General features: G+C 36.4%; 1 protein-coding gene across 4 annotated transcripts; it reads right to left on the reverse strand.

The window, feature by feature from the left end:
* Positions 1-9,563: 9,563 nt before the first annotated feature.
* On the reverse strand, positions 9,564-119,897 carry VCAN (versican). 4 transcript variants are annotated; one of them, XM_079145538.1, is made up of 15 exons: positions 119,399-119,894; positions 107,453-107,528; positions 100,632-101,006; positions 97,462-97,636; positions 97,251-97,378; positions 76,916-77,209; positions 67,768-70,758; positions 44,301-49,520; positions 40,899-41,012; positions 39,273-39,386; positions 33,990-34,148; positions 32,650-32,732; positions 16,991-17,135; positions 11,847-12,029; positions 9,564-11,703 (listed from the first exon to the last, which is right to left on the reverse strand). In XM_079145538.1, exons 2-15 carry the CDS (start codon positions 107,520-107,522, stop codon positions 11,576-11,578), a joined length of 10,179 nt encoding a protein of 3,392 aa, XP_079001664.1. In that variant the 5' UTR covers positions 107,523-107,528; positions 119,399-119,894; the 3' UTR covers positions 9,564-11,575. The 4 variants fall into 4 exon arrangements, with proteins under 4 accessions (XP_079001664.1, XP_079001666.1, XP_079001665.1 ...); XM_079145540.1 differs by lacking the exon at positions 44,301-49,520 and having other exon boundaries at positions 119,399-119,897; XM_079145539.1 differs by lacking the exon at positions 67,768-70,758 and having other exon boundaries at positions 119,399-119,886.
* Positions 119,898-144,179: the final 24,282 nt, after the last annotated feature.

The raw sequence follows: 144,179 nt of genomic DNA on the forward strand, positions 1-144,179 counted from the left end.
CACTTTACTTTGAAATATCTTTAATCCTGAGACAGATAATATATGCGTTCAGTGGCTCAGAAGAGATGTTGGATGTTTTCAGGCCATTTCTGGACAGCTGAAACTTTCACATTTCTGGAGGAATTGCTAACAACCAGAAGCATCTTGTCCAACTGTAGTAATGATATAATGAATTCTGAAATGAATCTAAGAAATAAAATAGAGTAATTCCTGAAGTACATATAACACTTGCTCAAAAGATGTTTGTTGAATCAATGAAACACTGAATGTATGAAGAAGTGAATTTGTGCTCTTACATTTATAGCATAAATCTAATAGATTTATTTTTCTGCTACATTTCCTTTAAAAGCAAAAATTGGACTGTTTCATGTAATCTCTATCCACTTCAAAAACAAAACATATTCACAAACTATTGTGAATATTCTTAGAACACATGTATAAGCATCCAGAGACTACTGTTAATGCTGTAAAGTGGACTGCATTTGCAAATTTCATGCAATCATTTCTTGAATCTGGGATTAAGTTAAATGGCTACATGGAGATTTGTCCACATCTTGTTGGAAAACAAATTTCAGTTCTGTTCTACTGTCAAATATTCACTTTGGTAAAATAGGTAACTGTGAAAGTCACAATGTACTGACATCCAATAAGGAAGTTACTGACATTCACGATAACCCTGGAGGCTTAGATACAAACGATCATACGCATATTTTTCTAAACATTTATCTTTATGGTAGTCTTGAAATCTCAGTATCCTCTGTAATTCTTATTTACTAAACCATTGTGCCACTAATTTAGTGGCAGACAACAATATTTCTGGATTAGAGTTTATGAGACAAATGGCTTAACATTTTTCTTTGTTGTCCTTAGCTTCAGATGCTGATTAATAGAACTGATTAATAATTAATGCACTATTTTTAATTTTTATTTTATTGGTTCACAATAGTTATAACATTAGTATTCATTTTGACATAAATATAAATGCATGGAATATAATTTGCTTCATTGAAGTCCCTAGTACTTACCCTTACTCTTCTCTTCTTCCCTTCCCCTAATCCCTGTCCTCTACTTTACTGATCTTTCTATTTATTTACACTTTTTTTTGAAAAATTAATATCCTGTGGATATACATAATGCTAAGATTGGATAGTATCTGTTTTAAGGAGGTAAGGGATCTCTGTCCTAGTTTCAATATGTCACTGACATCATCCCATTGACCTCTATTTCTACAGGATTCCCCTCTACGTAAGAAATAATAACAAAATGTGTTATTGAGCTCAGAGTCAGCCTTTCTGTGAGCACATTCTAGCTCTATTTCTTAGGTGCTAAGCAACTTTGGGCATTTGACACAATCTCCCTATGTCTCTGTTTCCTCATCAGTAAATAGGAATGACAAGAAATTGATGTGAATATTAATAGAGGTTATTTAGCCATTCATTTGAGAAATATTTATTGAGTGCCTGCTACAGGCTGGGCACTATTGCAGGTGTTAGGGACATGGTGATGTGCAAGACAGAGGAGGCCCTGTGCTCATGGAGCTTACGTTCTTGTGAAAAGAAACAGATGGCAATGCAGTTAGGAGAGTGACTGGCACCCAATAAATAGTTCCTTCTACACATACTTATTGGCCACACTTTAGAGCCATGTGGGTTAAAAATAATGATCTGATGCAAATCTTCTCTTGAACACTTACTCTCCTATCAGTGCTTTTCTGTATTTTTCAACAAGTTTACAATGAACAGATGTTACTTAGGTAATAAATTAACAACAACAAGGAAAGAGCAATGACATAATTTAATGCATATCTGAAAGTGTTTTCATGGTGTCTGGAGGCAGAGTTATGATTTAGGTAATGATTCCATAAACATTAATTGCTCATGGTGTTTTCAACCTCGATGCATATTTTCCGACCTCAGCACAGTGGCCAATTCATTCCCAGATATTTCAGCATCTCTTATCCTTTGGTATGATCTCTATCCTGAACCTCCTCCTTTGTGGATGGACAGGACTGTTTTTTATGTTTTAATCCCTCATTTAATTACAAATAATTCTACATCTGTTTCATCCTTCTATAATCAGACATTTCCAAACCCCTTGCTTATGTTTGATCTGTTAGTGAGCTTCCAATTTTTCTTGATTCTCCATATAAACTATTTTTTTTTATTTTTGGCATGATTATTTTCAAGTATTTATATTTTCCTCAACCCTAAATGCAAATGTTATGCTTAATATTTTTTCTTTCCTCCTTTTGTAATCAGAGCATCAGTAAATCCCAGTACCTACCTTTTAATAGCATGTTTTGGCTTATCCTAGATTAACGTCCAGAATCCCAGCAAGTTTTTCTTCCTTCCCCCACATCTTTCTCCAAAACCATAATATCGCTGTATTAATCTCATTCTTCTGGAATTACTTTGCTAATTTTTTTTCTATTTATTTTGCTGGATTATTTTTTTTGTTTTATATGTTTATTTCAAAATTCCTAAATTACTCTTTTTGAACTACATACCATTATACAAAAGAAAAGTAAATTCAATTTACCTCACACTTTAGAAGCAGAATCTCAAAATTAAAAGTCAAAGGATTATCACTAGTAAACAACAAAGGTTCTACTTATTAGGAAGCCTGAGTAACACTGATGTGCCCACATTTAGTTTTAAGAAGTGGCACTTCCCTTTAGTGCTAAAACAGTATTCCCAAGACCACTTGTTACTCCATCAAAAATGTAAATTAGCAGACCCTTTTCCTCAATCATTTTTTTATATATTCCATTATGGAATGCTGCCCTATTCCAGAAATCCATCTTGTACCTCATTCTGACCCCAGCCTGCCTTCGGTACTGGGATTGTTACTCCAGACCAACTTTATGGCTTCCTAACACTCTTACTAATCTTTCTCCCTCTTCACTGCACCCAGATGTAGCCATGGTCCATTTTAATTTTTTTTCAATTTTGAAAAACAGTTATGAAAGAACAAAAATATCTTGAGCACCTGAGGAAACAAAGAATTCTAACACAGCTAAGCAAATATTTAAAACTTTGCACTTTATCAGATTACTCACAAAGTTCCTAGGCCGCTGCCACAGATCTCTACTAGAAGTTTCTCTTCATTTTAGCACCTCTGCCACCATGTTGCTGAAACCATCTCCCCTCTTCAACACTGAGAAGTCCTTCTGTCAAGAATTTCCCACTCCCTGGAATCAAGACCCCCAGAGAAAATAAACAGAATATGTATTAAAGTAAAAATTTAATCTAAAAGATACAATATTGTGTATGAGAAGAGAACAACATATGTGTTTTAAGGTAGGACAGCTCAGCTTCTCCATTTGGCAATTCATTGCAAAGGATGAACTTGGTCTTAAGTTTGTGCAACCTAAGACTGCCAGATTCTAGATGGTTTCTCCAAAAATACAGGAAGAAAATTTTTCTCTGAAAGATAAAGGAATTCCTCTATCTAGAGAAACAAAATTCGCTGGTGGATTTAAAATGGCAATCCCCTTTCCCTTCTCACCCTACTTTGTTCATGGATAACCTTACGGTTTAAAACACATTGAGGTTTAGTCTCAGAGAAACCTGTATGCACATACATAACTTTCCTACTCTTTTCTTGGCTCCTAATTATAAAAGAACTGAAAACAGAACTTGATTGTGACCTGAAGTATCATGTTTTGAAATTAAAATAGGACCAACCAACCAGCAGTGTGTCCAAGTTTATGCAGAGCAGAGGCAGAAAAACAACTAGTAGTTGCAACAATCACATGGTTAATGTTTAGTGATTGAAAGAACAGAACTAAAGACAAAACCTCATAAAAGGACATGATGAGATGCTATGGAAGAAACCCAAGGGAACCAGTGTAGAGACTTCCAGAATGTCATGTAGCATACTGATTGATGTGAAGGGGATCACCTCCATAATTTCCCTGAAGAAATACATCAAAACTTCCTTAGTCAGGAATCCAACAGGAAATAGATGAGTGATCAGATTGGATAAATAAAAGAGAGTTTAATAAAGGGGCTATTTACAAAGGTGAGCAGCTTAAGAAAATTCCAGTTTACAGAACAGTGTCCCTAGGCCAGTGACAACAGAGAGCTCTTAGTACTCCAGTCTTAAAAAATCAAGGAGAGAACAGAAGTAGCACCAAGCAGCACTAAGGGTTATATGGGAAATGCGTCCTGGGTGTGATCAATGGTTTTGCTGTAGGGATACCTCCAGTCTCTGACAATCCACACGATTTGGAAGGGACCAAGTCACCAAAATGATGTCACAGTCCTATCTTGCTCTGGTTTCCCATGGCGTTTCCCATGACTAAATCCAATAGGAGAAGTCTATAAACTCAGTTTCTTTGGACACAGGGGAGGAGAAGGATGAATAGTGTATCTTGAAGGGTAAACCTATATTCCACTGGGTCGAGTAGCATTTCTGGTCTTCCATGTCTGCCTCCCACACAATATGACCCAGAGAGTCTGACTCTCGATCAGAAACTGAACAGGAAACCAAACTGATCTAATCAAAAGGAAAAAAAATTGATAGTTGATCTCCTTAAGATCTCTAAATCAATTCCTTCTATTCTTCTTAAGCACATAACACGTGGAATAGAAACATTTTTTCCATATCATTTTAAAATATCAGATTGGACAGATAAGTAAGGTCTATAAATATGAAATTAGATTTTATTTTGTAGGTAGTATGTTCTAAAGAATTCAGTGCTGGGAATACCATGATCCATTTGCCCACTTTACTCTTCAGTAGATCGAAAGTCAAAATGGAAAGCGGTGCATCTAGAGACAGTAAGGTTATATGAGACATTGATGACAGTTGGAATAGAAAGAAGAGAATGTGTGTGAGAAACTTTTGAAAGAAAAATAAATAGAATTTGGTGATTGATTGAATATAGGCATTAACTTGGAAGGTAGAGCAACTTTTAGGCTCCTAGTTTTTTAAAAAATGTATGACTTGTGCTAGTTCAAGTGTACTCATGTTGAGATTTAATTTCCATTTTGGTGGGATCTTGGGAGGTAAATAGGATTAGATGCGGCCATGAAGGGTGGGGTCCCCATGTTGGGGTTAGTGACTTTTTAAGAGGAAGAGATTCAGGTAAGCAAGCTTGCTCTGTCTTGTCATGTAATGCCCTGTGCCATGACATGACCCAGCAGAATAGCCCTCACAAGATGCTGAGCAGATGCCAGTGCCATGGTCTTGGACATCTCAGCCTCCACAGTCATAAGCTGACAAACTGTCATTCTTCATATATCACCTAGTCATTGTTATTCAGTTATAGCAAGAGAAAATGATAAGACAGTTGATTAGGAGGTGGGTGGACAGTAGTTCAATTTGAAACATATCAGTCTTATTCAACCAACTAGATGCAGAAGTAATCATAATGTATGTAGTAAAACCATGGTTATGAATGGAATCAGGCATATGAAGAATAGAATTAAGATATGCCAAGAATGGAGGTTTTAACTACAACATTTGAAGCCATGACATCTCTTCCCACTTCGGTGCTATTACTAATACTTCCCATCAGATGGTAAGCTCCATAAAGACAAGGACTCTGCCAGTTCCTGCTTATATCTATATTTCCATGTGTAGCATAGTGCTTGTACCATAGTAAGCGCTCAGTATCTTTATTGGGTGTAACATGAGTTCAGTCTGACTAATGAACATAAAAGAGGGTGTTCTGACCTAGTAATTAGAATAATGCAAAATCAATTCATGCCAAAGGATTATCCCACCTAGACCTTTTTTAGAGTTTATCACTACATTTAAAGTTCCTTTCCTGACTGGTTCTTGCTGGGAAGTTACAATATCCTTTCTTTGCTTCTATTTCTCAGTTTTCGAATTCATTGTAAGTCCTGCATTTAAAGCAATTTCACAGGTCTTTAGGAAATGGATATTTTAATCACAATATTTTATTCAGGTTTTCCTGTAGCAAAAGCCTTTCTCACTGCTTTCTTGAAAAAAACCGGAGGCCCATTCAAAGGTTGGAAAGTAATAACCACCTGACAGATAAAACACATGTCCCCAGGTGCAGACCCACAGTGTACTAAAAGCCAGAGAAGAATGTGCAGTGCAGAGGTCTCCAAACCAGGACCGCCTACCTTGGAAGTATGTCAACATATTCCAAGGAATTCCTAGGCATATCAAGGAAAGCAATTTCCATAGCTTTATCATCCATATGGCATCTTTCCTAACACTCATTTGCCAAAGAAGATGTTCATGGTGGAGGCTGTGGCTCCATTTTTGTATCTCCCTTAAATCACTTCTAACAAACTCTAGAATGCATCAGAATCATCTGGAATGCTTTGCAAAAAGCCCAGATTGCTGTCCCCCTTCCCCAAATCTCTAATTCAGGGGGGTAGGGTCTGAGGATTTGCTCTTCTTACAAATTCCTAGATGCTATATTGTTGTTTGAGGGAACAACCTTTGAAAACTAGAGAGTAGATAACTGTCCTCTTCCTATTTCATTAAATAAATAAATACATAAATTAATATATAAATACATAAACACATTTAAACCACCGACCTTATGAAACGCAACTCTCATTAATTCTAAGTCTTACTCTGTGTTATCATGGAATGTAAACATTCTGAATAAACCCAATAAAATTAAAAATGAATGATTTTTGATGACTGGGAGAAATCTTGATCAAGTCAAACATTTCTGAAAAAAATTCAGAACTTCATTATGACATAGCTGAAAGGCAATGGAAAATAATTTTTGCTAGATAACTATACAACTTTTGCCAATAAGTCAAAAAGAGCTTAAAAGTTGGGTAGCACTGCATAACAAAACTATCATTTCCACCTAGTTAAGCATGTAAAAAAAATTCCAGTATTTAAGTGTATAAAAATAGAGTAGGAATAGAAAAGCCATGCCATCATCAAATTCTAAGTTATATTTATCCATGGAAAAGCAAATTGGGAAAAACATCTCTAGGTATCTCATTGAGATATGTTCTCAATAGAACTTTATAATTTATATAATTATCTTTTAAATTATTTTAATGCTTTATATGATTTTGATCAATTTTACATCAGTAAATTATAATGATAGCTCAATCCAGGAAATTGTTAATTTTTATAGTTTTATATTCATAAGAAAAATTTAACTTTCAAGTTTTAAGTGCAAATTTCAATGTATATATATTTGACAGCTTACTCACTTCAAATATATAAATTTTTAATATTTGGAAAAATTCCATGAGGGGGATGCTAATGAAAAAACTGAGTCCTGAAATGATAGAAAAATATACGTAAAAATTTCTGACTACTAAAAGACTTCAAGTTTTTCTTAAAAGAATAATGGTATGTATACATTAAATTACCATAATATCTAGATTCCATTGAATACCTTTAAAAGAATGATGTATGTGTGTATTTTAGAATGGTAATATTTGAAACATGCCAAAAATAACATTTTTTACAATTGTTTAACTTTTTGATGAAAAAAATTGTTAATAACTTAAAATCTGAGGGGTACCTGGTTTTAAAATTTTATTTTGAAGTAAACACTATCAAAAATCATTTAAGAGTAACTGCCTAAGGACGTGAACTTTTATAATGTTTGGCAGGGATCATTTGTTGGACTCAGACAAAATACTGAATTAAATTCTAATTAAAACTCAGACTTTGCTTATTCTGTAAACACCTCAACAAAAACCATTTTTGTTCTATTTTGGCATTTGCTCTTTCTTGTCCAGCTGGGATCCAAACACACAGAAATGAGTAATAATAGGAAAAGATTATACAGTCTTGAATGACTCATTCAAAGACCTTTATAAACTTTCTCTTTAGACTTGTTTTAGAAAGAATAATTTGGATGAATTATTCTGATTTGTTTAGAAAATGTGAGTTGCAGCACAGAAAACAACAACAACAAAAATGCATAAATATCCAAGCTAACACATCACTGTGGGCCTCCCTCTTCACAATCTTTCTCTCCACTACTAGTATTAGGAAGAATAAAGAGAAGCACATAAAAATGGATCCTTGAAATCTTCAATTACTTGATAACTTTGTTACCTTTGCCTAGGACATATTTTCTCTCATAGATTCTTGTCTTGGTGAATCGTCCTGCATAGGTCATGCCCAAAATCAACTCTGAACCATTTTGCCACCTATTTTCATTTTTTCTATCCATTTCCAAACTTGACAACTTTGTTGTAGATGATAGATGATTTCTGGGCAATTGGCTCATAGCTAATCTAATTGCTACTCCCTACAATATACTGAAAATTCACTTTTAATTAGCAATGATCTCCTTACTAACACACTAAATAACATATCTCTTCCTATAAAATCTCTCTTAACTCTTTTCCATTTCATCTCTGCTGGAAGCCCAACTTCTCTTAATAGCCCCCCATGGCAGGAGCACATATTTCTCCCTGATGTGACACTTAGTCTTTAAAAATATAGAGGGCCACCTCTTGCCGATTTTGAGTAGTGCAAGTCTCCTTAAATTTCTCACTCTGTCTCAGTGTCCTGAATATCCCACAGAGTCCACTATTAGTACCTAGATTCGTCAAAAAATAGGACGATTCCAAATCTAATAAAGGCATATTTGCATGTATGATGCAAATGCTTATATACTACCATGGGTCATTTCTATTTCAAGTTCTGTGTAAAAGAAATGATAGGCTATGCACAGAAAGGACAAGCTATAAAATGAAACAAATCTATGTCTTTTCATGTTTAGTTCCCTGTGTAGTTTTGATCTTCTAAAAAAGGAACCTCAAAATAATTTTCAACCCACATTTATGCTTTCTGTTATCTCCTATACAACTTTTGGGTATATAATGAATTATTTCAGATTGTCAGTATTATTTCAGATTGTCAGTGCTGAATCAAAATGAACTGTCAGATACTCCCATGGTATGTAACCAGTATAAAAACCTTATGTGTCTAGTTTATTCACTGATGAATTCTCAGGGCATAATACCTGGCACACAGTGAAGACTTAAGAAATAGTGAATAAATAAAAAAATGAAGGACTAAATGGATAGCCAAATAAATTAGAACTTGATGTCGAAGACATCAGAGAATGATTTAGACATGATAATCTAGCCAGTAAATTGAGCTCCTAAATATAGCAATAAGGAACATACCGTTTTACATTGTTCTCGGGAATAGCACTCAGGCTCCAGAGATTATCTGCTTCCATTACACATTAACTATGTACCTTTGGACACATAATTTTATATCACTTTGCCTGATCCCTCACCAAACAGTAACAGCACACCTTTCATCTACTCATTGTGAGATAACGTATGCAAAACACTCAGCGAAGTTGTTAAGAAGCAGTCTCCAAGGTGAGCTTCATTTTTCCTATTGCATATTTCTTTCATGTTTGAGATGAAACATGTTTCATGTTTGCATAGTATGTAGATAAAAACACTACCAGAATTACTGAGTTTGTGCAAGTACACATATAGTTGTCTCCTTACTAGACATAAATCATTTCATCCAAGTCAGAAGCTTCTTCTCTTATGATGGAACCAGAATAGAAAAATGTTGGTGCATGTTGGGATTTAAAGTTATAAATAACCAGACAAGTCACAGTGTAGTAAAAGAAGGATTTTAGGTTTCTTTGGTGAAACAAAAGCAGATATAAAAAGTTACAAAGATTTTAGATTTTCATTCACAAAAAAGTCATTCACATTTTACACTATACACGTTATAATATAAATACAAGAAAGTATTATGTGCATTGTAATGAAAAAAGAAAAATAAAAACCTAATAGATCAACACCATGTTTTTCTGTGCTCTAGAACACCTAAGGGCGGGTTACATTTAATGCAGGAACCAAGGGAACTTGCTTAAAGACACTGTGTATGATTATGAGCTACAGTCATTCTTTCTAAGCCAAAGAGGTTTGAGGAAACAATCAATGTTGGATTAACTCCTGTCTGCTGTTTTTCTAATTTTTCTTTCCCTTCTTAAAAAATTAAATTAATTTTTTATACTGATACATAAAAACATTACAGGGTTACATATTTATGGGGTACCACGTGATATTTCAATACTTGGGTACATTGTGTAATACTTAAATCAGGTTAAACATCTCTATCTCCTCAAACATTTATCATTCCTATTTGCATTTTATTTGTTGTCCACCCTTCTTAATATTGCTGTAACTGAAATTAGGGAAAGAGTTTTGAATGCTTTATTTCCATTACGGTCTTTCTTCACACACTAAATTAAGTGGATAATGATTCAAAGTCATCTTCAGCAGTCACTTTATTCAAATAGGAGGGAGAAAATGGAGTGGGAAGAGATAGGAGAAATTTCAACATATACACTCCACCTGATGGGAAGAAATGCCCACACTATCTCTACAAATACACTTAGGATGGGCAAACACCACTTGCTGAAAGCTATACACTTTTCCACTTTTTTCATAGTAAACACTTGATGCATTCTATCCATCACATTATTTAATCAGGGACAAAGTACCTATATTATATGTTCCAAACTGTGTGAGCAAAGTATAAAGGCTAACACTGAAAGGTAACTAGCATACTACACCAATTTTCAGGTCTTGGGGAAAATAACATCCAATAAATTAAATCAGTATGGCTTACTTCATTTATTTATGTATGCTTCACAGCTGCAGCATTCATACATGAACATTCAAAACTTTATAAAAGATTAAAATGGTTATATATACAAAATTTCTTTTTTGCATGTGTGTGGTTTTAACAATCCCCCACCCTCCAGAGCCCTCGGTCTAGATCCACATGAAATGCCTTGATCTGTAACCTTACCGGAGTTAGTGTTATGAAAGCCATTAAAAAGTAGACCTGGTTGAGTTAATAATTAGCACTTTGACCCCTAAAAAAAAATGCTCCTGGTCATAGAAAAGTCCTCTGTTCAGGCCTTTCTTGTGAGTGAAGAAAAAGGAATGCAGCAAAGAAGAGGTCCACAGTGGAGTCCTTAGTCCCATCAGGATCCCGTTGGCCAGGCTTCAGCCTCACTTAGAAGCAAACCGCACCTCTGGCTGAGACGGGTGCCGTGCAGTACAAGGTTTTGTTTGCTAGTTGTCCAGGAAAAGCCATCCTCAGTCTTGCCGTCAATCAAAGAGCAAGTGAAACCATTTCCAGCCTAAGCAAACTACATAAAAGCAGCCAAACCAATGATTAAAGACCTATACGGCCCCATAATCATCATTAAATATGCCAGAACTCAGTGTGAATTTTAATTTTATATACAGGATTAAAACCAACATTAAATCATCTTATTTACATGGCCACTGGTGCTAAAATTGAGCGTTTTAAATAGTACAGTAGGCTGGTGGACATTATGAAATGGTCTGCACGGAGGCAAATAGAAGACTAAAGAAATCGGATAGGCTGGAAATGCTCACTTTCTGCCCTCATTTACTTTCACTTTGTTTGCTTTCTTTGTAAATGCCAACACTTTCACTTAAACTGTTTTGGGAACACAGCAACCCAAAATGACTGAAAGGTGGTCCAAAAATCCAAACCAACTGATAATACTTCTCGAGGTGATAGGAAAGGCACAGAAAGTTAGGACTTTGGCTGAAATGATGAAAACACATATTCGCCATTTTAGGGATCAGCGCCTGGACTCCTGCCACCTCCGGCTCCAACGATGATCATGTTTTGATGTATTTACTGAATTGTCCTTTGCTGATGAGGAATTTTTAAAATATTTCTTAGAATAAGTCCTTTGGTATGCAGATGCTACATGGAAGAAAAGAAAGAAAGAAAGAAAACACAACAACATTACTTGCTCCATACCCTAAACTATCAATACCACAGCGGTAAAATGAGGGTCTAGTAGTTGTTATAGCACGGTTGTCCATTCTTTCTAAAGGACCACTTACGGTTCATGCAGGTAATTTTAGGCATAGCCCATCTTCCATTTCCTAGGCATCGGATGGTTGGAAGGTGGCGTTGAATGAAACCATCTTTGCAGTGATATCTAATCAAGGAGTTGATTTCATAACGAGGTTTCATCTTTCCAAAGGTCTTGGCATTTTCTACAACAGGGGGCTGGCCGCAAGCAACTAAGGAAAAGTAAATTTGGTTATTTCCAAATAATCTAAGTATTTCAATTGGTGTGCATCTCTCTCACACTCACTCTCTCTTTCTTCTTTCTCTATAGTACCAAGCCAGGCTCATTCATAAAAGATAATGATCTAGAATCAAAATTAAAAATTGTTCAAGATAAAAATTAATTTGAGTCTCTTGGCCTAGTTGGAATCTCAGATTAAGTTATCTTGAATCATATTTTATTAAAGAGCTGCAGAACTAAGTAATCATATATTCATCTGGCATGGCCACTTTTCTGAAATATCCCAAATTGCAAAGAACCTATCTCATGCCACTAAGTGACTTATTGGTATTGTCCTCATCACTATCCTTCAATTTTTATTTATTACCCACCTTTGCTTGGGACAATAACACCTTTGTAACAATTAGCTATTTATCATCGCTTCCTGAATGTACAATCTATAATAACATCATAGTTTTTGAATATGGAATACACTTCTAAGCACAAACAAAATATTATCTGGTCCACTTATGTGTGTTTGCTTTTTTCTATCTTCTGTATTGAGACAGGTGGAAATTATGAATAGTAATCATGCCTCAATTTCACAATTACAAATATAATTTTAAACTCTGGAGAAGAGTAAATAAGGGCAAAGCTAGAAATACTTAGTTATCATTTTGAATTTATAATGAAAAATTCTAGCCATCAAAAAACTTAACCCTAAATAGAAATAATTTTAAAAGTAGCAACAAAAATTCTCTATTTCAAATTTCAGAAACTGGGAAAAATGATCCAATCAAATTTGAAGTGATCCATGTATCTATTCAACATTAGCATGTTTATTTAAATGGTATTTTAAAAACTGCTACAAGTTTATTGTGTTTTGCTGTATGATTTCTCTAACAATAGTGTAACAATCTAAATACAATTCTCCCTAACTGCATTTCCTATTCATAGTTGAGGAATTCTGACACCACAGGCCCATAAGAATATGTCACTTTGTCTCAGGAATAATGCAAATTTTCAGTGAGAGAATGATTACCAGGAAGCTTATCATCAAGATGTTTAGATGTCAGCATCCTTATATTAAAAGTTTATAATTATTAAACTTATTCACATATTTAAAAGGCTGTCTACAGTCATATTCTTTTTGCAATGACAAATTTGGGTATGAAGTAAATGTTTCGTTTCTGTAATTTAGTCCTGCTGGATTCCAATTTGGATCCCTGCTTACTGCTTTTGTGGTAATGTGAAAAAGTCTCTATTAGGGTCCAGATACTAGCAAGCATCAGAGAGAATGAGTCAATTAGAGGATTTGTTATATGTAATTCTGTGCTTTGCTGGTGAATTAGAAGTGGTCTTTAATATTGGGAGAAAATAATTGCATGATTTCTTCTAAAACTATTTCTATGTGAAGACTATTATAAAAGCTAAAATAATTCAGCAAGTGTGATATTGGCAAGGGCAAGAATACAGACCAGAAATGGATCCATACATAGATGCTAGATATTTTACAGAAAAAAATATTGCAGAACACAGGAAAGGGTAGTTTTAAAACTTGGACAATTGGGCTGGGGTTGTGGCTCAGTGGTAGAGCACTTGCCTGGCACATGTGAGGCAATGGGTTCAATCCTCACCACCACATATAAATAAATAAATAAAATAAAGGTATTTTCTCCATCTACAACAAAAATAATATTTAATAAATAACTTGGACAATTGGTATTCATATAGAAAAATATATTTAGCTCCCTACCTCAGAAAATACGTGAAAAATCAATTCCAGATGGTTTAAGGACATAAATATAAAAGACAAACTATAAAATATTTCAAAAATAATATTAGAATATTTTTATAACTTCAGGTTAGGTAATAGATTTCTTAAGACACAGAAAGCTTTAAACCGTAAATGAACATTTGACAAAATGAATAATTTTGCCCATCAAAAAATGCCCTAAGGACCAGATACAATGGCCCCATATCCCAGCAATTCTGGAGGCTGAGGCAGGAGGATCACAAGTTCAAGGCCAACCTCAGCAATTTAGAAAGTCCCTAAGCAACTTGGAGACACCCTGCCTCAAAATAAAAAATAACAAGTCTGGGGATGTAGTTCAGTGGTAGACCATCCTGGGTGCAGTCCCCATACCAAAAAAAAAAAAAATAAAAAATAAAAAGAAGCCACAAGATAAGGTCAAAGACAAATTACAAACTGGGAGAAATGTGTATCATATGTAATTGTCAAGGTTTTAGTAATAAGACTATGAAAAGAACTATGAATCAACATGTAAATGATAGCAAAAAAAAATTCAAAAATAAGCAAAAGACACAAACAGAAACTTTACCAAATAAGAAGCATAAATAACCTATAAGTATCTGAAAAAATCTCAGGTTGAAGTATTCAAGAAATTTCAAATTAAATCACAGAGGTATTAATATACCCACCACGGTGGCAAAAATTTCAAAGTCCGATAATACCAAATGTTGACGAACATATGGAATAACAGGAGCTCTCACACATAGCTGCTGGAAGTGTGAATTGGTACAACCTCTTTGGAAAATAGTTTGGCATGTTTTAGTAAATCTGATGACACATATATCCTATGAATCAGCAACTTCACTCCTGGAAATATGCCCTACAGAGACTTACAAAAGTCTACCAAGAACAAGTTTACAGATCTTCATAGAAATGTTGTTATGATGTTAACATAAACTCTGACTACAACCCAAATGTCCACTGACAGGAGACCGATGAATAAAATACATGAACATAATGAAATAGTCCACAGAAGCAAAAACACGGGACATGTCGGTACATGTATTAACATAGATAAACTTCACGAACATGATGCTGAGCAGTAAGAAAGGAAAGGTTCAGAAAACATACAGTCTGATTCTGCTTATATAAAGTTCAAACACTGACAAAAGTAAACGGTTTGTTGTTTAGGGATACATGTATGTGCCAGGGATTGCTTCACTATCTCTGGAGCCAGGATTGGGGAATAAATGAATGGAATTAGAAGGACCCCACAAGGTACTCCAAAGATGTCTGCATGGTGTGCATGAAGCATTCTTCTGTTAAAAAAAATGTCGTTCCTGTGTATTATGATCCTTCTTTACAAGTATTTAAGAGTTAATTAAAAATATAATTACGTAGGCTTAAAGGCATTTAAAGTACCTGAAAAGAGAAAAGACAGTTTTACAAAACTCCTCTGAGCATTGATTAGAAAAAAACACAATTGTACATAAATAAAAATCTGACAGTGGAGAGATAAAATAATCAGTCTCCTCCTTCAATAAAGTAGAGCCATCATTTTATAAAACTCATTACCCAATGGGAAATGTAAAGAGTACAAACATCATTTTTGTGTGCCTTTTTTGGCTATGGGGCAGGAATTCTCCACCTAGAGCAATTTGCCTTCTCCCCCAACATTTTCCTCCTCCCCAGAAGCATGTGGCAATATCTAGAGACATGTTTGGTTGCCACAATACAAAAGGGATGTGAAGCGTGGAGGGTGCCTCTGGCATTCAGAATATGGAAGGTAGGAATGATGTTAAACATTCTCCAACACACCACACAGCCTCCCACCATTAAGAACCATCTGGCTCAAATTCAGTAGTACTACTGTTGAGAAACCCTGCTACAGGAAATATAAGAATGTTTAAGACCATGAATAGAAAGCATGACTCCACGGACTATTGGGAGACCTAACAAGGCAAACGTGACCTATGAATAGAGACAATTGTTTAGTAAAAACTTCTTACACAGGAAAAAGTAAAACAGCAAATACTTGATTTGCTGTTTGTACAAGTTTCACCAAAGAAGTGCTGGAGTAAGATACAAGTCAGCAAAGCTTCTTGTGCAGAGAGGGTATTAAGACTAAGTAGCAGAGTGGTCACTGAAAAAGCCAAGTTTCTTGATACAGTGACTTTGTGAATCTTAGTGTCCTTCTCTTCTAAAAGAGTCCAATATTGGTGTTTAAGTCTCTCCTAAAGTATTTATAGTGTGTATTTTTAGTTCTATTATTTTTACTTTTGAAGATGAATCAAAGGGTTTTACATTTTGCATTTAAACCTTGGACTCTTACCAGAGGTAGGTAAAAATCTTGGCCTGGGAACCAGCTAGTCATATTTAATACTATTACAAAAATGGTGTTTAAAATTTTTATGAAATTTCAATTTATTTAGGGAAGAAGTCTACATAGCATGTCTTAGGAATTCAAACATATTAGTCAAAAACACATTTACAAATCAGTTTTCTTGATTTTTTTCCATTTAATATTAACCAAGCAATTTTCAATATGGATCTATCATTATAAATATCTTTATTTTATATCCTCTTCAAAATATTTAATTAAAGAGGTAAGGATGGCATTTTTATTCCATGGTTTATAAGCCGAAAATAAATATTCTAAGGGAATGATTTTAAAACTCTAATACTTACAGAGACCAAGCAATTAGAAAAACAAGGGAAAGAATGAATGAGGACCACCATGAGCTGGAGCCAAACTGTCACCAAGGGAAGGCAGTGGCTCTCAGGTTCAGTATCTCCCTCTGCTGACAAACTTGAACATGGGATAATGGCACCATGTCTTCTTGTTTTTTAAGAGTCAGAAATCCAGATTATTTTATAATATTTTCCAATTTTTAACTTGACCACTTTTAAAAAATATATCCTCTTCATCAAAATAAAGAGATCTAGAATCCTTGGACTAGCAGGTGCTCTTCTTAAAGGTCCTACCTGGAAGTTTTTCTACATAAATGCCATACTGGTATTTTAAGCAAGTGAAATCCGAGGTGAGAACAGTTCTGAAAACAAACTTTTCAGCTTTATTGAAAGAGTGAACTAACTATTCTAGAGCAACAAGAAGTGACATCAGATATCTAGTTTGTATCTCAAAGAATGAAATTTATTCTTCATGAATTCTGTTGATAATTGAAATGCAGATTATAGAGTATGAACACAGTAAGTGTTACCTGTTCCTTTCTTGCAGGTATAGGTGAGATGGTAATTGCAGGGGACATCATTCCATTGACCGTTCTCATGCCAAATGATCACAACACAGTCTTCTCCAGCAGAAAAGAAGCTATCTGGCTGGTTGGGTCTCCAGTTCTCATATTGCTGTAAAATTTGAAAAAAGAAGATAACTACTTGATTGTCAAAGTGGCAATCAGCCTAATAGGGATGGACTCAACCATTTTTGTGGAACCACATAGCAGAAATAATTTCCATGATGAAGACTTTCAAACTCTGAGTGGAAAATATATGTCTCAGGGTCTTTGTTTAAAAAGTATTTATTTTTTGGCAGTGAGATATCTTTGAGGAATTTTGGCCAAGATATCCTAGATTTCTAAATACATAGTCCACTCTCAATTTAAGAAATTTCATTGTATTATTACTATTAAGCATACTAACATTGAATTCCTACTGGTACCTAACAGTATCATGGTTATTTTTATGTCCTCTAAAATGCATAATATATAAGACCCATTTTACTTTTAATTTACCAAAATACTTTATTTGACTATTTGCTGTGTTTTCCCTACCAAATGTTTCTTTTTGTTTTTAATCTTCAATACTTGGGGCAGTAGATCTTTAAAAAGGTATCCATTTATTTACCAACAAACTCACTAAAAATGTAACTAATATACTAGGAAAATATGTAACTAATATACTAGGAAATGACTATAATTTTTCTTCTCAGAAAAAAAGTGGTTTTAAAACTTTTACATATGATAAACATCTAGATTTTCCACAAAATTATTCATGAAAAGACAAAAATTTGAAAACCTCTACTTCTCTTTCCATCACTTCGCTTAGCTTTAAAGACCTCCTCAATCATGCTAAAATTAAGATAGGAGACTAGAGATTCCAGCCATGAAAAAAAAAAAAAAAAAAAAAGTCTTTGAAGAGTAATAAAATTGCAGAGAATGAAGGGAAGCTTAATGAAGTTGCCTTTTTGCCAAAACATAGAATGGAGAGCGTTTTTTATTTCTCTGGGGAAAACGTAATCCGGAAAGAGATGAACTTAAATCCTAGTCTAGTAACATGAATGGTACCACAGACTTCTCCCCCAGATGGTCCTGGGAAGGTTGCTCAGAGAATCATGCTCATCAAAGCACTCTGACTGGCAGGTTTCCCCACAACCAGGAACTGACATTGGCTCTGAACTGGGTTTCTAATTATTCTCTATTTTTCTTTGCTTACTTCCTTTCCTTTGTCATCCCTCACACTCTGCATACTGAGCCTCCTTTTTAATTTGAAACTTCACTTTCATGATTATCAACAAAACAGAAGTATAAATGTCATGTTCTGTTTGTTGCTGATGAGTGACTAAATTGTTTTTAACACGTGAATTAATGCAGGATAAAAATAAAAAACCCAAAGAATAAAAATTTATTGAAAGACTTAAAATATATATTTCAAGTTTTCTGTGGCCAAAGATTCCAGAGTTTTCCAAATATTTAATTTGGATTTCACAACTCAATAGTTTCTAACTTACTTTCTAATTTAACCTCTTACATGAAATCAGTTAAGTGTCTTCAAAGGTGGAAAATTTCCAACCTCCCAATAGTACTATTGTGTACTATTCCCTCATTCTTTGAACCCACCACCCACATTGCCCATCTCTCTTTTCTTCTTACCTAAATTTACTATTTATTGTATTTTCTCTTCCTAGTAAACGTATGATCACTAGGGACAGGATTTGGTTTATTTTGTTTATTATTGTATCCTCAGCTCCAGGAACTGTATCAAGCACATACTGATGTTTAAAAAGTAATCTAATATTTAGAAATAATGAACCATAGAAAATATTACTCACACCTATCCTAATCAAAGGATGTTGCTTGCTACTAGCAAATTATAGGTGAGAAAAGCAGTCATAGGTTAAACCTTTCTGCAAAATAGTTGGTGATGTATATCAACAGACTTAAGATGTTTCTGCCCTTGGACCTTATAATTCTACTTCTTAGATTTTATTCTAAAAAATAATCAGAGGCATGAAAAAAAACAAAGTATACAATAGCCAGACAAATGGAATATTATATAGCCATTAAATATTTTGTATGTGAAGAATTAAGGAAATAAGAAAGAGTAAAAATAGTATTAAATTAAGATATTTAATGATACACATTTTACACATACTCTCAGATGTCACTGTGTGTGTGTGTGTGTGTGTGTGTGTGTGTGTGTTCGTAAGACCAAAGGGAAATGCATTAAAATCTTACAAAGTTTTATCCGAGTGAGACTGCAAGGAAAATATTTTATTCAATGTACTTTTGCAAATTTTCTAAGTTCTTTCAGAGTACGCATAAATTATTTTATATCAGTAAAAAAATGGACATTATAAAATGTTCTATGCATTTAACAGAAAAAAATCAGATTTCCTAGCTAAACTTTTTACATACCAACTTAACAAATAACATTTTAAGTTCACAAAATCACTTGACTGTCACATATTTTCAACAGAAATTTCCTCCTGATCTGAAAAATATTGGTCTGATTTTTACACTTAAGTGATTCTTGGGGCTTAAGTTGTCCAGACCTCTGGTAAAAGATTTAATTGTCTTTGGTGAGAATTATATTTGGCTTGTAGTAATGATTTAAAACGTGTGTTCCTGTTGTTGCTTGACAGAGCTGTGGCTTAATGGTGCAGGACCAAATTTTGGCTCTATGGTTTTTATAAGAATGTCTGACACCCACAGGCATGTCACAGTATTACCTCATATCTGAGAGCTCCATTGTGCACATTTATTTTGGCTAGGATGCTTTGATTTTGCTCCATATTATTGCCAAACTGACTTAGCAAAAGAAACACTGTTTTCTGAACAACTTTCTTTGTTTCCACCTTAATTCTTTTGCAGTCTTATTTAATATTACATGGAGAAAGATTATAAAAAATAAATATGACTTTAGGTTCCATAATATATCTTCTTTCTTTTCAGTTCAATATTAGGAAGAACTCCCTCCTCAGGAAACCTATTCTGAGTTATAAGAACATAACAGATCCTCTTCTCATATACAGTGTCTCTTACATATGGATACAGATTTGGGGCATGAGCAGAGAGAAACTTACCACCTCCCACCTGGACTTTTTTTCTCCTCATTTAGAATTATAGGTAAACATCTTGGGTGATCTGTTCTGAACTGACCCACTTCTGGCCTGACTGAGCACACTAGGAATTATTCTAAAAAGTCAGCATGAGTTGGGGAAATTCATTTTAACACCTTTGATAAAAATAAATGCCAGTCATGCCTCAGCATGTCTGTGCCTCAGGTATTCATATTTCCCACTCCAAACCTGAACTCTTGTTACTCCCCAGGGATAAGAATTAGACTACAAGAATTAGATTGCCTGGAAAGGAACCTGAAAATCACACTGTACTTTCATTCTCTTCTGCTAGCAGAGAAAATCATGACATGAAATTCAAATGGTCAACACAGAGGAAAGCCAACTCACATGTAAACTTTTCTTGCATTTTATTAGAAGATAATTATTTTATATCTACTAAGAAACTGCTTAATGCTGTTTATTATGATTAAATTGCTTTAATTTTCAAGTTCTAATTGGATAACTAGTTTTCCATGTCTGAAAAAAAAAAAAAATGCCAAAAAAAGAAAACCATTTCAATTAAATTGAATTCAGTCACTTTTCAGTTATTGTTTTCTCTTTCTCCTCCAAGTTGGATTCAAGTAAATCAGCTGCCAAAATAATAAAATGATTCAAAAAACCCTGGACACAATCCAATAGTTAGTAAGTATGGTTCTTGGTTCTTTCACAAGAAAACCGTCTCCACAAACCAGAGAGTGCATTAAACACCAATTCTAACATTGAAAGGAAAAATCTCAGAGCAAGACTGAAATTATTCATCAATCTACCAAAATATAAATGCTGATTATTTCATTTCAAATAATCTTTGTTGTCAAAAATCTACTTTTTTCTCACAACAACATAAAGAAAAGATCTGTCCTGAAGATCTTCCACAGCACACGCAGCTTCCCAGCCAACATCCCTCACCCTGAGAGTGACCTCACACCTTTGTGACCAGACTAGTTTTTTTTACAGTGCGTGGAGAGCTATTCTTCTCCTTTCCAGTCTTTGCAATTCTCCCATTTGATTCAGTCAACATACTGGGGAGCGGGAGAGGTGGGGTAGTGTTGCCTGGGGAGAAATCTCTGCTTTTGTAAGCTATCAATCATCTACTAAATTTAGACAGGTTCACAGTAGTTCAAGGTGTGTCTCTGGTTGATATATATAGTGTGGAGGAGGTCCTAAAAGTCATTCAGAGATACCAGGTGATCTTCTCTCTCTTAAAAGACACACCACATGGACATGAACAATGGTCCTAAAATTTCAGCAAATAACTAGCATTACAAGAATAAGCAAAACGACTCCTGTAATTTCAGCAGCTGAGGCAGGACAATTGAGAGTTCAAAGCCAGCCTCAGCAAACGCAAGGCGCTAAGCAACTCAGTGAGACCCTGTTGCTAAATTAAAAAAAAAAAAAAAAAAAAAAAAAAATAGGGCTGAGGATGTAGCTCAGTGGTTGAGTGCCCCTGAGTTCAATTTCCAGAACCCACCCTCTCCCCTCAAAAAGAATGAGCAAAACAAACAAACCAGTAAGATATGAGATACCTAATTCTCCTTTTCCTTATGTAGTGGTGGGCAACTGACTTTCTGCTAAAATTAGTTAAACATGTTTTCAGATTTTATATGAGAGTTAGAATTAAACCAGGAGCTTTTCCCCCACTTTCCTTTAAAAGAGGAGTTTACTCAGGTTTAGTTTTGAGCATTGCTTGAAAAAAAAAAGGCCATTCCGTGTTAATTACTGTCATAACAAAAAGCACACCTCAGTTAGTCTTTAGGTGATAGATAAAGAAGAAAATCTTACTGAAGAAATCCGTGAATTGCTGGGTAGAGAAGACAATGGCTGCTGCAAGAAGGGTTCTTGCAGCATAGAATGACTCACTCTTGCAACACTCCAATATTTGCTCTTTTACACACCAAGAGTTTTAAAGAATATCTTTTTTAAAAAAAGAAAAAAAAAAAAAAAAAAAGCAAACACTTGCAGGCACAAGGTCCAAGAATTTCTAGAACATTAGACAACCTGGCTTTTAAATCCCTTTTTATCACCATCTTAAGACTAACAAGTTTTAAAAGCAACTATTTTTATCAAGAGTTAAGTGATAATGAATGCTTCTTCAGAATCCTCAACCCATATCATATTCTTTTCGTTGAATTAATTTAACTTAGTCAAATAACTAGAAAGAAAATCAATAATCATTGGTTTTCCTAAAGAGTCAGATACTCTGTGTAGAATCTCTTGTGTCTTTTGTTAGTTCCTAAATGGTATGATATAAATAAAAAGAAAACAGAATTGTAGAAGTCTAAAGTTAAATTTCATCTCTTTGTGAGTCATAAGTTTGTGAGTCACCTCTCCCTCTCAGGAACACACATGAGGGTGAACACACATGCACACATACTGTGTACCAGTATTCTTGGTATTAGGGAAAGACATATCTAAGACATTTAGGGATGTTCCTGTTTACACAGACTTGTGCAGCAGATAAGTTCCTGGCAAAAATATAGTAGAGAAAAACCAAAATGGTCAGCAGAGTAAATGGCAATCTACCCCAAAACTGAGCTGTTCATTATAAAAATTCGAGAGTTAATCCAACAATCTTAAATATTAACCAGTCACTAATTACAGCTCAAATTTGTGCTTTCTCATGTATAAACGGAACTGCAAGTCTTGAATTTGTAACTATCAAGGACCTACCATATCTATACTTTTTCAACTTAGATGCAGTCATTTTTTATTCTTTAAAATTTGTGATAATTTAGATTATCTTGAATGGACAATTAAAGACCACGTTTTAGAACAATTATGACTTTGCTAAACACAAACGATCACAGATATCCTGTGGATAAAAATTGTTATTGACACTTATCCCCGGAGTTCATTGTATGACACAATACATTATTATAATTGCTGGCAGAATTTACTAAACTTCAAACTACAATTTGGATTTTTTTCCCCCCGGGAACAATCCACTTACTGCCCTTCACCTACTCTCTAAGCACAGTTAATTCAATTTATAGTAATAATTTCATGCAAAACCACAAATGTCCTCTAGGTTTACCTACCAAGGAAAATAGCTAAGGAAAACCTTCTTCAGGGTTCTATTACGTGTATAAGGTAAAGGTTCAGGAAACCCAAGTCCTGCTATTTGCCTTATTTGCTGGAATTGTACTGAACACGTGACTACACTTATTAACTTCACACTGTATTTGAAAAAATTCATCTTGTGCCATATTTAATTTTTATGTTTACTATATCATGTACTCAATACTAGAAATTTCAAATTATCTAAAGCGGCAGGGATTTAGTCTGCAGAAAACATTATTCCTTCACAGATCTGGGTGGAGCTCCAGGAATGTCATTTTGCAACACAAAATGTAGTACAACCACTAGAGGGTGATATATCTCCACCTTTACAAAAGTATGACACCAAATCGCTTAACAAAGTAGAACTTAGAAATCCCCAAACAACCATCATTATTAAATCCATGGCAAAAAAAAAAAAAGGATTAAAGGATTATCTGTGATGTGTCCTCCCATTCTTGTGAGTGAAAGCATTTGCTGGAAGATAAACTTCAGCTGAACAGGGTTTTCCAATCTGACTACATTCTATTCCGTTACTGGCCACTATAGTTATAATCTGAATTTCTAACTGAAACACTTATCTATGATAGTTTATTCTTTCCCTTTTCTGTTTAATATAATCTGATGGTTTACATCAATGGTGAAATTTCATTAGAAACCAAGTCAAGTCTAGAACATCCATCTAAAATCCTTAGAACCAACAGATCATGAACACCTATATCCACAGTCAAAAGATCTCCAGTGTGAAATGGTTTTGGTTTTGGGGGGAAACTTATCTAGATTAGCTCTGAAACCATGATACCTATACTAAAAGCTGACTTCTATGTGTGCAACTCTTTTTTTCACCTGGGACCTATAATGACATTCCTATACTCCCAAAACTACAGATTAAATCCAAATATAGCCAATGCCATGGACAAGCAGATAACCACCACAGAATAAAAGTTAACTCCAAATAGAAAACATTTTCCCAAGAGAGAGAGTCCTCATTTGAAACACATTAAGAAATCAGCTTTTCACTAAATAACAAACTTGGAATAATCATAGTTAGCCCCAGTCTTTCAGATCACAGGTCAGATGGTTATCTTAAAAAAAAAAAAGGAAAGAAAGAAAAGAAAGATAGAAAGAAAGAAAAGAAAAGAAAAGAAAAGGTGATGAGGACCACTTATTACAGACATTAAAACATTTGGTAACTTTAAAATAACTTTTTTTTCTTGATGACTCTGACACACAATGGGCATTTGTTTGCAGTCTGTGTTGTCCATTTAACTTTGCTTTATTTAACTTGTTCAGGGCAAATGACTTCCCTGCAAGGTAGATGCCTTCCTCTGATCCCCGTGCTCTGGTCTGGGTCCTTATTTATTTATGTTTTAAGTGAGATTATGGTTTTGCTGTTGTCTTTTAGTTGAACAGGGTAATTCTTTGACCCACAACTGAAAATAAAAGAGCAGCTTTGTTTTAAAGTAGAAAGGGACATTTGTTTTGGTATCACCACCCTATGCTTGCAGCCTGGAGTTGGATCCTACCAACATGAATATGCTGAAAGGAAGAAAAACTAACTCAGGGTCTCCTGATAGTTGTTAAAGTGGCAATATGCCCATTATTTTCCTAGCTGGCAAAACCTCTGTGCAGGAGAGACAAACTGGCTGCTTCTGAGTACAACGCTAATCTTGTGTAATAGTGTGAGCTCACTGCCCTACAAAGCAGTAATTATCAACAGCATTTTCAGAGGGATGTGAGTTACTCCCACTGTGAGACCACTGTGAAACAGGGGGCCTCAGGCAGAGCCCCACAGAGCAACTTGCATTTAATCCATGCAATGAATGGTGCCAGTAGACTCCTTCACCCCAGCTTGTTTGCACAGGTCTTCAGTCATGAAATGCTAGGGATCCAAATGTGAGGAGAGACAAGAAAGTGCCAAAAAAGATTCAATTTTTTTTTTTTTTTTGGGGGGGGGGTGGTTTCCCATGGTTATGCATTTCCTTAAACTAATTAGCAATTAAATTTAAACATCTGCATGTGATTCTAAAGTTTCATAAAGCCCTGTTGGTAAAACATCCCTGAGAGGGCATTGATAAGTTTTCTTTTTTTCTGTTTTCAGGATAATCTTGTCAAGTATGAAATGATTTTCCAGTGGTGGGTAATTATTTTTCCAGCTGTTCAACCTATCACTAGCTACCTGAACTTGATAGAGAGGGGTTTTGTGTTCTAGAACTACCCTATGACCCAATAATTCACATGCAGATTCAGAAGAACCAGTTCTTGATTTCAAATCAAATTAAATTGCAACACAAGTAACATTTTTCATTATGAACTCAGTGGTCTTGGGTTGGAAGGAATCTGGGAAATCTTCCACTCATGAGAAATACGTTAAAGAATGAGGAAACAGCATATGTTTTTCTTGGCTGTTAGGTTAATATAATGAAGCCTGTGAAGTTTAACATAATTAAATTAACATTGATAATGCAGTGTGACTTGTTCACAGAGAAGTGGCATTTGGCTTGGAGCTAATACCACACCACAGCTGACACATGTGCAAAAATTTTATGGGAAGTCTCCTGAGATTTTCAGGTAGAAAATGTAAAACTTAAGGATTTGGGGGTGGGGTGGAATTTTAAAATATATATTTTTATTTTTTAAATTATACACAATAATTACACATGTTCATAGGGTAGGGTGTGACATTTCAATACATGTATGCAGTGTGTGATGGTCACATCAGAGTAATTAGTGTATCCATCATTTCCAACATTTATCTATTTTTTGTGTTGGAAATATTTACTCTCAAAGAGTCATTTTGAGGATTTTTTAAAAAGACAAAAAACCTTAGGTTTTATTGAGAGTCTTTTGTTTTACATTATTTTCTGCCAAACTATGTGCAGTCCTTTCAAACAAGCAGAAACCTGCAAGCAAGCTTAGAAAGCACCGGAATGAGTTAATACTCCTGATTCTCTTTTCAGTGTCCAAGACATCTGGGAGAGGAAGGAGGATAGGAACTTTTGTGTTTATAAAAGGGTAATAATGATACATTCCTGCAGAAAAGGAATAATGGTTTATGGCCTATGACTTGTTACTCCTTTGCTCTGCCCCTTTTAAGAGTCTCTTCCTGGTTTATGGGCTATTTCTTTATTGTTTCTATTTTTTTCAAAGCTGTGATGTCTCACAATAGTTTGCTTAATAGACTGATGTGTTTTCTCATGAAAGAGGAAAAGAGGTCTCTGGATTTAAAGTCAGATCCAGGCCAATCTGGCAATTCCTGTGCCTCAGCTCTAATCAACTGGGGGAGGAGGGCAAGTGATGTCGACTCCAGTGATGCCAACTTGCCAGGGATGCACTATGCTTGCCAAAACTTAAAAAAAAAAAAAATCAGTTGTCTTCCAGAAATATTTTCAAGTAGAATTTTTAACGACAAAAAAAAAGTGTACGATTAATTGTTCTATCCATTAGCCTTTTGTAATCTTCCACCATAACTATCAAGGTGCAAGTTGAGTTAGCTAGAGCTAGAAAATAAGACATTTATGGATCTGGGAGGCAGTGAATTATTCTAGAACTTCCTGACTAGATTCCAACAAATTCAGAAGGGAGGAAGTCTCTGTTCTCTCCCAAGAGGAGGGCAGGACACTCCTCCCAGGAAGTGAAGCCTCCCAGGAAGGTCAGGACACCCCTCCCAGGGGCTGACATTGCGCACTGACAAAATAGAAATGACTAAGTAAAAAAAGTGAAGATGCTGAAAATGTGTGTGTGTGTGTGTGTGTGTATTTAATATTTAAGAAGAAAATTAGGGACTTTTTATAGAAAAAAAAATCAAACCTTCCCAAAGTCCCTCAATATTATAAAAAGGGAACCGGATTTTATTCACTCCTTAATCTCTTAACATTAACCATCAAAGGGATCAGTTTTCTTGAAGTAACCATGTCTGATTCACTGAAAAGGCCAATCCTCAGGACCAAGTGAGCTTTGATGGCTCTAGCGCGGATCACTGAAGGAGGAGACAAAGGAGCACAGATGATTCTCCAAGGGTGTGTTCTCACATCTGGAGGTCCCTCCCCACATACTCACGCATGGAAAAGAAGGGTGACCGACCACCTGGTCCAGGGCAGGCAGGAGACAAGGCCCTCAGTGAACGCTATGATAACTTTATTCTTGGGCATCAAAGAGAGGAGGGGTAAGAGATCACTGTGTGAACTGTCACACACTTGTAAACCCAGAGACCTGGGAGGCTGAGGCAAGAGGATCACGAGTTTAAGGCCAGCCTCAGCAACTTAATGAGGCCCTAAGCAACTTAATGAGACCCTGTGTCAAAATAAAAAATAAAAAGAGCCAGGGGTGTAGCTCAGTGGCACAGCATCCCTGGATTCAATCACTGGTACCAAAAAAAAAAAAAATAATCTGCTGAGAGTCACCATATGATTTTAACCCTAACCCACTAGTTGAGGAGGGGCATTACACAAAGTTGTGTGATTAAGATTTCTGCTACCTCCTTAATTGTGCTTTCCCATTGAGACAATATGGTCATTAGTTGAAAAAAATTCTGCTGATTATTTTGCCAGGAAGTATGTAGATAGGGAACTGTAAATGATTCCAAAATGTTTCTTGATGTCTGGCTTCCTCTGTACTAGCATGATTAGCTTCAGATAGTGAATCAATAAATGAAGCTCTAGCTAACATATGGCAACCAAATCATCATTGGTCAAGCAATTTATGAAAATCAAATGAGCGGATAATATTTAGGAGTGTTATTTCCTTTTGCTTATTTTGCTACATTTGGATATAAATAATGAAGTTTTTAAAGACATGTTTTTCTTCAGAAAATACATGAAATACTTCTCATTTTTGGGGGGAAACAATCTTCCTTAAGTAATTGTTGTTTTCCTACAGTTTCATGGAAAAATCTACCCTGTTATCACTCAAACATGCAGGGGTGGCAGAGGCCAAAGTGTACTTTCCATCTTTAACTTGTGAAGTTTATTACAAAGGTGTTCCTAGGGGACAGCTATGGACACAACTGTCATCATTTCCAATAGAAACATTTGTTTCCTTTGCTTCCTTTGGGGTTAATACCTGTTGCAAGATATATTATGTTCAGCTATATACTTTCAATGTTCAGGAACATATCTTTTTTTCTTTTTGTCATTTTTACCAGTGCACTACAAGTGGAGTTCTTTATTTAGATAAACAAGAAATGTCACAAAGAGATTCATCTGCAAGACTTAATGTGGTTATTTCAGGATTCAGAAGACAGAGTGAGCATTGAATGTATATTGATTATCATGTGTTCATTCATATTTATTAAGTATCTAATATATGGCAACTACTCTACTAGAGTCTGGAAAAAACAAAGATGGAAGTTAACTCCTGTATCAGAATGGTCAGTGTCAGGGAGTTAATCCCACAAGGCTCTAGAATGAAAGGGCCATGGAGTACAGAGGAGCCGGGGTCATGCCCAGGTAGGAGGCCTCTGGGAGGAAGGAGACCCTGTATTGTGCAGGACATCTGAATGTTCTGAAATGAATCAGGGCAAGAGATAAGAACAGGCTTAGCACCAGGGCAGTATGTGTAAAGCCCCCCGAGAGGTCATGACTTACTCCAGAAACTCATTATTTTGAGATACTATCGCTTAGAAACTGACAAACAGAGTTGCTGGGCTTTGTCTCTTATGCCAATAATTTTGTACCAAAAGCAAAGGGAAGACATGGAAGAATTGTAAGGAGGGAGGAGAAAGAGTTCACAGGCAGGGGAGGGGAAATTCACTGGCACCTGAAGGCAGAGCTGAGGGAAACACTTCAGATCAGTCATTCAGTTAAGAACTGGTCAAAGAAACAATTTTAAAGTCAGTCAATAGTGCAGATGCTAAATAAGAACCATTTGAGTTCTCCATCTTTAATGTGTGTTTAACTAGGACAGTTCAACTTAGCATATTTGAAGACAGCATGGGTGCCAAGGAAAGAGATTCATAATGTGAGTGTTTTGAAAGGATTTCTAATAAAGCAGTGGGAGTGTTTCACTGTTGGGGATAAATAGTCAAGTTAAAGAATAACTGCTTAGGGGAAAGCCAAGTGACAAAGTGAAAACTGAAACGTGTTAAGAGAAAGTAACTTAAACAAAAATCACAAGGGTCAGGCCATCTAATTTGTGAGTGTACTTTTGTGAAATTTACTGGGCAAATACCCCAAATGAAGGTGATTTCTAAAATATAACAAAAACAAGAATTTGGTATTTTATCAATCATATCAACATCCTATTACAGAAGTCAATAATGTGGAATGAATCAATCAGTATCTGAAGAAAATTTAGAAGACTTGGCCAATCGACATCACTAATTTAATATAAACATATGAATTGAATTAGTCTAGCTATAAAGCATAATCATGTTAAGTGATATAATTATACTACAAGCTTATTGGAAGCAAAATATAATTATTTCAATAAAATCATTGAAATTGAGATTTAATATAAACTTGTTTGTTTTCCCTGAATCATACGATTGCATATCAAAAGATAGTATAAGGTAAATATCAAAGGTTCTTTTTGTCTTAACACTGTTTTACCTCCCAAGGTGAATAAGGTCTAATAAATCTTTCAAACAAAAAATGAAGAGAGAGAGAGAGGGTGCAGAAGAGGAGAAGAATCTTTCTAAAACATAAACGAAGTCCATAGAAATTGCACCTAGTCAAGTTAACACCATTTCCAAGTGTAAGCAGATACTGCTCACCCCAGTGAAGACCTGACCAGCTATTAGGAATATTTTCAAAAGTAAGAAAATTGGAGTAAACAGTGAAACAAAGGAGAGCTATTTTATTCAAAGGCCAACACACATATGGAACCTGTTAAGGGGATGGTGACTGTAGAAAGAAATACAAACGGCTTTAAGAGACACCTAGGCTATCTCAGAAAGGAAGGGGACAGAGGAAAGGGTGGATTCAAAAGCAGGAAAGTGGGCCCAAGATCAGTCAAATGGGAGGGAGAGAGGCTGCTAGGCAGATGGTCTTCTCTGTTCCCAAATGTTCAAAGCTAAGGGACACTCCTTAGCACACTTTTATTTTACACAAAGAGTGAATTAAGAAGAAACCAAAGGTTTGTCTGAGTTTTTTTCGAGAAGTACTTGTGTCATTTCTTGAATAAACTTTGCTTGTTTATGTTATTTGCTGCCTTCTTCAAATGAAGGCTCTCTCGCTTAACATGCACTTACTCCTTGGTTCTCAAAGGTGGGAATTAATTGAGTAAGGTTCTACATTATGCTGTATGGTTATCTATGATAGCATCATCTATGCTATCTTCCTCTGAAAATTTCCAAGGAAGGTCAATATTTCTCTTTCTACAAGGTGGGATGCTCACTAATTTACCAAATTCAGGGCCAATCTAGACCATGGAAATGGTAATTTATTTTTTCACAGTACTTGTGTGCATTAAAAACTAATGCACAGAAGTGAAAAAAATAGTTAAGTAACCTTGCAGTGGTAAAATGGAATAATGACATTTCATGAGTTGAACTCACTAGTATGGACCTGGCAGGAAAGATAAAGTCCCTAAATTATTTTACAGACCCACATAGCTATAGATAGTAGCCAATATTCCATCTCATTAACTAAGATCACAGTGGTATGGGATGAGGCCTTGTCCTAGACACAATCTGAAATAAAAAGTGGGGCAAAGAATACTTCTTTGAAGAGATAAACTGCTAATGGAAAGACCAGGGTAAACATCTAGGAACACAATCTATGCTAAGAATGAAAGCATACAATCATTCTAAATAACTAATGACAGATTTTAAATAACCAGGACTTGGCTCAGTTAGGTCAGGGTCTAGTATCCTTCCAATTGTATGTTCACTTGTAAAATTAAATTATAAAAATGAAATGATCTGTCTTTAATAAAAAATTAATATATCAGGACTCATGTCATATCAACCATTATTAATCTAAGTGACCATTATCATCTCCCTTAGGTACAGAAAATGAAAACATACAGATGCAGCAAATACAGGTACACCATCTAGCTAAGACAATTAGAGGGAACTGGGGCCATTGATCCTGTGATCATGGTTCCTATATCTTCCTGGTACTTATTTTAGACAAGCTACTTTCTTTATTCTCTCTCTCTCTCTCTCTCTCTCTCTCTCTCTCTCTCTCTCTCTCTCTCTCTCTCTCTCTCTCTCTCTCTCAACCAAAGGACCTACTTATAAACTTGAGGTAGAAGTAGTGTTGATTTAACATTCAGAGTGATAACAGACAACAGAGAGCAAGCCAGGCTTTATGTTAGGTTGCTCAAACCAAAACTACCAGCTAGAGGAAACTGTGGCTTTAGAGACAGGCCTAAGTGCACACACTAGTATCACCACTTAATAGCCATGTGACTCAACCTGACTGACCTTCCCATCCTTTACCTTTAAAACAGGTGATATAAATGAGCTCAATGCACATCTGGACATAGACAAACGAATGCTGTTTCCATAAAAGCCCAGAGAAGCTCCCTGAACACTTCCAAACACGGAGGTTACTTTGACATTTGTTATAGAATTGCCAAATTCATGAAATCCAGATGAGTGAAAGGTAAAGAATAAATTTAAGTACCTAAGCAATTTACACACAAAGACAACTTAGTTATTTTTTATTTTTACTCTTTTATCAAATAACGAATTTGATTTACACTTATGTCTAGCCTGGTGGATCCCATTATCTGCATTTCAAGTCACCTTGGAACATGTAAGAAAATACAGCTGCTGGAGGTTTTGCTAGACTAAATCTTGTCTGGAGCCTAGACACCACTTTAATTATTCTCCCCTGGTGACTCTAGTGAACAGTCAGCACTGAGTACCACCAGATACCAATCACACCCAAACTGTTTCTAAAGAATTAGGCCCAATTGACCAGGAGTTACTCAAAACAGTTTCATGTGCTCTGATTTAAGAACCTACTACAGTTTACTCTAAGTTGTGACCAGTATTACCAAATCACTTTTTTCTTTAAGAAGTAGAAAAAAAATTGATATAAAATTTATTAGCAGTGTTTAAATGGAAGGGAATTCACAACTTCATAAATCAATAATTTTCTTTACATTAGAAGAATCTGTTTACTTAAATATAAATAAGCCATGCTTTAAAGCAGATTTCCATTGCAATTATGTAAGAGGAAAAGGTATTTTAATAGATCTTTATTCTTTTCCTTTTGGCTCTGTAGCTTAAAAAGATAACCATCTGAAACACAGACTCAAGATGATTCTTCTGATTATATAGTTTTCCCTTCAATGGAAATTTGTTACAATCCTCTTTGAAAGAAAGCCCTATAGCCACCAAATTCAAGGGTAATGGATGTTGGATCAGTCTGAAACATTTTTGTTAACTCTGCCCTGTCTCTAAGTGACCCTGAGCCAGTCACTGAACCTGTCTCCAGTCTAATGCACCCTCCGTCACATGCAAACAGCACACAGCCCCAAGCTCCTAGAATTGTGTCCCTCTCATCAGCATCTTACCAGTGCGCTGCCATCAGTCCAACGGAAATCATGCTCAAACATCTTGTCATTGAGGCCTATCCACTGATAATCATGGCCCACACCTAAGGCATGGGAAACAACACAGATATTTTTACTACCTTTCCCATATATGGATAGAAATACAGCAAAGAAAATTATTTTCAAAATGAAACATGCATCTTCTTTTCTTGCTGGAATTTTATTCAGTTGTTCATAGACAAAAATCTCTCCTAGACTATCATTTGTTCTTCTGCTCAATGTGCTTCAAACCGAAAAGCTAATGTGCAAACACTGTGAGACATTAAAATATCAGACACAGACAATAACTTCCCTAGCCATTTACTATAATTAAATACTTTTTCCATTCTTACTCATGATTGAAATTTTCCACTTACTTTTTGTTAATTTAGGTCATTGGCAAAAATTCAGTGACCCAATAAAATATACCAGATCTTACTCATTCTACCCTCACTTTGGAAGCCACATGTTTTTTCTCAAAGCATTTTTAACAGCACCTAAGTTAGATATTTCTCAAAAATTACCCTCAAAATATTTTCTTTTACCATGAGATGATTCACTAACAAAAATATCATTCAATGGAGTTAAGTGGACCTCTGTCCAGACTGCAAATTAATAATTAAACTTCAAAAAGATTGCAGACATCATGGGAACATGTTCAATAGGGCACTGAACAGTGTTTCATGAGAAAAATATTTCTACATATTTGCTACATGAAATCTAGTTGCCCTCCTCTGTTACAGTTTAAGAAGTTATTAAACAGCTCTGGTATTAGGTTTCATGAGTTTTCAATCTCCACCTATTCATATTTTTAATATGTAGCTCACTTTCTATGGTCTAAAATAATTAGAAACTTGGATGAGAACCATCGGGCACAGAGGGAAGATTAGGCTGCTATTCGTAATTCAGTCTTAACTAGCAGGACAAAAACAACTGTTAAAACAAATTTAACTTTAGATGATACATACAAATATTCAAAACAGAGACCATGAAAATAACCAAGGTGAGAATTATATTGAACTGCAAGAAACAGCCATTTTTGTAAGTCAAAAAAGTATCAAATAATAATTTATGACTCCACCTATAGCCTACTGTTTCACCTATTAACTGCTGACTGCTCGAGTAATGGCTTCCTCGTCGGATAGCCAAATATTTCCCAAACTGGAAGAGGTGAGATGATTTTTAGGTAGCTCACAGAGGAGGGATTTAATAAACTGAATTAAGACTGAGGAAGGTACATCTTTTCAGTTGGATACAGAGAAAACTAAGAAAATGGTAAGAAGAGTGAAATTTCAGAAAACTCATGTTTATCTGGTACATACGATTCACAAACATTTGTTCCTCATGAGACAGGATGCTTGTGAGATGGGCGCCCTGCAGGCGGCACTCCCTTTCAGCTGCATCCCACGTGCGTCGGTGGGCGAAGTACTTGTAGCATTGCCCTTGGAATTTGTGCCAGCCGTAGTCACATGTCTCAGTGTCTGAGAAGAAACAAGGCAAGGGCTTATTAAAGTCACCTACGTCATGCATGTAAACTTGGCTGCTCAGTAGAGTGCTGATAGAATACCCAAGCCAATATCTATGCAATGTCCCTGAAGTAACTGATTCATAAAAGTTGGTCACCATGACAAAGAAATCATTATAAATTAAGCCCAACTAACCCCAGCAAAGTGGGTGGTTATACGTCTTTGGACTGAAAGGCAGTGTCTAACTGCTACTTCCTTGATTAGATCCAGTTTCCACAGAAAAGCAAACGGGAAGAGCAGCCAGCCCAAACCTTGTGGGCTGCAGTGTCTGCTGACTTACTCGGGAAGCAGTGGAGATGAATTCCTTACCGACAGGACTTTCTTAGAGAATCATTCCAATGATAAGATAAGCATTTGGGTTAACAAAATTATGAATGCTCTATTTGCAAGACTTCCAAGGCTCTGGGAGTAGTCCTTCCCCACTACCCAGAGAGGTATCTTGGGAGCCAACAGGATCTTGTCACATGGGATTTACAAAGAGAAAAATCAATCATGATGAGGCAGTTTTCAATGTGTGCACTCTTCTGCCAAAGAGAGAAAAACCAGGGAACTCCCAGAGCAAATGCATCAGACGTTTATTTTTTAAGCATATTATAAATAAAACAGCTACATTCTTTAACTGAGCACTCCCTTCCCACCATGTCATATGTGTGTGCACACGTGTGTATGTCTTCTCTTTTGTTAGCCTGCCATAACTGATGATCCCATGTGATGAAAACATTTTTCAAATATATATGAAGTTTACACCAGCAGGAAGCTTCAGTTTTAATTTTTTATTTTACCAAATTTGATGTATATTTTCAAAAACGTAGGTTTGCTAAAAGCACTGTGCTCACATTTTAAATTTTCCCTCAAACTCACCCAGCCACTGGTGGGTCACATTCTATATGTTAAATAAAAATCAATGGAAAAAATTTTGACTTTTACAACATACATCTCACAAATAAGCTGAAGCAGTTATATGTAAAAGCTAACAGAATCTCCCAGATTATCTTGTAAGCATACCTTCTCCCCTAATTTTAATAATCCATGAAGAAAACAAAAGCCTACTAGATTAAATGAATGCAGTTTCATGTGGTGGACTCAGTGGCAAAATGAAAACTCAAACTGTCTTTCGATTCTCACTCAGTTTACTCCTCTTCCCCTGGTTATGGAGAAGTATCTTTTCCCAGAGTTCTAACTTTTTCCTGGTTTCATTGACTTAGACCAAGTTCATGTAACAGATGTGGCTTATCTCGGAGAGCAGTCTTCATCTCAGTTTAGTCTATCAGGCCTGTTGTTTGGTTACAACTTGCTGACTAATTGTTTGGAATAATGTTCACTGGAAGTTTTGAGTTTATTAAAGTGTTGTTTGGAGATCACCAAATCTCACAGGAAAGGACTAAGGACACAGTCAGATGGTTTCGTATAAAAGCAGCACTCAGCATCACAAAATGAAGCAAATTTTGGTCACTTGGATTGTTGTTTTCTTTTTGGGAAATTTGGAAGAATGCAGAGGTGAGGGGGGGGCAGGGAGGGGAGGAAGCAGAACTTCACATGGGGGTGTTCTTTTATATGGGAGGAGTAAACTGGAAAAATTTTAGAATATTCTCACTACCAAAGTGATTACTGTGATATTGTAATAGCATAGCTTTCTCCAACCTTGGACATTATCACTTATTTTAAGACACACAGTTTAAAATTCCAGAGGATCATCACATCTTGAACAATACATGAGAAAAAGAAATCTCTGTACTTTCTTTTCTACTGTTAACCTGAGTGATTTCAGTTTGATTTTCTTTGTCTTTTGCTACTAAAATAGATTATCACTAAACATTTTTTCTCTTTCACAAAAAAAAATGATAAATTTTAGATGCATAACTATGTCATTGTTACACAATGCTGCTATGGTTTGTTTCCCTAAGGTTCATGTGCTGGGAGTTTGGTCTCCAGAGGCAGTATTAAGAGGTGGTAGAACATTTAAGAGATGGGGCTTGAGGAAGGTAATTAGGTCATGGAGGCCGCACCCTCCTGGTCTATGAGACCCAGCTCTCATAGAATGAGCTGGGTCCAATAAGAGCGGATTAGTTTCCACTAGAGTGTGTTGTTATGAAAGGAACAAGTCTGGCCCCTCAACATCTCTTTCTTTCTGTCACACCATGTGATCTCTTCTTTCTACAAGAGGCCAGCTACCTTTCTGCTTCTCTACCATGTTGTGATGTAGCAAGAAGGCCCTCAGCAGAGATGAAACAGATGGGGTAACCCTATCTTGGACATTCAGTCTCCCAAATTGGGAGCTAAACAAACATCTTTTCTTTTTTTTTTTTCCCCACATATTTATTGGTGCATTATAGTTTTTCATAATGACAGAATTTGTTGTAACATCTTTTCTTTATAAAGTACCCAGTATCATCTGTTGTAACACCACAAAACTAAGACAAATGCCCTTCTAAGTTAATAAGCAAATACAGTCTTATCAGAGCACAGGTCTAAAAAACAAGGAGATGAGTTTCTGTCAAAATCAAGGTGAAAGAATTTATCTCTACAGTCTAAACCATAACTTTCTAATGAATATAAATATATATGCAAATATAACTTAACAGAATGACTTTTTATATTTTTAAAAAGTCTATTACCCATACGGATCAACTTAATTTTTATCATTCATAAATTCAACAAATATGTAAGGAAGGACTGTATATCAAAAAACATCTTCCAGGATTCTGTTCTGAAAGGAAATCTCAGGATTAGTCTACTTGTTTTTCCAACTTTACCTGAGTAATGTGAATTGCATTTCGTTTATTAGAAGTCAAACTTTCGGAATAATATATTCTTAAAAAAAAAAAAACTCATTCAACTTGAGGGAATGACATCTTATGCTTTAAAACCACGCTCATGTACAGATTACAATACAAAGTCCCAGATTTGCAGTTGTGAAACTCATGTTCCTGACCACAGAAGCTGAAACAATTACTTTTAATCATCTCCCCTAAAAATCTTTTTTATGCTGTTCAGGTAATGTTTTCAACACTTCTGATATCTATGGCTGTTAAGAAGTTATGAGCACTCTGACCCTCCATCCTGGCAAACTGCATCATTGCTGGACTGGAGCAATCTGTGTCTACAGAGCAGTTTCGCTAACGGTCCCAGAGCCCTTTCAGATTTTCTGTCTGTTATTATTCCACCAAAATGTGTCCCCTATTTCAGAGTTACTGAGACAAGTTACGAACACAGAGAAAAGGTCAGCTGAAGAAACAATGACACAGTCATCGCGGAACTTTGGATGGAAAACTGTTTAGACAACAATGCTGCTGTTAATGAAGAAAACATTTGTTCTTAGGCAACCTGGAAAGAGGAGCAAAAAGTCCTTCAGTGTCCTGGCAATAAATCACAGGAGCACAGCTGCATTGGGTAAGCAGACAGGGGTAGATGTTTCTCAGCAAGTAGAGTTAATAAAAGTTAAACTTGAGAGTTAGGTGGTCCCAGAAGTGGAGAAACAACTTATACCTTTTTTTTTTTTTTTTCCAATTTCTTTAAAAAAGAGGGGGAAGAGGTAACTGGCCCCCAAATCCCTTCTAAGAATCTGTTGCCACTCAGTCCATCAGCTACACATAAATAAGGTATTTATCTCTTAGAACTACTTTAGAAGTATTGAGAAAAACTCAGGCTTTAGAGTTAACTTGGGCTTGCTTTGCCCATTCTTTAATTTAGCTGTACAATCTTGGATACATTCCTTTTTCTCTCTGAGCTTCAGTTTCTAACACCTTTAATGCATAGGAATGTTGTGTCAGTCAAATGAAATAATGTACCTAGAAGCAATTGGTAAACTACAAAAGTATAAACAAGCAGTATCTTTTTCTGATGAAAATTAGTCACCAAAGTCAGGAATTTTTTTTTTAAATCTGCTATCGTTGTTTAGGGCTCAATCTCCAGTGTCCAGGACTATGTGTAGAAAAGAGTAGGTGCTCAAAAACACTTGTTGAACAAATAAATTTTGTATATTTCTCCTATACTTGAAACTAAGGAAAACCAGGATCATTTTAACACATTTGACTGTTTCAAGTGTCTCACCCTTTTGTGCTCTTCAAGAAATATCTTTCTTACTTTTTTATTTTAAAGAGAATCTTGCTTAGTCTAATTTCATGTTCAAAATTCTGAAACAAACAGACTCACCCTATGCAATAAAAAAGAAAAACCCCAAAACTCAGCCATTGCCCATCCCCTTGTAATAGTAATTCAATACATGCTGCTTTTAGCTTTGTTTTAATTGTAGTGACGTCTGGATTAACGCTGCAAAGCAGAATGTGTGGCCAGACCAATGTGTCTGAGTGTCTAATACTTTTTCATTTTGTCTGTTGGAATGGAAGTTTGGCACTGAGCACTTTTATCAAAGCCAAACCACTGTATGACTTTAAGTAGAGGAAATCAACATTCCAAAGCTGAGTGTGCTGAGCATGCAATCTGTTTCTGATTGATGGGCTAAGAAATGTTACCATTAGCCACCTAAAATACACTCTTAGGTTGGCCATAAAATGGAAATTACAGGAATCATGAGATTTTAGGCCTTTCTTTCATTCAGAAAAAAAAAAAAAAAGTAGGTGCTTCTTTAGTAGGAAAATTTCCTGGTGAGCAGACTCGCATCTTTTACATAGTAAGTGCCAAGCCAAGGCTAATGTATTCTAACAACTTCATCAACTCATTCTCCAGATATGATTGACTATGAAAAATCAGCCCATGAGTCTCAAGTGCTTAGGAGAAAAATAAAAGCAACACTGAATCCAACATTCCTTGATACACAAGCCACATTAAAGTCAATGCCTAGTTTATCCCTAGGAAGAATACATATAACGATACTCCCTTTGTGAATTGATGTCCTTGAATTCAGCTTGGTGAGCCTATCTGCAATTCCAGTCTATCAACAAATCAATTATAATCAAGTCAGCACTATAGCTGAGATGTTTCAAGCTATTCATACATAAGGAAACCTAACACACTTGGATAACCTGTGAATTTCCTCCATGGGAGAAAACATGCAGTCAGGCCAAAATTTTTAAAAATATCAATTAATATTCATCGTGCAAATACTGCAATAGCTCTTACCTTGTTCACAAAGTGCACCAATGTAGCTTGGAAGACAGAGGCACCTAAATGTATTGAAACCATCAACACATGTGGCTCCATTCCGACAGGGATTAGAGTGACATTCATCAAAATCTGAAATAAAATTTGAAAGCCCACAAAAATGCATTCAAAAAGGTTGAAAGGGTGAAAGAATTCTGTTTAGTGTGAGATTGCCAAATAGATAAAGGATAACCAATTACAGTTTAATTTCGAGTTACATAAAAATGTAATATTTTAGCAAAAGTATATACCAAGCTGTATTTAGGGTAAAGTTGACTAAAAACAAAACAAAGCAAAAGAAGCTACCTTTTAAGTCTGAAATTCAAATGCAGCTGAACAACTTTATATTTATTTGCTGAATTGGTAACCCTAAGAAAATTTAAAAGATATTCAAAGTAGGATCATTGTCTTCATTGCTATTAGATGAAACCCATAAACCCTAAAACTGATTTAAAAAGCACCCCTAACCTTTCCATCTCCAATCCCAGAACATGTTCTAATTACTCCACACGTGTAATATGCAAAATACCGAGCTACCTCATTGCCTCTGCACCCTTTCCTCTTCAATAGATCCTTCATTCTACAGACTCTCATCCTTTTTGTACATTGTCATGATAATTTTATTCTCTTGTTTTCACACTTTCCATGGATGTGACTCATGATTGCTGTCACTCAGGGAGGCAATCCTCAAACTGTGGTCCCTGAATCAGCAGCATCAGCATTGCCTGAGAATGTTAGAAATGTATGTTCCAGGTCCTACTGCAGGCCCACTGAATCAGGGACAGCAATTTGTGCTTTACCAAGCCCTCTGGGTGATTTTAATGCCTGACAGTGTTTTAAAGCCACTGGAACAGAATATGAAGCAAAACTATTCAGTATTTGAATTCAGGACATTCTCAGAAGTCAGGATCTTCTAGACCTGCTTATTAGTGTTCTCTCACAAAATACCTCTCTCACCTAAAATCCTTATGTCGGCATACCTGAATAATTGCAGCCACTCAAATGGCTCTGTACTTTGTGGTCTGTATGCTCTATCTCTTCCTGCAACACCTATCAAATCCTTCCCACCTTCAGGATCGCTGGCAAATGCAACTTTTCTACATAGACCTCTGTGATTATCCCAATGAAATTGATGACTATATTCCCATAGCATTTTGCAATTGCACTAAAAAATTAAGAATTAAAAAAGCTATCATAAAACTTAATATAAATTCCTATTTTTATTATCTCAACTATTTTAAATAGTTTTCTAAAAACTTTTATATTAAGTTGATTATGTGCTAATATGCAAAAATAAGGGTTAGATTGAAGTGTCAATATATATGCATCTTTATATTTGTACAGTCTATTTTTAAAAATCACAAAAAAAAAATAACTGACCTCAGTAAGAGTTACTGAATCTTGGTTGTATCAACAGAATTCAGTAAACGCCTGTCCCCATTTCCCATACCCAAATTAACTACTCTGAGATTTTAATTTCATTTCATACAGAGTTCGTCTACATGTGGGTTTCCCTTAAATCTCTGATTGATTCAACAATACAAATTCTCCCACAAAATAGTTTCGGAAAAAATCTGCCGTGCCCTGGCAAAGAAAAGATCTTACCAAGTTCACACTGGTCTCCACTGTATCCTGGCACACAGGTGCATACATAGGAGGTTTCAGTTGGATAGCAGGTGCCTCCATTAAGGCATGGGTTTGTTTTGCAACGATCAGTTCCTACCATGTTCAGAAAAATAAGAAAAAAAGAAAACAATTAGGCTCACATCTAAGGTTTCAACATATTATAGCATAAAATACCACTTATTGCTACCATAATATAAGCTTTACCATAGCAGTTTAGAAATACTACATAGAAAAATTAACATTAACTTTACTCTGGAGTGTTTCTTGGCATTATAACTAAATGTGGCAAATTGCATTTATTCATTTCTAGGATTCAATTATTATTTTTCAACAAAATTTTTATACTTTATCTGGCAACTAATATAGTCTACTGCAGATTTAGTTGGCATGATAATGGTAATTGATTTTAGTCAAAAATGATTACACATGTGCACAGTGAATGGAACATGTATTCTTTTGAACGGGGTTAGTTCATGTGAAATGACTGGATACACGGAACATGCATTCTTTTTAGCAGACTGGCTTGTTACCATCATTTGAATTATTATTGCCTTTTACCACTTAATGCTCAGAAACTGTTTTTCTTCGAAAGTGTGCACTGAAGTCTCTTCTGCTACATTAATATGCTTTTTCCAAAAACACGTTCCAACTGTACTCCTTTAAACTATACTTGAAGAAAAGCAACACATGGATTAAACTCTACTGTATAAAAACAAACCCAAATACAAAACCTCACCTAAAATTTTTATTACAATTTTCTTATTAAAACATTTTTAAAACCAACCCTCCTAGGACAACAATGGAAAGGCCAGAGATATAAATTTATGAGAACAAATAACTTAAAGTGTACTTTCTACATGCAAAACTTTTACACCATTTGAATCTTACATTTTTTGTTGTAATATTGCTTGGATAAGTGTTTGTTTTTTTTTTTCATTAAGAGTTTACACTGATTTTCTAAATATTTTTTTTCAGAACTGCTTAATTCTCTAAATGTTCAAAAATCCAAATGAGACTTAAAAGTTTCACAAATCAATTGAAATAAAATAGATTGTATATGGAATATTACTATATTTTGATGAATCATAAGTCCTGAAACCCTAAAATAATCACACATGAAAAGATGTCCGACTTCTGATGAACCATTGGCAGTAGAAGAAAACTGAGCTATTCCCATACAAGAAAGTCAAACTTTCTGAGTGTTAAGTAGACTCTAGAAAACCAGAAGACTTGATGGATACACATTCCTATTTGGCATTCACATTAAAATTAGGTAAATTCAGATGCGCACATGAACTTCTTCAAAAACTACCCCATATTTTCTAAGACACTTTTTCCTATAGTTCCAAAAACAAGCCTTCCTAGCAATTTGGTTTTTTCTGCATTTAAAAGCTTGCCTCAGTGACAAGGTTTCATTCAGCCAGTGACATATCTGTATCTGTGCAGGATGGAGTAAAACCTAGGTGGTAGACTGAGTAGTGTCTCACAAACACAGAGGCCTACTGTTCCCACCATAAACAGGAGACACCGTGGTGAGACCATGAAACAGGAAGTTGGTGAGAAAGTAGGTCTTTCTGTGAATTTAAAGAAGTTCTGATTGGGAGAAAAATCTGACTTTCAGGAATTTTATTTTTTCCTAAATGGTTGATATTAGCCACTGAAAAGTGAATCTGCAATGGACAAACCAAGCAATTCCATGAGAGCTGCTGTTTACTGAATTCAACTGAAGTGACTAATTTGTTTTGCAAGGAAGACGCAAACTTCAATTCTCAGTAAGTTTTGTGGACTGGATAACTGGTACATATTTCTCACTTATTTATCAAATTTAACTCTCCATATATTATATGTATACAGTTATTATCAATTATTTCTATATCATATTTTCAACAACCAGACATATATCAACTAAATTGCAAAAAACATATGTTGGCCAGATTACTAGGTTATCAGTTACAGATTAAATACACAAGGATAGCAAAAAATTCAGTGTCAACCATCTTTGATCAATTTTATTCACAAAAGACTCCATTTATAAAAAAAAAAAAATTGCACTTTCTGACTGTTTTACTCTTTCTAAAGCACAAGATAGGAGGCTGGGGAGATAGCTCAGTTGGTAGAGTGCTTGCCTTGTAAGCACAGGGCCCTGGGTTTGATCCCCAGCACCCCAAAAAAAAAAAAAAAAAAAAAAAAAAAAAAACAGCACAAGATAAACCATTAGTGGCACAAAAATAATACTGATAAGATCAGAAGACTAATTCTTGCAATAGCCATGACATATACCATATTCATTAAAATAAAACATATTTTCAACCAACACAGACTGTAAAGTACAGACTTTTGTCTTTGTCTAGGTATCGGTTAAAAGGTGCTGGCTACTTATGCAGTCCATGGACATTGTTATTTAAATAATAACATTCCAGGAAAGAGCTGACTACTCAATCTTCTCAGCCTAGATTAAGAAGAAAATAAATAAATTCTACTAAGTAAATATTCAAAGATTCCTAGTTTACATGTTGTTAAATATCAATTCTTCATTTTTTGTACTATATTGGAAATAAGCAAAGGACAATGAAAATAACATGAATTTTAGAATGGGACTGATGAATTCAAATTCCACTTTGCCATTCTATGGTTGTGCAACTTTGGGCAAGCTGCCGAACTTCTCTGAATCTCCATATCATACCCTTTTAATGGAGATAATAACTGTGCCTTAAAACATTTTTGTTAACATCAAATAAAACCGTCTATTGGAAGCAGTATAAAATTCATGTTTTTGGTATATTCAGTTAATACACAGAAATCTCTTAACAGGCAGAACATGAATACACACTAAATACATACCCACTATGGCTCAGCACTAGTAGAAGCATTATGTAGACTACATCAATCAGGGACATTACATTGAAGTATGAACTTATAATTGACATTGAGCAAACAGCAAAATATTTATTAGAGCTAGTTACTACTCTCAACTGTTAAAGGCCTGAATGATTTTGATAATTAGCATACAGTATACATCAATGAATAGATAGAATTTTTTGTGTTGTTTTTAACATTGAGGTGTATAGCTATACAAAGGAATACTTTGGTTATAAGTAAAAACACATTGAGTTTTTTAAAACCATTATTTCATTTGTCTATGTTGCATTATATGTTTTTTAAACACAGAAAAAGTACATCTGTAAAGTCCAGAAAAACTCTATACTTACTTCATTGCATGTCATCATGAGCTCAATACTATGGGCTGGCCTGCTGTTACATCGATAGTGGAAGAAAACTCCACTGATTTAACATGACAATAGAAATTATATACATATACATCTTAGAACCAAAGGACTGTTCCCATATTTGGAAGCAGATTTGTCAATGTTGTGATCTTACCTGGTAAAAAGACTGCTGTGCCTTCCACTGACTCTTCATTAATGCCAATCAGCAAAGCAGTTTCGTTAGAAGTTGCCAGAAGGGAAAATGGTGGTGTTGCAAGCTCATTATTTAACTCCACAGTGCTTACTGTTGCCTGATTATTAGACTCAAGAGTTCTCGCCGATAGTTGCTTTTCTGATGCTGCTGCTGTGGAATCCTCCCTTCCAGGTAAAGCTGCATGTGTTTCTGGGTTTATTTCCAAAGAAGAAGGAATGGTGGGCCTCTCCGAAGTCTGTGGGCTGGGCTGAGGCACCACACTTGCCTCAACCCTGGAAGTTGCAGAAGCAGAAGTAGAATGTGGCCACGGTGCAGCACCTTCTAACTTAATTTCACTGGCAGCTGTAATAATAGTTCCAGCCTCAGGTGTTCCTGTACTGGGCAACACCTCAACCATTTCTCCAGAAAACTGGCCATTGGCTTTGTTTGGGAAATCTTGGGAGGTCTCAGTTCCTTCCTCAGCAATTAACTGTGTGGGAGAAGCTTCCATTTCTTCTAATAAATTAGGTTCACTTGCTGCCTTTGAAGGTTCAGATTCTGAGTTAGGAGGTGAGAATGGAGGATCAGTTACCTGAAAATATTCTTCGTTGGACACCTTGACAGTTGCTTCAATATCTGCATGAACTTCCTGGAGAGAATCCTCTGTAGACATCTGAGATGGGGCAGCATCTGTACCTGGCAGAGCACTTGACTGGGGAACCTCTGTGTGTTCAGAAGTTCCACTGCCTGCGTGGGCAGGGAATGGAGAGGATGGTGTCTGAGAAGACAACTTTGCAAATGCTGAACCTGCTGATGTTGTATCAGTGTAATATGGGGAACTGGACCCCTCCAAAACCTCAGGGGTTTCTGTTAAACTCTGAGCTGAAAGGAGGATATTACCAATACTTACATAAGGAGTGGGATCCATCAGTATTTCCTCAGCCCCTGAAGAGAATTCTGGCTGAAAAGAAGGACCCATATGTTTCTTTTCTTCATACTCCTCTTGTGTCTTGTCCAAATGGCCCAATGTTGATATCATTTCACTTTGGTCTGCAATAGCTTGACCATCAGACAAAGTGCTTGATTCAAATATGTCATCCAGAGGTTTGGCTTCAATTTTTAGTTCTTCCGTCTCTGGATTAACTGTGGCAGAACTTCTAGGAATGGGAAGGGATGTTTGTGTGGGAAGGAAAATACCTAATTCTGTTTCTGTGGTAGGAATAGGGATTCCAGTTGCAAAGTTAAAGCCCACGTGATCTAACTGGTTTTCAACTTCAGCAGTCATTGATTCACTATACGTTGCCTGAGTGTTACTAGCCAGAATATCACCAGAGCTCTCAAATGGCTCTTCAGCTAGGGAAAGGTTGGCAGCCACCACATCCTGCTCTTGAACTCCAATGCCTTCTTCATTACTGCCACGTGGTCCTGATGGCACCTCTGGTTCTATGTCTGTTTGCATTCCAAGGATATCTTCATATACAGGTTTAGTATGATCAATATCTATGATAGTATTTTTATCTGATGTCAGCTCAGGAAGAATTTCAAGGATGGTACTCTCTGTAATTGTCAAAATTAAATCCTTATCCTCTTTGTCTAGATCTAGGATAATATTTTCGGTGGTTTTTCTTCTAGTAGGTTTTAAGGTAGAATCCTCAAATCCCATGACATGATCTTGGAAACGACCCAAGACACTTTCTGTGGGCCCCTCATGGGACACCGTATTGGACCAGGTACTTGTGTCAGGGGAGCTTTCATTCTGCTCTGAATGAAGAGGCAGCACCACTGAAACTGCTGGAGATCCGTCAGCAATCACAGCTCCAGCCCTTGGCACTTCAGAATGCTTTTCCAGGGATCTATCGGAAACGTATGTGGCGCTTCCTTGCCCAGGTGCCTCAGTAGTTCCAGCAGTGTGAACTAAATCAAAGATATCCACTTCTCCAGACCCTTCTCCAGAATTTTCATAAAACAAGTCAGATGGCTTTGGTGCTGGTGTAACAAATTCTTTGGCCATTTCAAGACCAGGAGTTCTAGTCAGAAAACCAGTGGGAGCATTTGCTGTTTCTTTATTTTCTGCTGTTGAAGAATACTCATGGGAGACTTGCTCTGTGACAGTTTGTGGGCTACTAGTTTGAATTTTTTCTTCCCATCTGAGGGTCTGATTTTGAGGATGTTCAATGTCAGTGGAGACAGAGAGAGGTTCTGCTCCAGTGTGGTGTGAGACCTCTGTTAAGGATGTGTTGGATGTCACTTCACTATTTTTGGAGATGTCATATGTTTTGGAAATGAGGGGTCCAACTTCATCTGCCACATTTTTCGTTCTCTCATTGTCTTCAGTTTCATCACTGAAGATACTTGTTTCTAAACTTTCCACTTGAGAAGTATGGGGATATAATGTGCTATTAATTTGTTCCATTTCGGAAAATTTTATTGACATCGTAGGTAGAGTAGGCAAAACTTCTTCTCCTGATCCCAGACCAGAGGATAAGAGATCGGTATCCAACTCTTTAATTGTTGGTCTCATACCTTTGGGAAGGAGCTTGATACTCTCTTCATCTTTAGTTGATGAATTTGTGACAGAATATTCAGCGGATATAGATTCAGTCACTAAGGCAGTAGCTAAATGTGACTTTGCAGTAGGCTCTGGGAGAGTGGAATATGACTCTAGGCCCTTTACATCTGGATCTGGAGTAGACATGTGAACCAAGGAAATGTCAATTTTCTTATCAGTACTGTAAGTTTTCTTTGTAGAATACTCTGTAGTCTGGAGTTCAATTTCAGTAAGTGTTTGTGAATCAAAAGTTGTTTGTTCTGTTACAAGAGAGCTTTGGGAGGATTCTAAAGATTTGTGTTCTCGACTCTTTTCCTCCGATGCTGCCTCACTCTCAATTCCCTGACTCACAGGGTTGGTGTTTGGCCTGGACCATAATCTGGCTGGCTCCATCGTTTGCAGAAAGTCCATTGAAATTGTGCCATTGAACTTTACTTCCCCCTTTCCTGTTGGATCTGCAGTACTTTCAGCTTCTGCTGTTGGCAAAATTGGGGATCCTTTATCCACTTCCTCGATAGCACCCATTCCTCCAAATCCTGGGTTAATAAATGAAGAATCTGTACCCAAAAAGTTTTCCACAGCTGTGGGAAGCACTGGGTCAACAGAGCTGCTGGCTGTGACCAGTTGCTCACCTGAGCCCTCAGCGGAGGCTGTGAACTCTTCCCAGGGGAAGGCTGATGTGCTGGCCACAGTATTGCTGAGAGCTTCTGAGTCAAGTGTGTGGTTGCTGTGATCTGAAGTAGGTTTTACAGGTAGTACGATCTGGGTATTCCTAAATGCTTCATCAGCAGAGCCTTCCATCATCACTGTTTCTTCTTTTGTTACGGGATGAGATACTGTTGAGTATTCTGTTAAATCACCACTGAAATCTTCTTCCAAAGGAAAACCTGTAGGAAAGACCCTTATTTCTGCCCCACGATTTGGTTCTCCTGGTGCCTCTGAAATTAATTTTTCCTTAGATTCTTGGCTTATAATTTCGGCAAGTTTTCTGTCCATTATGGTACTCAAAAATAGTCCTGTAGGCTCAGAGGAGAATGTAGTTTCCACATGAGGAGACGAAGTGCCAGCTGCTTCCTTTTTGGTTTGAATTTCTGACTCTAAATTTAAAGAAAATGAAGAAACAGTTGTGGTTTCTGGGTCAGCAACAGCTTCTCCAGAGCCTTGCTCAGTAAGGAAGGAAAGAGGGTCACCTGAAAGAGTAGTCAGCCTTTCTGGGACCCCTGGTGGGCTATCACTGCTGTGTTCAAAGGGCTGTGCCCCCGAATTGACTAAGACATTTGTCTCTGTAAAGACAAAAGTAGAACTTGTAATGTCATTTGAAAATTGTGTGGGTATTGCCGAGGGCATCAAACTTTTCCTGGTAGCTGTATCAGTAGATGTAGGCACATTTGAACTTTCTACTTCAGGGTGCAAAATTAATTGATCTGCTCTCTGTGTTGATGAATGTACCTCGAAGGTAGATGCTGTACCTGTTGTTCCCTCCTCCTCCTCCTTCCTTTTCTTTCCCTTAAGGGATGTACTGAAAACCCACTTGGAACTGTCTGTTTCACTTCTGAATTTTGTAGACACCACTTCTACAGAAGGTTCCTCAGAAACTGAGTCAATGGTGGTTGCAGGTACATCAGAAAGATTTTCCGTGAACATTATCTTGCCAGTGTCTAAAGTAAAGAGGGTATCTGTGGTATTTCTCTGTGATAAATCAGTTACCGTATTCAACATATTATCTTTATCATCTTCTACTTCCCCAGAGCTTTCCAGGATTGGAATTGCAGAACTTCCTGACAGCTCTACAATTTGACTAGGAGTTATTTCTACCCAGCTTTCCATGGTAGACAAGGGACCATCAGGCAATGGATTTCCTGCTAGGGTAACTGATTCTTTTTCTAAAACATTTATTGACACAGAACTTGGACCCATACTGGGAGTGTATGTGACGGAAGTACTTTTTTCAGCCTCTTCAGCAAATATTACCTCTGTGGCCCTTGAAAAGGTCATTTTCTGAGACACTTGGTCAACGGCAGCCTCTCCTGAAGACTCTTCAGAAAACAGAGGTACAGATTCCGAATGCTCATGCACTAGATTTTCAAATTTAGGACCTCCCTCTGTGATTGACTCTGCCCCCTCTGTGGTTTTCTCTTCGTGGAATGGAGCTGTGGGGAAAATATCAGGCTCACCACTTGAAAATTGTTCTGGTGTTTCAGGATAAGTCTCAGGTCTCCATGTAATTTCCAGAAATTCAGTGGTTTCTTTAGATTCATTGGGTTGTACAACAGTAGACAATTCCGTCTCTGCTACTACAAATGGATGGGTATCACTTTCAGAGCTGTCTGAGAAATTTTGAGAAGGTGCAACACTTTCAAACTGGCCACGCCTAGCTTCTGCAGCTTCGGGGTCCTTGGGCACAGTGGTGACTAGGTGCTTCCCATTTATGTACTGTACAGAAGGTGTGGTTGTTACATCAGTAGCATTTTCACACTCTTCATTTTCCCCTTCATTTTCACTGTGGTATATTTCTATTTCAAATATTTCAGGTAAATCAGGTAAAATTTCCGCAATTAGATCGTGCACTGGATCTGTTTCTTCACTACAAGGTTCATCTTCTTTAGATTCTGAATCTATTGGATGACCAATTACACTCAAATCACTCATTCGACCTGAAAAAAACAAAGAGTTTTCACAATACTTAAATAGGAGCTTTGGCAGTGCATGACAGAAGAAATCGATAGCAAGGATGATCACATTCATAGACACAAAGAAGAATTCCAATGTTCTCACATTAAGGGCAATCATCCTTCTACACATGGTTCGCAGTCTTCAAATTTGCTGTTTCATATTAACAATAAGAAAGATAAAACTCAAGTTACAGAAACAGGTTACACAAGCTCTTCAATGTGTTTAACAAAGGCAACAAAGTCCTTAAAATGAAACAAGGAATCACATATGCATGGTAATCTTGAAATGTAAACAATTCATCTTTATATGTACTACCAAAAAAATTTAAAATGAAGGCCATTTCACCAGATCATATACAAAAACTAATTGATTATTGTTCTATATGTAAGGGGATGCTTACATACTCTATTGAATAAGAAGATGAGAAGATTCCTTCTGCCTCTTCATAATTTGTCTAAAAGAAGATCGTTTTTAGGAAAGTGAAAGAGCAGTGGCCACCTCTACCCACTGTGGCAGTAAGACAGGAGGAGCCTAGCTACACCACAAACACAAGAACAGGAAGCCCTGAATGGCAGGGCCGTGGCAAGGAGAGTTGACTGGAAGGATCAGGAAGAAAGAGCCTTTCATACCTGCACACCTTTATCTTTAATGGGATGTGAACTGGGCTAGGTCAATTGTAGTTCTTATTATCAATATTTTCTATGAAGAATGTTCAGGAGTCATATGTAAATATTGTAATTAGCATACTTCAACTACACATCATCAGAACATTCCCTGAATTGTCAATTGCCACATGGCACCAATCACTAATGTCAATGGCTTTTCTACCACCAGAAATACACCAGCAAAGCTCAATGACCCTGTCATCACAATATTTAACTCTCCTAGGAAAGGGTTCTGTCATCACAGCTACCCCACATCCAGTTACACGGCAGTGCAGAGAGGTGCCTGTGACGTACCAAGCCAGGGTGAAGATAAAGGACTGCATGGTGCCTTATTATCCTGCATGAAGGAACATTGCAGCAGAATTAGTTTTTGGTTTAGCCCCAATCCATGTTATACAGGTTCAGGCTGAAGCTGAGACATACACAGAAGGAACAATTATCATGGAGCCTACTCTGCCTCCTCCACTTGCCATCTCTAAGGGGAAAAACGATTTTTCTCCTGGAGTGTTCCTGTGGCAAGAGGCAGTTCCCCTACATGATTGGAGGGGTCAATATCTAGCATTACTGTTAAATAAGAAAAGAAAACAATCTGTTAAGGAGGAATCAGTATCATATTGCTTACATTCTAGTCTAGTAATGCATAATATAAGTATATAGATTCTATATGAATTCTCAATGCAAATTCTATGGAAGATTATTACATTTCTTTAAATTGAAAAACCAAAGACCTCAAGACTTTCACATAATAGAAGACATATACGATATTTACATTTTCCTTTCATTCCAATAAAAACAAAAAAAGAAAAATTCTCTCTGTATTCCACCAAATCTTCACTAAATTATCTCATTAAAATGCTGTTTGTGTAGATCTGGATTATTCTTACCCTATCTATATGTCCTTCTTACTTAATTTTCACACACTGCAGCTCATTTTTTATATCTCCATCCACACCTCCTCATGATTCAACTTTTAATTATGTAAGCTAAGGCATATGGGTATTCAAATGAATGAGAAAATATTTCTGTCATATAGATAAGTGAGATCAATGCCTGACTCCAATGTACAATAAAAATATAAAACAAATACGGGCTATTTCTGCGATAGGTGTTGCAGGTATACCTAATTGCCAAATTCAAGAAAATGATTAAATACTTTGGATTTTCTTAAAAATACAATTTAAAAGGAGGAGAAGAGGGAAGAGAAGTTCACTGAATTAGACAAAAGGGGATGAAGTGAAGGGAGAGAGAATGGGAGTAGGAAAGACTGTGGAACAAATCAGGCATAACTTTCCCATGTTCATACATGAATACACGGCCGGGGCGATGCCACATAATGTTCAACCACAAGAATGGGATCCTAATTAGAATAAGTTAAACTCCATGTGTGTATAGTATGCCAAAATACACTCTACTGTCATGCACATCTAAAAATAAAAAAAAAAAATAGAAAAGAAGAAGAAATCTGTTCAATATTCAACCACTAAAATTGTTATTTTTCTCTTAAGCACCCACTATGTGTATGTTCTAAAAGATGATTTATTAAAGTCTTCAGACAATAACACCTTAATATAGTTTGCACTGAAGGCAGATTTTGTGCTATAAAAAAATGTGAATCATGAAAATCAAAGGGAAATCAGCAGAGAAAAAGAAAGGAACAGGAGAAGGAAGGAGGGGAGAAAAAGTGGTAACAGTGAGGAATGATACTGGTCAAATTATATTGTTATATTGTGTGCATTTGTAACAACTAGGTACAACTGTAAAACGACAAAAGAAATATGAAAAAAAGGTGAAAAAAATATTTGAACTATGTGAAAGAATAAATTTTAAATGCCTTATGCATGAATGAATCTCTTAAAATATCACATTAACTATTTAATCACTAAATAAGCAGTTTCTCATTGTCTAGTAGTATTTTAAAACAGTTTAATAAAGCCAGACTTAATGGTAAGTATTCTGTACAACTTCATGAATTTTAACTGACTTTCAAAAATGTGCCAATCTTAAACTGTTTATACTCTCATATGCAAACCTTTTATGTTGTTTCATTAGCCATAAATAAAATTAGGACTCATTATTAAGAAGTATTATACATAAAGACAGTACATTCACACCTATGGTGGCTTGATGCCATAATATCTCTTACTTATATGCAGAAATAATTTCAAATGAGAAACATCAGTTAGTGTCAAGTATATAAGAACCCCTAACACACTTAGCACTGTTTAATAAATAATGGAGTTAAAACCAGTCATTCAACCAGGCTTTGCCAGTCAAATACAGGATAAATACTGAAATATCCGCTCAACGTTGCATATTTATAAACTCTTGGGCTAAGAGTAGGGTCAGAACATTCACTGTCATTGTAGATTGTGGGAGTTCCTAAATAAAGTCCTTAAAATAAAAGGACTTTATTTTTAAAAATAAAAGCTGATAAAAAATACATCCCTTCAGATGGAGGTTCTGAAGCATGGTGTCAGTGGCTCTACAAGAGTGGAATGGAGCAGAGACACTAAGGTGCACCAATGTGCCACTCAGAGTGAAACTGGGGGTCATGGCACTCACTTAAACAGAGAGAACTCTAATTGCAAATCAATAGTTTATATAATTTAGTTAACCATCAACTGATACTAGGTTGACTTCTGTTCATTACAGACCATGGAATTCACTCTATGTTCTCTGATTTTAGCTCCAATAAACAAAGTAAAACTGTTTTAGTTCATGTTCCACTTGGATAAAGAACTTCCTGTTGCTCATAAACCTAAGGGGTTTAACATTTTAGACCATCATGACAGAGTATTTCACAAACTTAGCCCTTAAATGCATATATTCCATTCTATGACCAAAATAAACCTCACAATATTTAGATCACAGCAATACGAACATATCAGAGACATAATCTTTGCACACATTTCACAACCACAGGACTGTTTCACACTGGTCTTTGCCTGCACAACGAAATTCACTGCCACAACCATGTGTTCCGTGCAAACTGTACTACCTCCCCAGAAGCCAGCTGACTGCACAGAATTTACTTGTGCTTTTAATGCTTCAGACCCCATGGATGACACTGTCTTATCAACTTTACAGAGACTCGGGTGTTCCATCTACTCTTACCTGTCCCTGAAGCATTTCAATAAGTCAGAAACCAGACTGACTAAATTTTTTTTCTCCTAATTATAAGGTGAAACTTGCTGTGTGCACATATGTCAACATGCCTATCATTAAATTTAGGTTAAGATTTTTCCCTCTACTCACCTCCCAAGCATATATGATCTTACTTGACTTCAGAATGGTAGAAAACAGAAACATTAACCAATTTCATCCTGCTTGTCATTGTGCCAAGAAGTCGGCAGTGACCAAGGAACTATCAGCACATCATAATAAATAGCAAGCAAAAAAATAACAGAATGAATCAAACAACATTATCCTATGTAAATTTATGATTACACAACTGGTATGCCTTTACGCCATGTACAGAGAAACAACATGTATCCCGTTTGTTTACAATAAAAAAAATAGCAAGCAAGAGGAAAATCAATATAAATAACATTCTCATTTGATAAATATTATAAAATGTTTCTTCTAAATAAATTTTATTGTGCATATTTGAGATGTACAATCTGATATTATTATGATATATAGATAGTAAAATGGTTACTATAGAGAAGCAAAGTAACACAGCTATCAGTTCAGTTACTTTTTTGTGTCATCAGCAGCTAAAATCCACTTATTTATCAAAACTCCTTAATATAATACAATCCTATTAGCCATAGTCCTCATGTTATACATCACACCTCTAAAAATATTTCTACTTTCTACTAAATAGGGTTTACATAAAACAAAAATGAAAAATTAAAGTTAAAATTATTTTGTTTCCTTTTTCTGAAAGGAATAGTCCCACAATTAAGCAACTGATATTTATTATTTAAAAAAAAATGTGTTACTGCCAAGTGCTCTTATTGGATGTCTTAATATTGAGAGTGGGAAAATGTCAGTTATGTAGGACTTTCAAGTTAAATTTTTCTGCCAACAGATTCTCTACATATCAATCTACATTCTATTCTGTCTGTATATCTAGTTTGTTCCTATACTTTTAGCATTTCATAGTGGTGGGGGATAGTGGCATAAAAATCTATCCATTTAAATATAGATAGGTGAATTTTATTCCTGCTGCATGATCCAAATTCCCATCTGTAATCCCTCATAGCTCACAAATCCTACTTACTCCTCTTTGTTTATTCATCTTCCAAAATGACTTCTTCATCTCCCCTTCCTGCCACCACCCCCACCTACCACACATATTATTAGAGAATTGCAATAGCTATAATTATTGTCAACCAGGCAGTTTCTTTGTGCAGTATAGTGGAGGACACCTGGGCTATTATGAAAATAGTGTCTCATTCCAAAATGGGGATCTGCTGTCTTTCATACTCACAGAGCAACCTAATGTAGTTATTGACATTCCAAATTCTTAGATGAAGTCCTTATAAAAGACTGCTCTATTTTAGAATTCTACTCTAAGGATAATATAACTTTTATTTGGATTTCAAGAGTCAAACCACAGAACTCTGTAGAGTATATGTATAATCTCTTCTATGTTTATGTGAATGTATTTTAACAGCTTGACTTGAATATACTAGTACCATGGTTAATAGGTTTTTTAATGACATTTCACACAAAGCTTTATTGCTAGCTGACCTCAAACATTCACCAAGTATTTTTAAGTACTTCATGGTAGAGTTTTGTAGACACAGCACAAGTCTTCCAGTCATGCTGTTTCTAGACAAAAAACATAGCTACTACGATGCATAGGCAGCTGGTTAAAGTTCATATTCTCTAGGGGATTTTATAAGTTAAGAGCTTTTAATTAAATGTAAGTTATACCAATCTACTCAGCAGAGATATATAAGGATCACATTTCTTTATTAAAATGGACTCTGATTTAATGTGTAACAAAAAAGATTTTCTTCCTTATTTCAAAAATATAATAGATAGCCATACTGACTTTATTTAAAAGTTTAAAATTCTTTAGAATGTTTAAATTTTTGGATGCATATCTGTAGATCTAATAATCAGTCAGAAGCAAATATTTCAGTTTCATTTTCCTTTCATACTTTCATATATTCTCTCTTCTCTCTCTCTCTCTCTCTCTCTCTCTCTCTCTCTCTCTCTCTCTCTCTCTTAGTTTCTGGGGATTAAACTCAGGGGTGCTTAATGACTTAGCTACATCCCCAGCTCCTTTTATTTTTTTTATTTTTAAACAGGGTCTCACTAAGTGCTCAGTTGCTGAGTGGAGATCCTCCTGCCTCAGAATCCCAAATCACTTGAATTTCGGGCATTTGCCACCACACTGAATACCTTCTATATATTTTCAACTACAATAAAATGCTGACTAGCACCTTAAGAAACAAAGAAAACCGACTAATGTGTATTTTGTCCAGATTCAATATCCTGAATCGTCCACATAAAAATGGGTGCCAAGTCAATATGCTAAAAAATTTTGATAATAGTAATTATATCAATTTCTTTCCCAACTCTCATCAGATATTTTTGCTTCCTTAGTTAATCCCATGACTGAATATCATGTAATATTTGTATCAATACTCAATCCTCCCAGTGATGAGAGAGATTAAGGAGAAGATCAAGAGATCAATATTGAGTTCTGTGACCCTTGTCTCCCTACTAGCTCTGCTAGCTAAGGTCCCTTTGGTGTAATCCTAGAGCACATTATCTCAAAATGACAGCTTTCTGTGCTGAGCAAGAAGTTGAACATTTCTCAATTAATACCCAGAAAGTTTACACCCAGAAAGGGCAATATATGTGTATAAACAATGAGTGCTTCTGATGACCTCACTTTTTAAGAGGCAGACATGCTATAGAGAAGATAAATGAGAATCATTTCTTCTCCCGACTTCAGATAATCCTCAAATAATGTGGTTCCTTCAAGTGAAAAGAATGTGTTTAGATACAGTCAACTGGCCTAAGTGACTTGAGGAGAAGCCACTGAGTGAGGGCTCAGATTTCTTGTGGAAAAGGCCCAAAGGATATCATATCTTCCTATTTTTAAAGAGTGAGGGATTTCCTGGAGAGCAGAGTCAAGTAATTGTTGGACCTTTGAGCAACTTTTTTTTTTTTTTTGTTTGCAGTGCTGGGGATTGAACCCAGGGCCTTGTGCTTACGAGGCGAGCACTCTACCAACTGAGCTATCTCCCCAACCCTGAGCAGCTTCTGGACAATGAAATACAGAGCAATAAGAAAATCACATAATTCAAGTAATTTAGGTTTGTAAATGTTTTCTTAAAAAATAGAGCAAATAAGCAAAACTCCATCACAGGACAGCCCCTTCATTATTATCCTTTTCACTTAGTGTTCTAACATTGCCAAATCCCTTGTTGGATGGATAGGTAATTGATATATAGACAGAAACCAGATATTCTAATATGAGAAAAATGCTTTTCTTAGAATAAAGGACTTAAAAGTAAGTGAAAGCTTTAACTAAAGTAAAAAAAAAAAAAAAAGTCCTCCTAAAAGTTCCCCTTTAAGCTCATAGAATTTTATCAACTAAACTTCACAAACGCTAATTTATTTTTAATTATGTCACTTGCTTTGTTCAAAAGCTGGCAGTAGTTTCTGGTCATCTCTTCCACCTGGCCTCTCCAACAGGGTGTTCAGATGGCTCCACTAACTGGCCCACACTGACCTCTCTTTCAGTTCTCTCTTGTCATTCTCTGAGTCTGTGCACTGGAGCCCAGCAGCCCATCTTCCTATCTTGGAGTCTCCTCCTACCACCCCCACCCAACTCCCACTCCAGACTTGTCAGGGAATCAGTGTTTCACAAAACCTCCTTTGAACTTTATCATCTAGTTATGAAGCCCTAGACCTTCTATATATCTTTCCTAAAACTTCTCAACCCAAACGACCATGTCCTTGGTGTGTATGTCATGGGACTTATTTCATGTGCTTTCTTACTTAAAAATTTCCTAGGTGTTTCATTTTATTGACTCACCTTCCTAAGTTCCATTTCCCAAAATTGAAGCAAACAGTCCTTTAAATACATAATGCTCTCCATACTCTATTCACTTTGCCTTTCTTTTTTGAGAGTTTAATTATAAGAATATCTGCATAGGTATTTATCATCAAGAATGAAAAAGTCTTCATCCTGCTCGATCAAAATTTCCTTTGAAAGATTTATACCTTGGACTGAAGGACCTGTTGTTTTTTAGCTGAGACTGCAGCTCAAAGTCTGAGACACAATTAAAGAATCTTACAAAAACTCAAAACACTAAAAATTTTTGTAGTTATAAATCTACTTAACTTGAATGTAAAAGCACAGTCTCAATACTTTATTATTCATTTACTTTTCAGATCTACAGATTTATATCAAGACAGTAATCACTATTTTTCTCAAATGTAAATATAAGTTGCACAAACTCACTTTGGCAGTATAGTCAAAAGAATCCTTAACCATAGCATATTTCCTTTTAATGTCCATGTTTGCAGATGGAAGTAGATAGAATTACAGCCAAGTGAGGTATGTAGATCTGAGCAATTAAAAAGGTACTTCCCATCCTTCACTATTAATTTTGATTCAATTATCATTATTCCTGAATCTTAAAAACATATATTTTAAAGATAGTCAATTCTATTTTCTTCCTTATTTACAGAAGCCAATATTCCTAAACATCTGTAACAAAAAGTACACCCCTTCAGATCTGACCAAAGTCCACCATTCCGCTCAGGGAACACCAAGTGAGAATTTTTTTTTTTCCTCTCCAAACTGGTGGGGTACACTTTAACTGACAAAGGCTGAAAACAGCCTCCTCCTAGGGCCCCTGCCTTTAAGGGGACCTCTGAAGGTCAGGAAGTCATTGGTTTAAGAGTAGTGTTCATCACTCACTATGCATCAAAGTCACATGGGATAGATTTTAAAATACAAATACCTGGTACATAAAACACACACACACACACACACACACACACACACACACACACACACACACACAGAGAGAGAGCAAGAAAGGAAACAAACAAAAAAAAAAAATGTCTTAACTCCACCATTAGAAAATCAGATTCTGAGTGTCTAATGGGGATGGGGCTGTGGTTATTTTTATTTGGAGGCTCCTTGATAATCCTGATATATAACTGGGTTTGAGAAGCAATGTGGGCAATATCTAGGCACTGGGTGATTTCCTGTTGCTCCTCAAACCATCCCACATAGTGGCATCATGGGTGGTCAGCAGCTGCTGCCTGGCTGGCCTGACCTTGGGCCCCCGTGGGAAATAAAATGGGTGCTACAGGATCAGGTGAGCACGCTGAGTTGCCTCTGAGATAATCTATGAGACTTTACCTGCCAAAGATACTTCTTATCTTATTTATTTCATATCTGTCTCTAAAATTCTGTTCAAAGCAAGCATTGGCCTTTTTATTACATACTCCCTTGCTTAATAATTACTTCAAGTTGCCTTCCCAACTAAGCAATACATTGCTATTTTCTTTTGCCCAGTCACATAACGTCTTAATCGATTGCCTGTATTTCAACAAACTTCTTAAACATATTCTAGAGGTGAGTGTTAGGAGATAGGCTGAGAATTTTTATCTGTCAATAGTAAAGTAGATTCCCAATAAAGTAGAGAAAGTAGATTTTCAATAGGGAAATGATGACTGTATTCTACTCCAGCATGTTCTCCAGAATTACACATTATTATATTTACTTTTCCCGTTCTCATCTCAGTAAAACCAAACCTTCACAGCATAAGGTCAAAGTAACTAAACTGCTCTCATGAGAATCAAGAAGACTGTTACAATGTGAATAGATGAAGTCACTAAAAGCCAGTTAAGGTGGCTTAGTGTATACTGATTTTACCCCTGTGCAAACAATTTGGACACACCACAGTGACAAAGTACTTCAATTAATAACTTCACTCCATAGATTATTCCTGGCTTAAAAATCTTCAATTTATACTTTAAATTAATTATGGAGAAAGACTGTATAAATTATCCTGATCATTATAGCAAGTATTTAGGAGGTTCTCCACAATTTATTTTCCTCCAAAGGATCAATTCACTGTTTTTAGGAATACTATATCTTTGTCTTCTTACCAATAGATGTTTCTCCATCATGACTCGTACTAACGTATAATACCAGCACTCTCTAAAGAACAGCATTTTAATGCAATTAAATAAGTTCTCAGTTGTCCATGTGATGCCTAGTTTAAAAAAATTATATTTTCCATCACCTCTGTTATGCTTTAAAAAATTCAAAATACTTAAATGCAAATGAAAAAATATACACCAGTTTTCACTAAAACACCTCTACCCCTGCTTCAGTGATTATTACATTTTGATAAAGATAGCATCTTCTGCAACCCTGGAATTGGTCTAGAAATGAAGTCTCTTCACAAACAACCATTTTCGTATGTGAAGAATTAGTCTTGCTGAGGAGTAATATTATACATTTTCTAAACCAATAAAAATAACCAACATCTTCTTAAAAACAAAATTTTCAGCTTTGCCTTATTAAAATGCATCTCAGAAAGCATTCTTTTTCCTTTCCTTTTATCCCTATTGCTCCTCTCACCATGTACATCTCTCTAGCTACACCCCTCCCCCCAAACAGTTCTGAACACTGTCTGGACCTGTGAATACATTTTTTATTCATTGCACAAATGAATGATCCAAGAGCTTTTAAGAAAGAAGAATGTAATCCCTGTGTAGAGAACTGGGGGTTTCCTTGACAACAACAAAAAGACAGCAGGGAATGGCCATGCAGTCTATGAATAAGCAAGAAGGGGCCAGGCCCAACACCTGGACACACTTGTAAAGAATTGTGAAAAAAATATTATTATTTTTTTTTAGACAAAAAAAAAATAAATTGGCAGTTGGTTAAAATCATAAGCCCAATTTTCACACACACACACACAAACAGAAAGCTTAATGAATTCTACTCTTAGGTCCAGCAGAATCAATACTACATTGAAGTTTTAAATAAGAGCCTTCGATACTTCTGCTCTGTACACAAAGCAGCATCACCCTAAACTAACAGGAACCACAGAGGATTAAAATTTTAGCATGCTCTTTCAGTCAATCATCTGCTTGACTGACACCAAGTACGATTATCCTGGGCTCCCTGGGACATAAATCATCTTGAATTTTGAAGTAGTTTAACTTTTACCTATTCATTACAAAACAAGCTATATTTCCTATGTTTAGAAGTTTGGAAAAACAATGATTCCTGAAGTTGAGAGGGGTTCATTTATTCTAAGCAGTTCCCTTGTGCCAAGTACCATGCCTGGTGCCTCACTCACTTTAGGAATACTACACGTGTGATGTGCCTACCCCAGGAGCCAGCATGGGGAAAGTGCTCAGAGAAAGCCTGTACATGAAGCAATCTTGAAAGGGTGTGATATTAGGATACAGATGAGACCTATAGAGGGTTCACTTTATCAAGACCAAATAGATCCTAAATGAGAAGGTTGACCATGAATCCAAATCTCTTTCCAAAGGCTCTAATACTTCAATTACCTCTTCCATGGATCCTACAGAACAAATTGACTACCTACCCATGTTCATTCAGAATATTACTGGATAGTGTGTACTTCAAAAACTCCAGTTCTAGCGTAGTTAGTACATTGTGATTAACTGTTATATAAATGATAAAAATATATATACACATGATACATAGGTGTACATATAAACAAACATTTGCATATGTACATTAAACAGGTGTACAAATATAAATATATACATTTTCTGTTTCATAACCCCTGTGATTCGGAAAAAGAACGTGGGTCAAAGTTTAGAAAATATTCTATTTAGGAGTAGTTATTATATACATCTTCTAGTAAAAATATTCTGACAGGAAAATTAGTAAATTTCTGGATCTATATTGCAAATAAGCAGAAACTGAATTCAGAGTCTGCAGCTTGGAGTACCTGCCCTGTAATTCTGCTGACTCAACATTCACTTGAATTAAGAGGTCATAGCCTTTAAGTCAACTTTAAGAGTATGTAGACACTCTTTAAAAGTACTTTTATGCCATTTAAGTTTGCAAGTGCATAATTCTGAACCAGGATACCTTGTGGGAATATAGTTTAAAAGTTAAACTCACTTGCAGAAGATGTTATCTTTATCAAAATGTAATAATCACTGAAGCACAGAAAAACTTAAGGACACTCCTTCCTATGAAAACTGGCTGAATATCTATGGCTTCAATGTACAGGTTTTGGGTAAATCCTAATAAAGCATTCAGCTTTTTGAAGCTGGCCATGCCCTTTGTGATCATTGTCCTATTTAGAAAAATGGCGGTTACACTAGGTGTTTCTTAGCCCTAGTGGGGAGCCTAGATTGGGAAGCAATTGCAAATAAATGGATTCCAGAAATTTGTTTTTAATCTACCACTCCAATGAGGACTGGTTTAAATCTCTTCCTTCTTTTGAAATATTCCTTTACTTCTTGCCTGATTACTTCCTTTGCTGATCCTCCTCTGTTATTTATAGTGGGTCATACTGTATTACATAATGTGTAATTATATGTTTCTACACCACAATAATATTTGATTATGTTAATATTTTCCCCAATATACATGTACTGAAAGGCTTGGGAGCAAAGTCTATGGTTTATTTATTTTTTTCCTCCCTCTACCCTTTAATATCTGTCAAAGGACCAGGCATATTGTAGCTTTACCTGAAGATAATTCTTGATTGACTATACTCTGCTATAAGATGATGTGTGCATCTTTCTCAATGTAGCTCCTAATAGTAGCTATGTGGTATTTGTCTTTGGATAATACCTCTTCCTTGGTGGTAGTTCTAGTAATGGTAAGTTGCTATTGCCAATGCCAATTTCAGAAAGCATTTATTCATTTTAGGAAGGAGACAGCAAAGTTTCTTTTGGATCTCTAGCAAAACCTCTTTTGTTATTAAACCTCAACCTTTGAAGAAAACACTTTGAATTGTTTAAAGGTTTTCCTCAAGTTTAGTAAGTTAAAAAAAATACACAGAGCAGTTTGAAAATTGAAATTCTCTGTGTATGGGTCTGTATGTGCATGTATGTGTTATATATAAAAAAAACATTTCATCTACAAGAATTGTCTATAGTAGACTATTAACTTCAGTAATAATTTAGAAACAGGTCAATTCTTTTCCCCATCGCACTATTGGAAAGAAGGGAAGATAAAGTTCTCTTCTCATTATTTGAATAATTGAAGAAGAACTCTATCACTTTCTAGACTGTGGCAGTCAACGAGTAATGGGATAAGCTATCCTAATGCCCTTTAGGGAAAAAATAATGTGCTTCTCTGGTAGTAGCCACAAGTGGAGCTCAGCAAAGGGAGCCACCGATGCATACGGTGCAGACACCAATACCTGTACTTATAGGGATATACTCCAAAATTCTGCAGGAAAGCAGCAGCCAAGAATGGCAGAACTGAATAGCATCAACTACAGCATGCTATTTTCTTGCCATTGAAGATATCTTGTCATATTAACATTAACCAAATCTAAATTATATACTCTTAACAAACCTAAAGAATGCTACTGAGAAATTAGTCTTTCCAGAATCTATGCTCTTTCAGGAACTGATGGACAGGGAAGTACCTGAACCAATACAGAGGAGGGTCATTTTTTGTTCTGTTCACGAGAGGAGAGAATCGCTTCACTAAAAAAAATGCTCAAAAGAGAGCCACAGCTACTGGACCCATAGCGCAAGCGTTGGACATAGTGTATCCATGTTTGCCCATTGGCTTTCCTTAGCTATCTCACAATTTATCTGATATTTAAAAGTGATACTATGTGGATAAGGTGGTCTGACAATATAAAGCCCTAAGTGCAAGTGTGAGGATCATTTAATTCTACATACACACAATGCTCTGAAATGTTATACACTATCTTGATGACATACATGCATAAATATGATTGAAACTACATTTGCTTAATTGGTTTTATTTAGCACCATGCTAAATAAAGGTAAATATTAATTAAATAAATTAAATATTAAATAAAGGTATACATTAATAAATATATGAGTAAATATTAATAAATATCATAATTATGAGATAAGGTATTGATAAACCAATTTTTAAAACATTTTTCTTAAAAAATTCAATTCATTCAGAAATTAATCATTGTTTCTGCTTTATTTTGAATCATTTAGATGATGTTATTTTCTTTCCAGTTGTGGGTCTGAGGTATATACTAGTCTAGAAAGTGCCACAGGAGATGAGAAGGAGGTCTCAAGGAACGGACCCTCAGGGTTAACCAACACAGCTACACTTGTATCAAGGTATGGAGGCCCTCATAAGATACTGTTTGAAGAATGGCATCTAATTTTCTAATTTAAAAACTCCAAGTAATTTTGCTATAAGATTCTTTAACAATGAAAACTAAGACATTTTTTAAAGTCATGAAATTATCTTGTATACACATTACCTTCTGAAAATCAATAACTGTGTAATCAATAATCAAATAAATATTGGTATTTAACCAGGTATCTCTTGCTCGCAGAGCCAGGATTCCTTCTTCTTACCCTCTCCACAGCATCACAATATTCAGAAAATAATCCTTTAGCTTTATTTACATCTATTAGCTTTATTAATGAAAAATATGATTAATCAGAATGGAGTTAATGCTGAATGATAAAAACAATAATGTATAATAATTCTCCAATAGGAAACTGAACAAACTGAATTCTAATCTTGACACCAAAAATTATCTTTCTTAAAATTTAATTAACCTATAAAAGCATTTCACTAGTAAATTTTTCAGCATTTTAATCTGTATATCATTTTAGTTTAATTTTGGCTTTATACCTGTCTTACATTTACATTTGGATAGATATAAATAATAAAACCAGTAAAAGAAAATATAACAAGACAACATCAAGGAGGCCTGACACCCTTAGCATATATGAACTTGTTTATATAGAAATACTAATAAGCTGACTATTTTAAGGTTATAACTATGAGTACTTGCCTAGTAATATTGGTATTTAATGTCCAGATTTCCAAATTATTCTTTAACTTAAAGATTCCAGTACATCAGTTTTTAAAAACAATTACAGTTCTGTTACATTAACTTGTAGCATTTCAAATGACTTAGTGTAGCGTTTAAAAAAAATTCTAGAATTGAAACTCTTCCTACACCTTCAAGTCCTGTAGCCTTTATATGTATTCACAAAGAAAACCTTTCAACAATTTTTCAAAATGCAGGTGTGCAAATTACTCCTGAAATAGACAGGAGTCAAGTTTTCAGTATCCCCTGAACCACTGTTAAACACACCCCATAGCATTTTTCAGCTCATAAAACTTTAATGAGCTGAAAAGTTCCTTCAGATTTTTTTTAACTGCTAACCAGTTGCCCTCCAGCCACAGCACCCTTAAGTTGCTATTAAGATCCACTTGAGCAAATATAACATAAGCATGTCCTGAGTAGCATGTTTTGTTTCATAGCATTAAAAAAAGAAATCAAGATTTATATGACTTGCTGAGAGTAGCAGAAAATTATGAATGCCTTGGTAGAGTAGCATGGGTGGTATTTTTGCTTACTTAGATACACAGTATATGTAAAGGTCAATTCTATTCAGAGGAATAGATTTATACAAGTTTATACATGCACCAAGGATTTTCCAGTCTGGAAAAATGTGCCTTGAAACATAAAAAGGTCAGTTTTCCAGGCATATATGCACTTTCCCTTATTAATGCATGCACCTGCCTCAGAACTCATTAATTGAACATGTGCTTTAGGGTTTTCCCTTACCAAAGTTCAAAATGTTAGAAAATTGAATTTCTCATCGAAAACAAATTATATAAGTGAGTAGTTGGGCCTGAGTAAACCTCATTGTTTTATGAAGACAATAAACAATGGTTTTATTCTTAAGGACAGCATGTATAGAATATATAAACTAGAGATGATAGATTGCTCCATAGATAATATAACTCCCCACACATACTTTTATACACACACTGAAACCCCACCTGATGGAGGTATCCAAATATTCCACAGAGTTTTCGGACCAAGTATTTAAACAAACAGTTGGAAGAAGGAGCTGAGATCCATGTTATAAAAAACATAGGAGGAAAAAAAATCAGCCAGGTCTGGCCGAATTTAAGTCCATAACTCACGTATAACTACACCCTCAGTATAAACTGTTTCAGGGCTAGGTTACTCAGATCCTCTGTTTTGAGTAACCACTTATAAACTTAAGTGTTTTGTTTTTGTTTTTCCTAATGACCGCCAACTCTCCGAGGGTAACCCAGGGCGCTATGTATTCTCAACTTAGCTTGTTCCATTTTGTAATTTGATTGTCCTAACAATGCATAATTTCCCACTTAGAAGAATTGGTAGACACAGAACATCTTTACTGCATTTTATATTATTCAATTCAACTCAATATTTAAACTAACAGAGAAATATAAATTGAGGAAAACCTCTACATAATAAGTTGCTCAAGAACTTTGCAAAATTCTCAAATTATGTATTGTCAGTAATTTATTCCTTGGTTTTTTTTTTTTCACTTTTTTTTTTCACAGTTATACCTTTCTGTCCCTTTTCTAAGCCTGCTAATGGCAGTCATCACTCCTACTTCGTAGTAACTTCTCTTTCCTACTCAGCTCTGAGAGACAGAAAGGAATGCAAAAGATAGGAAATATGTAATGGTTTCCAAGAAACAGCACCATTAGCAAGAAAACCACACTCCAATCCCAGCTTCTTTAAACTGCAGAGAAGTAGAGATTAAATTCAACACTAGGGGATATGTTCTTTTATCAACTATTCACTGCTATGCAAACAGTTTTACACTGAGAAAACTCTGGATAGCCAAAGTTTATAGAAACTATGAAGTTTCCATCTGTTATGGTTTGGATGTGAGATGACCCCAAAAAAATCACATGTGAGACAATGCAGGAAGGTTCAGAGGAGAAATGATTGGTTTGTAAGAATCTTAACCCAATCAGTCAATTAATCCCTGGTGGGATTAACTGAAGTGGTAGGGCATGACTGGAGGAGACTGGAATTGGGATGTGGCTTTGGGGTATTTATTTTGTATCTGGAGAGTGGAGACTCTCTCTCTTTCCCTGCTTCCTGATGATGTGAGCTGCTTCCCTCTGCCACACCCTTCCACCATGATGTTCTGCCTCCCCTCGAGGGAGCCCCAGAAATGGAGCAGGTCTTTATGGACCAAGACCTCTGAAACAGTGAGCCCTCAAATAAACCTTTCCTCCTCCTCTATAATTGTACTGGTCAGATCATTTAACCACAGCAGTGAAAAAACTGACTAAAACATCATTTACACAGTGGATGCTAACTAACCTAAAAATAGAGCTGCCTGTCTGTTTCCAACAGGTGTGCTCCTGAGCACTCTAGAGAAGACATCACTTCTGAAAAACGGCACCCAAAGGGAGTATTCTAATCATGAGAAACCCTGCCAAAAAGATATCCTTGCAGTCTGGCTTCTCAAAGCCAGGTCAAGGAAAAATAAATGTTTATTCATTTAATTCTTAAATTAAAATTAGAAAAGAACAACTTATTAAAATCAGTGATCTCAGCTTCTAAATTGAAAAGAGACAAGCTTGAATTCCTCTATTGATGGAGCCATCAACAAACTTGATGACTCAATGATGCACGTACTATGTATTCTCAACCCAACTTACCAAATTTAAAGAATTAGCCAATTATCAAATTAGGCAAGAATAAGTCACATTTGATAATGACAATTGCAAGTATTAATCATTATAAAGAAACAGCATTTAAGAATTCTTTCAGACAGCTAAAATATTTGATTTGGAATAGAAGGCACTGCAAACATTCCTAGAGATGAAACAGTTAAATAATAATATAAACAGTATTACAACTGGTGTTTGGAAACAAAGGCCCTGTTTACATATCCATCTTCTGAAATTCCATTAGATACAATGATTTAGAACAATGTCTAGAATGAGCTTGACTGCATTCTTAATAGCGCAGCATTGAGATACTAAAAAACAATGCATCAAGGCATTAAACACAATGAGTTAAAAATACGTTGGATTTGCATGAAAATATATTTAAACTATAGACCTATTACCCACCCGACAAGTTCCATAATAAACCTGCAAAATCATGGAAGAGAAAAACCAAAACCAACCGGTAGGTATCTTTCTGTCAACCCTAGGGATATGCAAAAATGTTTTAGCTGTCCACATTGTAAGTACCAAGGGTTAATAGTTACAGACCAATGGAATGTTAACACAGTCTAGTGCTACACTTGAGTAGTAATGTATGGAAAGACACTGAAATTAAAACATTTTGTTCTGCATGTTCTGAAGTGATGTAACAGTGATGATTTGGTTATATTAGATGGTAAAGCAGGGCTTCTTATGACTTTAAAACAAAATTGCATCTAACATTCTTCCAAATTGTTTAACATATTCTTCCAATTCTTGTACAAATATATGAAGCTAATACATTTTTTTTCACACTCCAGTTATCTTCTAATGGCAGCATTTGGTATGTTGATTAATTTTTCCCAAAAGTAACTTTCAAGATAAAATGCTGATTGCCTTGAAAGGCATGTCTAGAAAGCAAAGACTTACCTGTCTTATTTTCTCTGACCTCAATAATATAAACATTTACATCAGGGTGGAATTTTGTCCCCTCCGGGGGTTGTGGAGTAGAAAATGGGTGAGGTCTGAAGGCCTCTTTGCCTTCCATAGTGGGTGGTCTTGTTGGCTGTGTAGAAGGAACACTTGACGTGGTGAAATACTCTCTATCAATATCAGTTTCTGTTTCCTTAGCTACGATATCAACAAGGGTGGTGGGAGGAACATGAGATGTTGATTGTGCAATGAGTACCATGTCGCTGGTTGTTTTCTCGCCAAGGTCCCTGTCAATGAGAAGTGGTTTCTCAGTGAATGCTATAGATGGCTTGAATGCTGGGCTTGTGTAAAGTCTGTCTACTGGACTGAAGGCAATGGGGATGTCACTTGGAACCAAGGCTTTGACTGTTGAAAATTCTGTAAGATCTGTGACTTTGGGCTTTTCGAATAATCCTGAGCCTAAATCAATATAATCTAGAGAGGTTTTCTCGCTTTTCTCAGTAGTGGCTTCCTCTATAAACTGGGTAACACGGGTGCTCAGAGAACTCAAAGGTGATACAAATTCTGTTGTACTACTACCTTCTGCTTCATATTTTTCTTCAGGTTCTGGAGTTAAAAATACTTTGGGCCTGATGCTGGGTATTAGTGTTACCATTTCATCTGTTTCTGCTTTATGCTCAGTTACAGCACCAGGTGGATAAGACATATCATGCTCAGTTTTTCCAAATGGAGTTGTTTCTAAAATTGGGACTCTCTCAAAACCTGTTCCCACTCTGTCTTCAGAGACTGTAGATGCTGATCCATCACCCTCTTCATCCAATGATGTGGTTGCCTCCTTGGGCATCCTTGTTGTAGAACTGAGAGCAGGTTTCCCTGCAGTTTGCTCATCCCAGGGGAATTCTTCCTGACTTGTTTTCTGTGAGACTTCTGTTGTTCTCAAAGTTTCAGGAGATATAGTTGCTTCTGGACGAATCTGTTCAATAACACGTATGTCTTGAGAGGGCTCACCTAGAACTTCACCTTCTGATGGAACAGAAGGTACTAACACTCCCCATTCTGTCTTGGGAATTACAGAGAGAGGAATGGTATAGGAAGTATCTACATAGGTAGTAGGCTCCTGGGTGGTACTATAATTAACAAATGCCAATCCTTCTATATCTGAAGTGTGTGCAAATGGGGAGAGAGTAGGTACTGACTTAGAGACGTCTCTATCTTCTTCTTCATCCAAGGCACTTCCTTCTGTGGTTGTATGAACTTGTTCTCCTGTGCTTGTGGTAGATGGAACCCTTTCTTCAGTTGGTGAAGTTCTAAAAGTTGACTTTTCTGTTACACCAATTGATGTAGTTGGCTGAAATTTAACTGTGAATTTTCCATGATCTGTGAACTTTTCTACTGGCCTTTGAGCACTATCTGGAATAAGAGAAAATTCATCTGCTCCATCTTGAGTAAAACTTGGGATTTCTTTATCCTTTCCATTTGCTCCCATAGTGGTGAGTAGGATAGGGGGCAATTCTGGAGAGCGTGTGTGTTCTGTGAACTGTAAAGGTTTTGATGTTGCATTATCTTCATCCCATGACCACTTTGATACAGTGACCACCTCCACACTTAAAGTACTGTGGGTCAAATGTGCTGTGGTAATATCTTCCTCATACTTGGCAGTATCTTGATAGCCATCTGTTCCTAATCCAACCAGAGCTGTCATACTGTCTTCCTCAACATCTCTTGCTTCTGTCACCTTCACACTTGGCTTCATTGTTGTCAATGCTGGGGAGTCAAAAGATGTGGTCATTTCCATAGAAGACTGTGTAAAATGAGTTTGATCTGAAGGTGATGTAGAGAGTTTCATTCCAGAGAAGTCTTCTTCCTCTGTTTTACCTATAAATGGATCTTTGGTGGACTTTTCCTGTTTTCCAACATCTATATGAGGACTTGTTCCCATCTCTGGCCTTGGTGTTTCTGTTCTTTCTGTTCCTTGTGTCATTTCTGTTTGTGGTGAGGGATAAATAACTGTAGATATTCCTTCTACTAATATTTTATCACCAGAATAAGGGAACAATTCTACTGCTGTAAGATTCTGTGATGGGAAAGGTGCAGTAGACAGAGATTGGCTAAACAGATCTTCAGTTATCCTACCATTTGTTTGTTTCTCTTCCCCGTTGTCCATCAAAGATCTATCATCGTCAGGCATTGTTACAGGGGAAATAGTTGTAGATGCTGAGATTGACTCCAACTCCTCTAACTGAGAGTGAGTGGTGTCTTCTGAAGTCTTTGATACTGTAATGACTTCAGGTATTTGGCTAAGGACCAAGGTACCCTGATCAGACCTAACTGTAAGTGTTCTGTCTTCGCCATCTTCTTCTCCCAAGGTGAATCCATAGTGACTTGTGCTCACCAAATCAGGAATGGAGCTTACTGTTTTCTCTTCTGTTTTGGATTCTGGGGTCATTTTTGTGGATATAAATGGTGTTTTGGTTACAAACCATTCCTTGGAAGGAGTATGCTTTGAGATTTCCATAGATGTTACTAAAGGGCCCACTTCTATTTGCTCAATCTGTGTAACAGATTCTTTTGTTTGTATATCTTCCATGACACCATCCCATGAATCAGTAGCATGCTGGGAGATAACAGTTGTACTTTGATGCATGTCTTCCTTAATTTCAGATATGTCTGGCTTTCCAAGTGGTCCTGAAGCAGAAGGTGAATAGTAGTCCATATCCCAAGGCTTCTCAGCACTCCCAACAGGCATGTGTGACACAGTGGCTAATCTATCTGTGATCACCTGAGGTTGGGTAGTGGCTTTCTGTTCAAAATTGACTATATTTCCTACAGGAGGGAACTTTTTTGTAATGCTAGGTAATTTGGTGACTAAAGGGATGACTGGTGTAGTTCTGTCGAGTATCATTTGTGGTTCTTTGGATAAACTGGGTGATGCAGTTTCTGCGAGGATATTCAATTCGATGGTTGTAGACTCTGATATATTCTGTTTAGCTAGAAAAATAATTTCAAAGAGTTGATTAGACAAGTCACTAAAAAAAAAAAGGCTGTATGTCCAGTGTCTGTTACATGTGCTGTGTATTTTCAGGTGAACCCAAAATATTTAGTGATGGGAAGGAGGCTAAAAATTATACTTTACCCAAAGACAGAAAATTAAACAGCTACTGGCCAGAAAAGGGTAAGTCATTTTACATTATAAGGGTAACTGCTTTTACCCACAGGTATGAATGCCTGTTCTTAATTAAGGAAAATGAACATTATATGGTTTCAATATAAGGAGAAGTCCAAAACAGTGTAAATGCAGACTCTGAAGGCAACAGGAACTTTTTTTTATCACAAATAGCAACAGCACCTTAAAGCTTGGTGGGAGAACTTGACACTATTATTCTGGAGGCTACTGTGCCCTGCCACTAGCTTTCTCCACACCCTCCTTCATTCTCAAACTGCATAGCGTCTCAGGGGAGAGGGAGTGTCTCAAACTGCAAAACAACAAAAAAGCCACATCAAACGTAACTGAGTTACAAACCATTACATTGTCCATAATGTGGAGACTTTCATGAAAACAGGATATTAAACTTTTTAGTACCAATCTTCACTTGATTCCAGGTGTTGGACATTTGTCTTCATCTTCCTTTCCAACTCTGTAGATTTGTTTCTAACAAGTTACAAAATGTGTCTGGCAGAGGCTGGTTGTCATGTGGTGTTCTACATTGTGTTCTACGTTCCATACACTATGTTTGAACTTCTTCAGGGTCTTGGTCCTACTCTTAGTTTAACATAAAACACAAACTTACAGGAGGTACAGTGTCCACATGAAGTATTTTATGTCCTTAATTACAGGTCACTGGAACAACACTGAACATCAGAAAGGATGGACCCAGGCAATATAAAATAAAGTGTCATCATAAAAAGTCATGTTATAATGTCTCCACATTGACAGAGAATGACTAGGCTATTTAAAGAAATTTAAATTGTGCATTAAAATGACTATTATAAACAAAACTCCTTCTCAACACAAGGAAAGTGCAACAGTCTAGCATATAATTATGCTGCTTTTTTAAAATCAGTGTTTTTGAAACTCAAAATTAGTTGTTACTGAATTCAGGAGGAACTATTCTAAGGAAACTCATAATTGTTATTTTACTATATCCTGTAAGACTTAAAACTTGTTGTACAGGTAATGCTTATTCTTCCTGATAATAGCTATAATATCTGCAGAATCTATAATATCTTGTATCTTCTTTTTAATAATCCACAAACAGAGCCTTTTAAAAAACAAAGGTACTTTTTAGCTCTGTTCTCTCTGTCAAAACTTAATGATAAAATGATGTGACTTTATAGTAATCAGAATAGTGAAGTAATATGTTCCTTATTTTTTGTCTGGCATGGACTGTTATTAGCTATCGTCATGCCCCAAACCATTTTACAGCCCAGAATCATCAATTTTTATAAAGAAAACTTGGTAACCAATTACATTGTTGTGCATGTAAATGTTCTCTAAATCATGTCCCTATTTATCCTCTTGTTAAAACATTAGACAAACAAACAAACAAACAAAAAATAATGGAGTCTTTGAAAATAAGTTAATCTTTTTTCCCTCCCCATTTTTAGGAAAAGCTCTTTCTGCCTTCATTTCCTGAAAAAAGTATTGGTCTACTTTGATTGACAAGAACAACTTAAAGACCCAAAATGTGGTTGACTATTTCTTTTAATTCAATTCTCTATCCTCTGAAATTTCATAACCGTTACCTCATTCACTGCCAAATATCATGTTTGTCTTATAACAGCATTCTTTGGGGAAATAGTAAAAAAATATGTACAGAGAAAGTTCCCATGGAAACATAATATAATCTTTCACAAAACTACATATTAGAGAAAATCTAATCATGTTATTATTAATAACAACAAAAAAGCTAATTTTACCTTTTCCCTCTGCATATTTCCATGGCTGATGAAATTAACTTTAAAGAAGGTGATATTGCTTTGGGACCAAAGAAAAGGCTTGTGAATCAGGTCTTCCTACATTCCAACACAAGCTCTCTGCTAGCAACTCTCTATAATGCTGGGAAAATATTTTTATAGTATTTTAAAAATGGACTCAGATTTAAAAACTGAATAAACATATGTCATTGTTAATTACTACTGTACAGCTTGCTCTTGCCGTCATCTAGCCTTGTTGTCTAGTAAAATGATAGCAATACATCTCTGCCTTACAAAGCCAGGATTTATGTGATTTTGGTTTCAGACAAAAAAAAAAAAAGGATTTTTGATCATTTTAGAGCCCCATTTAAGAAAGTCTGCTTACAATTAAGTTAATTAATTCTACACTCAGAATGGAAAACCTCAGACTTCCTTTTGGGGTTGGGTGGCTTGTTCATCAACTTAACAGCTGACTTCGATCATAGCTCAGTGTATCTGGTTATCTGTGCCATTTGTTGCAGTCATTCCAAAAGAGGAAATAATTTTCTAAGAGCACAAATACCTACAGAGAAATCTTAAGAATAAATATCACTGTGTTACTGATGACTATTATAAAGATGAAAACACAACTCTAGTAAAAGTGTCTCCCCTCTCCCAGAAGGTGCATTCACATGGAGACGTTTCAGTCTTGGAAAACTACCAGTGCTCCTTCAACTTCATTATTGAGGAAGCCAACAAAAATCAGCATAGTTCTGTTCCCACAAAAGTTCCCTTCCAACCTTTGCAGCTGTCTGCCACACAGATGTTTTATATCACAGTACTTATGGTATTTTATGTCCTATGGACTATCTTCTCTGTGCTTCTGTTACAAGACATGAGGCAGATTTTCCTAATAAAATATAAAACCCCTATTAGCAGCATGATAGTTGATTTGACTCCTATCCCATACTGTCTACATTATGGAGAAATGACTAATTTTAAATTTGTTCTTCTGTATTAAATTTGATACACATAAATACAAATAAACATGGGAAAAGGTCACAGATGGAGGGGATATTCAATAGGTTGACCTTGGGTTCACAGTGAGGAAAGTCTCAAAATCAAAACAGTGAAATTAAAGTTTGAACTATCTGTTCAAAGTTTCATGATTGACTGAATGTTAACTGAGTCAAATCCAGTAGACAGGAATCATTTTTGAAATACAAATTAGGGAAGGATTAGCATTGGCACCTAAAGACATTATGATTGAGGGCACAAAAAAAGATAGTGAAGTGACCATAGGTTGGAAAAGCAAATCAATTTTAAATGTAAACAGATATATAAAATAGTACATAAAGTGGCAGGAGCTAATTTAGTCTGCTCTAGACCACTATTTCTAATTCCAGACTTAATCAGAGGGATGTGAAACGCAGCAAAGAATCAAAACACGAGCATATGATGATGGGGGTTTAGAAATTCACATTTTAAAGTAGGGAAATTATTACAGTTAGAGAAGTTGGTGAGGGACAATTAAGCAATTGTGCTCATTAGAAATTACTTAGATACTGGTCTCCAACTTAACAGGGAAATATGGATTCAAACTCTACTGTTCAAACTCTTCAATACTTAGAAAAACTATCTGAGGGCAATAGTGGTTAAATCTTAGAACGACTTTTCTAGGAAACACACCCTTCTCCCTCTCCTGGAGATCTTAATAGTATACAATGTAGATTTTCATTAGTTGGGTGGTTTTGATTCATTTAAATTTGGGGATATATGGAGTAAACTCTTAAAGACCTATATTACTTTCTAACTTTCACAGAACTGACTTAAATCTGAGGTCAAAGAAAAATAAAAAGTTGATGGTCTAGTTTAATCATGAAGGGAAAATAGCAAAACTTCACAAAGTCATTCATTCACCTGTTCAAATATATTTGACCAAAATAGATTCTAACTATATTTATTATCAGTTATTGTAAGCGTACTATTCTGACTTATAAAGAAAAGGGAATTACAGCAAAGAAAGACTTAGAATGTTCATTCACCACATGGTTTAAAAAATACTTTCCATATTTGATAAAAGCAAATGAGAAATCTATGGGCATACTTCCAAATTCCGCTACTTAACCAGCCAGTTATACGTAACTGAACTCATTATTAGGACTATATGACTCTTACGAATGTTACCCTAAAGAATTTAGTCACTACTGGACTATGCGGGAAAAGTGGACATTGGTCATCTTGAGATTGTTTCTTAAAGTCTTTAAAAATACCTAAGAATTCTTAAATAATGTGTTAGAAATTTGAGGAAGCTGTGGACACTGTGTATATTTTGAGGAAGGCTTTCATGTTATAGTTGAATTTTCTTAGGCAAAGAGGAAATAAACAAGGATCTGGACTCCGGTCTAGGGAGAAAAGAACCCAATTAAGATCCATTCAATTTATAAGTCCTATAAATTTAAATGAATTAGAAAGAAAAAATAGAACTAAACCTTCAAACATATTAAATATTTTATGTAGATTTTAATAGTTGATTAATTTATGTAAATCTAAATATCTCACTTATAGATTCATGTGAATTTTTCATTTAAATAAATAATTTAAAATACATCAGGATGAATTCTTTGCTACTCTTTGCTACTTCTTTGATTTTAGTTTTACCCTTGAGAAGAAAATATGTTATTTAAAGGTTTTCTAGTGTCAGTTTTATAAAGCACAGAAAAAATGAACCAGGTAAGGTCATCTGGATGATTTGCTCCTCCCCTATATTAGCCTTTCCCTTCCCTCTCACACATAATTTGATTTTGTTCCTTTATCACATCAGTTACTTCATACAAAGCTGATATTAGAGCCTGATTGCCTAAAAATCAGTGTTTTACAACTGCAACCTCAAAGAATATGTATCTATCTACTTTTTACAATAAGGTTTCTGATACTGTTGTTTTTCTGAAAACGATAGGAAAGACTTTCTGTTGTTTTAGGGTCTGAAAACGAAAGCTCATATTTTTAATGGCCTTTCATGGATCAGCCATCTTGTATCAAGCTAATACACAACACGTGGCTTTAACACTCAGAAAGTTGAGTCCAAAGGAAGAGATGCAAGCAGAGGCATCTTGCTAGGACACAGAAGTATGTGGAATGAAAACTTTCCATTGAACTAACATCTGTTCTGTCGACTACTTGACATTACAACTCTGACTTTTGCATTGATGAATACATCTGTGTATTACAGTTTAGGAAGCAATTACATAAATAGCCTACTGTGTTTTCTATTTGTTGTTGTTAAATATTGCTAAAACAAGATACATCGGCAATTTAGTAAAAAATTATGATATTTCAATATAATATAACTTTGTCAGACATACCCAAGTCACCAAAAACTCTGGGCATTCATTTGTTGTTTGGCTAGCATAATATAAACCCTACAGTAAATATTACAGTTAGCTTCCAGGGTACTTTCTTGTTCAGTTAAGCATTCTACAAATATAATATTATGTCATGTGATTAATGTTGCCAAAATAATTTAAGGGCTTCTGAAATCTTGAAGTATTTATATCATGAATATTGAAAAATGTTACATGAAACTAATTTTAAGTAGTAAATCTAACTAAAGATAGTCTATTGGCTTTACTTATTACAAAGAGGATATACTATACTTCAGTTAGTTCAATATAGAATTAATCATTAAAAGGCACATATTCCATTACTTGAAATAATGAGATACAGGGATACTTTTACTGACAGTATGGTTCATTTTTAAGTGCAAATTGAACATTATGATGATCCATGTCAGCTCCAATTACTCACCTGCAATTACTGAAATTTAAATTCTCTACCATTTCAAAGAAAGGGTGATATCAAATAAGACAAAATAAACAGAATTCAAGGATTTCACTCAGTCATTATTGGTCTCTGCATTATAGCACCAACAATAAAACTGTATTTAAGGACTTAAATTAATATAAAATAACTACTCAGAAATACATTCTGTGATTCCTGGTACAACACTCAAAGTTAAAACCTTAACCAGATATTCCCCCATTCCCTCTAAAAATCCATTTGTCAAACTTTCTCTTGTTTTATTCATATTGCTGCTGTTCAGAATACTTGCTTCTGAAAGCCACTGAACTGTTTCCATTTTGTACACATACTGCAAGACATGGAATCCATTCCAATGGCTAGTTGAATGTCTGTGCAAGTCTTTGAAGCATTTTTTTAATCTGTAATATTTAAGAAGATATCAAACACTTACGTTTAAAGCAGTAGGCATCAAATCTGCTATCAGGGGGAGGGAAGCCTGTCTGGTTCTCAAAACGATACAGGGTTCTCACCCCAAGAAGACCACCTCCACACTGGGCCCTGGCCACAGTCACAGGATGGCGCACGCTGGCATCCGACAGCCACCCATAATCACACTGGTCAAAGCCGTTCCTCCAAGCCGCCTGGAGTTCGCCCACCGTCGCCAGCCTGGCATCCTGGTTTTCACACTCTTCTTCAGCCTCCTCAAAGGTGAATTTATTGGGAGCAGTGATGTGGAACACATCACCTGGAATAAGAAGAAGGGGGGAAAAACCCTTAGTTTTACTATTCATTTCTTTCCTGTTTGGATAAGCACAGGCAGGGGGCAGTGATACTTTTATTCAGAGCAAGGTAGCAGTTTCTGACAGTGTAGAACAGAAAACAGAATGGATATTTTGCCATAATTATTAGTGGATATAATAAAAATAACACATCAGAAAAGTTTTGTTCTATGCATATGACTCTGAGTCTGTTTGTGTATATATATATGTGTGTGTGTGTGTGTGTTCCCATAGGTCATAGAAATATTCATTTGATAATAAACTCCTTAACATAAAAAAATCTTCCCAAGTGGTTCTTTGGATTCCAGGAAATGGGTCTTCTTTTTAACGAAAGAGGCTGTGATGTACTTATAACACTTTATGGCAGAAGGAGGACACTGTATTGTTCTGACACCAGGGTAATTACACTTTGTTTACACTAAAACCAAATAGTAATCCTGTGACCCCACTCCTCACATGCCACTCCCATTAGAATGGTTTAACTCCCATTAAACCAAAGAACCAAATAAGAAAACTTCCAAATGTTTGAAAGCAGGAAGAAACAGGGACAAAAGCAACAAGACACTGTTTCTTGCTTCCTGTCCCAGGCTCAGGGCTGCCATGCTGGCTTGGCAGGCTGTGACCCATAAGGCAGCACAGGCCAAGGGTGTATGGATGTTGACATAAGCTACCACCCAGCCAGCCAAAAGAACCCAAGCCCCTTTGGAAGAAGACTTTTTTCCTACTTGCTCTGCCCAGACAGGATACTTTTTAGAATCTAACTACACAGAAGGGGCATGTTTTTCTAATTTTCACAAAGGCACCAATAAATACTAGTAGGGGCTCTAACTAGATTCAAGAGACATTCATGTTTGCTAACTGAGTAACAGGGGAAACCTGAACATTTACTTTGTTTATCATCAGATTATTTAGCAGAGGGACTAGTCAGTATCATCAACATGTTACAATAAAGTATGCTGGAAGATTCACAGTTTGATAAGTTGGAATTTTATTTAGATAACTTGTCTACAAATTTGCCAAAAAAAATTCAACTCAAACTAAATGATGCTTTTCATATATGTGCACAAGTGGCCAAAAGACAGAGGTAGGATTAGAAAACACCTAAGCAAAAATAGCAGGCACAAGGAGGGACCAAAAATGAGAGAGGACACTGAAACATCCATAGTCCATTGTTATAGCAGCTGCAGGTCCCATTTCCATCTCACTGTGGTTGATCTCTGATTCTGTGATATATTAGACAACAGGGACACAAAGAGCACTCATGACTTGGATCTTCACTGGACTCAAGCCAGAAATAACAAGCAAATGTTTAAACCAAAGAGTGCCATTACTCTACATTGTGTAATAACTTTATGAAAAAAATTAATCATGGGAAAACATCCAAAGCACACTTATCAGTTTTTCTCTAAATTTAAAATTGCTACTAAGGGAAACAGACCAAATCCTAATAAGAGTTTTTGCAAGAAGAGAAAGAAAATGTTCTTTTACCTGTCTGAAAGAAGTAATAGAGGTAGGAATAGTATATTATGTTTAATTATCTACTCTGGCAAGGAATCAATCTCAAATCCAAAAGTCCACAAGAAGTTCCCCATGCCTGCTCCTACAATCTCTCCCTCCCTATTACATGTTAAAAAGCATAAAAGCCACAATACCAGTCACATAGTATGTGCTCAATAATATTTGTTAAATGAATGACATTTCAAGTTCTTGTTAAAAAATGAGGTCTCCTTTTACCATTCCCCCCAATAGCACATTAAGTAACATTAACTCTTGTGCAATGCTTTGAACAGTTTCTGCCTGGTACAGGCAAATCATCTCTTATGGACCTGCTTGGCTCAAACATGGAAAAAGATCACCCTGAGCAATCTGTTCACCTCAGCGTCACACTTGCTTTGAGCCTGAAAGGGATTCAAGCGTGCAAGAGAACAGCATGCCAATACTTGTGCCCCAAAGGTAGAATACTTGGCCTTGCTATTACAGGGGAATATCAGCATTGTTACCATAGTCTCCTGCATTGTTAGCCACTTCCACTTTAAAGTCAAACCACTGTTCCTCCTAAGTAACAAGAGTGATCAGCCAGACTGTGAGCAAGGCAGAGAAATGTCATTAACTGAGTAAAACTCCACTCTTCAAACAGCACTGTGAGAGGACATCAACTTCTCCAAATAAGCCCAGACCAAAGGGCTAATGAGAAATGACAGCATGAAAACTAGACTCCCAGTTTTAAGCAGCAAACATGTTTGGGGTATTGAAGGAAAGAAGTAGGTGGGTTGAAAAGAATTCCTTTACTATTAAACCAATACCGGCCTACTTATAGAACTTCTCATGTAGAAATTCTTATTAAATCTGACTTTATATCAAAATATTAATTTAATTCATTTTTGAAGGGTACAATTTCCATTTATCCCTCTGATACCTATAGAATGATTTTATTACTTTGATTAAATGTTGTTATTCTCAGAGCACTTGTTTTCCTTTTCATTTATATGTAGGAATTTTTCAAACACTGCAAATAAAATTTAAAAGAAAAAACATACTGGAAGAGACATCCCCATTAGGTTTCATGTAACTCAAATGGAAAAAGGATGGTTCAGTTGGATCAGTTTAGTGTACGTCCAGGTGAGGAATGAGAGAATTCATTTACAAAGACAATGTGAGGTCAGCCATCATATGGGGCATAACTGTTACCTTATTTCAGAATAATGAGAACAAATAAAATAACAACATCTACTTTCACTCTGTTCCAACATTTACTACCTAAATCTTCCAAAATCCTAATTGTTTAGCATGAACATTACCTTGCTCACCTAAAAAACCTGATACAGTGAAGCCTTCACATAATAGAACTGAGTGTCTTTGATTTCTTACTAGTTAATCCTGAATCCATACCAAATGTGATAAGTTGTATGTCCAAACTTCTATCTGTGTATCAACTTGTAAACATCAACCCCGGGACATCTGTACATAGAACTGTTTCATTGAATAGTTGGGAGAACTGCTCTAAGACATTGCTCTATGTATCAATCAACAATAGGACTCTGAATTGATTTACAATAGACATAACTTGGTGTTAAGTTTCTGGTAGCCTCTGGGTAAATATGCTAAAGACAGCAGCAGAGTGAGTGGACCAGGTAACAGGATCAAAGCAGAAGAATATAAAGACAAGTGTACATGAGGTCACTTGCCTCCCAAGATTGTGTCAAAGACAAGTGAGCAAAAAGGGAAATAGGGCAAAGCAGGAAACCCTGAGCAAGGGTCTGAGATAGCAATTTAATCCAAATACAAAGGAATCATGTCTTAAAAAGAATCTCACTTTACAAAAGGTAAGCCAAGGTACCAACAATAAAAGCAGCAGATTTCTCCTCAAAAAGAAATCACAGAAACAATTCTTTCAGTATCATACCGGCCAGAGAAACACAACTTTTAGACCAAGTGTTGATTACCCTTACACTGGGAAGAGCAGTCAAGTTGTTAACATCCTCCAAGTTTTTACTGATCTACTTTCAATTTTCAATCCATCATTAAGAACTGTGTACAAGTCAAATTAAATGTTCCCACCTATAGCACAATGGAATGAGACTGGACAGAAATTAAGCGAAAATAAAGTAAATTAGTGACAATAAAGTAAATCCAGGCATGGTTCTGAAAGAAACAGTAGTATGAGGATGTGTCAAAAGATAAAATCTGAAGTCTAGAGGCATAGCCAAGTCAGGAACCAAAGACAAAAGACAAAGCCATTGATCACAGCAAACATGAGAAGTCAAGCAAAGCAACTGGGGACATGTGCTCTCTCAACATGACCTAATTGGCCCAGCTGCATAAGCTCCCACCCTGAGGCTACCTTATAGGCAACTTTTTGCCTCTGATGTGAACAATGAAAATTCCTTCCTAGCTTTTATCTCAGTACCACATTAGAGTTAGAGGGTGGATGCACAGTTTTCTGTGAGAGAAAAAGCATATTTAATGAGCATAGGATGAGGTTTTGTTCTATCTCAGTTTTTGCATCAAACAATTTAATGTAATTTCAGATACACTGGACATCGGTCCTCTTAGAAAACAAATGTCTTTTGTATAGTTTGACAAAAATTCAATTACTATGAAGTTGCAGAAGTAGCCTCATCAGAACAGCAAGATGGAAAAGATACTTAATCAAATTTATAGCTAAAGCATAGATTTGGAAGGTGATAATTTACTCACGAGAGAATTTCACTTTCTCTAATTAAAGAGAGCAAATAAAATATCAGTAAATATACAAAATATATTTTATATATACAAAATAGCACATTAGTTTAGATAAAATATCAACTTATAAGAATTTATTGAGGTGTATATGTATATATATATGTATATTCATATTTGTGCGTACATAAAGCAGAACAGGGGATTTCACATAAAGAACAATTTGCATATTCATAGAGAAAACATATTTGCAGTATTTTAAGTCATATTTTTCCAAAATTTCAAGTTAAATGTTTCTAGCTTTGAATTAATTCTGTTCCGTCAACTTTCAAGGGATGATCTACAAGAAACTAGAAGACATTGCTGGGTGAGACTTTAATAGTGATGGCAATCCATAAACTAAATTATTCTTAATCATGTAAATTAATACCAGTAGAAATATTAAAGGAAAATTAATGTGACTGTTTGTCACAAAAGATTCCGTACTTTTGATTTTTATGTGGAAAAGCTGCTTCTGGGATGACTAAAAAGTGACACATTGAAATGGCAAACAGTGATGAAAACAAACCAACACAATGTTTAAAGGCTCAAGTTTATCCCCACGAGTCACTCAACAAAATTATTAGGGAACCCAAGTCTAGAGGAAAACAGAGATACAATCTTTCTCTCCCACTAACAATTGCATGCAATCACCAAAGGGAATTGATCACAGATAATTATGCAGTTCTGTCCTAGGCTGCAGCTGATGGGTTGCTCTCTCTGGTAGTCAACCCTAAGAGACCGCCACAATTTTCTAGATGAGTGTATTTCTCAAGTAGTGTTGTAAAAGTTCAAGTTTATTCTGTACTTATAACTGGACTATACTGAACTGTTTGATGGAAACATCAGTTTTTATAAATTAATTATGATTTCCTTTGCCCCAGTCCTTTTGGTTTGTTTTCATTATCAAGGTTCAGGAGGTATGAATGGTTTCACATTTCCTTGCAATCTGAGTGAAATGGTATGTAAGTAAGAAGAGTATGCATTTACCTACAGATGTGATAAGTGAGCTGGAAGAAATCACATGAAATGAGCATCTCAATACCCATATGATAAAACTACTTATATCAAAGTGTATCAAATATATCAATGTCATAGTGATAATGATTCAACATAATTATTAGTTTTGAAGTGTTGACTCTCTCTCTGCCTACATCTATATACAGAAGGTCTTAGATCTTAGCAGAAAGGACTAACAGACTAATACATATTATCTTCTGAATCACAAAATCCATCACCTGTACATGTTTGGTTAACAACTAACATATACTGCTAAATAACTTTTAAAGGAACAGTATTTGTAGATCATTCAAAAGTGTGGCAATTCTCACTAAAATTTAGTCTTACGGCCTGCACAAAGCAACAACTTCTGTTAATAGTAATAAGGAAATACTGGGGGTGATGAAACAACTTCACTCCATTTTACAACCCAGAGTGAGCATTGGGTTCACAATGTTTCTAATTTGGGACTAATGAAACTAGAAGCTAGGTCAGCACCTTCCAAATTTCTTTCTTCTCTCTGGCTGAAATAAAAGTATAGTGTTACTTAAAAGCATAAACTTTGGTTTTGAAATTTTTAACGTCTCATAATTAGAATATTACATTAGTTTACCATGATATTTAACATTGTCTATAGCATATTACAGTCATTTGAAAATGAACCTGAATATTTATAAAGGTATTATTATATAAGATCTTATCCATATCATTTTGAAGATGCAAGAAGATCCCACTAAAATTTAAACATGCTTTCATGGTTTTCAGGATGTCTGACCTAATTGTTTCCCATTGACAGAGCAGTGGATTTTAATTAGAGCAAGAAAGAGGTTCCAAACAATTTCTGGGTTTCTGAGTCTTCAAAATACATAAAAGATTGAATGTGTTATTTGATTCGACAGGCACAGTATGGCCTCAGGTCAACACAAGGAGGATCAGCCTCATTTTGGTTTACTTGGGTTTTTCACAGCTGTGGTAAATGGTCACTGTATTTACAAAGAAGCTCTTTGTATTCAAAACTCCTTAAAAGCAAATGACTATTACATGCTTCAAGGTGTTCAAATTAAGATGCTACTATTTGTATATGGTAATATTATTGTTAGGGTTTGGATGTGAGGTGTCCCCCAAAAGTTCATGTGTGAGACAATGCAAGAAGGTTTGGAGGAGAAATGTGTGGGTTATGAGACCCTTAACCCAATCAGTTAATTAATCAACAGATGGGATTAATTGAGTTTTACAAAAAGCAGGTGGGGTATAGTCAGAGGAGGTGGGGCTTTGGGGTACATATTTATATGTGGCAAGTGGAGCTCTCTTTCTCTCTCTCTCTCTCTCTGCTTCCTGATTCATCATGTGTGTTGCTTCCCTCCACCACACTCTTCCACCATGATGCCCTGTCACATCTAAAACCATGAGCCCCCAAATAAACTTTTCCTCCTCTACAATTGTTCTGGTTGGGTCTTTTAGTCATAGCAGCTAAAAAAGATGGCTAAACAGAAATTGGTACCAAGAGTAGGGTTGTTGCTGTGACTAACCTGACCACATGGTTCAAAAGCTTTTGGAGCTTTTTGGAATTGGTGGGAGAAATTCTGAGATACTTAGCAGTGCAAACTGGAAATGTTTTAGATTGTTGTAAGCAAAGTTTAATGGCCAATTCTGGAGGGAGTGCAGAAGACCAGAATGTGAATAGGACTGTGGACAGTGAAGACACGGCTCATGAAGTTTCAGAAAAAAAGGAGGAAACTATTAGAATTTGAAGTAGAGGCCATCTGTGTTATGTTCCAGTTGAGAAGTTGTCTGCATTTCACCCGTGTCCTGTGACTTTCTTTGAGGTTGATTTCAAAAATGATGGAATTCTTACTCTGGTGAAGAAATATCTAGACATCATAACATTCAGGTGGTGACATGGATATTGCTGGCAACTTTTAACCAACTTATTGTGGTAACCAGGAACAAAAAGCAGAGCAGAAAGATTTTTAAAAACTTGAACTTGAAAGGTGAGAGTAAATCTGGGGCTAAGTTGCAATTGTTAAAGACAGTACTGCCACTAAATAAATGCTAAAACTTTGCCTAGAGACAATAAAAAAAATGGTTTTATAGCATCTCAGGAATTAGCAAAATCATATTCATCTCAGACTCAGGGAAGGAAAAGTAAAAATTTTCTTGAGAAGAGACCAGTGGGGCACCCTTCCTGCACAAGGGGGCCTAGGAAGTTTTTTCAACATCTCAGCTACTCAGGAACTCAGAGGTTTCTGCACCCAGGGTCACTGGAGGCTTGGTTACTGCTCAAGATGGCAGCAGACCTTAGTGTCAACCACATGCTGCTGGTTCTGCAAGATTGCAGGATGCTGGAGTTGGGGGATCAAGAAGGCTTCCACCAAAATTTCAAAGGAAGGCCTGAGGAACCAGGCAAAGTGCAGCAGGGTCAGAGTCCTTGTAGGCACCCCATGAGAGGGTGATGTGTGGAGATTTGAGAAGGAAGCTGAAGCTGCAGTGGAGACACCTGAGATTGAGAAATGTCAGTGACAAGGGACATTGTCCTAGGAAAGCCAGAGGAATTGAGCAGAGATAAGCCAAAAGAAAGACCACTTGGGCTGCAACCAATAAGGCCACAGGGTTGGATCTACACAAGCCCTTTAGACAGAGCATCATGATGCCATGTGCCCCAAGATGCTGGACATGAAGCTACAGGACTTTTTTGCCCCACTGGATTTCAGTCTTGCATTGGTCATATCCCTTATTTCTATGCCTTTATTCTTATGAATGGAAATGCTTATTCTGTACATTTATATATTGGATACTTGTAAATCATGCTTTGTTTTTACAGGAACTCACAATGCAAGTTGCCCTGATTCTCAGAGGAGACTTTGGACTTGAACTTTTGGGCAATCCTTGAACTGTTGAGACTCTAGGGACTCTTGGAGATGGACTAAATGTATTTTGCATTGTAAATTGGTCATGAGTTTTGGGATGCCAGAAGTGAAATTTTATGATTTGGATGTGAGGTGTCCCCCAAAATCTACTGTGTGAGACAACACAAGAAGGTTTAAAGAAGAAATGATTAGGTTATGAGAGCCTTAACCCAATTAGTGAATTAATCATTGTAAGGGATTAATTTAGTGATACATGGGATATCTTTCTGGGTTTAAAGATATTATGTGGTATGTGGCTGAAGGAGGTGAGGCATTGGGGGTTATGAGGATTATGATTTTGGGGTATATATTTGTATGTGGCAAGTGGAGCTCTCTGTCTCTCTGCTTTCTTATCATCATGTGATCTGCTTCTCTCCACCACACTCTTCCACCATGATGTTCTGCCTCCCCTTGAGCCCTGGAGAATGGAGCCTTCTGTCTATGGACTGAGACCTCTGAAACTGTGAGCCCCAAATAAACTTTTCCTCCTCTACAATTGTTCTTGTCAAATCTTTTAGTTGCAGTAATGAAAAAGTTGACTAAAACAATAATAAAATGAAAGAGACTATATATATAAAATCCTAAGAAATCCACTGAAAAGCAGTTAGTCCTAATAGACAAGTACAGCAACATTGTAAGACATAAGACCATATAAAAATCAATTACATTCTTACAGATTTGTGATAACAGACATTCAGGGGGAAAAAAATTAAGAAATTCCATTTACATTAGCATTAAAAACAATAAAATACTTAGGACTAAACTTAAAAGAACAATAAAACTTATACTCTGAAAATGACAATACATTGTTGAATGAAATTTTAAAAATATCTTTCAACTCAGGATATCCCATGTGCATGGATCAGAAAACTTAATATTGTTAAGATGGCAATATACTCCAAATTGGTATAGCAATTCAATGTGATTTCTATCAGAATCCTTGATTTTTTTGTACAAACTAAGAATCTGATTCTAAAATTCATGTGGGAACTCAATGGACCCAGAACAGCTAAAATGGGTTTGAAAAGAAGAGAGAAGTTCTCACACTTTCCAATTTCAAATTTTACTATAAAACAATAGGTATAAAGACAATGGCATAAGACTAGGCATATAGATCAATGGAACAAAATTGAGAGTCCAGAAACAAAGCTATATATCTTTGATCAATTACATTTTAACAGGGTGTCAAGAGCATAAATGGAGAAAGAGTAGATATTTTAAGAAATGATGTTGGAACAAATGGATGAACACATGCAAAAGAATGATTGATTCTGGAACTCTGTCTCACACCATATACAAATAGTAATTCCAAATGAACCAAAATAAAAGATAATTAAAATTTGTAAAACTCTTGGAGGAAACACAGAGGAAAATCTTCACCACCAGGAATTAGGCAATATTTTCTTAGATGTGACAGCAAAAGCATACACACAAAAACCTCAAAATAGATAAACTGGACTACATTAAAATTAAAAACATGTGTACTTCAAAATACAATTAAGAAAGCAAAAAGAAAACATATAGTCTAGGATAAAATATTTGCAAATCATATACACAAGAAGACACTTGAATCCAAAATTTATAAAGAACTCTCACAACTCAATAAAAATGACCCAATCAAAAATGAGCAAAGGTTCTTAATAGACATTTCTCCGAAGAAGACATATAAACCAGCACACAAAGAGATGCTGAAAATGTTTAAACATCTGAGAAATACAATCCAAAACTACTATGAGAAATTACTTCACACCCATTACACGACCATACAGAATGTCAGAATATATCAATAGTTGGCACCAATGTAATGGAATCAGGATCTTAATATAACAGTGAGCAGAGAAAATGATCAGGCTCCATGGCAAACAGCAGCTCTTTAAAAAGTCAGTGTTTAACCCAGCAATTCCAACCATTATAATCCATCAGTATTGTTAACCAAAACTCAAATTAAAAGAATGATATTTATATGAGAGAAACCAGAGACTTGAAGGAGATTTGAGGACACTTTGCATCTTCCTGACTTGCAAGATTGACTGTTGCTCTATTGGGGAATCATTGGTGGTCCTGTGAGTTTACTGCAGTGGAACTAGAGAAAAGGAATATCCATGTCCTTTAAACTCTCTGTGCCCCAGTTTTCTTAAGAGCAAAAATGATGGTTTTGTAAACGGATTTTGTGCAGGTTTTCCTGAAGATAAATGGACATAATAATGCAACCACATGATAGTGTCTTCCCTGTTCTACTCATAGAGCTGCCTCATAGCCATGCTATTGACAGCAATACACTAAGCAAGGCCCCTTCTTCAGAGGTACTGCCAGCAAGCCATGCCTGGTCGCCTTCCTCAGTCATCCAATAATCCAACTACAAGTTCACTTCCAAACACCTAGGAAAACGTTAATTTTCCAAAGCCTATTTAAGAATTCATAGCCACAGCACAATCTATTATTCTATGAGTTCTACAGAGAATAACTAAGACATTTTCAACATCTTCTAGCACCAATATCAATTAATATGGAGAGATTCTGAAAATCCAGAATCAACCTCTCAATCATCTGTTGAACTAGAGTATGCAAGAAGCTCTTCTATCCAACCTGAGGCTTTTCAACTGAATAAACTCAGTAAGGACAAAAATCATTAATTCTTCAATAAGCCCCCCAAAGTGAAGTGTTCTTGGATTACATACTGTAAATTCTATTCAAATTAAAAAGGAATCTGAAAATCGACAGGGAAGAAATCACACAATTTCCAGGTTTAATATATTTGTCAAATCAAACTTTCTATAATGTTAGAATCAAGCTCTGCTCTAAGTAAGACCTGCTTAATGGCATTCAGACCTTCATCTGAATTTTTAGCTTTTCATATCTGAAGGAACTCATAAGAAAAACCAATAGAGAAACATAATTTTGGTTCTGTGACTGGCACAAGAATGATATAGAGGAATTAAATAAGTCATAGAGGTGACAGCACTTTCCTGGATCTCAACACCAAGAAGCAGGAAAAAAAATAAATTATATGACCTGTAATTTGTGAATAGCTATGAAGGAGCAAATCCCAGAAATGACCGTTGCATCAAAGAAGGTGTAGGGATGTAAAATAGAAATTATTGTGAGAGGTTCAGGAAGCAGTATCTCTGGGAAGGAATGGTTTCTAAGAGACATCATATAAAAGAATGAAAAGAGAAATTTAAAGGAAAAAGTTAGTGCTATGGAGATCTCATAAAGTCAAAAGAAGGCAGGAAAGAAAAGAGAGAGAGAAGAAGAATAGAAAGAAAGAAAGAAAGAAAGAAAGAGAGAGAGAGAGAGAAAGAAAGAAAGAAAGAAAGGAAGAGAGAGAGAGAGAGAGAGAGAGAGAGAGAGAAAGAAAGAAAGAAAGAAAGAAAGAAAGAAAGAAAGAAAGAAAGAAAGAAAGAAAGAAAGAAAGAAAGGAAAGAAAGAAAAGAAAGAAAGAAAGAAAGAAAGAAAGGAAGGAAGGAAGAAAGAAAGAAAGAAAGAGAGAGAAAGAAAGGGCCAGCCATAGTGAGTCTGGTGAACAAAGCAAAGCCTTCGTTTAAATGCTATTAAAATGGAAAGGTGGTGGCATCAGGCAGTTTCCAAAAGAGAAGGTTGGAAAAAAAAACTGCAGTTACCACCAAGTATTTCTTGGTGACTATTCTCAGTGACTATTTTGTTCCCCAGTTTCAAACAAACCATTGTGAGTGTCTCAGAAAGATATAGAAGTTTATGGTCTTGTCTTTACTAAGAGCTTATAATAGTTTTACAGAAATAAAACTAGCAACTTTTTATACTTGATGAATACCTAGAAACCAGAAAACCAATACCAAAACACATGAATCCAACTCTAAATAAAGTAAGAGTTCACATCAAAGAAATCTCAGTGTGAGGTAGAATAGCCAAAAAGTGGGTCCTGGGAGAAGTAAGCATTCAAGTACAGGTAAGATCAGAATGTTGGGAAGACGAGGAGCATGTGTTTTAGAGAGGACCAAAGTAGACCTGCCTGAGCAGCGAGCACGGGGTCTGTGGAGGGTCAGGGGCAGTTGTGTGGGGTCATTCTGGAAAGGAGGGAAGTGAGGGTAAATAGATGATAGCAGACCAGGCTTTAGCAGCCTTCTAAACCAGGCAGAGCTTGTGCTTGTGGAAAAACAAAAAACAAAAACAAAAAAAAGGACAATGCACAATGTTGAGAAGGGGAATGACACGTCAAAGGTGTTTAAGAGGTATACAATCATACAGCAGGTCCCATGAAAGATTGTTAAAGACATGGGTGCTATTTGTGTGAATCCAAACCAGAGGTGAAACAAAATCTAGTTTGATTCACAAACTAGAAACATAGGTATGAAATTCATAAAAACATTTGGTTGGGGCCAAACATACAAAATTTGGCATATTCATTTTTCATTATTTGTCTTTTCGGTGTTCTTTTACACCCCAATCATTCCACCCACAAAGCATTTGATTTAAAATTTGCATGCAAGAGAACAAAAATGAACTAACCAAACTAATAAAGAAATTAAAGAGATGGAAAGAGAGGCAAGTAGAAGAGTGACAAACCCTAGGGAAGTGTAAAACTCTCCAAGGCAGGTGTAGGGCAAGGTGAATAAGATAAGCACTTGTGGTGGGTTCATTAATTTACTCGTTTATTCAAGTCCACCTTAGCACTAGGTGCTAATAACATATTGGAGATACACAGATGAATCTGTAGGATTTCCTCCTTCCTAGAACTTCCTAGAAAGGAAAAGTGTAAGCAAATATTGCAGGAGGGTGACTACAGTCATACAGATCCAGTTTAGAGAAGATGAAGGTGAGAGAAATCAACCAGGACTTCAGGAATCAATATGAAATGAAAGACAGAGTCCACAGTGCAGGTCTGTCAAAGTGCTGCAAAGCTTATGCAAAAGCCAGGGAATTCCAATAATAAGGTGGTTAATCTAGTGAAGTAAAAGCCAAAGGGCTTCTATGTAGCCCTCTACATAGAAGATAAGGGCCATGCAAAGATAGGGTATAGATCTCCAAGCTTATGGGGAAATGAGATCTTGGACCAATCATTTGTCAGATCTGGGCACAAAAGTGCACATATGTACTCATTTGCAAGGGAACTAAGTGGTTCAGCCATGATGGAAGGCAGTCTGACCACATCTGCTACCCTCTATTTTATCTGCAGGACAATAAAAGGCCTTAAAAACAAAAACAAAAACAAAAACAAAACTATGTTCTTATGGGTACTTACTGCCATAAAGAAATCAAATAGTCAACCTATTAATTTTGTTAAAAAGGAATAAGATGGGCACTTTTTCATATATTTGTTGATCATCTCTATATCTTCTTTTGTGAAGTGGCTGTCCATTTCCTTAGCCCATTTATTGATTGGGTTCTTTGTATTTTGGATGTAAAGTTTTTAAGTTCTTTATAAACTTTGGAGATGAGTGTTCTGTCTGAAGTGTGTGTGGAAAAGATTTTCTCCCACGCCTTAGGCTCTCTTTTCACAGTATTGTTTCCTGTGCCAAGAAAAAACTTTTTAGCTTGACTCTATCCCATTTATTGATTCTTGTTTTTATTTCTTGCACTATGGGGGTCTTGTTAAGGAAGTCTGGTCCTAAGCCAACGTGATGGAGATTCGGGCCTACTTTTTCTTCTATTTGGTGAAGTGTCTCAGATCTAATTCCTAGATCCTTGATCCATTTTGAGTTGAGTTTTGTACAGGGTGAGAGATAGGGATTTAATTTCATTTTACTGCATATGGATTTCCAGTTTTGTCAGCACCATTTGTTGAAGAGGCTATCTTTTCTCCATTGTAAGTTTTTGGCACCTTTGTCTAGTATGAGATAACTGTACTTATGTGGGTATGTCTCTGTGTCTTCTATCTTGTACCATTGGTCTACCTGTCTATTTTGGTGCCAATACCATGCGGTTTTGGTTACTATTGCTCTATAGTAGAGTTTAAGGTTTGGTATTGTGATACCTCCCTGCATCACTCTTCCTGCCCAGGATGGCTTTGGCTATTCTGGGTCTTTTGTTCTCCCTAGTAATTAGAGAAATGCAAATTAAAACCACCCTAAGATTTCATCTAACTCCAATTAGAATGGTTATTATCAAGAACACAAGCAATAATAAGAGTTGGCATGGATGTGGGGAAAAAGGCACACTCATACATTGCTAAAGGAGTTGCAAATTGGTGGAGACACTCTGGAAAGCAGTATGGAGATTTCCTCAGAAAACTTGGAATGGATCCCGCATTTGACCCAGCTATCCCACTCCTTAGTCTATACCCAAAGGACTTAAAATCAGCATACTACAGTGATGCAGCCACATCATTGTTCATAGCAGCTCAATTCACAATAGCTAGATTGTGGACCAACCTAGATGCCCTTCAACAGATGAATGGATAAAGAAACTATGGTATACATACACAATGGAATATTACTCAGCCATAAAGAAAAATAAAATTATGGCATTTGCTGTTAAATGGATGAAGTTGGAAAATGTCATGCTAAGTGAAATAGGCCAAGCACAAAAAAACCAAATGCTGAATGTTTTCTCTAATACATGAATGATTATATAAAACGAGGTGGGGGTGGTAGGGGGAAGAGAAGAATGAAGAAACTTTGGATGGTCTAGAGGAAAATGGGGTGGGAGGAGGTAGAGGACAGAAAGATAATAGAATGAGACAGACAGTATTACCCTATGATATGTACGATTACATGAATGGTGTGAATCTACAATGTGTACAACCATAGAAATGAAAAGTTGTACTCCATTTGTGTACAATGAGTCAAAATGCAGTCTGTAAAAATAAAAAAAAAAAGATTTTAATTAAAAAAAAAAGCTCAAATGGGCATTTTTTTTTAGCAGAAATACTCATTCTGTATTTTTCACAATCCCCCCTTTTCTATCTTATTTAGGGATGTTTTTGCTATGGATTAAGCTGGACACATACACCTCTTAATAAACTGTCAGTTTTCAGCACAGAAACGAAGTCACAGATCACTTTCAGAATTATTTAAACCCTCCAGTGGCAACACAGGTGTGTTTCTGTATCCATGAAATTCTGCAGGGAATCAGACACCAGATTATTCCCGAACACTGTGATTTAGGAGTATAATGTTCTAATCAGATAATGAAGTTATTTCAAAGAATTTGGATGGGATAATTTGGAAATTCTTATTTTGCTAGTGTTATTTTTTAATTATTCAATTGATGTTCAAGCATTAATTAGACCAATGATTTTTATTCAACGAATGCTCAAGCAAGTAGTTTTTCATATTAAAAAAAGACCCTTTTTCATAAAGTGTCTCATTCCCAGTTATTCCCTGTATCCTTCAAAGCATCATTATTGCAACAGACTGTTACAAAGCATTGCACTGATAACACTTTATATCAATTCTATTTTTAAGAAATATTTGGGGACGAAATTTTATAGCTTATCAAGATTCTTTTGACATTCAACATTATTCATTGTCAGAAGAAATTTCCTATATTGAACATAATTCACAGAGTTGCAATTTTAACTCCTTTCTTCTTCTTCTTACAAATTCAGTGGAAATAAAGAATTTCTCATATACCCACAGCTGTAATAACAGCTAATATTTATTAAGCATTCATTCTCTGCTGCACACTGTGATAAAAGCTTTACACATTATATGATTCAGTCTTCCTACTATGATTAAAAAGCAAGTACTCTTATTGTTCTCATCTAACAGAAGTTTAGAGACGTAAGCCTTGCCCAGGATCTCACAAGTAGTGAATGGCTGAGCTGGGACTCATTTGAGGTCCTCCCGATTCTTATCTGTGCTCTCAAGAATCGCTTTCAGCATTGGGTTTACTATTCCTAAACAATGACAATCCTCAATTTACCTTGGTTTGATTTGCAACTTTCAGATATCATGCTGGTGCAAAGCAGTACATTCAATAGATACCATACTTTAAATTTTGGATTTTGCTCTTTGCCTACACCAGTAACATGAAGTATGATATTGCAGGGCAGTGTCAGCAAGCCACAGTTTCCCATCAGTCACATAACCACAGTGTAAACAACAGATCATCTGTAAAACACAGGGCAAAGCTGCGATGTTTGGTAAGTTAGGTGTATTAAATGCATTTTCTATTCCCAGTGGGTTTATTGTGATATAATCCCACTGTAAATATAGAGGCATCCAATCCCTTACCTATTTTTTTTTGAACCATTTAATTACCTCAAGTCTACTTTAAAACCATCTCAACATTTTCCAAATCTCCTTTAGGAAGAAACAGATTAAATTTCCTGAAAAGGTCCATTTTATGAATCTTAACTTCTTTATTTCTATTTTAGAATCCTAACTCTACTAATTTCTTAGTAAGTATTTCATTACTGAATCATGTCTAATAAACCATGATAACTTCAAGAATATTTCTAAGAACACAGCTAATGTTGAAATGCTCAGTAGTAGATATAGCTAATGTAATTGCTCTTTTGCACTTTATTTTTAAAACAAGAGTTGAGGATTGTATTCTTATGTGTATATGAGATTATATATATACATATATATTGCTATAATCACTTCCTTTGAGGAAAAAGAAAGAAAATTGGCTGATTTTACTTTAATTATTTGGAATTTTTAGAAAAATACATTAGGACCAATGAAATACTACAAAACAAGAAACTAGAAAAAACAGAAATTCAGTATTATGCAAACTAAAACATATTTCATGATAAATAACTAAAACAAAAAATTGTCTTTTTGAACAGGATTTCATTTCATATTTAATTAACTTTTTCATTTGACCATCTGGAATAATATACTTTCTGATCTAAAGTAACTGCACACTGACTCAAACTCCTATTTATATGTTCTGTGACACACATTTTGAATACATCAATATCTCTAATATTTACCATCCCCCCATCTCTTGTACGTACACACTTGGCTCCACAAAATAAGATATAAGTGGGAATATTAGACCAATAAATATAGCAATAGATATCTTTTATGAGGAACTTGGCTCACCTTCAAATAATCTTTAGTCAATGTGACAACTGAAATACCAGATGTAATTTTATACAGTCTCATTTCCACAAGAATATGTACTAATTCACAACTCATCCAACAGTCATTACTTCAAAGGGAAGACATTTGCCTCAGTAAAGCAATGAGAGAACCCTTATAATAATGACCTTGTGTCTTCCACTTACATCATCAACCATAAAGTTTTTCTTCAACCCCCCCCCCATTCAATTCAAGTCAAGAAAGAAAAGAGAAGTGCACATTGATGTGTTAATTATTCCAAGGGCCAAGACTACAAGGAAGAAAGGATTGCCAGAACAATGTCATTATAAACATGCTGAATACCCTCCAGGATTGTCAAGCTGCTTCTGTGAAACAGTAACCTTGTTACTCTGCTGACACAAATTTCATCCAGGCCTTGATTTAATATTTGTACTGATTCTTTTATCTTTTTTTCTTCATATTTTTACATACTAAAACAAAAGGGTTAAATTCTGTTGAATTTGTTATGCTATATTCCACAGTAAAAGTTTCTGGTCATAGGACACATGGAACATTCATCTCAAAAAACTGTATGATGGAGCTGGGTTACACTGAGGCAGAAACTGGTTCCACACAGAACATTTGCCTTGGAAGCAACTATACTTATGGAGGTAGGAAAGGACTTTCTGGAGACAATTTAAATCCTTCCTCATTTCAGAGGTTGCACACATCAGACCTACTCTTCTAAATTCTAAACACTGGTGTGAGACTGAGCAGAAAGTAAGGATGAAGCTCCAGTGGGTGGACTGTGACTAGGAGACCCCTGGCAGGACTTCTACCACCAAGACTTTCTAACAGTACTTTCAGAGGGACTGGAATTTCTGAGATTTCTGCAGAAACCTCCTCTGGGCTTGAAATAATTCTCTCAAAGCTGGGGAGTCTACAAACTTGGAGAGCAGGATTTTAGTAGATCCTTTAAGGTAAACTGAAGAACAGACACACAGAAGGGCCCAGGGGTGCTCCTGCAGTGGCATAATGGGACCAGAAACCTGTCTTTCCATCAGCAGTCTGGCTTCAGATGCATGTCCACATTTGAATCAGGTCCTGCATTTGTATCTGAATACCCACCATTTTAATAATATTTGGTAAAGGTCTTACATATATTTTTTCAAAAACTACCTGTGTTTTAGTTATTTATCATACTGCAACATGTTCCAGCATTACCGGCATTCCAGATATTTTTATAACAATCACTCTGACATATTATTCTAAATTGAAACAAAAGAGATATACCTTTACACCCTGCTGAAAGAGCACTAGTTAAATTCATTCCCTCAAACCAGATTCTCCAATCAACCATCTCCTATTCTATTTTTATAACTTGTTAAATAAAAGGAAGAAGAAAAGCTCTAGTTTTATATATATATTCACCATAGCTTAGATGTTATATATGTTTTTCTTTTCCTCTACAAAAAAAAAAAAAAAAAAAGGAAGTTGTTAGCACCTGAAGATTTGGTTTTAAAAATATATTTGCTAGTCTTAAATGACAGTGAGACTCTTAAGGTGCTGGAGAACCACACTTAAGTGCCATTCTTGAAAGCAGTCTTCCTTTCAAATCTAGTGAAGGCAAGGAAGACAGAAGCTGCCTATATTCTAGCCTTCAGGCTTTGTGGTCGTTTGCTCAATTAATACAATTTTAATACAATTATAAGATCACAGGTCAAGCATGGAGGCAGGCAACTGTCCCAGGTACTGGGGAAGTCAAGACAGAAGGATCACTTAAGCCCAGGTGTACGTAACAAGACTTCATCTTAAAAGAAAAAAAAAAAAAAATGAAACACAAAATGAAAAAAAAACAACAAATAAAATAAAATTCCAGAATCTTAATGTTGGGATGGACCAAGAAATTATATAGTCCAATCTTCTCATTTTACACATTTAAAAAGCTGGGGTCATACTTTTTATGTGCATCCAGTCAAAATTGAAATTATAATTCAATTTAATACCTACATATATATATATGAGCTTGTAAATGTTTTTAAAAATTTTTATTTATCAGTGCATGACAGAGAAAGGACTACAGATTGAAATGGACAAAACTATGTTATATGCATTTATGAATATGTCAAGATGAACCCCACTATTATGTATAACATATGCACTATTTGGGCTTTTAAGTCCATTCCCATGGTCATAAAAACTTCTATTCTATGTGTCTTTATAATAAATCTGCCTGGTGTTCCTTAGATAATGTCAGCACTATTCAATCAAACTTGTTTTTAGAATCTCTAATTTAGGCAGAAGTAAAAAGACAGAGTCAAAACCAGTCAGACTCTAAGCATCTTCAGGCAAGGGCTTTATCTTAAATTACTTGACAATTCTAACAGCTGAGTACCTATCAAGCAGTAGGTGTTTTTAAGTATATTCTTTAAAGTGTTGATGGGTTGAATGAATAAATGATTGCTCTGAATTTCAGTGTAACACAGTAAACAGGCAGGAAACTGAAACCCCTTCTGGGGCTAGTTTACAGAGTTGTTTAGTTAAGCTCTGGGGTGTTTATCAGTACTCGGATTCCCAGTGGTTTGCCATCGCAGGATTTTTACCTGAAGTCCTCACTAAAATAGATACCACCCTTAGAGTTTCTATTCTTAATGCTCTAAAAGTACATTGGAAGTAGTCCAAGAGCAGCATGACTATACGAAAACCTGCCATTAGCAAAAGACATTTTGAACCTGCAAAACCATTTACACACACCTCCTTCCATTTTCACTTTAATTTGAGCCTATTTTACCACAAAATCATATAGTCATTTAAACCAAATGCTGCTGTGTGGAATCCAAACAAGTCTGAAGACTTGCTCTCTTCCAATATCCTCCTGGTCACTCCTCAATTTTCTTAGTTAAAATGAAGCAACAGAAACTTGAACATCTTACCATCCAGATGATCCACATAGCAATATACATCATAAGTTTCCTGAGGAGAACGGAATCCATAGGTCCTGACTCCTTCCTTCCCCATCATATCTCCATAACAGCCTTCTCGGGGAGCACGGATGGGGTATCTAGAGAAATAAAGGGCTAGTAAGTGACATTTTCGTCTCATTGTCAATTAACGAGCTGAAACCCTTGCCCCCAGACTTCTCACCTAACAGTCTGATCAGACAGCCAGCCTGCGTCACACTGCTCAAATCCATCTTCATAGGCAGCAAAGAGTTGCTCTGGGGTTGCTATGACTGCCCCAATGTCCAAGCAAGCCTTCTGAGCAGTTTCAAAATTCAGAGTATACCTGCTGGTTGCTGCCCTGTAGTGAAACACAACCCCTGCAAAGACAATAGCAATTATAGGCATGTGCAAATCTTCCACTCTACTGTGGACAATTTCTCAATGGAGCTGCATATCAAATTAGTTAATTACCATAATGGTACTGCAATAAATTTTAATTTTAGTTATACAAAATCAGGTTGACTTGAGGAGTTCCAAAAGCCATTCTTATGGGTGTTGCACTCTGATCCACTAAAACATTTTCTAGTCAGGAATTTTCTGTTAATATGTAATCAATTTAAGAAACAGATTAGTCATTAAATCCTAAATGGTGGACACTGGTCCTAATCCAGACCCTAAGGAAGTAGGTTCTCCTGGGAAGATACAAAAAATTAAGGAGGTCACAAATCAACATCTCTGCTTCATCCTTTTACCCAGGGCAAACCCATTAGAAGAACTTGAAACATTCACCTTTTTCATGAAAATGTTCACTAAGTCCTTTCCTCCCAATATGAATAGGAGACTTACTCTCAGAGACAATATGCTAGGACACTGGACTACATACAAGTAAAAGACTTATTCCAAGCCATGGTGTACTCCCCACTCATCTACAAGTCAAGCTCCCCAAGCCTTAATTTCTTCTCCCATAAAGTGGATGCAAGATTACTTAACATTATTCGATTGCTTTAAATTTCAAAGCAGGAAAAGGATTTTAAAATATTAGGTAGGCTACTATATACTACCCAAACATGTAAAATATTCACTATCTGACTAGTGTAACTTAGGGTCTCTGCAAAGACAGCTAAAGTGATCTCAAAGAAAGTTTAAAAGAAAGTTCTCCAGATTCCTCTGAGTAGAGCAAGGCATCCTGGTATTTGCCTCAAATTTCACTTTTTTGTATTTTTGGGTTTGCCTAAACCAGTGGTTTTGAACCATGCTGCAGGGCTGACAGAATCGTCCAAGAACTGAGGAAAGAACAACTGAGGGGGTAGGATTATGGGCCTTCTCCTGCCATTTCAACAAGAGCATTTCTATTTTTAACTGGAGTAAATATCATGACTCACTTCTAAAAGACATTAAAGTAAGTCAAATTAATGTCACAGGAAAATAGAAAATGGTAATTGGGGCAACTGGGTTTTATGAGTGAAATTTTATTGAATCATATCATTTAAAACCACTTTTTGTTGTTGTTTGGAATAGATTGTGTCCATGATATCTGCCACCTTCCTCTTATTCCCACCAACTTCCTGGGGTTGAAAGTGTCCCTCTTCCATAGCCTGACTTCCAGCTGTGAGACTCTCCCACGTGTCTATCCTTAGGTTGTCTCTCTCTTCCAGTACAGAGTATGCCAATGAAGTATCTGCAGAAGAATACACTAGCCATCTCATAGGGGCTGCCCTATGATCAAGGTCAACACAAAAAGACTTGAATAGACACCAAGTAGATGCACTAATATTCATTTCCCTATTTTTGATCTCGCATGACTTAAAAAATCACCAAATGCTTATTTGAATCTTCATAAACCTCTCTAAAATTGTCAGGAAGTTTGTATGGTACAATCTGGTAAATATGAGAGATAGCTTAAAATGCGCAGTAAGGTTTAAGTAAGAATTTGAATGTTTTAAAATTAGTTTTATGTTCATCAATGCTTCGAATAATCTTCTTGGTAATTAAAAATCTTCCACATGTACTGAAGATTGGTAGTAATGGGGGAGAAGAGGAGATTCTCAACCAAGGCAGGGAACATCCATCTATTTAAGTATCTGCAATTGTTGGAAAAATTCAAAGACCCCATGGGGCTAAGGGGATTAAGTGGAGGATTTTCATTGTTTCAGAGGGGCAAGGGGCAAATCCATTGCTAATTCTTTAATGATGAAAAATTGTAAGAAGTAGTTAAACTCCTCTGGGGACTTTAAAAAGTGATAGATGCACATGTATAAGAGGTAACAATGGTACAAACTTAGGTTAAATGAAATAAATGATGGAAAGTTTAGAAGAGCCCAGGATATTTAATGGGCACCTGGATGATATCAAAATACATTTACAGAAGGGAGCAGTAGAATTTGAATGTTAAAGGATGCTCAGTAAGTTAGTCTGTTGCATCTGGAATTCTAAGTATTTCCTCTTGGCTAAACAAGAAAGAGTTTAAGTAAAATCCTTTGTATATATTTCTGAAAGGTAAATATTTTATAGGGAAATGGAGGGTTGGAAGAAAATTTGTTCCGTCATGTCTGGGTATTAGAATTTTGCTTAATAACGTGCCAAAACATTCTGCTTCCAAGAGCTATGCCATTATGTGTGTGCCCAATTAGAGCAATTTTTCTTTGCTTTGTCTCTTATCTTAAATTCAAGTGACATATAAACTACAGTGGAAGGAAGGTAAAACTAAAATGTCTCATTGCAAACCTTAATGGATAACAACTGGTGCATTAACCTTAATATATTTTCACTGATTTCTTATTTTGATCCAGTTCAAATATATTCTCAATAAAGTCTTGGCCTTTTAAGACATTGTGATATGTACTATGGAATTTATTAAATATCTTATTTCTTCAGTGTATGTTAAGATAAAATTTATATCTCTTAAAATTAAACTCAAGCATTTGAATAACCACAATAGGGAAATGAGAAAAGGGAAAAAATTTGTGTGTGTGTATATACGTATATACATATGTATGAGAGTGAACGTATGTATGCATGTATAGGTGTATAGACACATACACCAAAAATTAAATAAAATGTAGATCAGCTTTTATAGTCTTGAAAAGTAATCACTGATAGGTCTCAACATCAAAGTGATGATAATGGAACTGTGTGCCAAGTCTGGAGGTATTCATTGTTTCTAGTATACTGTACTACATCACAGTGAAGTTGCTGTACAAGTCTCCTGCCCAGACCTCTGAATGAAAAGCAGTTCATTCCGGAGATTAGTTGATGGAAGCATTTTCCACTCATCCAAAACACCAAGTAACTATTTGCTTTTGAGTACCGACTCACACCACCTCTGGGCCAGGGGTCAAGTTAGACACCCTCCTATGATTCACGAAGACTTACCATCCACAGCCAGAGACACAGTGTCTTGGGTGTCTTCAATTCCATACATGACATCGCAGCGGTAGAGACCCGCGTCGCTCGCACGCAGTTTGACCACCGTGAGAGAGGCATCGCCCACGACCTCTGGATGCGTAGGCACAGACACTCTACCTTTGTAGCCCTGACCAATCTTGATATTCCCATCTTGGGCCACGAGAACAGTAGTCTCCTTTAAATCTTTTCCATTTTTGTCCACTTCGATCTTAGACCATTTGATTCGGAGAAAGTCGCTGGTGTTGTAACTGGGTGGTAAGGTAGGCATGGTTGAAAAATGACAAGGTAGACTGACTTTTCCAGAGAGAGAGCCCTTAACAGGTGGGCTTTTTTCCATTTTGACTAAAGGAAAGAGAAAATATCAGATTAATGGTCCCAAAAATCACAAATGGAATCTACTAAATATGTGAAGGGATAAGAACCCCTTTACACCGGTTACATCTTCAATATGTGAACTAGTTAGATTTTATATAAAGAGGATACATACAAGTTCAATAATGTTTTATAACAAAGATGGAGGTTAATAATGTTCATTTTTATGTCCTGAATAGTGGAGTTCATGTAACTTAGCATTTAACATAAAAAAAAAAAATAAAAAGTGTAAAATAATGGGGGTGGAGCAAGCAATCAAGCTGCGGGTGTGTGGCTCATTGATAGAGCTGGCAGCTAGTGGGCCTGAGGCCCTGGGTTCCACCCCAACACCACAGAAGGAAGGAAAGAGGGGAGGGAAGGTGGGCAGGGAAAAGAATAAAAAGGGAAAAAGAAAGAAGAAAATATCTCAGCAAGCCATCAAGAAAGGAGGGCATGGACTAGAGTCACTAGAATCCATCCTGAAGGTTAAAAAGACTAAACCTATGTTAAAAAAACTAGTTGAAAGGTGAAAATTATTTCAGAGGTCAGAAAACAAAAACTATTTAAGATAACGGCCACATTACCTCAGTGGGAATGAAACTAAAATCAAAGGAGAAAGTGAGAATTTTTTAAAAAAAAAAGAACTTCACAGGGCTGTAGAAAGGGAAATTCAACATTTAAAGGGCTCTCTCTGGTCATATATTTGAACCAAAGGTGTTCATTATAATGGCAATCCAGCTGTCAAATCACTTTGTAGTGACTGAGTTACTTCTCATTATGTCCTGTAAGAAAGCTGGCTTCTGTTAACCTAACCCTCCTAAAAATATTTTCCATAAACTTTTAATGACAAAAAATATACTGACTACAATTTAACAACATTGCATGCAAAAGAAAATGTCCTTTTGCTCTTGCAGGAATTCCCTCTGCTCTCCCCTACCCTCATCCCATCTTCTAACCTCTGTTAATTAGGTTAGACAATGTGTGGGTAATAATAGAAATGGTCTTTTAATGCACAAACAATGCCCACTTCATGAATATTTGATCAACAAGCTAACAGTAGCTTCCAAGTGAAGAGAAATGATGTCATTAATTAACAAAATTATATATATCTAGCACTGTGGTCAAAGGTATAAGTAACACACAGCTCAGCATGGACACACATCAGAAGTGATACATCTGTCAATGTAATCCTGTGCGTTCAGTTGGGAATAAGTCAATTTGAAAATTCCTGGAAGATATTATGTAGATAATATATCCTTCAAAAAAATTGGTCTCCTTTGATAAAGACTGGAATTTAACTTCAAAACACTGATCTATGAAATATTTTATATAATACAAATAAATCTAAAATGATACAGTATTATATTTAGTGTACTTATAAAAATTTCCAATCTATTCCAAATTTATAAATGTCATTGCTACCACACATTTTTTATCATTTTTTTAATCTATGTGCAACTTTTCCAAACAGATTTGAAGCACTTAAAAAGATTAAATAAAAATAAAACAAAATGTGCAATTAGCAACAGTAAGTTGCTCTTTAAAATGTTACTGTAATACTGAGGAATGATATTGGCCAACTTATATTGTTATATTATATGCATGTATGAATATGTTACAACGAATCCCATTATTATGTACCACTGTAATGTGCCGATAAAAAAAGTAAAACGTTACTAAGATTATTCACATTTTGTAATGCAACAGCAAAGTGATAGTTCCATTTTTTAATCACTTTCTTGGCTTAGAAAATAAACTCTCTGATATAAAGTTCACCCTTAGAGTGGAACTGCTCCAATCCCTTATAAGGATGCTCCACTAGGAAGTGACAAGCTCCCAATTGGTTGGAGCTAGACCAGAGCCAGAACACAGGTTTCTTTATACATAATGGAGACTTTTAGCTTTGGTATTTATTGGGTTCTTCCCCTGACCCTAAATTAAATCATGTAAGTGTTTATTTGTTACTTTTCCATTCTTAACTATTTTGTGAAACAAAGTCTTTTATAAATTTTATGACCTTTAAAAAAAAAAATCCATGAAGTCCACAGAAGACACCCTAAGATTAATCCCTACCTGGTTCATATTCCTTTAATTTTGACCCAGTTAGAATGATGATGAAAATAAAGATATCTTACTTTTTTTTTTTTTAAGTCAAGGATGGGATTCTAAGGAGAGGAGGAGTGAGAATTCTGTAATCTAAAATTCCTAATTTATACTGTCATATGTTCTAGGAAATTTTATCTTCCTTCCTGAAAAATTAATTATTCACGTCAAATAAAACAGAGTAACTTCCCCAGAAATAAAATGTTGCTTTTAATTAAGTACTGCTTTTTAAGGGAAAATAAACAACTTTACCATGAACTTCAATTATGGCATGAATTATGAGACTCTTTTTCATCTATTCCCTTAGAAAATAGTCTTGAATAATTGACTTCTAATTCCTTAGTATTTATTACTAACTTATAGTTCTTTTTACAACTTTTGGTGCATAGGGTAGACATGAGAATCAGTCGGTCAATCCAGCATAGATAGGATGTTTATAGATAAAAGAAAATTAAAAGCTTTGGTCAGATATAAACACATATTCATGTAGAACCCAATCTTAATTATGAGATTAACAAAAAGAGTGTAGTCAAATCTTTTGTGTATTAAATCTGGAGTCTTAATTTACTGGTCACAAGGCCTAAATTAATGAAATCTAAATATTTTAAGAAGCAAATTTAGTAGTTCAGCATGCAATGTGTATAGACTATGCACTCTTTTTTTTTCCTTTCTTTCTTTTTATAAATGTAAAACCTTTAGGGATTTGTCTAAAACTGACAATACAAGAAATAAAAATGAATCTTAACAAAAACTTTCACTGTTCCCACCACACCAGATGGTTTGTGGTCTAAATGAGTATAGTAAGAGAGAAAGCTCTAAGTAATGAATTATCAATTACCCCTCATTCTGTCAGTAGATTCTGCAGAGTAAGAATAATGTAAATTCCATCTGCACAATTGGATCAACTACACGCACAGAGACCTTGGCCAAATAAATGTCAGGTAAAGAATATGGGAATTTATCACTCTCAATAAACACCATTATCTAGCTCATTCATTTGCTCATGACTGTGCACACAACTCCATTTCCTAGTATTACAGGAATATTACCATAAGAGGTCAATGCTAAATAATCGATGATCAGAACAGTTTATAATCTCATATGATATATATTGCTATAGCAAAGAGCTCTTTGTGTGTTAAAATAAAGCTTATAACCAGTAGACAAGGTGCTCGTTAATATTTGCCACTGACCTCTTAAGTGCCTGGGAATAAGCAGAGAAAGCCTTAGGACAAAAGTACATGCTTGTGTCTACTCAACAAATTACTGCTGTAATCTTGTATATCTTGTATTTTTAATTTTTGCATCTCAGAAGAAAAAAATTAAATTCCCTGAAAAGAGCCCCCAATTAATTACATCTCAGTAGTGATCATGTGTTTACAAAGTACAGGGCCTGATATGTAGAAATCACTCAATATTATTGATTATGACTATTTTTAATACTATGAAAGGGCTACACTGTATGTTGTTTTATTTTGTTTTATCATTGTGTCAGTTCTTTCTATAAGTGGAAAGTCTAAACTTAAGTGTTTGCCTACTACTTTCTCTACAGTTTTCCTTCCACTACTGGCCACGCCTTTCCATATCCCTTGCTATACCCTCTCTCTTCGCTGGATGCTGTTGCCCTTCACCTTCATTTCCTGAAACCTTTTAGAAGGACAGTTCTTGAACTCTTGGACTGTTAACAGCTGAGGGTACCTAGACTCTCATCATTCATTGCCTGAGTCCTTCATTGCGGCATTCATTCATTCATTCACTCATTCTTTCAGTCAACACATAAAACGTCTCAGTGCCAGTAGTGCATTAGGTTCTCTGCTAGAAGATAAATGACAGCCCTTTTGCAGTTCATAGTCTACATGGGGGGAAAAAACAGCTTATAATAAGAGAGTGGCATGTGCTGTGATAGTTATAATATCACAGGGTACAAAGGGAACACGCAGATGGAGGAAGGGCTTGTATATTGGCCAGAAAGTTTGAAAGAAAGGCAGGAAAGGGAAGGAAGGGGGACAATGCCAGAAGTCAGCGCATCCTTGATTTTTCTCATCCCTCACCATACCCCATCTTGTATGGTGGGTGTGAGCTCAACACAGCATGTCTGTACCTCTCCACACACCCCAAATCACATCTCTCCATCCCTGTTGGCCACCACCTGATACAAACTATTCCATTTCATGCACAGGCTACCATTGTAACCCCTTAATAATTTCCTGCTGCCACTTTTACTCTTTCTAGCCAACTATTCATGAAGCATCAAAAATGGAATTTTAGAAACATTTATGAACTTATGTCTTTATGGTGAAAGACACTCTTCAGAGACGCATTACACTTGGAATAAAATTGGATCTTTTCTAGAGCTTGCAATGTTTGTATTTATTTAAATACAAAGTCTAACAGTGGAGAGGACATGCACTGCTGAGACTGCCTTGGTTCTTCCCCTTGCTCAGCTACTTAATGGTGTGGGGCTTTGAGCAAGCTACTTAGCCCTGGGTTTTCTCTACATCATACATTAATAACAAATGTTTCAATGAATTAGTATTAAGCACCTAAAGCAGTTTCTGATTCATAGGAAGTTCTAGTCTAGAAGTTATTATTTATAAGATCTAGTCCTCTGTTTATCTCTCTCCTATATTACCTATCTTCCCCTTAATCACTCTTTTCCAACTACAGTAACCTTTCTGTTATTTAAACACACTACGTATCTTCTTAACTTAAGGCCAAATCTTCATGGTTGGCTACTCCTCATAATTTTCATTACAGCTTAAATGATACTTTCTCAAAGAGAATACTCTCCTCACCTCAGACCTTCCTCTATGATGTCACTCTGCTTTATTGTCATAAATCACAAAGAACTTATGTAGTTTATTTTCTTATTCCCTGTCTCCTATATCTAGGGGATTAAGTTTAATGAAAACTAGGACAATGTATTATTTCTCTGCTGGTATATCTCCAGACACCCAGAATATCATCTCCATTAAAAAGGTACTCAAAAAATATTGCAGGGCTGGGGTTGCGGCTCAGTGATACAGCACTTGCCTAGCATGTGTGAGGCACTGAGTTCGATTCCCAGCTCCATGTATAAGAAAATGAAAAAAATAAAGATCCATTAACATCTTAAAAATATTTTTAAAAATATTGCAGATGGTTAGACAAATAAGTGAGTGGGTGGATGGGAGGATCAATGAATGGAGGCAGAGATGGATGCATGGATGATAGATGGAGTAACCTCGAAACTTGAGTACTGAAGAATGAATTAAAGCAGAACTGTAGGAAACAGGAGGAAGCAAGCAAAAGGAATTACATGTGGAAAACCAGGAAAGATAAAAGTATGAGTATGTGCGTGTGCAAATTAATTTAGAAAGTCTGAAGCAAGGAGTGCTATGAAGAGAAATTGGAAGATGAGTATGGAGTATGTAGAGACAGAAGAATTTTAGTGAAGTGCAAGATAGTCTGTTTCTTCAAATTCTTTGGTGTGTCCTTTAAATACGCTAAATAATGAACTTGGATTTATGGAATTCTCATTATGTGGATATAAATTTTTAAGTTAAAAAAAAAAAAAACAGTATATATGCACTTGCCCCGTTACCCTTTCAAAAAGAAATGAAAGGGGAAGGTAGGGACAAATCCTTTCTGTCAACCTTCTCTTTATCTTCTTGACATTTTTCAAACTCTAGCCTCCTAAGTATTTAATAATCTGCCTCTCTCTCTCTCTCTCTCTCTCTCTCTCTCTCTCTCTCTCTCTCTCTCTCTCTCTCTCTCTCTCTGTGTGTGTGTGTGTGTGTGTGTGTGTGTGTGTGTGTGTGTGCGCGTGCGGGGGCGCGCTTGTGTTATGGGGATTGAACCCAAGGGTTCTCTACCACTGAGCCACACCCACACCCCCAGCCTTTTTTTTTTTTTTTTTTTTTAATCTTTTCCCAGGTTGGCCTCAAACTAGTGATCATCCTATTTCTGTTTCTCCAGTAGCTGGGATTACAGGTGTGCATCACAGCTCCAGGCCATTCTTTTTAATAGAAAAGACTTTGAGAAGTAGTTCTGAATAAGTTGGAATTTCAAAACATGTCTCATACCATATATGAGGCTTTCTGCACAATTCAAGAGGAATTTGGGTAATTATTGAAAGCCATTTGCAACTTTAGTAATCTGCTTGTTATTTCATTTTCAGTTATTTAAAACTACCGTTTTCAGACTAATAAAATTTTAATGAAACGTTTTGAGCACTAGATTTTTTTTTTTAACAAAAAAAGAAATCCTTATTCTAGTGATTCCATACTGTCATTCCATTCCCTGCTATTGAAATTTTTACTTTGGTTCATAACAAAGAAATTTTTACCACTTACCTTTATGCACTGCATGGGTTACTATTAAAGTTGAGCACATCCATAAGATGCTTTTCATATTTATCAACATCTTGTCCTAGAAATGAGAAAAACAGAAAGTAAATCACAAGCATTCAGGCTGGTGGCAGGCCATAAATCACATATATTTGTTCATTGTATGTAATAAGAGTAAAAGAAGTAGCTCCTCTTGGATTGTAAAAACAGGAAAAAAAACTGTAATAGGAAAAATAATCTCAATACTCTATTTATTAGTTTGAATGTCACCCAAGGCAGTAGTTACCAAAATAATCCCACAACATAATAACTATGTGAATATGTGTGACAGTCACAACTGGGTAGGCCTTAGGAAGAACAAGAGAGACCACAACTTAAGTAACTGGCAGCTAGGAGCTGGCAAAAAGAGGGAAAGGCAACCACAAATTGGATTAAGAAACAGGAAGTTGATCATAGAACAAGAAAGGATGAGGAAGGTGAAAAAATGAAGCAATAGAAATGTTGAAAGTAAAATATTTGCATCAAATGTGAGGTGAAATAGAACTTTTTAGTGACTAAGGCACATGAGTTCAAAACAGAGAATAAAGACTTCAGCGGGCATTTCAGAGCACAGACCCCACTGAATTTCTAGCTGGTTAAACAAACAAAATAAATATAAGAAGCTATGGATTACAAAAGTGGTCAATGATTGCCTTGAGTTTTAGAGCAGACCCTACTGTTTGAAAGTCTCAAGGGTAAATATTGAAAGAAAACATCCTGTACTGAAAGCCAAGAAACACTGCTATGACATTGTGTGACTTTAAGGAAGATGTTTGACAATATGTGGGTCTTAAAATGGTACCCTCTCAGCTTGAATTTCTATGAAGCTATAATTATGAGGAGGATAAGCACTGGTGCTGGGGACTACTATAGTTTGGACCTTAAATATCTCCTAAAGTCCCACATGTTAAAGGCGAGGTCCTCAGTTTGCAACAATTGGAAGGTGAAGGAAATCTTCAAGAGGAGGGCTAAGTTGGAGGTCTTATGTCAATGGGGTACACCCTGGCAGGGGACTGTGGGACTCCTGTCTCTCTCGTAATCTTTTTGCTTCCTGGTCTCCATGAGGTGAGCAGTAACCACTGTTATTGGCTTCCTTGTAGGCATTCTTCCTTCTCCTTTTCTACAGAACGCCAGCTCCATTCTAGTATCTCCTCCTAAGTAAAGCCATATACTTTGGAGTAGCCTAGGTCAAACCCCATTCCAAGAAGATGATTCTGATATTCTAAGTCAGTTATAAGTGCCTTCATTTCCTTTTCCAGTGTTTGGTTTTGTAATGGCACATGATAGGATTTGGGCTGATAAATATGAGGAATTCCTTGCCTCTCCATGGGGGTGGGGAACTCCTGAAAGATATATTCATCTTAAGAAGAGAAAAAAAGGAAGAGATGGTCACTTTTCTTCACTGATATTGTCATGATAGAACATTTCTCCTGAAACTGTTAGAGCCATCTCGCATACCTGAGTGTATAAGATAACTTCTGCAATGAAGCTGAGAAGGAACCAGGGAAGACAAGGCTTCGGTGAGTCCTCAAGTGTTAGACCTCGAGGGGCCCATACCTTTGAAGTTCCTTTTATATGAGCTAATAAATTCTTTCTGTTTAAACCATGTGCTATAATTTGAATCTTAAGTGTCCCCCAAAGCCTGTGTTAAAGCTTAGACCCAGCTTGGTCTTATTGGGAGGGGACCAAAAGCTTACGAGGCAGGGCCTGGTAGCAGATCTGTAAGTCATTGGGGACATGCCACAAAGGGGATGATGAGACCCTGGTCATTTCTCTCTCTCTCTCTCTTTTTTCCCCTGGGCATGAGGTGAGCAGTTTTGCTCAGCCACATGCTCACACCATCGTGTACCACCACACCACACGACTAAAAGCAACAAGGCTAACTAATCAAGGATTGAAGTCTCCAGTAATGTGAGTCAAAAGTCTTTTCTTGTTACAAGTTGATTATTTCAGGTATCTGTTACAATAAGGGAAAGTTGACTAACATATCCAAGGAAGTTTAAATAAAATCAGGGATTTTGTGGTTTATAACTGAAGACATACTGACACATATTTGAGTTGATGCCCTGAATAACTTCCTTGACCTTCCCCAGAAAACAACTAAATTCTGTATTATCTAGGATACCTAGATTGAAAAGAAGTAAATGCTCTAAGACTCTAAGTCCAATTTGTACTCAAGTTCAATTTCATAATTTATGACAGCCGTTTATTTTTCCTGAGTATTATTCTGTATTTTGCTTTATTTTGTATATCTTGAAATAAGTGTTAGACCATTCCTAAAATGAAATTGTAAATGTCTATAATTCTAACTATGTCCTGGGGCACATTTTTTAAACCTAATTACACTACAAATCACATTTTTCATCTGTAGGTCAATTGATAATTCACAGTAAAAAAACATACAGTTAATAATCCAAAATTTACCTTGATTACTGAGTTCATTATTTATCATATAATCACTAGGAAAGCTAATAGACTTTGTTAAATCCTAACTGAGCAATACCATATTTTCTACACTTGGATTTCTACACAGTAAGCTGGCATGGCTTACAAGTTTGTGTTTTACCTGTATCTCAATGTCGTTACATTTCAGGAAAAAAAAATAATAATAATAAAGATGTCAATTTCAGAGCCAATATGAAAGTTTAGGTTGTATCATAAAATGCTACTAAATACAAGGTATTTCATGAGTAGTAACTAAATCCAGATAAGAAACCTTTCTTTCATTATACTTATAAATTAATAATTTCCTACTTGCCCTCAAGAAAACTGTTTTCTTTTTTCCTTTTCTCATTTGTCCAGGAAGCCTTTATAAGCATAATTTTAAAATCTGAACTCTACTGTGAAATAACACTGAATTCAAGTCCTGCATCCTTTACTTACACTGTTAGATTTGGGCTAAATGACTATATTTATAAACATCATTTTCTACAGCAACTTAATGGTGAACATTAGTCCTTATTAATGAAGTGATTATGAGACTTGATAAGGTAATCCCACGAAATAGCTGCTCAGTGACATAGCAGATTCAGTACTCAATATTTTTTATTAAAATTACTAATTCAGCATTTCTACAAGTGTTAAAATTCTGGCCTAATGTCACTAATAATGAAAATTATTTCAAGATTTAAATTATAACCTGCATTATCACCTACAATAACCATATGCCACTTTCTCCTTATGATAAATTGCCCTGTAACTTGTTGCTATGTATTTTGAATCATTGTCTACAAATATGTTTTATCTCCTTTGTAGACCAGTAGGCTTCAGGAATAGTATCTTGTTCAAACTTCTAATTTTCAGAACATTTCTATAAAGCCAGGTTCAGAGCAGATTCTTAAAAAATGTTAGTGACCAAATGCATAACCAATAGTTCCATTTCCTTTTCAGAAACACACTTCCAAGCAAAGTGCCAATAGTCTCTTATGAATTAATAATCTCTCTTACAGGGCTACTTAATACTTGAAGTACATTTGTATCAGTCCAGTTGAATATTTACCATCCCCCAATATCTGATATTTGTCAAAATCCACAGTGTCAAATCTCATAAGAAAAACCAAAGGAGAAGGTTGTGAGGCTGACCCAAGGATGGGTCTTCTGCATCCTCATTTCCTACCAAAAGATACTCAAGTCTAACTCTTTGTGCCACACTTAATACTTATAAAAGTGTATTTATTTTTTGAAGGTAAAGAGATGATCCTTCAGCTATATAAGTAAAACAAGTATTTGCCCTAGGACTGCCCCTAAGACTACAGAAGGGAAGCCAGTGCATTAAATATATAGGGAAGAGCCAGGTGTGGTGGCACATGCCTGTAATCCCAGCAATGCAGATAACTGAGGCAGGAGGATCCCAAATCCCAAAATCAAGGCCAGTCTGGCAATTTAGCAAGACCCTGCCTCAAAGCAAAGGGTTAGCTTAGTGATAGAGTACCCCTGGTGTCAATCCCCAGTAACACACACATGTGCATGCACGCACACACACCCTCCAAAAGAAAGAGAAAAAAGGAAACAAAAATAGTGCTTTCTGGATTTTTGTCTAGGTCCCAGATCTCTAACTTTTTTGAATAATCAAAAGATCTACCAGTGCTAGATCCATAATCCTAGTGGCCAGTCATCAGCAATGACTTTGCAGCAGTTCTCCCTTTGAGTCCCTGTACTTGAGGTCATCTCTGCCCCACTTAGCCCCTTAGCCATTTCTACTCCATACCTGGCCCCTGTAGGCACCCATTTGAATTCACAACACCAAATTAAAAGATAATCTTTTATCTTTAGTAATTCTGTCAGAGTGCTTTTACTGCCACAGAGCTACAGTCCCATGGCTTCTTCCTCAGAGTCCATGTTCTCTAATTGTCTTTAGGCTAAGTTTGTGTCCTTGATTATTAAAATATACTGTTTGTCTTCTGCATTTGATCTGTGTAAGTGGAAAACTCTCAAAAGACTCTCTCTGTTTTTAGCACCACTCCAACCTTCACTTCCATTCTGCTCTTCGTGTCTGTCTTGTAAGCACTGTCTATTAGTGATAACAAGTCTCTGTGCAAGGAAAGACCAGGAGATATGAGAGCTGTGCCTATATTTAGCCTTCTACTTCAGTGAAGTCAATGAGAAGAGGAAAGAGTCATCAAACAATCAAGGTACAGATGACTGAAACCGTTTCGTTGCCTGGGAGACAAAGAGACAAGGTCAACAGGACTTCTTCCTGTCCATGAGAACTGTCTGCGGAGAAGAGGGTCATGCCAGGAATAGGCTGCCTTGGAGAGAGCCAAAACTCTATTAAACAGATATTTAGTATTCTCCCTTGATTTTAGGAAAGTCCAACCAACAAGGGGTGATTTCAGGACGCAGACACGGTGATTTTTTCTCCAATTCTGCTAATTAGTTACCCTAGACAACCAATTGTCTAGGGTACCTTGGTCACAAAGTGGATGCAATGAGCATTGCTTTTCATATTATTCCTCTCTTCTTCTCATGAGAAGAATTGCTATAATGCAGAGAGACATCTGGTGGTTTAGACATGAAGTTTCGTGAATTCGCACCACACTAGTGAATATAACGCTCACTTGAGACTGGATTCCTGAACCTGGGCTTGGCTAAGCTTTCTCGTGTTGTCCCTGAGCCCTGCTCTGTTCTCTGCTTGATGAACTGTTTCCTCATTACTCCATCTTTCACGTATTCTCTTTTCATTAGATCACACGTTACCACTTTACTTATGTGTTTGGGAATTCCCTATCTCTACCCACCATAACAGAAATTCCAAGAAAGCAGTCTTTGATATTTTGTTCACTCCTGTGTCCATGGTGCCAAAGATTTTCAGTAAATATTTGTTAAACTGATGAATATATATCCATTTTTACATAATTAGATGCATACAATATACATAGTTCTGTTCATTACTTTCTTGTTCCAAGTCACCACATTCTATTTTTCTATTATTTTCATTTCTTTTCTGTTATTTTCATTAAATGGACATTTAATGAAACAACTTTTATTTAACCAATTCTCTATAAGAAAATTTTAAGATGTTTCCAAACTATTGCTATTAAAAACAATGCTGCAGCCAGGCATGGTGATACACACCTGTAATCCCAGAGGCTCAGGAGGCTGAGGCAAGAGGGAGTGCAAGTTTGAGGTCATCTCAACAACTTAATGAGGTCCTAAGCAACTTACTGAGACCCTGTCTCAAAATAAAAATAAAAATGAAAGGTTGGGGATGTGGCTCAGTGATTAAGTTCAATCCCTAGTACCAAAAAAGAAAAAAAATAAATAAAAAAGGAAAAACAATGTTGCAATGTATATCTTTCTCCATTCCTCTAGGGGACTTCTGTACTAATATCTATGTGATACTATCTAGCAGTAGAATTGTTAGGCCAGAGGATATATGTGTTTAAAAAAACTGGTGGTAAATCAAAAAAGTTTATTGCCAAATTATTTTCTAAAGAAGATAAACCTTATTTACATTCCCACAATAGTTGATGAGGCTCAGTTTCTCTACAACCTGTCCAACACAATTTTTTTCTCAAAACCTTTTTCTTTACTGTGCATATTGATGAAAAATGGTACAATATATCATTTGTATTTATTACTTTAATTATAAATGAGGCTGTAATATTTTTGTATGATTAAAAACATTTCTATTTCTCTTTGATACTACCTGTAACTTTTGCCCATTTAAAAAAATAGATTTATTTTAGTTATTCCTAAGCATTCTTGGTATATTTAAAGTTATTAGCCCTTTGTCTCTCATGTATTGCGATAGTCTCCAAATGTGCTGTTTTTGTGTAGATAACTTAATTGTTATTGAATCAGACATAATATTTTCTGGTTTGGCTTCTGGGTTTTATGTCTTGCTTAAAACAGCTTTTTCTCCTCCTGGCTTATGTTTTAAAATTCCATGGCTTCTTCTACCCATCTTTCTAGTAACTGTTTTTTTTAATCATTCCTTACATTTCATATCTGATTTATCTTTAAATTCTTTTAGAATGAGAAATAAATATTGATCTCATTTTAAGTTGACCAGTTGTTTCCAAATCATTTACTGAACAATTCTTTTTCACTGAATGACTATGTCATTTGAATCTGTTTCTGAACTTTGATTTCTGATTAATAAAACTAAATAATTTTGAGACATATGACCCTCTCTGCATCATTTTCTAAGTTTAGTAGGAAACACCTGGTTTGGATATGCTGTTATTATTAAGGTTATAGGATTAGAGCCATATGAATGCCATAAGCACAATATATTATCATCCCAAATTTGAATAGTTTTCTACTTTTCAAAGCCCTTTCATAGGTATTTACTTTTTTGATCTTTATGACTGCATATTCATTTAATCAATAGTGACACTGAAGATCCAGAAGTCCTGTCTTAACTTGGTTTTCCTAAATGGAGAGTTCAACTCAAACTTTATAATTTCAAGGCCAATGTTTATCCTACTATACCTCAGGTAATATCAAATCAGTAATTTAACAGTAAAAAAAATAATGTTTTGTATGTTTATTATAAAATATGTAATTTCACTTTATAGGCATAAAAACTTCTTAAAATTCCTATAAGAATGAAGTAGATTGTCTACTGTATATAATAAGTATAGAAATAAATATAAATTTAAACGTAGATCTACATTTGTACCTTTTCTATTAGGAAGCATAACTGACAAATATATTAAACAAAGATCCTTTGTACTGACCACTGAAAGACAATCAGAGGCACATTCAGGGATAAGAACATAGCAGTGTCTAAAAACCCTGCATATGCACATATGTATGTATATTTTATACATATATACATATATATTTTAATGTATACAATTTACTAACTCTGGGTTACAAGAGGAAACTGGCAAAAATTCATTAATCCAAATGGAGGTTGGCCAAGACATCGCCTTGTTCTGACTCCAAATCAGAGAGAGTACAGGCTTTGTGATTTCTGGTAAAGCACAAACCTACACAACAACTAGCATATTTTCTCAAACCTGAGTGAGTAACCCCCAACAATGAGCATTTGTCTGTCCTAACTGATTTATTTAGGTGGGTGGTGAAAAAATAACCTACTATAGCCATTCATTGTTTTCCTCAAAGGAACCATGTGTCTTGAGAGTTTCTACTCCTTCGCAGAGAAATGTCCCATTTTAAATACACTGCCTATTGATGTTTGTCCATGAATAAAGTCAACAAAAATGTTTAAATTCCACCAGGAAAGTAGAGCTTAGTTATAAGAGAGCTTAGTTATAAGACTGAAGGAGACAGATTTAGTTGATCTTTGTGCTCTCAAAGGTTCTGATGTTCAATTAGTGACCAATCATTAACTACAGAGTTCTTAACCATAATAATGTAAGAAAAGGAAGAACAATGATTGTATCTTTAACATTAATTGTATTCAGCTTTGAGTTAGCTATTTAGATCCTTTCCAAACAGAATTTACTAGTATGTACATACAAGTATCTTGGCACATCGGGTTTCTCCCTCCAATTTGCAAATAGGAGACAGAGAGAGACAGAAAAACAGGAAACCTACATCTGTAGACACATAAGCCTAACAAGTTTATTTTCGAACTTCATTTTTAAAAACAATTAGTATAATTTAAGAACTTTAATATTTTAATCTATCAAGAAAAATGAACCTTTGAACCCTTACATAAATCCTAAGTGATTATCTTATATATCATCCTTCTTTCCACCACCCACAAGATTAAGGACTAGAGACTTCCTGTTAGAGGAAATAATTGCTCAATCCCTTGAATTCTATTGGAAACCTTTGCAGTGTTAATGGCAATAGGCATATACGATTATAAAATATTCCTTTCTTAAGGATCACAACTAGAAGCTGAACTCTTTAAGACTTTTTTGATACACTCTGCTCTTATTCCTCAAATGGGATGGATTCTACCTCAGAAAACTAATTGTGGCTTCCACTGGTGCCTTCTTACTTTCCTATTATATAAACTCACAATATCCTATTTTAGGACTTTATATGAATATTTTCACAACAGTTTTATACAATTGCCAAGCAGCACCTAAAACAACTTAGGTTACAACTTTTAGAAGGAAAGTGGATCAATTCGTTACAGAATTTCAGGTGATAGGAGAGACCATTTAAACAGTTCTTCTGAAATAGAAGAACTAGGCGAATTTAAAATGCAACTTGAAGTAGCAGCATCTAGTCTACGCCACGTTCTCCTAGTCTCTCCTTCAGTCATTTGTTCTGAACTCATACCGTGGTCCTGACCCACTCTAAGGCTCCTGATTGATGGCAGGGACCTCAGTTACACCCGCAACCCTTTAATGCTTGCCCTCCTGAAATTCCATTTGTCCTCCTTGACAGTCTGGAACGTGATTAATCTTGTAATTGACTAAAACTGTTCTTTAGACAGACTCGAATGTATTTAAAAACTAATATATATATGAAGCACATGATAAGCTTGTCTCTTGTCTCATTTTTGTGACAAAAAATAATAATAAAAATAGTTGGCTCGTAATACATCTTTACCTTTTCCTAGTCTCAAGGCAAAAAAAACTGTATGTCTCCTACCACTTCCAAGAAGTAAGACGAAAAGAAGGGAAAATAACTTAAACAGCCTTTAAATAAGAGAGTTTAGAGCTATTTGAATAGAAGTTGGGTGGGTTTCAGCTGCAGCTGGCCCACCGGGCCCAGAGCTCTGGGTGCGCTGCCTCCCCGCTCTCTTGCTAAACCAGGGCCGCGTATTCCTCTGTCGGCCCCGCCTTCCTCTGTCTGTCCCGCCCGGGTCCAGCTCTGCCCCGCCCCCACTGGCCACTGTAGCCAGGGACCCCGGCTGAATTGATTGCCGGTGCGGCTGTGCAGCTGTCTCCGAGCCCAGGAAGTCACACCCGTCTCGGGCCCAGAGCTGAAGCTCCAGCCCACGTGGCGGCTGGCGAACCCCTGTACTGAGGGGAGTGTCCGGCGCGGTTCCTCCCCCGCGCAGGCTGAGCTAGTGAAGGCTGCGCACAGCCCCAGCTCCTGGAGGCGGAGCTGGACCACCTCTGCTCATTAAGTTCCTTCCCATCCTTCCATCCCAGCACGCCGCTCCAGATGCATTTGTTATCGTTTGTGAGTGTGAAAAAGCGAAATTCTGTCAAAAATCTTGAAACGAGTTCTTTCGGTTCCCGGGCGTTTGCATGCATCTGCCCCATCTCCATTCCTTTCTTTCCCCCCTTCCCTCCATTGTCCCATATCCTTCCCCTCCCCTTTCTTTTCTTTCTTTTTCCTCCTGGTTCCCGACTTCTCAATTTCCATGTGTAACGTACGTCCTGAAGTTGAGGAATTTAAGATTCAGATTAGGGGCCTTTCTTTTTGCAATGTCCTGAGGCGGGGCCTTAGCATTGCTTTCAAGTGGTCAAGGGCCTCAATAAAATTTGTAAAAGTAGACTTTTGTATTATCTTTCTTAAAGATGCCCAAGATTGTACGTCAAGAACCCCTAACCTAGATCTGTCCCTGGGCTTGTGTTAGTCCAAGTTGCAGACTGGACCCAGAGAACCGCGTGCAGCCCAGCAAACTCTGGAAAAGGCTCCTGTGCACTTGGAAAGACAAAAGTCCCTTCTTTCAGCTGCTCCAAATCCCTAGATTTACAACACGGATTCTGAAGTGGAGAACTACGAAAAGGAAAGCGAAGCCCATCCTTAAACATAAGATTGTGAAGGCGATTCGCTAGCTTTGGGGCGCTCCCTTTCTCCACTTGTGCTGGACTTCTCCATCAGGGGGCGCCCACATCCGCCAAAAACTCCCCATTCCTAGACATCTGGGTTTTACAAGTCCGAAACACCGAACTGGGGGCAGATCCAGGGGAGCGCACCGCCTTCCTCGCTCCGCCCTCCCTGCCTGCCTCCTCGGACAGAGAAGGCTGAGATTTCACACTAGCCATTCATTTGTCAGCCGTGGGGGAGGGGACGCATGAGTGAGATCGAGCAGAGGCTGGGAGAAGGGAAGGCAGAGAAGATGGAGACAGAAAGGGAGACACAAAGATGAGAAGGCGGACGCGTAACGTGAAGGTCTTTCTGCTGTGGGTGTGCGCGCGAGAGTACAGCTTTCGGGCGCGCGGTAGACTTCCCCCTCCCGCAGAATTTCCCAGGGACCTGCAGGACTTGCCGAGACGCAGCTGGACCTGAGAGCAAAGAGTTTAGACTATGACACTATTTTCCTACCCCGCTCTCCATAGACTAACACTCTGACCACTCCACGCCCGGTGACACAGCGAGCCGGGACAACAGAATGTCCCCGGTCCACACGCATCAAGGAAGTCGCTCTGCAGCGCCCACGCCTCCACAGGGCGGTGGGACTCTCCAGCCGAGGCGTCCCCTGGGACTTCCGACACTCGCACTCCGCAGCCATTCGACCCGCCAGTAAAGTTGCTCAACTTTACTGGGAGGGGGGGTGGGGATGTGGAAGGGAACCGAGAACTGCTGTATTCCGGGAGAGAGGGCTGGAACCAGAGGCCCCTGATTTGGGTCCCCGCGCCACCTTTGTCTGGAGACCGCCCTGGGCGCTGGTTTGCTTATTGAGACGCGAGCGACAACTCCCATTTCTGTCCTAAGGGTGAGAAAAAATTCTTGCCCATACCTGCGGGTTCGGGGCAAGCTTTCCCGCCCAGGAGCCTCCGAGATCTCCGCGGTGCTCCAAGAACCCCACCCCCATCTCCTGCTCCCTCCCTGCCGGCCCCAGAGCACCGCGCACAGGACAAAAGAACCCAGGGTCTCTGGGAGAGAGCTGTGACAGCCCCCAAGTCGTCAAAGAGACGCAACCCTGGACTCTGGACCTCCGGGGTCAGCCCTCCTCCCACACTGCCTGCGGCTGAAGGGGTCTCGTCCGCGCAGGTTCCGAGCTGCTAAGGCATAAGGTTGCACTGTCAGGAGCTGCCCAGAAGTGGCTTTCCAGGAACGGCAGGCACTGACCACACACCAGGGACCAGGAAACCAGGTGGTCTGCACCAAGGTGGCTTCAGGGACTTGTACGTGAGCAAGTCTTGGGAAGCCCCATTCAAACTTTTGCTTCAAGCCGGTTAACAACAAAGACAAAATCAAGGTGCAATGGGTCCTCCCCTCCATCCAGTTCAAGATACCATGACTTTTCCAGGATTTCTCTACAAATCCCTTCCCCCAATTCCGTTAGTCCTACTACCTCCACCCCACCCGGGGCTTCTTTTGTCTGGATCTTTACAGCACCAAGGTCCCTCTGTATTCCTCTCTCCAAAAATCCCTTGGAAAGTTACCTGAATTTTTAAGTGCAAACATTTTCTTAACTTCACCTTACAGTTACTTTTCTTTGCCTTAATTAAATCCTTCTACCAATTGCAATGTACCTCTTTTTCCTAAGCTTAAGGCTTTTTTTTTTTTTTTTTTTTTTTTTTTTTCTCCTCTCCCTCCTATAAGTTTCTTTTAAAGGGGGAACAAAAGAAACGTGATTACCTTGAAAGGCGGTTTTTTTTGCAGTTTGGGGAAAAAATTCACCGCAGCGCTGTGCGAATAGACTCGGCGTTGCCCGTGAGAGTCACATAGGAAGCGTGGTGGCCTGGGGAAGGGTGTGGAGGGTGCGGGACGGTGCTGGAGGATGAGGGGGGATGCGGGGCTGGCCGCAAATCCCGGTCCCAGCGCCTGTCGGTCCACAGCACCTAATGTTCGCGGCTGTTGCGCCCGCGCGCCTGGAGTTCTTCCCCAGAAAGGCTCGGGGCAGCTCGCCTGCAAGTTCAAATGCGGGTTGTGACACCCATCATCATTATATCACTGTACCGTCAGCGCCGAGGAGGAGACTCAGAGAGGAGAAGGAGGAGGGAGAGGAGGAGGGTTCATTCACAGGCTCCAGAAGCGCTCCGCAGCTTCAACCACTCCTAAGAGCCCAGGCTAGGAAAGCAGGCGGAGGGGCGGAAAGGCAGTTCTCCGCGCCTGTGGTAGGGACCGCCTGCCTCCCTCCCCAGGCACTCCCACTTCTCAGCGTTTCTTCCTGACGAGAAGTACCAATCGGCTTGGGGACAGCAGCGCTCCCCATTCAGCGACTCACTCAGTAACATCGTGCTCGCGGTAACCACTGCCTTCCCACCCCTTCCCCACCCCCACTTCCCCGCCCCCCGTGCTGCCAGTCCTGAATTAGGGGAAAGGAGCCCCCAGGCTTTTGTGGGGTAGGCAAACACAAAACAATTGAATATGGCCAGTCCTTCCCAGGAGCAAACGAAACTCTGTAAAATCAGCAAAGAACTTGGCTACAGTGCGTTTATGCGCCCACTGAGCTTGTCTGTCGCAAATAAGAAGTGTCAGGCTCAAGAGTCCTGCCAACCTGAAAGAGACACTGAGAAAATGGGATCCTTCTGAGCCCTAGAGAGAAAGTGTAAGAATTCCCTACTACCCTCCCCGGGGAACTGCCCAATGGGGAGCCTGGCGGCACCGCGCAATACACAAAGACCCTGGTAATAAAAGGCTGGACAGGAAACACCCTCAGGCAAATCCCTCGTTGGATTCAAAGAGAATCCTCTTCCTTTACCACAAATCCTCATCTCTCCACGGAAATCTAGATTCTGCTTTCTTCGTTCTTCCTTTCCATCTGTCTTTCAAAGTGTCCCTTAGAGTAAAATATTAATTTTTTTTTTTTCTGAGAAACAGTGACTCCTTGGAGGTATCAGTCATCTTCCATGTTGTCAGGAAATAGAACCATAATCTTTCATGGGTTCATACGATTTTCTTTTTCAGTTAGGCCCACCCCCTATGTAAACAACACCCCCTATGCAGGAAGAATTCCCTGCATTGTGTCACAAAAGATTTCCAATTGGACCTTACAAAGCAAAGGGTCAACTGGTTGACACAAAGGATTTCTGCCCTTAAAAAGAAGGACTTAGGATTTTCTTTTTCTTTGAAGTCAAGTATGATTTAATACAATGAGAACAAAATAAGTCTTAGGTGCATGTCAGTATAATACTAGATATACTGGAATGGGTAGTAAACTTTTCTGTCTGCACAAATACTGAAGTATCCTCATAATTCGCATGGAAGTTTCTACATAGAAAATTGTATGAAACAGGGGACCTCAGAATAGTAGTGATTGAAGGAGAAAGTCAACTTCACTCCAAATTTCTTGATCAAAGATTGTAAATGATAAACAGGTGAAGGTTTCATCAGGACCATTTCAATTCTCAAAATGTGCACTTTTCATTTCTTTTTTTATCTGTTCACTACAGTAAGTCATGAAACTTACTATCAATTATGTGATTGAAGCTATCAATCACATGATTTGAAAATAAGTTTGCTTGTTTTTGTAGTGAATCGTTTATACTTAGTACAATGGTTATACTATCATTCCTAACACTGAATTTTTATTTCATCAAATGTTTAAAATAATAGGGACATAGAAAAGAATAAGAGCTCAACCTTTTCATTTAATGTATAATCAAACTACGGTACAGAAAGTGACTCTTCCAAAGTCACACAATTAAAAGTAGAGTTTTTATCAGAGTACTACTTTTCACTCAAGATGACTTCATTCAGAAAGGAGAAAAATGAAACAAAATGAATTTTCATTGAAATTTATACCCTAAGTATTAGGATAGATGTTTCTTCAAATGTCTTTAAGTTGTATATCAGTATTTTTGTTTTTACATTTGAGTAATTTGAGTTTCATAGAGTTTATGTGATTTGTCCAAGATCACTTATGACAGATCTGTCAGTCTGAAAGCTTATCTCTCAATTGCGGTACTCTCCTTTCATAATACAGTTAAGTAAAACATTTATATGAAGGAAAACTAGAGCAGAAACAAGCTACTATTAGTATATTAATATCCATGGAAATGCAAATAGTTAACACTATAAATAATACCATTTGTATGTGTTGAAACTTTATAAAAAGCTGTGGGTCAGATACTCCATACATACTGAGGTTTTCTTTTGTCTTATCAAATATGTTTCTCAAGTTCTTGTATGTTTATAATTCCTTATACCATTCATAGACATTACAACCCTTGACCAAGTAGTTCTACAGGACAAAGGCATTTCTTAGGCAACCTCGATAATTCAGAATAGAGACAGTGTTGAAAAACTTTATATTGCATGTCTTATCTCTTCTTTGGCTCGTAACATTATCATTTGGAAAATTAAGCACTTGTTCAGGTTGTCAAATAGTTGAAATGATACGCCTTGAATATCTGCTCCTTTTCTCTAGAGTAGATTTTCCCCTTCAGCTATCTGTAACAGAGAAAGAATAAAAAGAAGAAGAAAAATATACCAGATATATTCAGGAAAGAGTTTATAGCTATCTATTTAACTGTTCTTGAGGGCTTTTTTTCTTTTTTCTTCAAATAGAATAGGAAAGCAGTTATTTCTTATTCCCCAACGTCTGACGAAACTATCAGATGTCTTTAAATGGGAAAATATTTTTGTAGCTTTCATAACTAGAACTATACTTACCTGTCTATTACATTCAAGTCTAAATCAATGGTAATTTAATTCTCTGGATCCTCCTTGAAATCAAATCCTTATACTAGGGATGTTGTTTATGTAAACACCAAGATCCCAGGTATAAATAAAACAAGGCCCACATTCAGACTGCTAGTGCCTAGGAGAGACCAGAAGCCAGAAGCAAGGTGCCTTGCTTTCTTGATCTGTCTTCAGAAACTTGACTGAGCTAGGGGCAACCATCCAATGACTTGGAGAAGACAGATGTAGATGGAAGGCTCGTCTCCAGGAAATTTTTTTATCTTCATCTAAACCTCCTTCCAAGGGATCACATTTCCAATCTTCTCCCTTTTTATTGATCAGCTGAAGCATTCTTACACATAGTGTTACCTGTTGCTGACTAGGCATGACAAGATTCCAGTCCTATTCAAATTTAGGAAACAAATAGCTCATGTTTCAGTTCCCCCATCTAACTGAATGTAGGCACAAGGAAGCAAAATATGCTCTCTAGATGGTGAAAGAATGCTACAAATTTTATATATACCTTTACTGACCTTCAAATCCCCTAGAAAAAGGAAAAAGGAATCCTCTTAGATTGTGTAAAAAACATTAAAAAAAAAAAAAAAAAAACAAACCTACAGATTAGGGGCAGATATTCTATCCAACACTTTAAATCCTTTTTGGTTTTCTAGGAAATGCAAACTAAAGGTCTTTGTTGCATCTTTTTAAAAATAAAAAGAAATCCTGTAAAAAGACAAAACGATCATGACAATCTCATTGCACTTTAACCTGAAGTACATAAATGACTCAGATAAACTAAACACACAAAAATATATCCTTAGAGAGCCATGAACAATTAGATTTTTCCTGGAAATCAGAAAATGAGCCTGTGTTACCCCATCCTCTAAATCAAAATATTATAGCAAAATATTCCTTTCAATTAAATAGTTTTCTTCTTTCCTATAAAGTCCTATACATGGTTGTGTAGATTTCTCCAGAACTTAGTTAGAAGACCATCTACATCATGAGGGAACTATGCAAGCCAAAGCCAAGTTCCAACATGGAGTGATGGGAGAGGCCGGGCTACGGAAAGAAATGACTTCATTAGGGAGAAGAGAGGCTCTCTGAATCGGTTCACAAGGCAGCCAAATGGCTCAGCACATCTGCACTCGCCCAGGGAGGCTGACTGGAGCACAACATCAAAAATGCTATCATTTTTTATAAAGAAAAAGGTCAGTCAAGGCGTGAACAAAATGGTCTAACTGAATCTAACCAAAGATAGTATCACTCTTCCTCCCCTCCTTTGTCAATTTCTTCAACTCTTTTCCTTACTTCCCCAGAGCCCAAAAAATATAGGACATTTTTATAAAGCATTTGTCTGCCTGAATCAAGAACTGAAGAGTCGGGTTTCTGAACACAAGGAAGCTGTAGAGACCTTAATATCTCTGAGGCAAGGCACAGAACAATGCAGAGGTTTTCTGAAGAGGCAAAACTTCTGCGGTTGCCATATACCAGTCTCTATTTATTTCATTAGACTACAATGAGACCCAGAGACAAAGACTTAATGAAAACTGCTGTTCTGATAGTACTAAAGACACCATGGCATCATTGATGTCTCTGTGGTAGAGGAAGGTGGGAGACAAGACAGGAAACAAGACACTTCCACACTGTGAGAAGAATGTCTGGAAAACCCCAGCATGAGTATCAGAACAGGGTATAGAAGAAACAAGCAGACATTCTATTTTTATTCCACCAGTTAAAAGAATTGCAGGACCTGGGGAGGGTGGCAGGCAGGGAATTGCAGGACTAGTTGAATGCCAAAGATTTTAGGCTCTTGTCCCAAAGCATGAGTGATCAGATTTTAACTCTACAAAACAATGGAAATCAAATATTTGTTGTAATGGTTTAAGAAAATAGAAGATTCAGAAAATACTTATCACAAACAGACTGCTTCTCCTTTCTCTTTTATTTGTTCAGTTCAACAAAAAAATTATTGAGCACATTTCTTGTGCATTGTTTTAGACATTAAGCATTTAGACATTATTTGAAAAATTAACCTCATCCTCAAGGAGTTTATAATCTCTGTACAAAAAAATTTAGTTCACTGGAAAAGCCAAGGTTTTCATTTTTTTATATAATGACTAATGAACTTAGAGGGAGAACTATATATGTATTTTTGTTTCCATTACCTGATTTTAAAACATACCAGGGATACAAATCGAACAAGGGAGAATCACAGCTCAATACACCTTCCCTTACTGGAGAATCTCTTCCATGCATGTACTCTACTGGATTCCAACCAGTAACCCTTATTGCATATGAAGAAATCATATTTCTTATTTTCTCTTAATAAAAACAGTTAAATGAAAAGGAAAGATAGTGGAATGAATCTGACATAACTTCCTGTGTATGTATATGAATACACCACAGTGAATTTCACCATTGTATATATCCACAGCACTGAAGTTCTAATTAGAATAAGATGTATTCCATGCTTGTATAATTATATCAAAATGGACTCTAACATCATATATAACTAAAAAGAATCAATTTTTAAAAAGTGACACAGCCACAAAAGAAAACTAAAGGGAAAGGCAAGGAAAAGATACTGGAATTAAATCCATCAATTTATGTTATGCACATACAAATTTGTCCAAATGAATTCCACTATAATGTATAATTATAATGCAATAATAAAAACATTTTTTGAAAAGACAAAAAAAGTGAGTGAATTGACTCAAGAAGTCAGTTTTGCACCTCTTTACAGATTCACTTCAGTATTCTTCATTCTCTTCTCTTTGAATTCTCTTTTAAATACATTTTAAGATCTTCCTGGCTTCCTCATTGATTAGTAAGTTGAAGAAAATGTGTCTTGTATTGAATACTGAATAAGATACAAATTTTATATCTGTTATATCTATCTGTTCACTGTTCATAACAATAAAATCTCAAGAAACTTTGGGATATCTATATGAGAAAATTGTATATATTGATTAATTTGCTTATTGCTTATCTCTTCCTCTAAAATGAAAACCTCATAAGGGCAATGACTTGGTCTTGTTAAATTTTGTTTTCTGCAATTCCTTAGGATAGTGCCTGGCACCTGCAAGATGCTCAATAACCAAAATTAATGAAAACAATTAAATGAATACAATCTAAGGAAGGGAAGAAGAAAGACAATATTTTTTCTTTAATAGTTATGTTTAAGTTAACATTTCAACTAATATCCATAGATGGGATTCAGAGATTAAGCAGTTAAATGAACTTTGCCATTGGTTGATGATATTATTAATTTGAATAATCAGCTAATAAAATTTAAGCCAATATTATTATAATTCATATTCTAAAATTAAATATAATATTTATGAGTTAAAAATTTTAGGTGATAATGTTTTTATCAAAATACTAATCCAATACAATCCAAATGTTTTTTAAAAAGCAATTATCCTATTATTAACACTGCATAATCTAAAATAAATTGTAAGACAGAAAAAAAAAATGTTCAATGGCATGTACTTGGTGTTCATTTAAGTTTATGAACATCTTCCAGAGTTGGTCAGTCAACCATTTGTACTGTGTGAGAAAAAAAAAAAAAAAAGTAAATGAGAGAAGGAAAGCATTAAATATAATCTAACAAGAATAGAGGGTCAGGGAAATGGAATTCTTCAAGGGTCTCTGATTGCTGGGATAGGTGTCAAAGGTAGGCATGAAAAAACAGAAAAGGCTGGGTGCAGTGGCACACACCTGTGATCCCAGCAGCTTGGTAGGCTGAGGCAGGAGGATCAAGAATTCAAAGTCAGCCTCAGCGATTTAGCAAAGGCCCTTATGCAACTCAGGGAGACCCTGTCTCTAAATAAACAGACAAAAAGTACTGGAGATAAGGCTCCATGGTTAAGCACCCCTGAGTTCAATCCCTGATATTAAAAAAAAAAAAAAAGAAAAAGAAAAAAGATAAGAACAATTTGGTAAATATTCATTTGCTTTTTATCATAAAGTTAAAATAATTCAATTGTAAATGTAGTAGCATCTAATTTAAAAACCTCTCCAAAAAAAATGTTGAGAAAGTGTAATGACCCTTCCCATTCCCCATTTCCCCAACTCTTCTGAGAATTTTTTGTCTGCTTTTCCGCCTGGTAGGAGCTGCCTAAGACTGCCTCCTACCTCCAACATCATCTTGAAAAATGTCTCTTTCAGTTTGGCTCCCACAGTAGCAAATTCTGGAGAAAAAGATTCAAATGCTAGTAGTTTATTTGGGATGTGAGGTCACCAAACACCTACACAGAAATATGGAATGAGACAAGAAAGGGAAGGAGATCAGGCACATCTAAAGCAGGTCGCATTAGAGGTGGGGGGAATTCACTCCCACTGGGGATGCTGAAGAGCAGTCAAGAGCATGCATTTCAGAAGTGTCCCATCTGAGGGATGAGGAAAAGAGAGTTCATACACTTGGTTGAAAGCTTCTCCAAGGGTGTGCAAGCATTCCGAACTCTGGTTTATTTCCACAAGGGACAAGAGACCAGGGAAAGTTCTTAGTGAAAAGATACAGGGACTGCTACTGGAAGTTAGTCTGGCATGCACAGAAAACGATAAAAGTGAAAGACTATAAATTATATTTACTGTAATTCCCAATATTCTTGTCCTACCACGGCTAGATAAGGTGGCAGGACTGACAATAAGAAGTGTCCTACGCTGGTTGGAGCAGGTGGCAAATATTAGGGTATCAAGGAAGAATGTGGATCCTTTCATCAACTCCTTCCTTTCAGCCTACCTCCCTGCCCACCCCCCACCAGGATCAGCCCTCCCGCTGCCTTTCACACACCTGGGGCTGCCTTCTTAGCAAAATCCCCTACATGAGTCTCTGCCTCTCCTCCCTGTCAGAGACCTATTTTGACTCTGACATCTTACCTCCCAGGAAAACCAGCCAACCATGGCATGAAAACTGTTGTCCTGGGAATCATCAATGAATCTTAAACTGTAAATACACTTGAGTGGGCTCTTTTTATGCTCTGTTCACTTTATAGTTCCTCAGCATAGTCCTATCGACCCTACTAGATGTCTTCTCCCTCCCTCCCTCCCTCCAGATACTAGCAACCTAATTTTCACTCCCTTTGCTCTTTTCTAATCTTTCTTTGTATGTATATTAATAGGCGTAGCACGGCTACTTCCATTAACAGTGTTCTATGTCCAGAGAACGTTGTTAGAGAGTAGAAATGAAAATATACATAAAACATACTCTACCTGGAGAGAGACTACAACACAATGCCTAGCTGAGGCCAGAAGGATAACTGAAGTAAAGCAGGCAGAGAATTAAACAATAGAGGAGAGTGAGGGGTATGTTACACTAGAGAGCTCATTGCTGATTCCAGCCAGCTGTGACCCCACTATACAGTGGGGCTCTTGGACCAGAACTTCTGGTTCTTAAACAATAAACAGGCCAAATAAAAGTAGACAGTGGACTGACTCCCAGATGAAGGATGCAAGGGTACAACCCTAAGTTTAAATGATTAAGGGAAGGACAATGGGAAGGGAGCAAGGGAAGGAGTCATTTTATTCCCCATATTTACACTCTCCTCTTTATTCCCCCTTATTTTCCTTTTTCTATCAGTAAACACCTTCATGAATCTGCAACCATGCATTCTGCAGAAGCTTAGGAAGATCAGGAAGCAGAAGTAGCAACAATAGGAAGAGTGCAAGGAAGGTAAGGGAAAATGCACAAGAACTGAAGAAACGAGGAAGACTGAGACCAAAACACAGAAGGCAGTCAGGATGCCCCAGCCCCACCCAGATCTCTCTGTGCCATCTCTCCTCACCATGTGCCACCAGTAGCCTTGACTCCAGGGACCAAGAAAGTCCCCTTTCCCCTTGCAATTGAGGGAGTCAAATCTCTAGCAACCCAAGTGGCAATCATATTTGTTTTCCTAAGAAGGTCTTAAGCGATAGCACTACTAATTCTCTACTCCCTATGTGCATTCTTAAACAGTTGGCTTCCCGTGATATTATACATTGGAAATCATGTATTCTCAGACTTAAAAGTTTTCCACTCTTCACAAACATAGGCCAGCACATTAGACTGTAAATAAAACAAGAGTGGGGAATCTTACTTTGTGTGATTGCCAAGTGTGGCAAAGATAATTACATTTTTAGAGGAAAGAAGGAAGTAGAAATCTGGTTTCAAGAATGCTTGAACTTGAGGATTAAGCCAGAGACTTAATTATAATTGGGAACTGTTTCCTAAAATAACCAAAGATGCCTAATTAAGACTTACAGCACATAAAACAAGTAAAAGAACCTGAAAGCAGGTAATGTCAGTGTGGGAACAGATGAATAGACAATACCTGAAGACAATGGGAGAAGTAGGAAAGAGCAAAGGTGGTAAAAAAGGATGTTGTTTGAAATGAAGCTATTTGGCAAACTCTAATCAGTGAGGTTGAAAATGAAATTATATTCTCTCTTCCCGCTCACCAAACTGGTCGTCAAATGTCCTCTCTCCATGATGTTAAAGTTCCTTAATCTTAGATAGACTTCATATCTGTATACTTTTAATGAATAAATGTCTATTTTTACATAGATCAAAATGCTAAACTCATGTACTAATTAAGATTTTCCCTCTCCAAGCTTGTGGCTCAAGGGACATGAACTGGGGAGGGAAGAACTCTGACATTTTCCTCTTCCTTTCCCTCGCCAAGTCTGGAGACGGACTGGGGCCAGGACAGGCTGTTCTTGGACCTCTGTTCTTGCTCATGTCTGGGCTTCAACCTCTCTCTCTCTTCCTCTCTCTCTCTCTCTCTCTCTCTCTCTCTCTCTCTCTCTCTCTCTCTCTCTCTGTCTCTCTCTCTGTCTCTCTCTCTTTCTCCCTTATTTTTCTTAATTATGGAACATAACACAAATAGAGAATAGTATATATAATGTAAATGAACACTTTTTTCTTTCCTTAAATTATTTTATTGGGTAAAATACACATGACATAAAATTACTGTCTTAACTATTTTAAGTGTATAGTTCAATGATAGTAAGTACATTCATATTGTTGTCAACCATCGATTTCCAGAACTCTTTTCATCTTGCAAATTGAAATATTTATATCCATTAAACAAACAACAACTATTCATTCTCCCTCCCCTTCATCTCCTGGCCACACCATTCTACACTCTGTCTACAATTTTGACTAACCTAGGTACATCAATGTAAGTGGAACTATACAATAAGTGCCCTTTGCAATTAACTTCTTTCACTTAGCATAATGACCTAAAAGTTCATCCATGTTGTAGCTTGTGTTCTAATTTATTTTTTATTGGTGCATTATGATTAAACATAATAATGAAATTCATTATGCCATATTCTTAAATGCACATTACATAATTCGATCAATCTCGATTGATCTCTTTCATCTTTATTAAGATATAACTGATAAATAAAAATTATATATACTCAAGGTGTACACAATGTTGAGTTATATATTATGAAATTATTTCCACAATTGAGCTAGTTAACATATCCATATATTTAAGATCTACTCTCTTAGCAATTTTGTTTTGTTTTTGAGAAGGGGGTCTCACTAAGTGGCTCATGCTGTCTTTAAATTCTCAATCTTCCTGTCTCCCCCTCCCAAGAAGCTGAGATTTGAGGTATGTGCCATCAGGCTGAGCTCTCTTAGTAAAATTTTAAGTACGCGAAACAGTGGTATTAACAATAGTCATCCCAGTGTACTTGAGGTCTCCAGAGTTTATTCATCAGGTAACTGCTGTTTTGTAGTATTTTACTAACATCGCTCTATTACTCTCACCCTGTGACTCCTGGTAACTATCCTTGAGCTTTCTACTTTTATTAGCTTAATTTTTTAGATTCCTCATACTAGTGAAATTAGGCAGTATTTTTTTTTTTTTTTTCTGTATCTGGCTTATTTCATTCAGTATGATGTCCTCAGTTTCATCCATGCTGCCACAAGCGGCATAACTTTCTTCATTTTTAAGACCGAATCTAGGGGCTAGGGTTCTAGCTCAGTGGCAGAGCACTTGCCTAAAATAAACATAAAATAAAGGCATGCTGTTCAACTACAAAAACAAAACAAACAAAAAAAAAAGATTAAAAAGACTGAATCTGTATTTATACACACACATATATACATGAATTTTATCCTTTTATCAATTAATAGGTTGTTTTCACAAATGGGCTATTGAGACTAGCTCTGCAACGACCATTGAAATACAGATATCTCTTCCACATATTGATTTAATTTTTGGAGGGTATATACCATGAAGTGAGATTGCTGGATTACAAGGTAGCATTATTTTTAATTTTTTGAGAAAACGCTATCTGTTTACATGATAAGTGTACTGATTTACTTTCCTGTTAACAATGTATAAAGGGTCCCTTGTCTCTACATTCTTGACATATATTCTCTTTCAGTTTTTTGATAACAGCTCTTAATAGGAATGAAAAGACATCTCATTGTAGTTTTGATTTGCTTTTCCCAATGTCAGTGTGTTATTGAGCATATTTTTCCATGTCTGCTGGTCTTTTATGTGTCTTCCTTGGAAAAATGTCTGTAAATTTACCTATTTTTAATGAATTTATTATTATCATTATTTATTGCTATTGAATTATATTCATTCCTTATATATTAAATATGAACCCTTTATCAGCAAGATGGCTTTTAAATATTTTCTCCCATTTCCTTTTGTTGACTGTTTCCCCTAGCTGTACAAAAACCTTGTCACTTGATAAAGTCTCACTTTTTATTCTTTGTTTTTGTTGCTTGTGTTTATAGTATCATACCAAAATCATTGCCAAGCAATGCCAGGAAACATTTCCCCTGTTTTCCTATAGGAGTTTCATGGTTTCAAGTCACGCATTCAAATATTTAATGTATTTTGTGTAATTTTTGCATGTAATGTAGAATATGAGTCTAATCTCATTTTTTAATGTATGTGAACATCCAGTTTTTCCAATACCATTTACTGAAGAAACTGTTCTTTCTCCACTGGGTATTTTTATTTGTCAAAGTTATTTGACTGTATATAAAATGGCTTATTTCTAGGCTTTCCACACATTAGTTGATGTGTCACTTTTATGCCAGTACCATGCTCTTTTAATTACTGTGGCTTTGTAATATAATAAAATAAGGAAATATAATTCCTTCAGCTTTGTTCTTACTCAGCATCAGTCATTTTGTTATGAAAATAAAAAATTGGCTAATACAAATATTATTGAAATTTTGATACAGATTGTGTTGAATCTGTACATTGCATTGGGTAGCATGAACATTTTGATAATATCAGTTCTTTTGACATACCTACATTGGATATGTTTCCACTTATTTCTGCTTCTTCGATTTCTTTCATCAAGATTTTACAGTTTTCATTCTAGAGATATTTTACCATGTTAGTTTATGTTATTCCTAAGTAGTTTATCTTTTGCTTATGCTATTATACATGGAATTGTTTTCTTATTTTTTGATAGATTGTTGTTAATGTATAGAAATGCAACTGATGCTTGTATGTTGATCTTTGTATTCTGAAACTTTACTGAATTTATTGGTTATTTTAGTGTGTTTTCTGTTGCCATAACAAAATATGTAAGGCTGGATATTTTTAAAGAAAAGAGGTTTATTTAGCTCACAGTTTTAAAGATTCAGGAGCATGGTACCAGCATCTTGGTGATGGCCCCCACTGGTTGCATCTCAATATGGCTGATAACATCATGGCAAGAGTCCATGCAAGAGGGAGAGATCACATGGTAAGAAAAATTCAGACACAGTCTTAAAAAAAAAGAAAAAAAAAAAACAGTTTTTTTTTTTCCTGCTTCAAAGAAGTCAAAAGGCAATCCACAAACAGAAAAAAATTGCACATTATATATTTGATAAGAGATTTGCATCCAAAATATACAAGTAATTCTACAATTCAACAGTGAAACAACAGCTGGGCACACTTGTGCACACCTATAATTCCAGTGACTCAGGAAGCTCAGACAGGAGGATCACAAGTTGGAGGCCAACCTCAGCAATTTAGTGAGGCCCTGAACAACTTAATGAGACACTGTCTCAAAATAAAAAATAAAAAGGTAGGTCAGTGGTAAAGTACTCCTGGGTTCAATCCACAGTACCCAAAACAAAAACAAAAGAACCCAAAGAAAAGACAAATAACCCTAATTTTAAGTGCTCAAAGAACTTAAATGAACATTTTCCAAAACAGAAATATGAATAACTACTAAGTGCATGCAAAGATGCTCAATATCCTTGTGTATCAGGAAAATACAATTGAAAACCATCATGAGGTACCAGGATGGTGCATTAGGGTTCTGTAGAGGAAAGAACTATGAAGATATATGCAAATGTATATTTATAAAAGAATTTATTAGATTGGTTTACACAATCAGAAGCTGAATAGTCTTGCAATGGCCATTTGCAGGCTGGAGAGCCAGAGAAACCATAATTGCTCAGTACAAAAAACTGGAAGGCTCAGAACAAGAGAGATCAATGATGCCGCTTCAGTCAAAGACTTAAGACCTGGAAAATAAATGATGCCAGTCCAAGTTGGAAGACTGAAGAAACTGAAATCTGACAACTACAGTTGACAGCAGCAGCGATCCACACACCTGTTCAAGAATCAAGTTTGCATCCACCAGGCTGGAATGTTATGGTTTGAATCTCAATATTCCCCAAAGGCTCATGTACTGAAGACTTAGTCCCCAGTGAAGCAATATTCAGAGGTGGGACTTTTGGGAAGTGATTGCATCATGAAGGCTCTGACCTCATCAATGAGCTAATCCATCATAGTTGAATGAACTATTGCGAGGTGTTGGAAACTGTGGGAGGAGGGCCCTAGTTGAAGGGAGTGGGCCCTTTGTGTCATGCCCTTGGGGAATATATCTCGTCCCTTTTTCTTTGCATATTCTCTCTCTCTCTCTCCCTCCCTCTCTCTCTCTCTCTCTCTCTCTCTCTCTCTCTCTCTGCTTCTCAGACACCATGAGGTAAGCACCTCTCCTCCACTATATCTGCTCCACCAAGATGTTCTGCTTCATCCTAGGCTCATAGCAATGGAGCCAGGCAACCATGGGTTAAAACCTCTGAAACCATGGGCCAAAATAAGTCCGTCCCCCTTAAATTGATTTTCTCGGGCATTTTGTCACAACTATGAAAAGGTGCTGAACATGGATGGTTGGAATCAAAATGTCAGATAACAGCAAATGGTGACAATGTGGAGAGGTCAGAAACCTTATCCACTGTTTGTGGGAATGTAAATGGTGCAGTCACTTTGTAAAACAGTATGGAAATTCCTTGAAAGGTTAAATATAGAATTAATACTTGACCCAACAATTCCACTCCTAGGTATATGCCCCATAGAAATGAATATATGTGTGTGTGTGTATATATATACACACACACACACATAAAAACTTGTCTATGAAGGTTCATAGTCACATCATTTATAATAAGCAAAAAAGTAGAAAAAATCCAATATCCATCGTTTATTTAGATGGATAAATAAAATGTGATTATATAATGGAATACTATTCTGTATAAAAAAGAAATGAAATACTAATACATTCTACAGGATGGATGAATCTTAAAGACATTATGCTACAGGAAATAAATTAGTGACAAAAGACCACATATTGAATGATTTCTTTAATATGAAGTGTTCAAAATAGGCAAATCTGTACAGAAAAATCAGTGGTAGCCTAGGTCTGGGAATGGGAAAGGGCAAGACACTGACTACTAGTGGGCATGGGGGTTCATTTTGTGAAAATATTCTGGAATATGTAGTGCAGATGGATACATATCTCTGTGACTATACTAAAAATTATTTAACTGTCTACTTTAAATGGTTGAATTGTATAGTATGTAAAGTATATATCTGTAGAGATGTTATAAAAAAGTAAATGTATATTTTAAAAAATTACCTGGAATGTTTGTTAAAATTGAGGATGCATAAGCTCTCATTCAGACCTACTAACTTGGAATTTCCATGAGTAACTTCCAGAATGTGCAAGACAAATGAGTACACCAGAGCATTCTTCCATGCACCAAGTTCATCAATCAACAGTAGGTCTATCCAACAACTAAGTTGCATTATATTTTTTTATAGCTTCTGCTAGGTAGTTTTCCAGTAAGAATTACAGCACATGAAGTTCACCAGTTGAGAAATAGTTTTAGGATAAAAAACAACCAATCTTCTTCTCAGTGTTCTCAGTGTTAATAAAGACAGCAAAAGAGAAGATTCCTTTTTTTTGCTTTCTCATTACTGTGCTAAATGATTTTTTAAAAAAAAAACTAAATTTAAAAGCAACAAAAGTAAACTCAGTAAAATATCAGTAATTCAAGGCAGAAATTTCCACTATTATCTTCTCTACCAAACAAATAGACAAAATAAAGACAAGTTCCCTAAAAAGTGTCTACCCCTTGGGGGATCTGGGTTCTAATTGCCCATTGGTCACTTACCACTGGAATGAGCTTTCACCTTTCCCACATCAAACCCAGCCAGTTAGCTTTACAGTGTTTGCTTCATCAGAATGAAAGTTGGAGTGGAAAGTATGTCAGTTTCAACTGCATGACAATGATTATTAAGATTTGAAATTTTTATGCTGAAAGTCATTTACTCCTGGGTTGCATAACTTCATTTATATTTGTGAGGAATTTTACTATTTTACAAAAATCACTTAATCTTTGAACTATCTCTGTATTGTATACATGGTCTCCAACTTAAAAATTTTTCAACTTCATGATGATGTGAAACTGATACACATCCTACAGTAGGAACTGCACATCACATTTTAAATTTTATATTGAAACATCAGATGGTACCCCCAAAATAGGTACAATTTAGGCTAGCAATTTGCCTAACAATGCTCTCTCATGATAGCTGGCAGGCAACAATTGCCACAACTCCCAGTCAGCCACACAATCATGAGGATAAACCCTAAACTCTACAATGGAGGACAAGCTATAGCATTCAGTAGGTTAGGCATCCTAAATTCATTTTTGACTTAAAATATTTTCAACTTGTAATGAATTTATCAGGGCATAACCTATCATAAATTGAAGAGCATCTCTATGCTCCACATATAGAGACTTCCTCCTCTTGCCAAGACTTCTAGATGCTCCTTAACATGGTTGTCCCCCAGTGGGTCACTCCTTTTAATACATCATGCTGGTTTCATAGCTACTAGAAAAACAACAGTTCCCAGATTCTCTTGCAGGCAGGCAGGTAGGACTATGCGACCAATATGATTGAAGGGGTTGTGATGTGAGCAGCTTCTAGGATATGTCCTTAAAGGATGACAACATCCTTAAAGGATGTCTTTCATCCATGCAGTAAACTGAAAGGTGGGTGTGGTAGCTCGCTTGGATCCATTATACGAGGGCATCATCACAGGGATACAGTGCAAGAGAAGGGGCCTACGCTTCTCATACTGTGAATCATCCATGCCAGTCTTAATCTGTTCACATGCATTATTTAAATAATTCCATAAGAGAGAAACAATTTTACAGTTTATATGACACTAGTTTTGAAGGTTGGCTACAAATGTTGAACCTACATTCTAACTGATGCAGTAGAATAACCATGTGTAGTTGTGCTGGCAATTTTCACATTGCACTGTGCATGACCTCTCTATGTTCATGATACCCCAGAATACAGTCCCATTTCTCAGAAGAAGACAGAAAATCTTGATTAGCCACACATTTGGTAAACCCTGCATCCCAAGGCCTTCTAAAGATTTTAGAACCTAAGAAGAAAAACGTGATTTTTTTCTTATAAAATGAAATATAATAATATCTCAATCTTCTTAGGGAAGAGGTAAAAACATCTTTTTTTTTATAGTTGTAGATGGACACAATACCTTTACTTCTTAATTTATTTTATTTTTATTTGGTGCCAAGAATTGAACCCAGTCCCTCACATATGCTAGGCAAGCTCTACCACTAAGTTACAAACCCAGCCCTAGGTAAAAACATCTTAAGTACTAAAATCAGTATGCATTCAAAATAAAAGTAAGAAATTGAAGCAAAAATAAAACTAGAGACAGTGCTGATGTTAAATGTTTTTTGACATATTCAGAGGAACAGGATACCATCATAAATCTAAGAGCCAAAGCAAAAAAGCTGTGTACCAGGGCAGTTCGTAGAGCCTGTATGTGTGAGTCTATCATTTGCATGCATTAAGACAGAAATTGAGCATCCATATTTTACTTGCATGTGCCAGAAAGTGATTGCACTTCCCAAGATCCCTTTGTACTCATGATTACTTGATTTGTGAATCAAATATGTGATTCAATGATGGATCTAGTACACAGTAACTCCATTTGGGAGGTCCAATTTGACATAAATGACTGAAGACCACTTTAATAACGACAGATTAAATATAGGATTCAAATTTAGTTCATTTAAAATATTTGATATTTGGAGATACATTTATTTTAAAAATCCAATTTTATTTTCTACACTTATTGCACTTCAACTGCAAGTTGTATTTAAATAAGGATAATTTGTAACTTAACGGAAAAACAAGTACAAATTACAGTTTTTATTAGTAAAATATATATTAGACTTCAGTCTTAAGAAAAATAGTGTCCAATTTTTATTTTTAAAGGAAGTGTAAAAATGTCCTGAATTTATCTGCCAGATGCTCTGTTTTAGTCAGCTTTTACACTGCTGTGACTGAATAACCCGACCAGGATAACTGTAGAGGAGGAATAGTTTATTTGAGGGCTAATGGTTTCAGAGGTTCTACTCCGTAGAAGCCCGGCTCCATTCCTCAGGTTTCTAAGTGAGGCTGAATATTGAACACCACGGCAGGGCAGAAGAGTGTGGCAGAGGGAAGCAGCTCACAACATCAGGGAGCAGAGAGAGAGACTCCATTCTCCAGATACAAACTATACACCCCATAGCCACGCCCCAGTTCTCACCTCCTCCAGCCACACCCTACCAGTTCAGTGAATCCTAAGGGATTAATTCACTGATTGCGTTAAGATCCTTACAACCCAATCATTTCTCCTCTGAACCTTCCTGCATTGTCTCACATGCGAGCTTTTGCTCCCAAACCATAACATGCTCCAAAACACATGTACCTAACCTTAGCAATTGCAAAGTTGTATTTTGCCTTCACAGACCTCCGAGATACTTTTCCAAAAACACCCTAGGTTCCTATATTGATTCCTATTCCCTCCTACTTCCAAAAGTCAAATTCTTAATTTTGTGCAAGTATGTCCCATAGGAATTAGAATAGTCTTTTATCCATCGGTACATTATAATTATACATAACAGTGGGATTCATTATGCGATAGTCATGTGCACATAACATCATTTGGTTAATCTGATTCCCCAATATCTTCCCTTTCCCTCCCCACTGATCCACTTGCTCTACTGTACTGATCTCCCTTCTATTAGTATAATTTTAACTAATGCAGTATAATCGTATATAAAAGCAGGATTTATTGTGGTATATTTCTATGTGGGCATAGCATAATTTGGTAGACTTCATTCCCTAGTACTTCCCATGTCTTCCCTTCCTCCTTCCTTCTCCATCCCCCAGGAATTGCAGTCGTCCCCCAAACAAGCATTCACCAAATCAATTTTCCTACTTATAAGAGGTTGTTTATATCACTACAAACAAAATACTACTATGTTACTAAATCATACATTGCAAATAGTAGAGGTTCTTATGCCAACTCTCATGCTGCTTGAAAATCAGCTTTGCATTTGCAAGTCTGAGATAGTCTCCAGTTCTTCCTGAAGCTGGAAAGGAAGCAAGAAGACTTGTGTTCTTAGGTGAAGTATCCAAGCCTTGCTGGGCTCACTTGGCTTCTAGAGGCTAGCACAGGGCAATGCTGTTAGCCATCTTAAAATAGTGATTTTGGAACAATTTTAACCTAAAATTCTGGTTAAGTTTTCATTCGAAAAGTGTGCAGGTACCAATAAAAATGATAATGACAATAGTAGAAATATAATATTAATAGTCACCAATTGTGGAGCACCTAATACAGGCCAAGCATAATCTTAATGACAATTTTGAAAAAGCTATTATTATTTCAGCTTTATAGGAGAGAAAGCGAAGTGCAGAGAGGAAGGAAATGACCTCATACACAGCCAAGATAGGACAGATTCCCACTGTTACTTTAAGTGCCATATACCGTCTATGTCTATAGGGTTGTTTATGTTCATCTTTTTTGGAAGAGCTAAGAGAAAGGGGTTAAGGCTGTGAGATCAGAAGTGAGGTCACAGCAATCAAGTTTACATATCTCCTGAAAGAATAATAGCATGGATTTATTGTGATTCATTTTGTTCTTCTCAGACCTGAGATGCCCTCTGGTTCAAAGTATAGCTTTCTTCAGGAAAAGGTTGCAGCTGAATTTCCAACATGTAAGTATATTATAACTTTCCCAGGGAGTTGTTACTATTTCCATAGGATAACGCTTATTTATTTACTTTTTCTTTACTAAACTGAAGCTGAACAGAACACAGACCTCTCTGGCTGCACTCCTCTTAGGGAAAAAAGGGAGGGGGAAGCATGTGACCAGACTACTTATCGCATGTAAGTGGCCTCAGACTTGGTTAAGTGCTCTGTAAATCCTTACCATCCTGGACATTCTGATAAACACTGTTCCGGGGATATTTTATTTTGATTTTGATAATTTGGTTTCTACACCATTCAGTTTTACAGAACAAGAAAAAAAATCAATTGGTGTTTTGTTCCATCTATCTTACTCCATTAAATGCTTTAAAAAAAAAATTTTTTTTTCTCCTTTAATCAGGCTTTAAAGTCACACAACATGATAGCTGCAGCCTTGGTGTTAGTGTCACAGATAGAAATGTTCCCAACTTAAGCGCAGTAGGACTTTTTGTAAGAACTTTACCATGTTCTCAGACTCCTATCAGTCTCTGAGGTAGTCATAATAAACATGAACTGAAGCTTCAAATCTTCAGGAAATTCTGGTCTTTAAAAACAAAACAATACAAGAGCTGTCTTTGGAAGTTTGTCCGAAGTTAATGTACAAATTGGGTCAATAATCTATAAAAGTAAAACCGGGATTGCTTAAGAAGATAACTACAAAACCTCTGTTAATATGGTGCTAAAAATTACAGAATTAAAATTTCTTAACAGAAGTAAGACAGCGATTTCATAAGAATAAGCCTCCTTAAGGGTCAAATGGGCATTAAATATTTGGCATTTCAAGTGCTCCACTTTCTTAAAGAGGAAGGGGATATAGGAAAGCAGTTTTATGACATTTTCACACAAGTGTGAAGTTTGTAAAGCACATTTCATAAACACCCATTCATTTACTAACATAGCTTTGAGGTGGTCCTGTTACTGTTTAAAATTCAGCTTACCACTCAAAGTTTAGCCCAAACCAACACTATTTTCATTTCACTGATGCACGGCTTAGAGACACTGAGCTCTTAGAAACCTAGGTCACACACTGTGACCCGACGGAGTATGCTGCAGCTAGCCTCAGGTTCCTCCAATGTTTGCTACCTCGTGGCCACAAAACATAATGATTTTCATATTTAAATATATCTGAAAATTATAATGACCTAATTAACTTGTAATGAACACTTCACTCTCCAGAAATTTCCAGTCCAAATATTGATAATTTTCCTCTAACGAGTTGATTTAAAAGTTCATTTCCTGGTGATTTCTATCTTTGAAAACATTTGCTTCTTTAGAGCATCCTGCTTGATTTGTGTATGCTGTTTCTATAGCCTCTAAACTTCTTATCTCTTTCCCACCTTTATCTATTTGGAAAAAAAAGCTGACGAAAATGTGCAGACCTGGATTAAAATTTTCTTGAATGAAACTCCTCACTCTGCTGCACGTCAGCCTTCCAGCCGCTGCCTCTGCAGGGAATGGGTTACTGTAATCTCTATGGGCTTCTATTCTTATGTCACCTTAACAAGCTACAGTATATGGAAAGAGACTAAAAGCCAGGGCTTTAGTTTTGGATTGCTTTTATGTTTTGTTTCTTTGTTTTGGAACTGTATCTCAAGTTTTTAGAGCAGTGCTTGATTGACACCCAGGTATTCTGAAAATTTAATGAACAAATGAATGATGAAAAAAAAAACACATTTGAGGGCTGGGGAGATGGCTCGGTTGGTAGAATGCTTGCCTCACAAACACAAGACCATGGGTTCAATCCCCAGCACTGCAAGAAAAACAAAACAAAACAAAAAAACATATCCAGTTTCTATTCCAGAGATGATTTTGTTTTTTCTCAGTCCTCAAAGTGAAATTAAAATAATTAGTACACCTACTTGCTTGTCATTGAAAAATTACTCCTGGATATATATACATGCATACATACATACATTGGTTTAAACAGCAGCAGAGTTCAAAATGTGACTTCACTATTTTATTGGTAAACGTTCTTGGAAAGGTTTCTTAATTCCACCTTCTCCCCCAGAAGAAGTCCTCTGTCTACTCATTTGTAAAACAGGTGTTGTAATATCATCTATCACAACGAGTTTGTGTCCTTGAAGGACATAATGCACACAGAGGACTTTGCTCAAGGTCCAACACATGGCAACAACTCTCACAAATGATCAATTATCAGGCTACTGTCTTAAAAATGTATCTTTTTGTTTTAAAATCTGAGAAAAAAATCTCTACTTGGTGATATCTATTTAAAAATACAGCTTTATTAAAATATAGGCATTAATATTGAATTGGTTATTAGATAAATTATAACTATTATGATAAATTATAACAGGTGTGTTCAGTATTAACGGTCCAGCATTCTCTGGAGATGGACAGCAGTGATGGTTGCACAACAATGTGAATGTACTGAATGCCACTGAATTGTACACTTAGAAATTGTGAAAATGGCAAATTTCGTATGGATAAATCTCACAATTTAGAAAATGTTTTTAAATGCAATGTAGTAAACATCATATTGGGGTAAACTTGATATATGGGTGTATGTTTGATATATGAACACCATCACCACAGTTAAAATGAACATCTCTGTCATCTCCAAGATTCACTGTGGCCCTGTGAAACCACTAATCTTTCTTCCACTATAGATGGGTATACATTTTCTAGAATTTTACATAAATGAAATCAGTGTACACTCTGCACTGCCTAGATTCTTTTTCAAAGATTTACCCATGTAGTTGTATCAACAGATCATTCCTTTTTTTATTGCTATGTAAAATTCCCTTGTGTGGATTCTATCATAGTGTGTTTATCCATTCACCTATAAATACCTATTTGGGTTGCTTCCAGTTTTTGTTCTTTGCTATAAAGATGCTATGAACAGTCACAGGCAAGTATTTCTAGAGACATATGTTTTCATTTTCTTGGGTAAATAACTAAGTATGGAATAGCTGGATCTTACGATAGGGAAATAGATCCAGGCCTTTTTATTTAGTTTCAGTCAGAAATGTGTCTTCTACGTCCTAATTCTTATGGTGTGAGTAGTTTAATTTATAAAGTAAACCAAGAAATATTTGATCCTTAACTGAAATTCTAGTCATACATCATGCTTTATAATATATAATTGTGCAGTCAGTACCAACTAGTCTTATTATTTATACTGTGCTACATTTGGATATTGAATCTCTATTATAAAGGAGATTGAACATAAGCAAAACTCATCTATTAATCTGGGGAAAAGAGAATCAAAGGGAATAGACAGTCTTTCCTGGCCAGCTAGTCATTTTTTTATCATTTGCATTAGCACCAAAGATGACAGTAGTATATACTTGCTCAGCTCTGAACCCATTAAATTGTAAGAAGTTAATAAAGGAAAGTTGTTGATCCAGTTTGAGAAGCTTATTAGAAACCCAATTACACATCAGCTGAGCTGCAAGGGATACTTACAAGGAATTTTCACTTTATTCTATTTTATCTCTGATGCAATTCATCAAGCAACTCTCATTAAATGGGGTTTGTAAAGAACCCGCTTGCCCTAGGCAGTCTGGTGGCTGACTAACAGATACCCTGCTATGCATTGCATCTTTTCTGATGTCAACAGGGTGCTTCATCTGTGAAGAGCACATTTCTTGGCTTCGAGGGGTCAGTGAAAGCCGATATAGCTCTCATCCAACAACCCAAAAGGAAGGCCAATACCCTGAGATGCTCTTATCTGAGCCATTGGCCATCATTTTCTAGGAAGTCAGAGGAGTGCTCATGGACTTGTAGTTCTGAATGTTCTAATTAGGGCACACTAGTATCCATTCCCCCAGGACTATCCTTCCATCTTCCCATTGCTTTATATGAAAGCCAATTCAGATGAGAACATTATTCTAGCCTTTGGCAAAGCAATCCACATGGACATGTCTGAGGCAGTGGGGGAGGAAAGTGGCAGACCTGCCGGGGAAGAGAAATAGTTCCTAGAATCTCCGGCGAGGTCTGGGGAAAATCCCTCCCAGGTAGTATGCATCCAACGGCAAAGAGGAACCTTCACTACAAGGTGTTTGTTCATTTGTAATAAATCCTTCTCATTTGGGTTCAGACAGGAAATGAAACCAGGGAAGTAAATTACCCTTCTTGTGGGTAAAAGGCATGTAAATAAAGGTGTCCAAGAGCTTCAAACATTAAGTTGATCAGTGCATGGAGAGGGAAGTGTGAGGGTGAAAAGAAAGCTCAGGTGGGGAGGACCAAAGTCCTAAAAAAATATAAGATCAATGTTTGGTCATACATTACTGAAAAGTCTATTTTAACATTAAACTCTCTGGCCACAGAAATAACATGAATCTAAAATAAAAGTCAATTCACATAGCAGAAATTCAAGCCCAATGAATGAATATATTTTATTAGCTAGCTCAGGTATTCTAGGTTGAAAAAGTACAAGATGATTAGCACTTCCTGACTCTTCTCAGGTTATAACCGTGGATGGATGGGTGTTTGGATAGATGAATGGAGTCAAAAATGAAGAAAAAAATTATCTCTTCTACATACAGCATGGAATTCTCCAATCTTTTTTTCTTAAGATTGCTTTATCAAACTGAATGTTTTAATTTAATCAATTCATTTTTCCCTGAAAGTTCGTAACTGGTGTAAGCAGCAGTGAGTTAGCATGAAAGAGAGGCATGTGATGGATAACAAGAACGGCATATATAAGGGGTATGTGAAGAAGTTGGATATAACCAGTGCTGTGCTTGTGTTCAGCTGTCGTCTCATTGGATTGGAGGTGGGAAATCCCTAATTTCTCATGTTTGCAATTTTCATGGTGGGGACAATATCAAGTTACAAATGTGATATCACCAAATGCATATTTGGGAAGAGATGTACACAGTTGGCTTTCTACCCAGCTTAAGCTGTGGCAGATTCTCAGTAGCAAGGTACCAAAGTGCTCATATTTTCATTTCCCTCTGGAAGTTTACTGATTAGTGCGACCACTTGTCTGCTCTCGGAAATGATAGATAAAATATGATATTTTGGTGTACATAAATCTATCAGGTGATTACTAATGAGTATTCTCCCTTTAATGTGTATTTCTTTATTACTAGTCTTCCTCTTCACCTTTAGGCTCAACTGGTGGGAATCCTTATTTGTTACTGTTGTTGGGGTTTAGCTTGTTGTTCTGTTTTCATGTATTTATTTATGTATTGTTCATTATCATCACTGTTACAGTATGGGCATTGCTAATCTAAAACTACAAAATCTGAAATGATTCAAAATATGAAATATTTTGAGTGCCAACTAAACTCCACAAGTGGAAAATTTCACACCCACCTCATGTGATAGGTCATAATCAAATTGTGGGGTGTTAGAATATTGTAAATTACCGTCAGCCTTCGTGTTGAAGGTTTATATGAAACATAAGTGAATTTCGTGTTTAGATTTGGGTCACATTCCCAAAATATCTCATTATGTAA

Source organism: Sciurus vulgaris (genome assembly GCF_902686455.1).
Source record: "Sciurus vulgaris genome assembly, chromosome: 6".
Lineage (NCBI taxonomy): Eukaryota > Metazoa > Chordata > Mammalia > Rodentia > Sciuridae > Sciurus > Sciurus vulgaris.

Excerpts from the sequence above, each read along its gene's own strand:
- VCAN (XM_079145538.1), bottom strand. The coding sequence starts at position 107,522 with ATGTTGATAAATATGAAAAGCATCTTATGGATGTGCTCAACTTTAATA. Across the intron at positions 77,210-97,250 it reads CTATGTGGATCATCTGGATG|GTGATGTGTTCCACATCACT; the intron begins GTAAGATGTTCA and ends TTCTTATTCCAG. Across the intron at positions 39,387-40,898 it reads TGGAGACCAGTGTGAACTTG|ATTTTGATGAATGTCACTCT; the intron begins GTAAGATCTTTT and ends ATTTTATTTCAG.